This window comes from Pelobates fuscus, chromosome 2 (assembly GCF_036172605.1).
Source record: "Pelobates fuscus isolate aPelFus1 chromosome 2, aPelFus1.pri, whole genome shotgun sequence".
Lineage (NCBI taxonomy): Eukaryota > Metazoa > Chordata > Amphibia > Anura > Pelobatidae > Pelobates > Pelobates fuscus.
Window position 1 is genome coordinate 33,085,446 of NC_086318.1, and position 144,179 is coordinate 33,229,624.

Here is a 144,179-nt window from a genome sequence, read left to right on the forward strand (position 1 = left end):
ATGTTCTCCGGTTGGTGCCTGTTTTCCTACTCAACCCAAGAAGTTCATCATTCCCGTTGGATTCCATTTCTGATGTTCGTTACAGACTTTATCACTATTTTCTTCCCTGTTCCGATGTTCGCTTCCGAAAGAGGGGGAGGAGCCTGTTGACTGGGATAATATACTCCCTATTTGCATTTTGATTGGTTAAAACGTTTTTTCACTTTCTTTACTGCTGTGGAGTTTTAGTAAAGAGAGTAAAGCAAAATACTCGCCTCCTGTCATTATTAAAATTAAGATTATAAGTACACTAGCGCTAGCATCTAGCATAATCTTCAATTGTATATATATATTAAAAGATAAGATTATGTGCCTAAATAAACATTCCAAACACCATAACCACTACATGGCACTGTACTGGTTACGCTTACAGGGGTGCCCTGGTGTCCTCTGTCCCCTATGTAAGTAGTCAAACAGTTTATGGACAGTCTAACTTCTTACCTGTGGTCCACCAGGCACCAATCCCCACCCCCACTACCTCGGCCAAGGAGCCAGATGCTGGTGCAGTGCAATAATTAGCTTATTGGCTGAGAGTGATCAGCTAACAATCTCAGCCAATCAGCTAACTCTGCACTGCATGAGTTAGCTCAGAAGAGCTAATAGAAGCTCCAATTCTCTGCTGGAGGTAGTGGAGACAAGAAGCAGTCAAATTAAACTGTGGCATCAGAGTATGTAAGCTTTAGTGGTTATAGTTCTTTAATAATCTCATGAGATAGTTGTCCTCTCCTCCAATAATATGTCTAACTACAGAAATTATAAGTAAAAAAAAAAGTAACGGGGGTATAAAAATCAATCAGGAAATATAAATGTGTGCCAACAATATTCTCATCCTGATGTATCCAGATACATTAGATGTAAAAAATAGATGGCATTTTAAACCCTAGCAATGGGTTCATACATGAAAAAGTCTTTAAACATTAATTGCAACCTGGGCAATAATATATGAGCAATGATATATGTAGGTGTACAATACGTCCTGGTTAGCAGGACCATAGGGAAGATATTAGATTGAGCTAATTAGTGTGTGGCAATATAAAAGGTTACAAATAATTGAGTTTGTTACACAAAAAAAAAAGCTTGAAATTTGTGATACTGCATGGGGGGTGACACAGTATGAAAAATAAGACTAATTATAGGGAGAATTAATTGCATCATTTTTTTTTCTATATATGTAGAGTGCTTTCGTGTTGAATACATTTGTAAATTGAAAACAATAAATAAAATACAAACTATGCTATAACGTTACATTTCATTACATCTTAAAGTGAGACCTGTTTCAATTTCATTTTGTCTTAAATTCCTCTTAGGGAGCAACGTGTTTCTGTGGTTTTATCAGATTCTAAGAACACTGTTTGCATTCTCAGAATCTGATTCAGATCAAAAAATAAGAAAGTGTAGATGAGAAGGATGGTGGAAATTAATATCTGAAAGGCTAGAAATCGCAGCTCGCGCTGACAGTGTTGTATAACCACATGTATAAAAAGGCGACATGGACAGAGAAATTAATTTCACTAAACTTTAGGTGTGTATTATTTTTTCTGCAGTTTTTCTTTATGGAAGGAACAACAAAAATAAATGCCTTACTAAAGCAGAATTTACATATATTTAAAATATAATATGGACATTGTGACAAAATGCTATTGCTATTTTTTTCCTAGTTGAATTTCCCTGTTCGGTAGATGGGTCTACCGAACACTGACAACCCCCTGGCTCATTGAACTTCACAGAAACCACAAACTCAAGTTCTCTGTCTGTGTGGACGCCATGTGCGCTGGAAAATGGTGGCCATCTTGTCTCTCAAAAGCAGGCAGCGGTACCTGGTCGTTGAGTGCCTGAAACTCTAAGGCAGACACTTGACCCTGCGAACACCGGTGATTTGGTATGAACGCCTGCTTCTTTCCACGACAAGCCAGGAAAGCGCTGTTCGGAAGGACAGTTCGCACAAACAAGGCAAACAATCTCTACCTATGAGCCAGGTGAACCGTTTGACCTTTTGTTCGCTTTGGAAGTCCAGAAAGTGACCGACAGCTACCACTAATTCTCTGGAACTGATTTGGGCAGACGCCACGTGTGCGGTCGGTCAAAACTTTACCCCACTGGCGATGTGGCTGTTTTTTTGGGGGGATCTGAGCGCTATTTGTATATGTTGGGCGCTCAGATCCAGGCAATCCGGGGATATAATATTTGTTGGAGTTCCTATATGTTTTATATTTATTTTGGGGTATTTTATGCTTTATATTTTGTATTTCTAGTGCCTGGTAGATAATTCGCTTCAGCAAAGTACACTAAATTATCTCCCAGACACCGAGACTCTTGGGTGTGTTTGGGGCGTGTTTTGGGCATGTTTTACTATGTCTTCGCTTGAGACCACGTTCTGGGGGTCTGTGCATAAAATGGGCCATCTGCCCATAATAAAAAATTACAGTTGTACCCTTCATCAAGTCTTGACTGATGTTTGGGTATGTAAACGGCGAACCAATTGATTTTTCCTACGACCTTAGGATTTCGGGAGAGTACGAACCTGCGTACTATGAGAATGGGCTCTAATCACGTAAGCCTCTAGCATTTCGGAAGTGTGCAAACAAACGGAGTATACGAAATACACCAAGCACCAAAACAACTTTAGCTTATTGAAGCAGTTTTAGTGTATAGATCATGCCCTCATTTATCTCAGTTATCTGCCACTTAGGAGTAAAAACACTATTGATTACTGTGTAAGTCATGTGCAGGAAGGTGTGACTAGGGCTGTATAAACAAAGTAATTTTACTCCTAAATGGCAGAGAATAGAGTAGTAAAACCTAAATACCAAAGCTGCTTCATTAAAGGACCACTCTAGGCACCCAGACCACTTCAGCTTAATGAAGTGGTCTGGGTGCCAGGTCCATCTAGGTTTAACCTATTTTGCTGTAAACATAGCAGTTTACCTATGGGCTAATCCGGCCTCTAGTGGCTGTCTCATTGACAGCCACTAGAGGCGCTTCCGCGCTTCTCACTGTGATTTTCACAGTGAGAAGACGCCAATGTCCATAGGAAAGCATTGATAATGCTTTCCTATGAGACTGGCTTTCCTATGAGACACGGCTCTTGCCGTGCATGCGCATTCAGCCGAAGAGGGAGGAGAGTCCCAGCGCAGAGGGAGCCCAGCGCTGGAAAAAAGGTAAGGGATTAACCCCCTTCCTCACCTTTTTTTTTTTTTTGTAAATCTGTTTATTGGGTCATGAAAGTCAGCGAAGAGTTGGCTCGCAGGCCATAAAGAAATACAATATTTCCGGTATAAGTCAAAGTAAACATGAAAGTTCCTGGATCCAACATAATACAATTGAACATAACGTTTCAAGATCTGAAGCTCTGAATACTGATTTATTTACAAGTTCCGTGTTTCCCTTCCCCTAAATGGAAGTGCAGTAGATGAGCTTCATCCTAGGATGGTATATCAATGTATGCGTACATGTATGTGTGTTTACTCGCAACGTACCACTACTCTTGGTTTTAACGCAGCAGATGTTCGAGACCCACCTGTTTTAAGCAAGTGTATCTGATGAGCAATCGCCACCTTAGGGAGTATAGATTAGGCCGTATAATAGCATAGCAAAGGAGAAGAGACCAGTGAGTCTCGATGCTAGCTTCATATAAATTAGAGCGAGTGAAGATAGCATGGTGAATTATGGCCGGGAACCCCGCCGAGCCGTCTGTACATGTCATAGTGTCGGAGATGTGACCTTTTCTGTGTTCTGGGGTGTGCGTGTAAGGAGCTTCCGTCTGTCCTATGGCGCTTAGGTACCCTTTTCTGTTTAAGTTATAAGCCCATCACTCACCACTCCCAGGTCATGGAACCTCTACCCATTGTTTACATGTGCATGTACCTACAGTAGTGAGCCCATTTCTATTGCGGATGCCGACTCTTCCCCCAGCAACAATCACCTGTAGCAGAGCTCGAGAGTTGCTCACTAGTCTCCTCCACCCCCACACCGTTGGATTACCCGCATGTAGCAAGGTCGTATTGTTATCTGTGTCCTGTCGGGGGCGATTGTCTCTGTTGTCCGTACGTGTAGTGGACACTTGTCAATCTTGGTGTCAGGCCCGGACTGGCCATCGGGCACACCGGGCAAATGCCCGGTGGGCCGCGGTGGCCATGGGCCGAGGCCGGCAGGGGAGGTCCCAGGATCTCCCCTGCCGGTCTATGCAGGGCCGGCACTATGCGAGCGCCGGCCCCGCTGTTTGGCACGACGGGCCGGTGGGGAGATCAAAGATCTCCCTCACCGGCCCATTTAAATAGACCTGCGGCACATGCGGCTGGGGAGGGAGAGGACCCGGCGGAGCTCTATCTTGCAGCTCCGCCGGGTTCCTCTCGCAAGATCCGGTCGTTGCCACGACCGGATCTCGCGAGAGTGAACTCTAGCCTACAGGCTAGAGTTCACTCACCCACTGGACCACCAGGGAAGGTGTCACCATGCCGGTCCCCCCCTCCCACTCACCACCGTGCCAGACCCCCCCTCCCCTCCCAGGCTAAAGGTAAGAAGGGAGAGGGGGGGATATAATGCATGCTTCTTAGATTTTTTTTTTTTTTCCCCAACACAAAATCCCTTTTAACATTCACCCTCAGCACCCTCACACACATGACACTCAGCACCCTCACACACATCACTCTCAGCACCCTCACACACATCACACTCAGCACCCTCACACACATCACACTCAGCACCCTCACACACATCACACTCAGCACCCTCACACACATCACACTCAGCACCCTCACACACATCACACTCAGCACCCTCACCCACATCACTCTCAGCACCCTCACCCACATAACACTCAGCACCCTCACACACATCACTCGCAGCACTATCACACTCAGTACTCTCACACACAGCACTCTCACACACATCACACTCAGCACCCTCACACACATCACACTCAGCACCCTCAAACACAGCATCCTTCACAAACACATACTGCACCCTTCACGTACACACCACACCCCTCACAGACACTCACTGCACCTCACACACATACACACAGAACCCCAACACACTGCACCAAACACACACACAATACTTTCAAACATATTTATATAATATATATATATATATATATATGTATATATATATATATATATATATATATATACCAAAATTGAAGACAGGAGCACTCTCTGGGAATTTCAAATTTGTAATAATACAAATTTGAAATTCCCAGAGAGTGCTCCTGTCTTCAATTTTGGTTTATATGTCTGCTGGGATGCACCCGGGTATAAGTCTTTGGATTATTAATTTATTTGAGGTTGAGTGCCAGAGGTTGGACCTTATATATATATATATATATATATATATATATATATATATAAAATATACAAACCAGTGCACTCGCTTATTAACTAAACAGAGATTTCAAATCCTAAATATCCTTCTTACCTTCTTACCTTGTATATATATATATATATACACACACACTACAGCACCCCTCTCACACACTGAACCCCTCACACACATATTGCACCCCTAAACACATTACATTCCAGACACACACTAGATCCCTTACCCAACTCTGGATCATATACACACACTAGATCCCTATATACACTCTGATTCCGTTATATACACACACTCACTAGATCTCCTACACATTCTGGGTCCTACAAACACACACTAGACTCCTGTATACACACACACACACACACACCTACACACACACTACATTCCTAACATACATACTCTGGATCCCTTATACACACACTAGATTCCTTGTAAACAAACACATGCTACACCCCTAAACACACACTCTACAACCACTGCATCACCTATATATATACACACACACACACACACACACACACACTATAGCCTGTATGCACACACTTACTACATCCCCTATACACACATTCTCTACAGCCCCTAGCCACATATGCATTACATTACACCACAAACACAACACGACTAAAACCGACCTTATTACACAATACCACACCACAATCAACTCACTCTACACACACACAATACCACAAGCAGGCTCCAAACACATGCACAATACTCTTTCCTGGCCCTTTTATCTCCTGGTATCCATTTATAGAGACACCAGAGACAAGTTGCAAGGAAACACAGTGCAAGCATGTTATTACATTTGCTTGCACTGTGCAGAACAAATACAGGTTTTATTTTTCTCGTGCTAGAGCTCTTTAGCAGAGCTCTGCCCTGGAAGATGATTGACCCAACGCTCACTTTGAGAGGGGGCGTGTTTGTCATTGGTGATGACGAAACACACCCTCTCTGCCCCGCCCCCTTCTTAGTGGGCCACTGTGCTAAAAAAATGCCCGGGCCTAATTTTTCTCCCAGTCCGGCCCTGCTTGGTGTCATGGTGTCGGTACGATGAAGTAGGTCTTGTCCAGTTTGTTAAACATCCCGGGCAGCAGGTGTCCCTGGTGGTAGCACTAGTAGTCAGGGTCCACTGTCCGTTGTCAAGCCCTAGCCCGTGATTCTCCATCTGTTGAAGTCATTGTCATTCGTAAGCCGTATAGCGTCGTCTATCTGTCCTGTGTTCGGTCCGTCCAGCCCCGTTCCCAGACACACCGGGCCCCGGTGACCTGTAAGATGAGGGTGAGAGAGGGAATTAGGGGTGGGGAGCATTGGTACCCGAGCAGCACTCCCCCGATCGTCCGCCTCTTGTCGGTACCTGGTAATATATAAGAACCACGGCGTCCACATTTCTGCGTGTTTGGTTCCCTGTTATGGTGGCATGGGCTTCCTCTGCCGCCTGGATATCTTCCACCCTGCGGATCCACTCTTGTCTAGTTGGCACAGCATTTGTCTTCCCATGGGCCGGGATGTTGGCTTTTGCGGCATTAAGCATGTGTCGTAAGATCGATTTCTTGTACATCGAGATGGGCTGAGTGGAGATGTGTAGCCTTCCTCCCCTTTCCTCCCCCTTCAGCCCGGCTGGAGTGGGACCCTGAGGGTGGGGGCACCCTCAGGGCACTATAGTGCCCGGAAAACGAGTATGTTTTCCTGGCACTATAGTGGTCCTTTAACCCCTTAACGACGAGTGACGGACGAGGTCCGTCACTCAGGGGAATTCGTTAATGACGAGAGACGGACCTCGTCCGTCACCCGTTAAAATTAACCCCAGATCGCCGCAATCGCGGCGATCGTGGGGTTAATGGTGCTCCGGTCTGCCTCTGCATTAGAGGCAGACCGGGAGCACCGGATCGGGCTGTCAGAGTACATGTGCCCGCTCTGACAGCATGTCTGAGCGGGCACATGTGCTCTCTATACTCACCTCCGCCTCCCTGCACTTCCTGGTTCTGTGTGAAGTGCAGGGGGACGGATCTTCAGTGATCCTGCCCCCTGGTGGAAAAAAAAATTAGTAAAATTAAAATCCCACCCCCCTTTACCCCCCCTTTACCCATTTTAATAAAAAATTAACCCCTTCCCTGCCAATTGATCACTGACTACAGTGATCAATTGGCAGGGATTACATTTTACTAAGATCTGATTTTTTTTTTAACCCCTGAGGGTTAATTCTTTTTTTTTTAACCCTCAGGGGTTCAATTTATTTTATTAATTAATTTAAATATTTTAAAATTATAAATTTAGCTAGCTGGGGAGGGTGGAAGTTAGTGGGGAATTGGGGGATTTAGTATTACGCTAACTAGGGGTTAACGTTAAAAAAAGTTTAAAAATAAGCTTTAAAAAGTTAAAAAATTAAGTTTAAAAAAAAGTTTTAATAACATTTAAGTAAAAAATTTAAAAAAATAAACCCTTTACCCAGTCCAAATAAAAATTAACCCCTTCCCTGCCAGTCGATCACTGCCTACAGTGATCAAAATACAGATCACAGTATTATACTGTTCTAATTTTTTTTTTTTAACCCCTGACGATTAACTTTTATTTATTTTTTAACCCTCAGGGGTTAAATGTATTTAATTAACTAATTTAAATATTGTATAATGAAATATTTTGCTAGCTGGGGTGGGTGGGAGTTATGGGAAAATGGGGAATTTACTGTTAGTGCTGCTTACTGCTAGTTAGGGGTTAACGTAAAAAAAAAAGCTTAGAAAAATGTTAAATCTGTAAAATAAAGTTTTACGAAAGTTTAGGAAACTTTAAAAAAATGAATAATCAAAACAAAAGTTTAAAAAATAGTTTTAAAAAGTAAAAAAAGTTTTAAAAAGTAAAAAAATACATTTAATAACGCTCATTACCACTACACCTGGTACAAGCTAGCGGAAAAATGATCCCACGCTAAGGTTCAAAATATGCCTTTTGAAATACCCTGGGATGTCTTCTTTAAGAAATGGTATGGCTTTATGGGGTATTTGGATTATATAGCCTGGTAAAATACTCTAAAATGGGACATGGGCACAGCGTAAAAATGCAAAATTTGAAAAAAAATGGAATGGCTGTGTCCCAAATGTGCCCCTCCGATGTCCACATATACCTGGCAAAGGTACATACGGGGGTATTTTTGTACTCAGCAGACATAGCTGAGCAAAATATGAAGTATTATACAGTGGTAGTACACATATGGTTTGCAAAATATACTGTGCAAACTCACTTTGTGTGTCAAAAAGGCAGAAAAAAACGCTTATAACCGCTACACCTGGTACACGCTAGCGGAAAAATGATCCCACGCTAAGGTTCAAAATATGCCTTTTGAAATACCCTGGGGTGTCTACTTTAAGAAATGGTAGGCCTTTGTGGGGTAGTTTGAATTTAAAACCTGCAAAGATGCTTGGAAATTGCACATAGGCCCGGCGTCAAAATTCAAAGTTCGGTCAAAACTGATATGGCTTGGTCTCCTATATGGCACTGTAGCTTCACAAAATAGTGCCATAGACATACAATGGGGGTGTCCTTTTACTCAGAAGACTTAGCTGAGCATAATTTGGGGGGTTTGAACTTAGTGGCACACATGAAATATACAAAATGCCCAGCAAAAATGCAATCCGTATGTAAAAAATGCACAAAATTATTTTTTACCACATACTTTGGCATGTAATGGTAAAAAAATGGGGGCATGTTAAGGCACAATATGCACCTTATGAGATACCCTGGAGTGTCTTCTTTTACAAATGGTAGGCCTTTGTGGGGTGTTTTGAACAGTCAAACTGTTATAATACCCCAAATGGAAGCATAGGCTCATTAAATCCGTCTCTCAAAATTCTACTGTGAATACTGAAAAGGACAGGTCTCCTGTATGGCACTGTAGCTTCACGAAATAGTGCCATAGACATACAATGGGGGTGTCCTTTTACTCAGAAGACTTAGCTGAGCATAATTTGGGGGGTTTGAACTTAGTGGCACACATGAAATATACAAAATGCCCAGCAAAAATGCAATCCGTATGTAAAATATGCACAAAATTATTTTTTACCACATACTTTGGCATGTAATGGTAAAAAAATGGGGGCATGTTAAGGCACAATATGCACCTTATGAGATACCCTGGAGTGTCTACTTTTACAAATGGTAGGCCTTTGTGGGGTTTTTTTGAACAGTCAAACTACTATAATACCCCAAATGGAAGCATAGGCTCATTAAATCCGTCTCTCAAAATTCTACTGTGAATACTGAAAAGGACAGGTCTCCTATATGGCACTGTAGCTTCACAAAATAGGGCCAAAGACATACAATGGGGGTACCGTTGTACTCAGCAGAAGTAACTGAACACATAATAAAACTTTGTACAGGAATAGCACACACCAACTTTACAAAATACACATGAGAAGTTCTTTGTTATAAGTTTGTGTGCGAAAACCACCAAAAAACACAATTTTACTCCAATATTTAGCAGAGGTTGGCGGTAAAATGGCTACGTAGAAAGTGTCAAAACAACCTTAGGTAAATAGCCTGTGGTGTCTACTTTATATAAATATATACTTTTGTGTGGCAATTTTGTTTTCTTTTATGGCTATTAGGCTTACAAGACAAACATACCAAATTCTAAAATCGCTCCACATAAAAAGTTTATTTTACTCCTTGTGCTTTGTGACCTGTAACTACCAAAAAAAACTTAAAATCCCAGACACATTATATATTCTGTAATTCAGAACAACTAAATGAATTTATTTTTAATTACTTTCCTTAACCTGCACTAATTATGTACACATTATTATTGCAAAAACTGTAAAAAAAACACACAAAAATTATTTTTTTTGCATATTTCTGTTTTTTTTTTATAATAAATAAGCATTTATATATATATGTGTTACATCAAATTAAAGCCCTTTCTGTCCTTTAAAAAACGGTATATAATATGTGTCGGTGCAATAAATTAGTAAAATGCAAATTGCAGTTGAACGCAAATAGCAAAAAATGCAAAAAATGCCGTTGTCATTAAGTGAAAGACAAGCTTCTGAAGCTCTGTCCTTAAGGGGTTAAGCTACAGTTGTTTTGGTTATTATAGCTTCACTGTCACTTTTGAGTTTAACGTTTCAGTTTTTTTTTTGTTTTTTTTGTGAATATAATTTTTATTCATTCGTTTTGCTTGTATCAAGGTTCAAGGAGACACGCAGGTCTCCACAGCATGGTATTACAAATAATATCGGGTCGGGCTTGCAGGCCCACATCATGGGAGGACTCACAGGTCCCCATTTTCTGATGGTATGCATTTCCCGTAATATTAGTTAGTGTACAGTTTATAAACAGGGTGAACTATATGAACAGCAAAAGTTTTTAGTCTAGGTTAGGTAGCCTTTTACCAGGTGTCGGTGTTTGTGGAGTGTGCTCCGTTCTCTGTATCGTTTTTATGTGTAGGAACTTTGGTATATTCGTTGTGTTCCATCTATTGTGTTCGAGTTCCGTCTATGTGTCGGTGTTCCCCTGCTATCTTGTCAGGTCGCACAATGTATTAGGGGTTCGTTCTATGTGTGAGCCTGGGTACGTAGGCCTCTCTTTTGGTCGCTGTCGTCGGGCCTCTCATAGAGCCCTGTGTCTCGAGTCGCGCGGTATTGTCCGTGTTGGGTTTGTGTTTTCTCCACTGTTACCATCAGTGGTTCCTGTGTTTAAGAAGGGATATGGTGATATTGTGGGCTAGAGGTACCCTTTCGCTGGATGTGTGGTTGCGACTTCAGTCGTGTCATTGCCGGGCCTGTCCAGGGTCATCACGGCCGTTCGTGTGATATGTCTTTGGGGTGTCATCCCTGACCGGTCTGAGAGTTTGTGCCATTTTGTGTATGTTTTCGTTCAGGGTGGTGTTATCCCTTGTCGCGGTGGGTGCGGTAAGGTTGATCCAGGTAGTGGTAATACTCGGGTTATTTAGGGGAAGGGGGGGTAAATCAGGGCGGGGAGAAAGGGGAATGGTTCTGTTCAGATCGTCTGTCAGTCGTCTCGTGTCGTCTGGGGTGTGTGTTCTGCGTTCTATACGTTTCAGTTTTAATGAAGCTCTAGAACAATCAAAGAGGTAAGAAAAGATTGTGACTGGGTGACCATATGTACAAACAGTTTTTCGGCAAAATATGGCAAAAGGTGAAGTTTCAAATTGCTTCTGCCTTGTATGGCTTACCATCGCCCCTCAGCTGAAGGTAATGGGTATCTTCTAATTTGATGTTAAAGGAAGCCCATGAGACCTCACTAAAATCTTTGCGACAGATCTGTGGAGGGTCTGGTGGTCTTGTGTAATTTTTCATAAGTCACCTTTATCTACCAGAAGGTGGAGCTGAACCAGAAGTTGGGGCTTCAGGTAAGCATAACTCTAATATCCCTTCCCCACCTGGTGCCACCATGCAAGTTAACAGGTCACCTTCAGTGCTACATTAGTGCCTCTCTACATTCTATGTATTAAATGGATTGCATTATATGAAGATAGCAAAGCATCTATCAGCACTTTCACGTTCAGGATGAAGAGGGTTCACAAGTAGCTCCAAGCGCAAATGCCACCAAACATGAGAAGAAAATATACTAAGTTGTAAGTTTATGAATGTATCAGTGGGGGTTTCTCCCCATGTCTAATCACATCATAATCAGGTCATTTCATATATACTCTGAGACAAACATTACACCATGAGAAAAAGCCGATTCAATTTGCTTATGGTAGGTTTCCCCTTTTTTTTGATGGGGACTTTTTAACAAGTATTTAGTTGAATTTGTCCCCCTCACTATTATTAATTTTAGCCGATTTTAGCTTACACCAGGTGATTATCTCCGTTCTTCCTATCAGATTATGTAATCATATATCGTAATGACCCAGTGTGCAGATCTGTGGAAAATGATGGCACTTTATAAATAAAAGTTATGATAATTTCTGATATTCACAAACATGAACATGTTCAAACTCAGAAACAAGGTAGCTTACAAGGATTTAACTTTCAGGCACCTGGGTTGCCCTTTAAGTAATAGTCACAAACTTTGATATTAAAAAACATCAATCGAGAACTACCGCTGATTGCCTGCGTGATGCCCCTCTCTGACACACCACTGAAGGCAATGGGGAAAAAGTTGACCTTTTTTGAGACATCTGCAACATACAATAACAAACAACTGCCATCTAAAAAGTTCATCTAATAATAACATTTAATATATTTTTGTGGTGCTTTTGTAAGTGTAATCTCCCTATAAATCTTCATCTTCAGGTAACCACAATGTTGAGAAATACAGTTTTAAAAAAAAGTTCTCAGAGAGAGCAAGTCAAAAAAGTCATACAGAAAAAGCAACCAAGACTTAACAATACTGAGAAATGAAAATGTATGATACATTTTTGGAAATTAAGGTGACCTAGTTTTCAGATTTTCTCACCCGAGCAAATAACCCAGATATTATGCGATACGGACTCCACAGTTATCAGAAGAGTTCACACAATATAAATGAAATGTTTATGGAATTAAGCTAAGAATAGTGTTACTACACATTCATTAAGCTGGGTATAAATAATATGCAACATTTCTATTTATCGTATTTCAATCCGGGGGGATTTTTAGGGATAGTTGATACTAATTGCATTGAAATATGTTTATTAAAGTGACTCTGTTACTGCCTGGGGACTTTGTGGGTATTGACACTATAGCTCCACCAAGAGTCTAAGAATGTCAGGTAAAGTAAATATAAAGAGACAAAGTAGCCCCTACTATTTCTCTGTATATCTCTTGACTGTGTTGGAATTTCCGTGAAATTCCAATACAGTCAAAATGAGGGGATGGTACTGCCGCTTTAATTGTATTTATTCCCTAAAGGCTTAGATGAGACATACTATGCAAGGAAAATTATTACCCGTGATACTTGGTTAGGAAGAGGTTAAGAAACATTAGTTGGTGTTAGGGTAAGTCTCAAACTGCGTTGAGTTCTGTTGTATCTTTTCAATCTTTCGTGTCATATGGTTCCAACAATCAACAAAGCCTTTGATGCCTCCTAGCAAAGTTAGATTGATCAGGATGAGTTTAGTATTAAAGGACCAAACTTGTTTTCCTGGCACTATATAGTCCTTAGGTTAGTAGTTGTATTATCTGAATCCCTGTTTTATTTCATAAAATTGTAGTTGTTGTAGGATTGAGGCTTGCTCAGGGATACATTGTGATTGGCTGTTGAGAGTCTGATATATATTAGCATTGTATTGTTGTTATTTTGCATTCTTAAAGGACCACTATAGTGCCAGGAAAACATACTCGGTTTCCTGGCACTATAGTGCCCTGAGGGTGCCCTCACCCTCAGGGTCCCCCTCCCGCCGGGCTCTAGGGTGAGGTAGGGGTTAAACTTACCTCTTTCTCCAGTGCCGGGCGGGGACTCTCCTCCTTCTCTCTTCCTCCTCGGCTGAATGCGCATGCGCGGCAAGAGTGGCGCGCGCATACAGCCAGTCTCATAGGAAAGCATTCACAATGCTTTCCTATGGACGCTGGTGTCTTCTCACTGTGAAACTCACAGTGAGAAGCGCCTCTAGCGGCTGTCAATGAGACAGCCACTAGAGGCTGGATTAACCCTATTATAAACATAGCAGTTTTTCTGAAACTGCTATGTTTATAGAAAAAATGGTTAAACCTAACTGGACCAGGCACCCAGACCACTTCATTAAGCCTTACCATGATTCACACCACCTCCATTTCATTATCTCTGATCCCATTTTATACGGAGACATTGTTTCTCCATCACATATTAAATCCCCCAAAATGTGATAGACTCATTGAGATTATTTATCTGAAGATTTTATATTTGGAGACTAAACTGCACATTTCAGAAACAACTATATCAGTTATATCCTATTTTTCATTGCATATTACATAGTCACATAGTTACATAGTTACATAGCTGAAAAGAGACTTGCGTCCATCAAGTTCAGCCTTCCTCACATGTGTTTTTGCAGTTGATCCAAAAGAAGGCAAAAAAAACCCAGTCTGAAGCGCTTCCAATTTTTCAACAAACTAGGAAAAAATTCCTTCTTGACCCCAAAATAGCAGTCAGATGTCTCCTTGGGTCATGCAGCTATTACCCCACTAATTAGAAATGATATCCCTGTATGTTATGTTTTTGCAAGTATTTATCCAATTGCTGTTTAAACATCTGTATGGACTCTGACAAAACCACCTCTTCAGGCAGAGAATTCCATATACTTATAGTTCTCACTGTAAAAAAAACCCTTTCTTTGCCTTAGATGAAATCTCCTTTCTTCCAGCCTATTCTTATTAGTCAAGGAAAAGGAGACAGATTTACATCAACACCTTTTGAAGCTGTCGCTCATTACATTCATTGTGTTATGGCCGTTACCAAAGACTAGTAGAATAGGAAATTGACCTGAAATACGTGACCATTAGGGGTTAGACTGGTGTACCCACCCATTTAATTCCCTACTTGTACATCTGAATGACTTTTAGTTGTGTGCCATAAAATGAGAACTGATTATCTTATTATATAGAACTAGTTATCACTGAGCATTGGCTCTGTATCTCATTCTTTAATTGTGTAAAGTGAAAATTAGCTGGTAATTAAATAATTTAATTTGAATCGGTTAAAATAATAGTTTTTTTCTGATTTATGATTTAACAACCAATAAATGTTTACCTTTTATAAAAACAAAAGGATACAACACTTAATCCCACGGGATTATATGCCAACATTAACCCATATATTTGGGTCCTCTCTTCTAGATTACTGTAAGTCATTCTACTTGAGCCCAAAAAATCTCCATGGCCTACAGACAGTACAAAATGCAGCAGCCAGACTACTGGGCAGCAGGAATCATTTTGATATTGCTATTTTATTATTGATTTTATTTTTTTATCGTATGCTTCTTATCCTGATTGTGTACCAGCTCCCTCCTGGATATTGAAGACACCGTACGATTTTAATGGGCTTTTTAACCACTGATTTCTTGTGAGTGCAATCTAATAAAGTTATCCTTTTTATATATACAGTTGAACACTATGTCTTGCTTTTCTCTTTTTCCTTAAAGTATAAGAGTGGGAAAAGAGAAGAAAAGAAGCCTTCAATGAGATTTACATACCCCCCGACCCCCTATTTTACTCATATGTTTGTGAATGTATCTTAGTTTTCACTTTTTATGGTGATTTATTTTATCTACACTATTGTGGTCCCTCTCTGTTTTTATATATTTTACGTTGTGTATTATATATTTTTAGACTACTGGCCAACCAATCCCAATCATGTCACATAACACCTGTTCTCCACTCCCTGTATTGGCTTCCAAATAAATGGCGAACGTATTTTAAAATTGACCTGCTGACCTTCAAAGCCTTAAAGGATCACTATAGTGTCAGGAAAACAAACTCGTTTTCCTGACATTATATAATCATTAGGGTCCCCCCACCCTCAGGGCCCCCTCTCCCGCTGGGCTGAAGGGGTTAAAATCCCTTTAGCCACTTACCTTTATCCACTGGTGACCTCTCCTCCCACTCAGACGTCAGCCGAGTGGAGCCGAATGGGCATGCGTGGCCAGAGCCGCGCGCGCATTAAAAACGCCCCTAGGAAAGCATTTCTCAATGCTTTCCTATAGATGTTCTGCATGTCCAATGCAATTTTTGCATTGAGCGACGCAGAAGCGCCTCTAGCAGCTGTCAGGAAGACAGCCACTAGAGGCTGGATTAACCCTGCAATGGTTTCTCTGAAACTGCTATGTTTACAGTTGCAGGGTTAAAACTTGGGGGACCTGGCACCCAGACCACTTCATTGAGCTTCAAGCAATCAAGGTCCACAATACCTGAAAGAACTCCCGACATCGTATATTACATCTCGCTCACTTCGATCAGACAACGAATCCCTCCTGTCTGTGCCCAGAATAAAGACAAACTCCGGTTCCCGGGTATTCAGCCACGCTGCTCCCACATTCTGGAACTCTTTACCTTGCTCAGTAAGAGAGGCACCATCCTTACAGACTTTATAAAAACCTTAAGACGCACATCTTAAATTAGACATTTAGTCAGGCCGTCTGACTATCAGGAACACTTAACTTTCATGTCTATTTTATATATTTGTATATTTCTTTGAGTCTCACAGGGGAAAAAAAAGCTAATTATTATTATATTATAATACTTACAGTGGTGACATGGAGTAAGTTTAGTGCACATCTACTAGACTAGCCTACTACTAAATAGATTACGTCAAACGTTTACCTCAAACTGACCTGTAGTAAAAGACATTTGCACTTGCGGGTGTAGGAATCCCAAAAAGTCTGGGGGGCAGTAATTTACTTAGAAAAGCCCTGGAGTCTGACTGCTCAATTCTCTGCCATTTAGGAGTTAAAACACTTTTGCTCCTTTCCTTGCAGCCCTAGCCACACCTCCCCTAGTGGTTACTGACAAAGCCTGCATGAAAAAACATGTTTTCATTTTTAATCAGAAGTTAACTTGCTTTATATGTTTTTATCTCCTGCTCTGTAAATTAAACTTTAATCACACACAGCAGGCTCCTGCCTGGTTTAACAGTTTATTAACAGAGCAAAGTTAAGAAATTCTAAATTTAACAGACTGTGCAATGTAGGATATTTAAACCTTAGATCTTACTTTACGGGAAGTGTTTAGGAAGGCTGAATCTGACTAAGCAGAAAGACAGCAGGGTATGATTCAGGCACCAAAACAGTTTTATAGCTAAAGCTGTGTTAAAGGACCAATCTAGGCACCCAGACCACTTCAGCTTAATGAAGTAGTCTGGGTGCCAGGTCCCTCTAGGATTAACCCTTTTTTTTTTATAAACATAGCAGTTTCAGAGAAACTGCTATGTTTATACTGAGGGTTAATCCAGTCTCCAAAACCTCTAGTGGCTGTCTCATTGACAGCCGCTAGAGGCGCTTGCGTTCTTCCCACTGTGAAAATCTGTAACGAGTATATACCCCTACACGCAGGATCCAGCCTAACAGAAGACAGTACAGAGGAGAGATACGTCTACCGGACCTTAGAGTGGCCGGACTCGACGTAATAGGATAAGACAGAGTCAGGAACGATCCGAGGTCAAGGGCACAAAGAGACAGCGTAAACGAAAACTAGCCGGGGACTGGTACACAGGAATCAGCAAGCCGGCAAACAGTACAGAATAGGATAAAGCGAAAACGAAGTCAGAATACAAAGCCAAGGTCAAATACGGAGAAACACAACTGAACACAACAAGCACTAAAGGGAACTGTAGCAGAAACCACGATAGGGCAAGGAACTAAGGGAAAAGGGTAAGTATAAGTAGCCTTCAAACTAATGTGATTGGCTCCTGTCACTTCCACTCCCCCAACAGGTAAGTGTATGGGGTGATTGGCATGACAGGAGCCAATGGGAGCCTTTTTGCAATTTAGGCTCCCACTGTCTCTTTAAGAGCGCGCCCGAGATTCGCGGCGCGCTCTTAGCTGCAGGCGGGACATGTGACCGCTTCTCGCGGTCACTGCCCGCCTTCCTGTCTGAACAGTCGGACGAGCCGCGCGCGGCTCGTGCAGCCGCAGGACCGCGCGCGGCTTGAAGAGAGGACCGCGTCCGGCCCCCGGATAAGGTAAGTACCGCTACAGTACCCCCCCCTGAGGACACGCCCTCCGGGCGGGCAGGACCAGGCCTGGCAGGAAAACGCGAATGGAAAGAACGTACAAGGCGGGGAGCATGAACAGCATCCGCAGAAATCCAACTGCGCTCCTCAGGCCCATAACCCTTCCAATGTACCAAGTACTGAAGCCGACCCCTAAGAAAACGAGAGTCAATAACAGCAGATACTTCGAACTCCTCATGACCCTCCACAGAGACAGGAGGGGGAGGGGGAGTATGCCGGGTATAGCGGTTGCGTACGTAAGGCTTCAACAAAGAGGTGTGAAATACATTGGGTATACGCAGATTCTTAGGCAGACCCAAGGCATAAGAAACGGGATTAACCTTATGTATAATGCGATAAGGACCAATGAAGCGGGGAGCCAATTTCATAGAAGGCACCCGGAGGCGAATATTCCGTGTGGAAAGCAAAACCCTGTCCCCCACAACATAGGAAGGAGCCGCTCTGCGATGCTTGTCAGCCTGAGCCTTCTGGCGGGCAGCAGAGTCCACCAAAGAACGCTGAACCTGCTCCCAAGTACTACGCAAACCAGCCAAATGCTCATCCAGAACTGGCATGCCCTGAGAGGAGAATGCAGCCGGAAGAACAACGGGATGCTGGCCATAGACAACGTAAAAAGGGCTTTTGCCGGAAGAATCATGAGTGGCATTATTCCGAGCAAATTCAGCCCAAGGAAGCAGGTCAGACCAATTGTCCTGATGGTGAGACACAAAACAACGGAGGTACTGCTCAAGAGACTGGTTGGCACGTTCAGCAGCTCCATTAGACTGGGGATGGTAAGCGGAAGAAAATGAGAGGGAAATACCCATCTCCGAACAAAAGGCTTTCCAGAACCTGGAAATAAATTGGCTACCCCTATCGGATACAATAGATAAGGGAATACCATGTAATCGAAACACTTCTCTAGCGAAGATAAGAGCCAATTCCTTGGAAGTGGGCAACTTGCGAAGAGACACAAAGTGAGCCATTTTGGAAAACCGATCTACTATCATTAGGATGACTGTGTTACCATTCGAAGGGGGTAATTCAACAATAAAATCCATTGATAGATTAGACCAAGGTCTCTCGGGAACGGGCAACGGATGCAACAGCCCACAAGGAACTCTACGAGAGGTTTTCATACATGCACAAGTAGTACAAGCACTTATATAGTCAGTAACATCCTTACGTAAGGTATCCCACCAGAAATACCGAGAAACGGCTGACACTGTTTTGGAAATACCAGGATGTCCAGCAGTCTTAGTATCGTGATAAAGTGACAGAATATCCCGTCTCTCGGGAATGTCAACGAACAATTTATCATTAGGCCTCTCGCTGGGTGCCATGCCTTGTTTCGCTTGTATGGCCTGCAAGAGGGACGAGGAAATAGACAATATAGTAGTTGCTATTATCCTGTCTGGGGGAATGACAGGAGTGACATCAATCTCCTGTTTGTCAATAGTCTCGAATTGTCTGGACAGAGCGTCCGCTTTGGTGTTCCGGTCACCTGGCCTATAGGTGATTATATAATTAAAATGAGACAAGAACAGTGACCACCTAGCCTGCCTTGAAGACAATCTTTTAGCTTCGCTAAGGTAGGATAGGTTCTTGTGATCTGTAAATATGAGAATAGGATCCTTAGTTCCTTCTAGCAAATGTCTCCATTCTTTGAGTGCTAAAATGATAGCAAGGAGTTCGCGATTACCCACATCATAATTCCTCTCTGCCTTGGACATTTGTTTAGAAAAGAAGCCACAAGGATGCAATGGCTTGTCAGGAGACTCTCTTTGGGATAAGACAGCACCTACCCCTATATCGGAAGCATCAACCTCAAGTATATATGGCAATGAGGGGACAGGATGCTGTAAAATAGGGGCAGAGGCGAACGTAGTTTTAAGAAAGTCAAAAGCCTGAAGTGCCTCAGTAGACCAGACACGTGTATTGCCATCCTTTTTAGTCATACGAGTAATAGGCGCTACTATAGTCGAAAAACCTTTGATAAAACGTCTATAATAATTAGAGAAACCCAGAAAATGCTGGATGGCTTTCAGACCTTGCGGCAGAGGCCATTCTATGACTGCAGCGAGCTTCTGGGGATCCATCCGAAAACCCTCGGCGGAAATCAAATACCCTAAAAACTGGACCTCGGACTGGTCGAATAGACATTTTTCTAATTTGCAATAAAGACCATTAGCAAGAAGGGTCTTCAGAACTGTTGTAACATGTCTGTGATGAGCGTGAATGTCAGTAGAATATATTAAAATGTCATCCAAGTACACAATAACAAATGAGTGAATAAAGTCCCTTAAGACATCATTAATAAATTCTTGGAACACTGCTGGGGCATTGCAAAGCCCAAATGGCATGACGGTATACTCATAATGACCTGACCGAGTGTTAAAGGCTGTCTTCCATTCGTGGTCCTTTTTAATACGTATCAAATTGTATGCTCCTCTAAGATCTAATTTGGTGAATACCGTAGCATGTTTGAGCCTGTCAAACAATTCTGTTATTAGAGGTATAGGGTAAGCATTTTTGATGGTGATCTTGTTAAGACCTCTATAATCAATGCAAGGTCTTAAATCACCTTCTTTCTTTGATACAAAGAAGAACCCCGCTCCAGCCGGAGAGGAGGATCTTCTAATAAATCCCTTGTCTAATGACTCTTTAATGTACTCCTCCATGACACGGTTTTCTTGAACCGATAGGGGGTACACCCTGCCCTTAGGAGGTATAGTACCAGGCAACAAATCAATAGCACAATCGTAGGGTCTGTGAGGCGGTAATTTGTCAGCCTCTCTTTTATCAAAGACAGTCTTTAAAGTTAAATACTGAGAGGGTATTGTCGTAGATAAAGGAGGAACAGTAGGAACGTTAATAGAATTCACAGGCGTGACTTCAATAGTACATGACTCATGGCAGGCTTCACTCCATGATTTTATCTGCCCTGTCTCCCAGTCAAAAATGGGATTGTGGGCACGTAACCATGGATACCCTAACACCAACTGTGAAGAGGGAGAGGTGATGACCTGGAACCGAATGGTTTCATAGTGTAGAACCCCTGTGTACATGTGTAGCGGTGCAGTCTCGTGAGTAACAACAGGAGATATCAATGGTCTACCATCTATGGCCTCAACGGCCAAGGGTATCTCCTTCTCTCTGATGGGAATATTGTTTCTCTTTACAAAACCAGAGTCTATAAAGTTCTCGGCTGCCCCAGAATCAACCAGGGCGTCTATGTTTTCAACTATACAACTCTCTCCCATATGTAAAGAAACAGGGAGAAGCAGTCGGTTAGGAGGCAATGTAGGAGACTTAGAAATCACACCCAAGGCCAGTCCCCTATAAGGTCTTAGGTGCGAGAGTTTTCCGGGAGCAGAGGACACTCCTTTACCATATGGTCTCTCTTACCACAATATAGGCAGAGTCCCTCCCTTCTCCTATGTAATTTCTCAGTATCTGAGAGTTTGGCAACCCCTAATTGCATAGGTTCCTCTTCAGATACTTTAACACTCTCCGGTATATTAACTCTGGGTTGAATAGGTGTAACAAAACGTCTATTCCTGTTCTTAGTATAGAGCCTGTCACGAATCCTATTATCTATATCGATGAGGTAGTCAATAAGGTCCTCTAAGGCAATAGGAAGCTCCTTAGCTGCTACCTCATCCAATATAGAGTCTGATAAACCTTCCATGAAGGCCGTAGTTAACCCATTATTGGTCCAATCGACCTGTGAGGCAAGGGTACGAAACTGTATAGCGTAATCAGCCACAGACCTAGAACCCTGTTTAACCCTCATTAATGCTCTAGCGGCATTCTTAGACCTTTTCATAGTATCAAAAGTTCTGCGAAAAGCTGTTAGGAAACTGTGAAAGTTATGCACCATAGGTCCATTAGCCTCCCAAATAGGGTTTGCCCATTCAAGTGCTTTGTCGGTAAGTTGGTGCATAAAGAACCCAACTTTAGACCTCTCTGTGGGAAATGAACGTGGATACATTTCAAAATGAAACTCTATTTGGTTAATGAACCCTCTGCATGTCTTAGAATCCCCTCCATACCTAGGAGGAGGCGTTAAATGTGCTGTAGCGTTAGGCATAGTCGATACTTCAGGAAGCAGGGGTGCAGGAGGGTTAGGTGCGGTTGCTGGAATGGTTCTAGCTAAGAGCGTCTGGAGAGCCTGAGCTATTTGATCCATACGGTGATCCTGCTCTACAAATCTAGCCTCATGGGTCGCCATCTGTTGAGCTAAATCTGCGGGGTCCATGGCCCTATCGTAATGTAACGAGTATATACCCCTACACGCAGGATCCAGCCTAACAGAAGACAGTACAGAGGAGAGATACGTCTACCGGACCTTAGAGTGGCCGGACTCGACGTAATAGGATAAGACAGAGTCAGGAACGATCCGAGGTCAAGGGCACAAAGAGACAGCGTAAACGAAAACTAGCCGGGGACTGGTACACAGGAATCAGCAAGCCGGCAAACAGTACAGAATAGGATAAAGCGAAAACGAAGTCAGAATACAAAGCCAAGGTCAAATACGGAGAAACACAACTGAACACAACAAGCACTAAAGGGAACTGTAGCAGAAACCACGATAGGGCAAGGAACTAAGGGAAAAGGGTAAGTATAAGTAGCCTTCAAACTAATGTGATTGGCTCCTGTCACTTCCACTCCCCCAACAGGTAAGTGTATGGGGTGATTGGCATGACAGGAGCCAATGGGAGCCTTTTTGCAATTTAGGCTCCCACTGTCTCTTTAAGAGCGCGCCCGAGATTCGCGGCGCGATCTTAGCTGCAGGCGGGACACGTGACCGCTTCTCGCGGTCACTGCCCGCCTTCCTGTCTGAACAGTCGGACGAGCAGCGCGCGGCTCGTGCAGCCGCAGGACCGCGCGCGGCTTGAAGAGAGGACCGCGTCCGGCCCCCGGATAAGGTAAGTACCGCTACAAAATCACAGTGAGAGCACGCAAGCGTCCATAGGAAAGCATTGATGCTTTCCTATGCGACCGGCAGAATGCGAGCGCGGCTCCTGCCGCGCATGCGCATTCAGCCGATGACGTCGCAAGGAAGAAGGAGAGGAGGAGGAAAGCTCCCCACCCGGCGCTGGAGAAAGAGGTAAGTTTAACCCCTTCCTCTCTCCAGAGCCCGGCGGGAGGGGGTCCCTGAGGGTGGGGGCACCCTCAGGGAACTATAGTGCCAGGAAAACGGGTATGTTTTACTGGCACTATAGTGGTCCTTTAAAGAGGTGGCTTACATCCAATCACCCAGATTTGCACAGGTAATTAAATACACTATATGCCATTTGTATTCCAAATGCACAATACACTACTCTTTTTGACTTTCATCAGTAAACAGTGACTTGTTATACATCTATAACCAAATTTTAAAATTTAAGATAAAACAGATACATTTGAACACGCCTTTTGCTATGTTGCCCTAAAGGGTTCAATTCACTTGTCATTGTTCAAAAATTAAAATTTTAACCCCTTAAGGACACGTGACATGTGTGACATGTCATGATTCCCTTTTATTCCAGAAGTTTGAACAAACTCCTGTATGTGTGTGTATGCGTATAGTGTAAAGGATTATGTCAGAATATTCCTTTGTATTTAAGTGTCTAGCTAAATGCATTTGTGTATGTTCATGAGTCAGTGTGAATGCTGTCACTGTATCTGAATGCAAGGAGACATGCGATAGTATAGCAAGTGTGTGTGGACACATGGTAAGGGTGTAGGTGTCTGACAGTGTTTTTAAACGCAACTGCCAGTTTGTGTGTAGTGTCTGTGCGTGTTAATGCAAACATATGTGTCTAGAGCCAGAATGTGTAAATGTAGAGCTATATTTGAATTAAGTGAGTGTGTGTAAGTAGTGTTTTACTAGCAAGTAGTACAAGCTTGCCTCTCCAATAGAATATTGGTATTAATGTTGGAGTGTGCTTTTAAGTTTTATGGACACTCACATATTGCTGCACAAGTGTGAATCATTGCGTGTGGTGTGTTGTAACTGTTGTGGAATTGTTATGCAAAAGATATGTATACAGGACTGGGGGAATATTCCCACCGTGGTCCTCCTATCAAACTAGTCTGGGAGAATCTGACTTCCTGATGCTGGAACAAGGCTTCAAGCAACTGTAGTACTATACAAAAAAATACGTAATTCTAAAGTGCATGAGATGTATAAGGGAGGAAGGGTACATACGTATTTTTCTTCAGTATATATAAATGAGGATCCTATGGCAAGAGATATGCATATGATTGCTGCAACAAACTTGCAGATAACTTGCGATTGGATAACTCGAGACAAGGTACTACAGCTATTAAAGAAAATTAATGTAAATAAAGCTCCGTGGCCTGACGGTATCCACCCACGAGTACTTAAGGAGCCAAATGGGGAAATAAGTGAACCTCTGTATTTAATTTTTCAAGATTCTTTTGTTTCAGGTATTGTATCGGAGGATTGGAGGAAGGCAGATGTTGGTCCTATATTTAAAAAGGGTTCAAAATCCTTGCCTGGAAATTATAGACCTGTGAGCTTAACTTCTGTGACTGGGAAATTATTTGAACGGCTATTAAGGGATAATATTCAGGAATTCATTGGTAAGAACTGTGTTATTAGCAATAATCAGCATGGTTTTATGAAACATAGGTCATGTCAAACTAACCTAATTGCATTCTACGAAGAAGTAAGTAGAAATATAGATCAGGGTGTTGCAGTGGATGTGATCTACTTGGATTTTGACAAGGCATTTGATACGGTTCCTCACAATAGGTTAGTCTTCAAACTAAAATAAATTGGTCTAGATAAATATTCTTGTTCTTGGGTAGAACATTGGCTTAAGGATAGAGTACAGCGAGTTGTCATAAATGGTAAATTTTCAAGCTGGACAAAAGTGGTAAGTGGTGTCCCTCAGGGTTCTGTTTTGGGACCGCTTCTATTTAACATATTTATAAATGATCTTGAAATGGGCATTGAAAGCCATGTATCAGTGTTTGCAGATGACACAACACTTTGTAAAGTAATACAATGTGAGCAGGATATTGCCTTGCTGCAGAGGGATTTGGATAGATTGGGGGACTGGGCACTAAAATGGCAGATGAAATTTAACGTAGAAAAATGCAAAGTTATGCACTTCGGGGTTAAGAATGCACAAGCAATTTACACCCTAAATGGTAGTGAACTAGGGATAACCACACACGAGAAGGATTTGGGAATTGTTATAGACAACAAACTAGGTAGCAATATGCAATGTCAATCTGCCGTTGCTAAGGCCAGTAAGGTTTTGTCATGTATAAACAGGGGCATAAATTCTTGAGATGAAAATATAATTTTGTCTCTTTATAAAGCGCTGGTAAGACCACACCTTGAATATGCTGTGCAATTTTGGGCTCCTGTCCTAAAGAAAGATATCATGGCACTAGAAAAAGTGCAGAGACGAGCTACAAAATTGATAAAAGGAATGGAGCATTTTAGTTATGAAGAAAGGTTAAAAAATTTAAATCTCTTCAGTTTGGAAAAACGGCGCCTGAGAGGGGATATGATAACATTATACAAATATATTCGGGGCCAGTACAAACCATTATCTGGAAATCTATTCATAAACAGGGCTATACATAGGACACGAGGTCACACATTTAGGCTTGAAGAAAGGAAATTTCATCTAAGGCAAAGAAAAGGTTTTTTTACAGTAAGAGCAATAAGGATATGGAATTCATTGCCTGAAGAGGTGGTTTTGTCAGAGTCTATACAGATGTTTAAACTGCAATTGGATAAATACTTGCAAAAACATAACATACAGGGATATAATTTCTAATTAGTGGGGTAATAGCTGCTTGATCCAAGGAGACATCTGACTGCTATTTTGGGGTCAAGAAGGATTTTTTTCCTAGTTTGTTGCAAAATTGGAAGCGCTTCAGACTGGGTTTTTTGCCTTCTTTTGGATCAACAGATTCTCTCAATATTTAGCCCCCCGATGTCATTTGCATTTTGTTTTCTGAACTTGAATTCAGTTTCCGACAAATCCATCACTTATTTTACATTAATAAAAACAACTCAAGACGTATCAAAAAGCCATTTTATTGGAAATAAAATTCAAACATCCAATTATAATAATAATCAGGTGCAGAGCATCACAATTAAATTTACAAACGCCAAAATAAAATAGAAATAAAATAGGAAAAAAAAAAGTCCCTTTCAAATAGGAGTAAACGTTCCCACAGACATTCTGCGGATGACAAGCAAAACTTCTTAAAAAGATGTGTGCATAACAAGCAAATATTGGAAATCGCAATTTGTAACAGAAGCATATATTTACAAAAAAAATGGTTGAAGCAATTGTTGGAATATAAAATCTATATTTTGTTTTTAATGGAATGTCGCTCGAGTACCTAAAAAATACAAATATGGTAAAAACATGTTTTATGACTGATATGTTTCAAAATACAATATTCAGAAAAATTCAAATAGCCCTTGTAAACATGAAATATATACTATATTTCAAACTTCTACCGAGACAAAATGAGAGTTCGTACTGTCCAGTAAAGTAAAACAATGGTTAAAAAAGACCTTGGTCTTGTAAGTTACCGGCGAATAAATATTGGTACATAAACATCACTGCTGGAGGGTGACGTTGGCATAGTGCTGAAGATTTGGTATATAACTGTTTCCTGAGAACTGGTTAAAAAAAACAAAATAAGTACTTTATAGCTCGGCAGGAAAGATTTACGGTTAGTAGATTTTTTTTTCAAGGGTGTGGAGATGATGAGAAGGTATGGAGAGAACATTAATTAACATTATTCATTTATGCAAAAGTACGAGTTTTTTAGGCCGGATGAAATGGCTGACAGGCTGCATATTCCATATTTGTAATGTTGATAGCACTTTTAGTCGTTTCTCTGTATTAATATTTGGTATATGGAGTTCAGTTTTGTGAAACTGATGTTCCCACTATTAAGAAAAGATGGGGTGAGGTTTCACGGGTCTCTCTAATTAGATGACCATATGGAATTTGTAGCATAGCTCTCAAAAAAAGAATAAGATAACAACATTAATGCATCTTTTATAAATTAACGTTTTTCTCATAGTACAACGAGACACCCACAATGGCTAAGAGCAGCTGGCATTTCTGATAATGGCCAAGCCATTCAGGAATTGTATTTTTATTGACTCTTATGGGCTGATTAGTAAAGAATGGATTATTTAACCCTCTGGGTGTAGTGGATTGCGCAGCTGACATATCTGGCATTGTAACATATCTTGAAAGCAGTAATAACATTTCAGGATATATACCATGATATATAAAGAGCTAGCACTGGCGAATTCATTAATTAATTTAGAAATGGATATTTATTCATTTCATGTGCTGATTAACTTAACGCCCGCTAACACGCGGCATGCATTTTATTGACATATCAAGGGTTAACTTAATTTGCACAATGTTTCCCCAATAATAAAGGGATAAGGGAATTGGTATTGACCATAAAATACTCCCGAATTGCTGCCTGCAGCCATTATAATAACTTATATAGTAATATTTAAAAAAAAAATATCTTCATCCATACAATTACCAAAAAGTACTTTTAAAAAAAAATTAAATAAGTAACATGTCCCCCCATTTTAATTTTTGATTGTTATAGGCAAAAACCTGCAGTATGTACAGTATGTACCTAGACACTGGCTAACGTAGGTGTCGTGGACACTGACAAGCACAGACAAATATTACAGGACAATGGTTTGCTTCCAGCTACCACCAAAAATAAATAGAAACAATTACAGAGATAATGGCATTACACTCTCAGCAAAATATAGCAAAGAAAAAGGTTTGATTTAAGGCACATTTAAGGCAGCGTGTCCACTGGGTGTGAGCTAAATAGAAAGTTAATCTTACAACTAAAATCCTTAGATCAAGGTGTTTTTATTCCTTTTTTGTTCTGAAAAGTATATATTTTTTTTCTTTTTTAAATTTAAAGAATGCCTACACCTTTTAATTTTATCATTTTAAAACCAAAAATGGTTCAACAAAAATGAAAGGAACAGCTTCCAGAGAGTAAGGCCTTGCACATTGAACTACAATAAGCTGTATTGGTTACGGTTTTTGGAGCATCCCTTTAATTAAGGCAGGCGTCTCAAATTCTAACCCCACAGGTGTTACTTAAATGGACACTAGACAGACCACTTCATCTCAAGGGCTCCTGGTGCTTTAGCCCTGTAATGTAAAACATTGCTGTTTAGTAGACAGCCACTAGAGGCACATCCCCACTGATAACCGTGTTTAACTCTGTTATGGGACATTCAACCTTGAATATTATCCAATACTGATCACAGGGACGCACTGGAATCAATGTTCCCCTATGAGAAGCATTTGGTTGAATAAGTGTGGCACTCGGCACGTATATGCTTCTCATCCCCAATGCTTCTCTTTGAGAAGCATTCAGTTGGACAAGAACATGGAGGAAGCAAAGCCTATAAGATCGATTAGTGGACAGCAGCACCAAGTGAATCTCAGCACTGGAGAACCTATTTTCCTTTAGTTATTTAATAAGGGGGGCTTTAATGTAAACAGGGAGGAGAGCACTAAAGCATTAGGAATACATGTTTTTAATCCTAATGCTATAGTATCTCTTTTAATACAACCGGCCATATATTACATTAAAGAGTTCTGGGGGTAGGCCACCAACATCTGAGTTGCTGAGTTTGAGATCCCTGCTTTAAGGCCCAGGTTAGCAATGGCTTGCTTTTAGAGACACAACTATATGTGGACTATAGTTAGTTCCCATAATGCTTGGCCATCCTAAAGATACACATACATTTACAGAGTCCAGATTGGTAAATAAACAACCTCAGCCACACAAATGGCTAATGTTATTGGACCTACAAGGGCATGTTATCCAGTTAGCATTATTAAAGAAATGATTAAATACACAAACAGACTGGGTCCTAATCTGAGACAATAGAAATGTATATATTTCGAACCTAACAATTGTAGATTGAGTGCAAAAAAAACAAAAAACAGCAAAATATTATGGTGGAAGTCCATTCACCGAACAAGTTGAGGTGACTCATCTCCAATGCAGCAAAGATGGACAAATTATTCCAACTATTTGGGCCTAAATCTAGTTCATAGGTTCTCCAGTCACTGCAGCTCTTAATTTAGCGAAGAGATCCTGGAAAATTATAGCATTTGGACAAATTATGAACATGATTAATGAACACAGACTGGAATCAGTGCTAACATATAGTCAATAAGTGCATACATGGGCTGCTCACTCTTTGTAAAACTGCAATTTATTTCCACCGGTAGGGTAAAGGCAATCAAATGCTTGCCTAGGAAAGTGCAAGGCAAATATGAATGGTAAACTACATGTAAAATAAAATATTGATGGAATGTTTCATTGCATTACCCTGTCTTGCCGAATTATACAAATTGCAAAGGTTTTGGTCCATTCTGCATGTAACCGTGGTCCCCAAATGTTGTCACTCATGTTCAAGAGCAATTCTTTGCTCTAAACGTGGAGCAATTCTTTGCTCTAAACGTGGAGCAATTCTTTGCTCTAAACGTGGAGCAATTCTTTGCTCTAAACGTGGAGCAATTCTTTGCTCTAAACGTGGAGCAATTCTTTGCTCTAAACGTGGAGCAATTCTTTGCTCTAAATGTGGAGCAATTCTTTGCTCTAAACCTGGAGCAATTCTTTGCTCTAAACGTGGAGCAATTCTTTGCTCTAAACGTGGAGCAATTCTTTGCTCTAAACGTGGAGCAATTCTTTGCTCTAAACGTGGAGCAATTCTTTGCTCTAAACGTGGAGCAATTCTTTGCTCTCAACGTGGAGCAATTTCCATGGAGACCAAAGAACCATACCGACTGCTTTACTTTTAGAACTTGCACAGAATTACACTTTATACAGAACCACAATTAAGTCTGAAATCTTGCAAAATTTCCTCCATGACCATGCTCCAGCGATATACTACAAACAATGCACATAATCAGGATTCAGAAAACAAAATGGACTCTCCCAGTGCCTAACCTTGGGCTTTTAAAGACATGGTGGCTATCCTGCCTGCCACTATAACTGCATCAGAGAAACACAACAGAATTTTAAAATATACTTTGACTTAAAAAATAAAATTAGCAGTGCATTTTTTAGGGAACATGCTATCATTACAACAGTCCACAAACATCAACACTCCTTCCATACTCTTTCGGTTGTGAGTGATTTACTGTGGAAATTTTTTTTTACCGCAGAACTAAAATATTTTAAATGACTGTACCCTGTATTTATATAAAATCACATTTCAGGAGTGTCTCTTAAGATTTAAGGTTCCGTGAAACAAACTTGGTACAATGTGAGGTCCTTTGCTTAGCAAACTATGTAACTTGAATCATATTGGGGACAGCTGGTCTCTCTATCACATTGCAAGTATTTGTGCTTTTTGTAACATTTATCGAACATATAGTGCATTGAGAATGCTAATCGTGAAATTGTTTAGTTTACTGACTAAATTGGGTATGGCAGTAGATTAAGAAGGTTATTATAAAACAGATGAATTGGAAAATGCTTTAGCTCCATAATATTTTTAGCTTAACTCTTTTAACTTAAAATATGCAATCATCTTCCGTTCTAAACTTAATGAATATCCCCTAGGTGTCTTGAATTTATTATAGATGCAAATAACTCTGAAAATGTTACATTTCAGAATCCGCTTCCCGCAAGCTGTGTTCCCCCTTTCATAGATCTGTATGCTCCAAGCACAAAGAGAAGCCAAACTTTGCCATTTACAATAAAATGACAAATATTTATTACAAGCTGCTAGGTCATGCCGATATAAAGATTAATGTACTATCTGTTTCAATGCTGGATCTTTCGCTATAACTACTTAGAGGGAACACGGCTACTAATACTAGAGAGTGCGTATGCCTAGTTTTTTTGTGGTCAACTGGCCTGGAAGCTATACTCAGGTCTAATCTAGGGTAGTGATGGCCGCACATTTGGCTCCCTCTCATCTCTAATCAAGTTACAAAGTATTAATAGTAGGGTGCCTAGTTGTCCTTTCTCTTGAACTTTGATCAGCTGCTCTAATTAAACCTAGACCACTTGAAGAATGATTCTTCATCACTTAGCCTTTTTTATGCATCTTTCGCTATCTCTTTTTCTCCCTCTTTTTTTCAATGGCCATTTCCACCAATCTTCCCACCATGTCCCGTTCTTGCAGCATTCTACCCCAGTATTTTGATGCATTTCTCTTCACCGCCCATCCTATTTTTCCATTTTAGCTCCTTTAGATTGCTACTAATGCTGACATTACTCAATCGCTGAAGCAGTCCTAAGTAACCTTAGACGAAAGAACAAGGATATCTACCAGAAACCACTCACTAAATGAACAAATGTTCTCAATGGTATAATATCAAGAATAGAACATATCTGAAAATATCAGCAATATGATTAGCAAAAATAGTTGCTTTTTTAATTAAATTTTCATGAATGTACTTATCAGCATTCTCCGTTCATAAAAGCAAAAAAGGTTGATAGCCCCGGTCCAACGGTCCGAGGCTTCCTGATTGAAGGAAGTTTAATTTCAGAGCTGACGGGCGCCAGACATAAGACTTTAAAGTTAAACCTTTCATTAACGGTTTAACCCGTAACGAAAAGCCATTGCCTGGGACATCGTCGCACCATAATAACTTCATTTGAATGAACTGTGGCTAATTTATACGATTAGAAATATATTTATCCTTGCTAATTAAATAGTAGTTTTTCCATTGACTTTAACGGGAGTATTGCTATTAACTCCTTAAGGACCAAACTTCTGGAATAAAAGGGAATCATGACATGTCACACATGTCATGTGCCCTTAAGGGGTTAAACTACCAAAGTTAAAAATGGTCTCTGTGCCCCTAATTTGGCTGTAAAGTTAGTATTTGAAGAACAGCCAAAAAAAGGTAATTAGGGACATCTTCAACTCCCAGATCGCAATAAAAAAAGTGAAGATCACATAAATATAACTTAAAGACATTTAATATCTCTATCAGTGGCCTATGGAAAAGCTGGAGATTTCTAAGAAATTTTATTTTTGGAAAAAATACCGTCCCTTTTAAGCCATGGATGCATCTTTTTCCCTACAATGCATTGCACATAAATAAACTAAAGGCTTGTTTCGGCAGAAATTAAGCAAAACAATAGTAAACACAGATTCCTTCGTAACTTACTCACTATCCTCAGAGTTATATAGAACACATTTTGTTAACCAATATAAAATTGAATATAAAAGATATTTATCATCTCAATGGAGAAATTTAAGTTGGTTTGACAAAAACAAAACAAAAAAAAAACAACAAAAATATACATGTTTAGGGACCTGTCAGTACATTATAGAACAAACACTTGATGGTCCAAATATCATTAAATAATTATAAATTAAAATGTAAAAACCTTGATCAAAATTAGCAAAAGAAAAAAAAAAAGTTCCTCCAATTTTATACACATTGATAATTTAAAAATAAGACTAGCCATACATCACAACATAAAATTCATACCACTAGAGCGAATATTGCTACTTTTTATGCTTAGGCAAAATATTTTTTTTTTTTATTATTATTATTATTGTGTACTTGTTGCTTTGACAAAAAAAAGCAAAAAAATAAAATAAAATAAAAAAAAGTTTTTTTTATAAGTGCACCTTGCTTAGTCCATAAAAGGTGTGATGTTGACGCTACAATGTACCGCAAGGGTTTGGTCATTGAAAAAAAAGTATTTTGTGCAGTTTCTCGAGTGGAAATCATTCAAAATCCAGGATTTCCCTTTTGTTGTAGATAAGGCAGGAAGTGGCAGCGAAAATTTTATTATTTTTTTTCCCTTATTTTCCCTGGTTGACACAAGTCACTTCAATGAGAAAAAAAAAACTACCGTATAACTTTCTTTGGAATGGTTAAGGTCAATATAAATATTATTATAATAAAATACAAAAATGAATATTTAAGGCAAAGTGTGCTTTTATCGAACTCGTTTGTAACTTAAAGGCGTAATTATTGCCAGTTAAGTTCTATTGCATCATGATATAAAAGTCTCAATGAGTTGCATTTAAACTTGACATTGCATAGAATATGTTTTGAAAAGGCACTTTCGTATTGTTATCGTATAGGCAATTTGGCCACAGGTAAAAATAAGTACTCAATAAGGCCTCCAAACAGACTCATCCATTCGACCACTGGAATTCAGGACGGTAGGAGAACTGCTATGGCTTCCGTCAGCATCTACACCATCATTCTGGTTACCTAAATTGGGGTTTAGCAATGTGCCACCATTTGAAGTAGTACAAGGTGGAAGCATCCTAGAAGGCGACCGGTCACCCCCTGGAACCATAGGGAATTGGTATGATCCAGATGATGTACCATAGTAAAGGTAAGGAGTGCTGCTGGTCTGGAAGGGTCCACTTTGGTTCTGGGATGAGCCTGGATAAGGTGGTGGTAGATAGGTATGGTAATGAGTGGTTGCAGACATACCCAACGACATCCCTGAGGTGACTGGAGGAGTGTATGTAAATGTTGCAGGATAGTGCATGCGCGGGTTGGAAAAGCGACTCTCCGTTAGGGATGAAATACTTGTAAACTGCCTTGGATCGGAAAATGGGCCCAGTTCTGAGGCACCTAAAACAGAAAAAAGTAAGCAGAGGGTTAATTACATGATTCCGAGGACAGTGACCTTATTGCCGTATAATACTCAAATAAAATCCATCTGTGCAATAACTAGGCTTGTGCATGGCAGAAAATTGTGGTACCGTGAAACCATATTTTTATGGAAATAAATTATTTCAGGAGCTCAGACACTCATTCAGTTGAAGGTTCAGATGGTCCGAATATTGTCCGTGAAAAATATTCAGAAAAATGTTTTGGACGAATCAAAAAGGGCGTCAAAATGAGCCAATCAACAAATGCGCAAAATCCAATACCGCTGGTACATGGTACCGGACCGATTGGGGAGAATCTACCCAAACACCTCTAGGACATGCTGGAGATGCCAGGGAGATAGGGGAACAATGTATCATATATGGTGGACATGTCCGCAATTGACAAATTACTGGAGGGCGGTGGAGGAGATAGCGGGCCTGGCCCTGGGTAGGGAACTCACAATTACTCCGGAGTGCGGACTCCTATTTATGGGACTAGAGGAGTTCAATAACACGGATTCCCGTTTATTATTTCATATCCTTATATCAGCAAACACACTAATAGCTAGGGCATGGAAACAGGATCTAGCACCCACCAAGGAGGCCCTACTTCGGCAAATTAACATGAATCTGACATACGAAAAGGGATTGAACCGACATAGTCTCTCGAACAAATTCGCCACCTTGGCCCATAATCAATGGGTGATAAGAGTGGGCGAGGAAGGATAATGTCACATATCATAAGACAAGGGTGCCGCCCACGTGGGCGTAGTGGACCATTGAATGAAGTAACCCACATATACATAGTTGTAAAGTTTATAGTTTTACTAATCTGAATAGAGGGGAGCCAATGTACAGGATTATGATGCATGTTGGAGCCCAATGGAGCACACCTATAGATTATAACAAAGATGTTAGGCCGGGAGCGGCCATAGGGGTATAGAGGCTCTAAGCATAATCGGGGAATCCTTACAGGACACTTATGCATCGCAGAATGGTGCTTCAGGGCAGACAGGCAGCTGTGTGCTCCCCTTGAATATTTCCCCCTTTTTCCCTCTCCCTCCCCCAGTAACAGTACGGTGGTACATTGAGTATCACACTTAAGTGTCCAATTGGGACTAGAGTCCATTGAAAGACAGGTCATATACAAATATTAGCACAGCCTAAATACCCTAATAGAGATAGCCAACTGGGCTAACCTATTGCATTCTGGACAAGTTCTGTAGGTCTCCCCCAAGGTTCTCACAAGGCTATAACAGCCAGGTAGTGGAGTTGCGTGGATCAATGCTTACAGAGTGGCCGTTTGGACACGGGCGCGCATAAAGGTTTATGCTTCTGTGACCACGATACAGCTGCTCCCCATCGACAGAGCAATTAACCTGTGGGGGGCACTCTCTCGTACACATAGTACCACTGTGTCAGATAACGCACATACCTGAACAACATTAGCACAAGATCCTTGTGTTAGCCAGTGATGATATGCAAGGGAAAACCGAGAACAGATTAATGTGTGTTAGCTAGTCTGAACTGTTGGATTTGAAGAGAATAATTGGCTTATTAACCATGTAATGACGAACTTAATGTACTGAACACGTATTGTGAATGTCAACCACCTCCCTTTTTTATTTCTTCCTTTCTGTACCCCTTTCCTGTGATAAATCAATAAAAAACTACAAATTGAAAAAAAAAAAATGAGCCAATCAGTGTACTGCAAAATATATACATGATATAAATATATACATAGAAAATGTAAGAGGGGAAGCCGTAAAATAAAATCTATACATTCTGTATATAATCATTAAATACATAAATATAGATTTTTATTTCTGTTTTACTGCGCCTCCTTTTCCCCCTATTTTGGTCAATTCTTAGTCAATCTGTGAATTTATTGGTTGTACATTAGCCATTAATCATTCTTTTTTCCATTAATCATGTCTTTTTTTTTTTTAGATTAAATGAACATGTTCAGCTATTGGGCCAATCACTTGTTTGGTTTTACATCCAGATACAGCATTTGGCCAAATAGCAGATTGGCCTAAATTCAGATGAATTGCAATTCAGCCAAAACCGAATGCACAAGTGTAACCGTAACCAAATCTTATGCGTGTCGATTTTTTGATGGTACATGTATGTTTTTTGCAATGCAACCTCTCTTTATGATGCAATGGGATTGTTAGTGCAGGTGCGAATGCCCAAACTCTCCATTAATGTATTAACTTGTTTATATTATACAGTGTGATTGTGAGTACAATAATGTGTGTTTTATATTGTTTGGGAGTGTTTTAATTCATATCTGTGAGCATTCCTTATGGAAATTTATATACTGCATTTGCATTCATTGAATCTATTACAAAATAATAATAATAATAATTTAAATTCTAAAAGAAGAAAAAAAAAGGAAACCTACAAACTTAAAACTAAAAGTCACACTGCCCTTTAATTCCCCCCCTCCTTTTTCCCCTGTATATTTTGGTCAGAAACAAAACGATCAAAAAACATGTGTTTCCATTTATTTTGTTGCAAGCGTCTCATTAAGAACCCAAGATTGGCTCCATTCCAGGCTATAAGTCTCCTCAATGGACTTTTCTTCCCTTCTGCAGCCTCCTCTACTCCCGACACGCACACACACACACATACACACACACCCCCTCTCTCCGCTATCTGCATTAGCCTTTACAATCCCATAAGGTAGCACACGGCCCCCTGCCTTCATATTTACAGATGCCAGGTAATTTCTGTTGCCTCTCGTTTAACAATTACTAGCCCAAAGTTGTGGTTTGATGGGACTAATCAAGAGTAAATTTCTCCCAGCCTCTCAGCAGTTTGCCCCTTCAGACTCAATTACAATAGTGCGGTTGTAACTGAGTCCTCATTGCAATGTCAGGCTAATTATATAATAATGGCAATATTAATTTGATAACCTACACTAAACACCCTGCCAACTTTTCTGCAGTCACTTTGCATTATTTTATATATGAACTGAGCTCAACGTTTGGTAAAATTCTACAATTACTGCTCGGGATTCTTAGAAAGGGGTTATCGAAGGGTCTTGAATGCCACATATAACATTGGAATTTAGTTAATAAATAAAAAATGAGTTGGGGTGGTCAGAGGGGATATCTCCGGCTAGTTTGCCCTCAATTTGCAATTGCCTAGGTAATTGTCCATAGCTCCCAGTTTAATGAATACAACTTTCTCAGGTCTATCCACTGAAATGTGAAGTGTCAGAGAATCAAAGCTAATTTCAAAATTCACCTTTAATAAGTTTTTAACTCCTGACAACTTTAGCGAATAACAATGCCTTCATTAAACTATAGATAGGGGTCACATCATACTCAGAGCTTGAATACACTAGACTAAACCTGCACAATTAGCACTATATAATACACCAATGTGTGGTACATTAGCGTATCTTCTAGAACTCCACGTGCAAGGTGCAGTCTGTTGTCTGGGTTAATGAGTATCGTAATTGGAACAGATTAAATAACAGCGCATGTGGAGTAACTGAGCATTGCAATACAAGCCCAAACTGGGATTAATCATAGGATTCTGGTTTTATATTCTATGTACCTACAATGCCTTGAAGTCTTGAAGATGAACGTCAGGGTTGAGAGTACGAACAGGGGATAGAAGCACGTTTTTTGACAGAGAGTGGGGACGTGGACGAGACATACTTGTGTATTAGGGAGGATAGGTAAGTGGCAGCAGCAATGTGTAGAGATTTGTAAGCAAGTGTCAGGATCTTACATTGAGCCAGATATCTTATCAGAAGCCAGAGGGCAGAGGCTAGAGAGGTGCAGGTGAAAAGGAAGATAAGCCTCGCTTATATACAAAACACTAAGCCCTTAATGAACACTATCCTAGCAAACTACTTTTCTACCCTACCCTTACCTTTTGTGTCACTTTACCCCACTCCCTCTAGCATGTAAGCTCATTTAGCAGGGCCCTCAATCCCTCTGTTCCTGTGCGTCCAACTCGTCTGGTTACAAATACTTGTCTGTTAGTCCACTCATTGTACAGCGCTATGGAACTTGTTGGCGCTTTATAAATAATAATAATAATAATAATATAGACTGTAACTGGGCAAGTTGGGAACACATAAGACCACTGAGAAGCAGATTGCAGTAGTCAAGGCGAGAGAGGATAGTGGTATATGGATAAGCACCTTAGCCGTGTCCAGCGTTAAATAGGGGGGGTGCGCGCTACGTTTTTGAGATGGAAGGGGCAGGATTTGACGATCGACTGGACATGAAGCGTGAAGGAGAGGTTGGAGTTAAAGAGAACACCTAGGCAATGACAGTTCCATTGGAAAAACTCTAGGGAGGGTTGAGTATAAAAAAAAAAAAAAAGGAATTTAACAACAGCAAACTTGTTATAGATAAAAACACGGCATGGCTCTATGATTGTACATTAAAACAGGTGGAGTAAGGAAAATGTTTGCAGTAAGACTGACGCCCATAACAGGAACTTTATAAACATTCCATTTCCCTTCATTAAGTTGCGGAAACCTTCACAGGGAAGTCCCCATGTTTTTGTTTGTAAACATTTATTTTAATAAGCTGCTTTGTTTATTTTAATAAGACGCAAAACTATAAAGCCACAGCTATTTCATCTACTCACAAGTAAAATAATAATAATTGTGGTTCAGCCCTGGAGTAATAGAGCTATATTCAGAGTAAAGCACCCTACGCATTGATAAATTCATCCCACGGAGAGATAAGACAGAGTGTGATCGCAGACATTTACAAATCAAATATTTGCTTCACGCGAATGACTTGAGATTCACGTAGGCACACGATAAAGAAAAAGAATTTGAAAAAAAAAAATGCATCTGAGATTGAGGTTGACGGACATACATGATTAGTGCTAGGAAGGGAATGGTGCACAGGACCTTCTTATGGTTTGTCCGGAATTATAGAATGGTGACTCTGCTTAGGAGCGCCAGGTGTCATGTGACCACCCGGCGCTCAGTATGAATCAATGCCCCCCGGGTGTGTACATCCAGAGGTCTCCCTTCCCTGCTATGTGTGGTAAAACGGCAGGGAGGGGAGCCAACAGTGTGTAGCATAGAGCAGGCTGTTAGTGTAAAAGCTGCCTGCCTTAGGGAAGGAGGGAAATATGGATGAAGAGGAAAGGGGGGGTGGGGGGGTATGGAGACATGGGGGAAGACATGAATGTAAAGGGTAGTGAGACATGGGGGGGAGATAGATGTAAGGGGTATTGAGACATGGGGGGAAGACATGAATGTAAAGGGTAGTGAGACATGGGGGGAGACATAGATGTAAGGGGTAGTGAAATTTGGAGGGAGACATAGATGTAAGGGTGGGGGACATAGATGTAAGGGGTAGTGAAATATGGAGGGAGACATAGATGTAAGGGTGGGGGACATAGATGTAAGGGGTATTGAGACATGGGGGAGACAAATGTAAAGGGCAATGAGCATGGGGGGAGACATAGATGTAAAGGGTAATGAGACATGGGGGAGACATAGATGTGCCTGTACTATGCTTGCAATATGGTGACAAGCATTCCTCTGGCACATCACCATCATCACACAAGCCTAAATATGTGTGTGTAAATATATATTTATGATTTGAAGCTGCTAACACATATTATTATTATTATTATTGGCATTATTGGGAAAGCATTGTGTATGGAGCTTTGCTATTCCCTGTGTACTAGCAGATGGGATGGTTTGTATGAGTTCTCCTTGCACTGATTTCATATAGAGGGGAGGAATTTGGGTGATTGGCAGGACTCTGTTCCTAAGAATTATCAGGAACAGGTTTTATTTTTCTTTTGAATGTGATACAGCATGTTTAGCCTACATCTAATTTGGGTACTATGCTCAAATACCAAGAGCCATGCTCACTGTGGAAATGCAGACAATAAAAAATGATTGACCTTGATCCAAATCGTGTGGGGGGGGGGGGGCCGAGACAGCTTCTCGCCAAGGGCGCTAGAGACCCTAGGTATGCCTCTGCCTACCTGCAACTCCCAAATCTCTAACCCAGCTCCTCTCCCGAACACCTATAACTCCCAAACTCAGTAGCCCCTAGCCTTAAACTCCTGCTCCTAACTGACTTAACCCCTACAATCCCTAAATGTAACTCTCATAAATAATCCCGAACTCTAACTCATATAATCTATGTTCCCTACTGGCGCTCTCAATCGTTCAATCTCATATATATAGAGCCTTAGCGCTCTCTCTCATCATTATGGGGTTAAATATAACTTGATGAGTAGCAAAAAAGGATGACTGTTGATAAATAAATAAAATGAAGCTTACTTTCCGGTCTAGCATTTTTCAAGTCTATTTTCTTTTTTCTGGAATGTTTACAGAATGGATTCCACTCCTGCGAGAGTCACCAGTGTTTATTCCAATACATGTATTAACCCCTTAGAGACCGGTGTCAAATTGACCATCCATGTCATCGTAACAATTCTGTCCATGCAGATGGAGTTACCTGCTTTATACGGTCAGGTGCCTTACACAACACATGACCAGGACAAGCTATCACTGAGCAGGGTGTCATAAGAAAAAAGCATCATCGGACATTGGTCCTTCACAAGATGTGGGGATAATCTAATAAACAAAGATAGGAGTATTATAGAAAATAACTACTTTTCTGCGTTTAGAAGCTCGATAGTTCCAGGATAGGCAACCTTTGGCACTCCACGTGTTGTGGACTGCATCTCCCATAATGCTCTTAACAGCCGTAATGTTGGCAAAGCATCAAGGGAGATGTAGTCCACAACATCTGGAGGTCCGAGGGTGTCCTACCTCCTGCTCTAGGTGATGAGATGTGCAAGCATATTATTTCGAATTGAAAAAACAGAAAGATCCTGCTGGCAGTAGGATTTTATAATAATGTAATAAATCTCTAACAAGCGAGATCTTTCAAGTGCCCATATTTCAAGAGAAAGTAACGCTGGCAGATGAGACATTACTTTTCATTTTCCATAAAGCCTTCTCCTTCAAAAAAAAAAGACACTTTTCAATGAGCGGAAACCAGCAGGGCTCCCTGACAGATTGATTAGGAACTCCAAAAACGGGGAAAAGGCTTTGCTTTGAAACCAGATATACTGCAAAACAAATGCCAACCCTCTGGCAGCTGGTTTATCTAACAGGGGGCCACACACAGAGCCACGGCGGTCATGTGACTTCACTGTCACATCCTCAAGTCATTTACAGCCTTGCGTGCGTTTGTATTCCGCTCGGAAAGGACGAGATATACTGGGAATCAACATATGGAAACACTTTGATAGAATCCGTTTCCATGAAATTCATAACTAGCCGAGTGGCTTCAGATGTGGTTACGAGACCATGATAAGACTTTAAACACGCGCAGACGACAAACCCACCCGGTCTGCCTTTGTTTTAGCTTTTATCAAGGGTGGGGAGCCGAAGAAAATAGGGGGGGCGGGGGGTAATCCCAAAAGAAAGAATCTGATGATTTATGGCTTCGGCAAATTGTAGGAGTCTGCCTTCTTCCAACAGTAACTAGCACCTGCCATTTCTACAATTGATCAAATTCCTGTCTAGTATCAGAGAAAAAACATGAGTACAAAGCCTGCGCTTTATTTGATAACATGTGTGGTTAATTAGCGTTTTTGTTTCTAAGTATCATTTATAATCCCAGTGAATTTCTGAAAAGTTAATCTCCCCAAAAGAAGCTTCGGGGAGAGGTTACGTGAGGGTTTAACCTTTGATGAAGCATGTTTTAAAAGCCTTATGCAGAGGTCAGTGTGACTCATGGCCCCGGGGAGTGCGTAGAGCTGAAAATGTGTTACCAAGGATCAAGAAGGAATAAAGATCTTGATTTCTCTACAAGATATCAGCAATGAGGATTTTAATCGCCTGACCCAGGGTAGATCTAGCACACGCTCTGACTGTAGAAGCTCATCCTGTCCACCAACGAAAGAGCGAGAATGTAGCTTTAACTACGGCTGGCTGAGAGTAAAGGGAGTTGTAGTCCAGAAAAAGCTGAAAGCCTAAGCTCATGCAATCCACTTGTTTGATTAGGAGCCCAGTCGCATGTCACGTTATCTTTCTGTCTACTAAGTTGTAGTTATTCTTTCTTAGCTATATTTCTTGGGCAGCGTTGTTTTTTTTGGGGGGGGGCGGGGGGGGGGGTTCAGCGAAAAGTCATTTAACAAGTTTATTTATTAACACCAAATTTTTGTGACTCAAAAGGCAAAACTGGGACTAAATTAACTGATTTGGAAAATTTCTCCAACACACTGATAGTCACAGCTTGGCAACGGTAGCCTCAATTTTGCCCTTCAGATTTAATTCACTAACATTCGGTGTTTATAAGTCTGAAGGAGTTCTACAAAGTTGTACGTTTGTACTGACAAACGATCACCTGTACTACATAAATACGTTTCTGGTGGGTGGGTGGGTGGCTTGGAGTTTCCCGAACTGTGTGGCAACAGTGGACACAATATAAAGAAAAGGAGCATGTTCCAGGTTTTAATTATGCAAGCCATTCACTACTATGTCATATCCAGAACCAAAAAATTCACAGCAGAACCCAGGTTTCATGGCGTCGTGAAAAGTAGCACGTGAAGACAGATACTGCAAAGCGAATCATTTCTGAATAAAGCCAAGGATGTGATTAAAGGAGCACAACGGGCATAATAAAAACGTAACCCGAATGAAGTTGTTATGGTGCGAGGAGGTCCAAATGCTGACACACTTTTGTTTTGCTAATGGAGCAAAACAAATTGTAAAAAAAAAAAAAAAAACATAAAGAAGATTAATATTAAAAAAACAACAACAAACATTCAGTATTGGACACCTAATGTGTGGGTACCTAATAGTGCCCCTTCAATTATATATGATTACTGTCCATGGAATTCCAGTCCCCTTATTCCAGTTTATTTACTAGAGACAAGGGGCTGATAATTATTTCAATGATTTAATTGTATTAATAAAGGGGTTGTGTTTTTATTTACACCATTATAAAAGACTCAATGGTAGCATTTGTTTTAAACGTCAACGCTGGGCAGGGTAAGAGGTCCCTAAGTGATGTGATGCAATATTGCGTATCTGTTTATTAATACACGAAGCTTGTTGTCTTTGTGATGTTTGGTTCTAAGAGTAAAGACGGTTTAATGCCCATATTTCCTTGGCTAAAGTAAATATAACATACCAACTTGGGCAGAGCTGGGTGTGACTACAGCAATTATAACACCCACACACCAGCATAATTAGTGCAAATGAACAGACTGGAAAACAAACGACATAGCTGCACAGTAGCCGCACAATGTGTCTGTTTAGTCTGCTTTGTGATTTTTAATTGTCTGCCTTTCCGGCTCGGATAAAAAGCGGCATAGCTCGAGGGTAACACCACTCAGAGATTGGATAATAGATTAAAGACTTACAGGTTAAATTATCTGCAATGATTTTTTATTTTTTTTAATGTAATTAAAGTTTTTATCAAAACAAAAACTTTATTTACAAATAATAATTAAACATTTTTTGTATAAATTAATTATCCATGTTGTCTTGTAGTATTCGTATGTAAAATACCAACTTCCCAAGGAGTGTTTTTAACACTCACACAACCAAGTAAGTCTAAACACGTATTAAATCAGTGTTATTGTGTTTGTGTTTTAAATGTACTGTGATGTTAATATTGCCTTCTGATAAGGCATAGCCAAGGCATTTAATGCAAATCAACTTTGGTTTATGATGATGCTTGGCTCATCTCAACTTAAAGGGACACTATATTCACCCAGACTACTTCATCTCAGTGTCCCTGTCCCACTTAGTCCTGCAATGTAAAACATTGCAGTTTCTGAGAAACTGCATAAGTACAATAAATACATTGCAGGACTAATGCTGCCTCTAGTGGCTATCAATCAGACAGCCACTAGAGGCACTTCATAGTGGTTAACCGGCTTTGCTTGCCTTACAGACACTGGACGTCCGCACGCTCTGCACGAGGACATCCAGTATCAGTAACATCCCCATAGAAAGCATTTGATCAAGGCTTTCCTATGTTGAGGGTCTAATGCACTTGGCACACGCACATTAGCCACCCCCCCCCCATCAGATGATGTTGGGGGAGGCAGAGCACCGACCCAGCACCGAGGGACTTCAGCGCTGGAATCGGGTAAGTTTTAAAAGTTTTTTTTAACCCCTTGGAAGCCAGGGGGCGTGTAAAGGGGAAGGGGGAGGAGGACCAGAGGTAACTATAATGATTTGGATCCCTAACACTACAGATTCCCTTCAACTCCTGGAGAAAATTCAAACAAGTCTTTAGATAGGTTTCCATTACTATTTTTAAGTCAATGTGTATTATTAATACAAAGGATAGTTTTTCCCATTACAAATGGCAACTGCTTTATATATATATATATATATATATGATTTATTGGGATATGTAGACTGTGTAGACTATAAACATTAAAAGGGAAAATGTGACTGTATTTTTATTAACATAACAGAAATACATTAAGGAACCCGTGTCAAGATAGATGGGAGGGTGGGAACGTAACCCCTAGATTATTGGAGATATCAGAAGTGAATCATGTTTAATTCTGCTTCGATTTGTTGACCACTCCTGACCTCTTTACACGCTTTATTACATAGAAGCAGAATTAAGTTTATTTTGTGACTGGCATAGCCTCAAATTCTTTATACTTCATACACAGTGGCATATGCAAGTCTGGAACTTGTTTTTAAATTATGTTTAAAAAAAATAATATAAATATATTTTTTATAATTGAACATGTTTCGGAATATTATTGTAGTTTTTTTCTATTCTCTTCTATTTTTATTAAGAACTATTTCCATATGCTCTCATGTGTTCAATCTAATGCTACTGGCTATTGAATCGTGGCATATTATCATCCTTTTGAAGAACACTCCGGATCAGAGCCTTGATGATGACACTTCAATGAGTACTTTCGGAGACAGTTGCCTACACAGTCTATCCATACTGTTTTAGGTTACTTTAGAATGCCAAGAGAAAATATCTCGTGAAGCAAAATCACTGCAGATCAAGGAAATGGTCAAGAGATACATGTTGGTTTGCAATGTTAACCGTAATGGTATGAGAGTGTGAGAAGTTCTGGTACTGGGACATGGTCCGCACATTACCTGAGAGGCGTCTGGGCACATCGGTGATAGCTGGAAGCCCTGTACCTCGGGTGGACGACAATGGAGTTGTGGAATGAATGGATGGAGATGTCATCTGACTCAAGTAGGACGGATATGACTGGTCATATGACCATGGAGGGGATGACTGTGTCTGCCTGGGGTCTAAAAGTAAAAAAAAAGAGAATATTTTAAGTTGTTGATATCTTTTACCTGAAGTGGGATGAAATACCTCCCTGACTACTTCAAGCTTTAAAAATGCATTCTTTCATAAAGGGATGTTTTCAATAAACAGCGATGTGCAGTACATTGACAGCCAACAATAGCTAAAATTAAATAAAATGTCCTAAGCATCCACGTCAATATGTTCTATGCATCAAGGTACTTTGATTTAAGGTTTGCCAGCTGATGGTCAATACATTGTGTATTGAATGACCACATAAACTATTTTTCCCCGTTGTTATTTAAGGGTTAATTAACCATGTATTGTGCATGTGTCTGTCAACAAAAATAAATGTATTACATATTTCTGTTATTTTCTATCCTTGTATTAATACAAAAGTAAAAAATATATTTTTTTTTCATTGTTCTGACCCAAATATATAAATGCATCCCCACCCAGTGTGTTATATCCCATTAAGCTACATATTGCCTGCTAATCCTGCCCTTATAACAAAAAAATAAAACAAGGACAGTGCAAAACAAAGTAAAGAAATCTGCTTCATGTTCTGTACAAGTTGCCAAAATACTCAAATGCCTAATTTCTGCATTAACCAGAAGCACTTTCAGCAAAGTCAAGTAATTCCAAGAGGAAAAAAAATCCTTAATCCCATTAATGACCGTCCAGGAGTTGGACCAAGTCTTGGTTGGACGACGTCCTACTTGTATCTCTGTCCTCCTCGATTTAAACGGACATGCAGTAAGTATGGTGGATCACTGCTTAAGGACTGAATGGTTTCTGAATTATTAAACCAGACCTCATTAGTCTGACCTACAAAAATCCAGATAGGTTTTCACCCTCTTGCATAAATTGGCTTCTCAACGAAACCCTGCAGTTTAGATTTCCTTCGGTTGAAAATATTAGGAAATAAAATTGAAATAAAACAAACAATATGACTTATGGAAACGGCACGACACTCCATGCTGCCAAAACGGCTGTACAGCACCACCCTAATAGCACTAGAATAACAGGACAAACGGAAATTAGTGCTCCCGACGAGAAGTCCATATGGCCATGAGTGATGGATACAAATGTGGGGAATAAAAAGTGCATATTCGGGGATACCGGGGTTTAGTTATGTACTGTGACTCCAAGATGTCTGACTGAGTTCAAGTTTAGGTCTCTGTACTTTACATCTATTAACTATCTTCCACAAACCTTTATATTAAACATATGTGACAGAAAACGTGGTCCCATGTTAGCTAGGAGAACAGATTGGAGGAATGTATGTTTGCTATAAAGAAAAAGAAAAAAGTGATGGAGAACATTGATAAGGTGTCTTTGAAGATACTAAAAAACTAAAAAGATTCCTTGTCAGATCATGGGAGGCTCCCCTTTTTATATTCTAACTTATCTACTATGTATTATCTTATTAGACATTTGTGATGTCAATAATTCAAATGGATTTTAACTCCTATACAATCATATATGCAAACCTAAGGGTATCTTCTCTGTTGCCATTGCCATTTGTAAGATAATAATTTTCTCTACAGCAAGGTAATTACCGTAGTTAAAGTGGCTCTGACACCAAAAACAATCCTTAACAGCGTTAAAAAAGATTTTTAAAAAGTCTTTATGTTGAGTTGATTTTTTTATTAAAAAAAAAGAAAAGTTAACAGCTAATCTTTGGCATGTTGAGTACACAGCATCATAGGGCCATTGCCATTTATGCACAGCATATAGCTAGAGGCTAATCTCTAATTGCCTGCTGACATCACATGTAATTCAAAGATGTTCAAAGATGGCTACCCCCATGGGAAAACACTAGCAGACTTTCAAGGAGTAATTGCATATAAAGTTGCAACCCCCATAATGACAATTAATATTCCACTGAAATGTTCAGGTGACAGAGCTACTTTGATCAGACCTTGTTTTCTATTTTCAGAGCCATTTACAGCCAGCAAGAGAAGGATCTTACTTCCTACATTCACGCACACATTGAACATTACCTTACGTTCCACTATAGTAAAGATCCACGATACACTCACACACCCCACACATTACGGTAAGGTTTGTTACTGTGACCTCTATGACGACATACTTGTAACACAGCAAATGTTGTGCTCCAAGAAAAGAGGGACAAGTGGGTCTAATCGTGGCTCAGAGACATGATCTGATTCCCATAAATAGAAATGCTCGACAGTTATATATTGCTGTGCTTAGACCGTAAAAGGTTAGATAAATTAAACTGATAACAAAGATGATGATTTTATAGCAGGGTATTCTACTGACCAGAATAGTAAATAGAATATAAGGATCTACATTGTGAATGTATAGTGTAGTTTATGTGTGTGTCTCTTAATGCCTTACATTAGTTAATCTCAAATGAAAAAATAATAATGATAAACAGTTTCTAAGAGAAATGTGATAAGGATCAAACAATAACCCATTTTAATTCTGTAAGGTAGGTATGAGTGATAAAGAATAGGTTGCAGCACGCATAGTCTGCATGAGAAGCTAAACTTCCTGAACACGAGAAGAGCGAGGAAGCAAGCCTGAGATACAGGCTCGCATGCAAACAGCTCCTTCCTGTGAGTGCTACAGGCAAACATTTCACCAAGCTTCAAACACTGAGCCCTGCTAGTTATCTGCTTCCAAACAAGTCGCGCTCTCGCTTTGAAGATCAACCCCAGCACTCGTACGCTGCACATGCTGAAGATCTGAGGTTTCTTTTTATCCGCTCAGTGATATTTTCAGCGTGGCTCACAAACAAAAAAAAAAAACAAAAACAAGACAGACCTTAACTTATCAGTTGCCAAACACAACCGCCTGTTTCTTACAATATCCTCCAGCAACTAAAGGGTCAGTCCCACAGACAAGAGCAAACTGGGTCCCACTTAAATTATCTGGTGACAGTCTCCTAATAGACCAAATTATCTTCACACAGTATGTACGAACGCTGGGTGATTTTAACAGTAGATTTAACAAAGTCTCTAAGACATTTAAGACTAGGAAACTCTCTTCCACTCCTATAATAAGAGGGAATCTCAAAGATTCTGGATTCAATATTTGCTGGTGAAGTTTAATTTAGTTTAACATCATACATTGCACCGATAGACAAACACTCATATTTACCAATCGCTTGCAAGAAAGTCATAGGATCTACAAAATGAAGCCCATGGAATAAGCAAAGCTAGGTGGAGTGGGCCTTGACAGAGCTAGGAGGCAGGCCTATGGAGGAGTGTTACTTGATTGGTCAATTGGTAAAAGGGGAGTGGCTTAGTCATATAAATATTCGCCATTTTAAAACTGGGTTCCATTTTAATTTGAAATCTTTACCTGTTGTTAGCTGTCCCGCCCACCCTCCCTAATTTAGTGGGTTAATGGTTAAGATTTATGACTCTCCCGCTTGGTCACGGCAGCGGGGGATGGTTTAGTTTAATTGGGGGTAGGTCGGTTTTTGGTAAGTGGGATAGGTCAGGAGGAATACTTACCTTTAGATTTGGTGGTAGGTTCGAGCTCGGCGGTAGCTACGAACCTGGGGGTGTAGGGGTGTCTCGGTATGCCCCTACACTGGAAATGGATGCCCTTGGTGGCTGGGATAATGGTGTAGGGGTGTCTTGGTATGCCCCTACAGTGGAAAAGGATGCCCTTGGTGGCTATGTTAATGGTGTAGGGGTGTCTTGGTATGCCCCTACAGTGAAAAGGTGGCTACGATAATGGTGTAGGGGTGTCTTGGTATGCCCCTACAATTGGAAATGGTTGCCCTGGGTGGCTGTGTTAATGTTTATGTTATTTATGATATGTTACACTGTTATATGTTTATATTATGTAAATATGTTTTGAGGTAATTGTCTGGGTATTTAGTTATGTTAATTGGGGGGATGTCTTTTCAAATGTTGGTGACAATGACCTCTTAAATTTTATATCTTATTTTATATATATATATATATATATATATATATATATAATTAATAAAGCCGTGGAATATTTTTGCCAAATAATCCTTGCGTCTGTGCTTATTGGAGGTTAATTGGTTATAACTGGAATAGGCCAAAAAGACGACAATGCGCATGTCATGACTTATATCACCTAAAAGTAATAGCAAATGCCAGTCCCAAGTGTAGAGCGTGAAGATTTCACGTGTCACTGAAAAATTTGTAGACTGCACTAGTCCATGATTTAACCCCTTAAGGACCAAACTTCTGGAATAAAAGGGAATCATGACATGTCACACATGTCATGTGTCCTTAAGGGGTTAAGCTGGTCTATACAATAAACGTTGAGAATATAAACCATAGAGATGTGTATTCTACGGGAGGTGAATAAAAAGGGGAGTCCAGCGTTCTGTTTCAATTCTGTGACTTTATACATTACCATTTTAACCTGTACAGGTTTTGGCAAACGCAAGACCTTCTTCTAGACTCTACTTTTGTGAAACTCTTACGCTGATATGAAATGCCACTGTTTAACATGTCAGAGAAAGAAAGCATCCATATTTATCACAGCAGAAGAGGTTTGCTATTATTACTGGTAGTATTATTTATATGGCGCCAACAAATTCCGCGGTGCTTCACAATTGTTATTTACTGATAATTAGTTGGCATGAATAGCTAGATCCCTTGTGTTGAGCACCAGGATCTGTAGTCAACCTTTTTAATCTTGGTTGTGATCCACATTCCCGATGATTAAGGGGATTCTATATCTGCCAATATCGGATTAAAAAAACGTAATGAAGGCAAAAATTGTTGATCTGGAAAAATTCTCCAGATCATCCACATTTTAGCCTGAGTTTGGGCACTGGTATATTATTTGTGAGCATTTGGAGTTTAGTCAATAGCCAATAGCCCTGCCTGATTTGTAGGTGTTCCGTGCCACCTCTTGTTGAGTTAACACTCTTGATTTTTATTGTATGCATTGGGGCTGATGTGTACTGTAGTCTTTGCTGCTAAGTTTGAGTGCTTAATTTTTTATGTTCCTATTTGCGTTTGTATTACACAGCCATGTTACAATGCTGCCGTCTACCAATGTGTTTCCTATTAAGGGTTAATAAGGGTTAATGTAGTGCAAGGTGAATTGTTAGTGTAGGACTTACCCAAGTGGTTTTGCCTTGATGTGGTAGGTGAGCTTAAACTTTAATGGCCATTGGGGTGATACCATAAAAACCCTCCAGATATTTAAATGTGCATAGGAATTTGGGATAGTCCTTCTTTTGTTTTTTAAAATGACACTAATGTTTGATTTCGTACTAAACAGGCGTAAAAATCCCATGTCAAATCTGCCATCCGTTAAACTGTATTTATACATAAGGGAGAAAATGTGAAAAATATGACCAACTCATTGAAAATATTATCGCTAGAACTGTATATGACAAAAGACATCGTTTTTTACATAGGGATATGACCCTACGTCTAACGATGGCTTTCGTGGAAGCTCTGTAATAATATTCCCCCTCCGTGAAAGAAAGAGACACTATTTACTTCTTGCACTACACTTGCTTTGAAAGAGACAAGTAACTGAACATCCAACTCACATTAAAGTACAGACATCTGCCAGGTCGGTGTATATTACATGCCAATGTCTGGGAAGATTATACTTGTGTACTTATCGACAAACTAGGACTTGTCAAGTCGAAAGGCTAATTTTACAACTAATAACTGTGGCTGCAAAGGACAAATCACTCAGCGAAATCACTAGCCGGAGGCCATCAGCAGCAGATCTAAGGTTAGGTGATGACAGTATACGTGTTTGGAAATTCTGCATGCAGTATGTGCACAACGAGATCACACTCGATGACTAAACCCTCCTGACAGCTTTTTTTTCAAGTCCGTCACAGGAGAATTCTTTAAAACGTAAGCATTGTGTTTTGTGGCTTTTTTTTTATCTAATACAATTCAACATATTAGATAAAAAAAATATCTACTCAGGAATGATTTGTAAAAATGGAAGAATATTGCAGAGGAATGTATCAGAATCTCCAGAAATGTAAATGGAATGCATATGAATAGTATGGAACTAGTTTTTCCTTAATGGAAGACATTGACACAAACAAGCGATCTATATATATATATGTAGTTCACGTATTAATGCTCCATGAATCATGTGCTCAGTATTAATCACAAGGCAACCATAACTTCGTAAGAAAGCCATGTATACAGACAGTCATATTGGAAAGCTAAACTCACACACCAATACCCAGTGGGTAACAGTAAAAGATCTCTGAGAGGGTGGTATTTCTAATGATCTACATGTGAGGTATAACTCAAGAAGCTGTCAATGTACAGCCTTTTCCAAAAGAACCATTTAAGTTAAAGGGACACTACACCGCACAAAAGTAGATATACCCCAATGAAGACGTGCATTTAAAGCATGGGTCCTCAAACTCCGGCCCTCCAGATGTTGCTGAACTACAACTCCCATGATTCTTTGAATTACATAGATAGCCAGAGAATTATGGGAGTTGTAGTTCAGATCTTAGGGCCGGATGTTTGAGGACCCCTGATTTAAAGGAACACTATAGGATCAGAAATACAAACATGCATTCCTGACCCTATAGTGTTAATCACGTTAGGTAGCCCAGCCCCCACTAAAAATGGTTAAAACGTACTTTTATTCCAGCGCCGCCTGTGTCAGACAGTGCTGGTCCTACCCCGCTCCGCCCCCTTGGCTGAGATCGACAATTCTTATGATCTCATAGGAAAGCATTGGGAGCCTAATACACAAACTTCTCCTCATACGGGTCAATGTATCTCTGTGGGGAATGTTCAGCGCCTCCATGCAGAACATGTAAGCACCTCTAGTGGCCGGCTGAGTGAGCTGTAAACTGTAGTTGTTGTGGTGACTATAGTGTTCCTTTAATAAAGCCTTTTTGAAATTGGGGGTATATCTAAAAACTGCAGATCTGCTATCTGCAGCCTTTGCAAGCCCTGACTTACTTCCCCAGAACAGACTTCCTCTGGCTGTCCAATCACAGGCTTCCACTGCAGCTTAATGACACGTATTTGCAAGGTAGGAGTTTTGAGCAATTGCCACCTCTTGAGTTTAGCTGCACTAAACTACAAGAAAGTAGGTTAACTGGTTGACTGACTGACTGACAGTCAGGGTGTGTAACAAGGTTAATATTAAAAAAGTGCCTACTTCTATTGAAATCTGCACTTTTTGTAAAATATTAAAAAGAACACACACTATTCATACACAAAGCGCTTCAGCAAGCTAGGCTGCAGGTGTATTTAATGGTAGCACCCCATAGCAAGAAAGTGCTGGTTAACGTCAATCCGAGAGTCCATTTACAAGGCCATTTAGAGGTTAGTAGGGTCAGGCATTTATCAGAACACCACAATAGTGTGTCTTTGCCCACAATGATGCCTAAGGGCCAGAAAGTCTGACAACAAGGTAACTCCACCGGCATTACGTAGGCAGCTCAATGGTTTTTCAGACGTTATCCCAGATGCACAGCGTTCCCCTGGAATGCAACTTCACTGCCTGACTGATTGTCCACTACTCCTTGCTTTTTTGACACATTGGATAAGCCCATTCCAAAGCCTTAATCCTTTATCTTATCTCATTCCCATCCCAGGTTCCCTCTAGTAGTCAAGTCCGTGCATCTCTTCCTGACCTGACATTTGAGTAAGATTGTCTTCTACTCTTAGCACAGTCATTTACACATAGATTTCAATAGGCTCTTCTTACTTAATCCCAATAGTATGTTTTTAGTATTTTCTTTAACAGAAAAAAAAAAAGTGTAAAATTACAATTATACTTTTTGCCAATATCCATCCGAGCTTAGGTAAAAATATTCAGCAAATTTGTAGCGTTGATGCTCCCTAATGATTAAGTAATGTTACAATGTCTAGGGACACCCAGTACTTTGCTCTGATGCTCCGAATAAGACACATTTTACAGTGATGTGTAGAATGTTTAAAAAAAACAATTGTGAATATGTCAACAGACTTAGACACTAGTTAACACACCAGTGGTATCTCTATCTCTATTTTACATTATATGTAAGGCGTCTTATAACCTAAATTGACTTTTCTTGTTTAATATTATATTAATGTACAGTACACAGAACATGCACTTTTTTAATTCATTATAAAATATTAAATAAAATAAATATAAAATAAAATAATTGCTCTAACTCCTCTGCAAAATATTAAGAGAAAACTCTAGCAGGTTAACCAATGACAAACCATTCACAGAGAACACTAACAGGCTAACTAAAGAAAATGAAGAGGTTGTTGATTGACTATCTTTCCACAATATGTTTAAACACATATAACTACATAGAAACCTTTTTTTCTCCTTCTTTGACAACAAAGCCTTCCAAACTACTAGTGATGGCCATTAAAATGCCCGCTGCAAGCAAAAGGCTACGATAAATATGGGGGGACCACTGTGGTACTTATTTAAAACATTACCTCTTTTGAGATTAATTATTCCCCAATCCTAATTTAATATAATCTATGAATCCCCCACGGCTGCCCCTTACCTGCAATCTGACTCTGTCCTTGTGGATTAAAAGGACTTGGTGCAGAGTTCATGGAGGGGCGTGGACTCTGAGTTGGGACCCCCACTCTCATACTGGGATGAGGGATGCGCCCTAAATCACTGAGCCGTTCAGAGAACAGACTAGGTTTAGAGTCATCAAGCTTCTGTCTGTGTCCTAGAAACAGCAAATTATAAAATAACAGTTAATTATTATTGTCAGTGGAAAGCCTTCTACACAAAAAAATTTTTAACGCAATATCCAGCAGGAAAATGACCTGCATTAATATATATCTATGTTCCCGTCATTGTCTTTCAATCCATCAAATGTACACCACAAGGCCAAAGCCAAAACAAGCATGGGAACAGGCAGCTTGCAAGTGACATAATAAGGGCGTTAATTCATTCATGGGGTCACCTATACAATCTTGTAGCTAGTGTATCTAAATATTTTAGATTTGTTACTTGAATGGAGTGCCCCACATTTTTTTTATTTTCCAGTAAAAAAAAAAATTATATTCTCACCTCAATCAACGACATATTTAGTAGCGAGGCACAAATTGCAAACCTGCCAAATTTTTTTACTTCAGAAACTGGGTTGGGAAGGGCAGCGGCTGAGGTAAAGAGCAAATCAATGGTGCACCTCCCGTGTCACTGTCACAAATGCTGTGTTTACATTAAACAACGCAATCTGCCAGTTCGTTGACCAGGTCCCCACAAAGTGCTACAAAAAGTCCTTGTGCATGTTAAGTGTGTTCTAGAGCGAAGGTAGTCGCACTAGGGTCGCACCGGCTCTTCACCTGAGATGTTGGGGCAGGGGTCACAAATAGATACAGTCCTTCTAGATCCAGGACAGTGAGGAGGTATTAAATAAAAACAAAAATAAATGGTGTCTCTGACAGAATGTCCTCGATTTTCCTTCATATCATGGTGCAATAGTATGAGTGTTTATTTTATTTATTTTTTTATAATACATTTTTATTAGAGATTTTTCCATTGTATCAAAAGAATTCATAGACATGTAACAATACAAGTAGTATGAGTGTTTATATAGTATTTAGAATGCATGTGGATACATCAGGACAGAATGGGAGCCAGGCCGAAGCCCCCTCTGATTAATAGGAACGATGTGGGTGACTCAACTATTCCTTTCAATATAACCCGTAAGGTGCTGTGAACACTGGGCAAATTTAGCATTTCTTCTTTAAATTTGCATGCAATAAAAAATCCTAAATCTCCCTCTAAATGGGCATCATTGTTGGACACTGAGTATTCAATAAACCTCCTATACACCGTGCATAATTCTAATTATTATTATTATTATTATTTTTTATATATTTTTTTTTTTGCAGACAACTATTTATTACTAAACAGTTAGTTGGGCTGAGCTGCCAATTGGTTTGTAAAATACAGGCCACAAAAGCCAATCTGTCTGAAAAGTCATCAGTTCATCCTAGCTATCCCAGCCTAAATTTTGTTGGTTTTCAACTCACAACAGCTCACTGTTTAGAGAGTAAACGTTAACCACCTGCAAGCAAAGTAATGAGTATTGGCAAAAAGTAACCCAATTAGGAGTTTGAATATCCTGCAAAGTGTCTGCTCTTCATATAGATACTGACCCATTAACAAGCTTAACTAAAACAAGTCAGGAGTTGTGAGAAGCAGCTTTGGCTATCTACAGAATCTTGTAATATATTATATAAGGAGGAAACATTGCTTGGACGAGCTCACAAAGACACCAATAAAAAAACAAATAAATAGAATATTAAAGTAGGAATGTTTGTCTACCAACAAAAGACCCAAAGATGTTTGGCGTTCGTGGGGAAAAAATTCAAAGGGAACTTAGTGATAAATAAAGACACAATGTCTCGTGTTTTCCTCATTCCAGTCATCAATGACAATATGGAGTTATTTATCTAGTCATCAAATGAGCTCTGCGGTCAGGTGTGAACACAATGATGTCATCTTTCTCATAAACATTCAAGTCAATTTCATAAGTATCTGGTTTCAAGTTCATTGAAAGGTGTAGAATAGTGTGTGTCTGGACCAGACAACAACCAACTCCTGCAGCGATGGGTAAACTCTGCAAACTACTATATTAATGTATCACAGCGTCCAATCTTCAAATGTATTACGATCATCCACCAATAAAATAAATTCACCGTTTATCTAAATACATTTGAAAACCCCATTTTGGACTCTGGAATTTAAGCACATGTGAACGATTACCCTGTGACTATATGAGTCTGTTTTTAGTTCTCGGGTAGCGTAGTGAATATGAGAATTGTTATGGGTGGGGTGGGGGTTGGCCGGGGCTGTTTTGAGACATTTTAGGTGACATACTAATAACAATTTCTACAAATTAAATGCAAATTAAAACAAGACCAATGTATCTTTTTCATACAGACTGATTTCTAAACACATTTATTGTAATTTAACCCCTTAAGGACCGTCATCAGAACAGCTGTTTTGAGACATTTTAGGTGACATACTAATAACAATTTCTACAAATGAAATGCAAATTAAAACAAGACCAATGTATCTTTTTCATACAGACTGATTTCTAAACACATTTATTGTAATTTAACCCCTTAAGGACCGTCATCAGAACAGAACAGTTCAGGACCGTCATCTGAAACATCCCCTTGAGGACTGATGACGGTCCTGAACAGTGATGTCCCGAACAGTTAGCCGGGAACCGTTCGCCGGCGAACATAGCGTGTCCGCCCCCTATTCGTCATCATTGAGTAAACTTTGACCCTGTACCTCACAGTCAGCAGACACATTCCAGCCAATCAGCAGCAGACCCTCCCTCCCAGACCCTCCCACCTCCATGACGAATAGGGGGCGGACCGAACATCGCGCGTGTTCGCGACCGCGAACACGCTATGTTCGCCGGCGAACGGTTCCCGGCGAACTGTTCGGGACATCACTAGTCCTGAACCATCATAATTACTTACCCGATCGCTGCCGTTCCCCCACCGGCAATCGGCGTTGCTCCGGTTCTGGGGGGACTGCCTGACTTCCCAGACAGTTGGTTTTGTAAAGTACAATATTGTATGTATTCAAAACAAACCTTAATTAAAGGGACAGTAATCATACTAAGCTCTAAAAAAGTCAGTATGATCATAGTAAGACAGAATATCACGGCCAAATTGATAATAGGCAGTGTAGTCACCATTTATAAAGGACATTGAGTCACTGGGACTCAATGATGGCTGAGGCTATTCATAAAACTTGGAATTACAGAGACTTAACAAGAGTAGTGCAAATGTTAGACCATGAAATCCAATCACAACAACTAGCTGAATGTATCCGGCTCAACAATTTTGGCTTATAATTAGCAACTGCCTTGCCAATTTTCTACTCTTTACAGGTTGGTGAATAAGGGTGACAGATCACCCACATCCTCACAGTTTACATGAAATGTGAACAGAACATCAGATCAGTGGTTACCATTCTGATTATGCTGGGTTTTCCAAGTCCCCTTTCTTCATATTAGCACACATTACACAAAACGACCACAGAATTGTTTAGGCAACAGAGTCCCTAATACACCAGGATTAAATCTATAACATCCCGTCCCACTAATATTCCTTACACCAGGGATTGCCTAACTGTCCAGCTTTTCTTAAACTACAAATCCCATGATCCTCTACTTGCCAGAGTTCTGCCAGAGGGTTTAGGCAGTTTCTGTTTATCTGCAGATTAGCCAGCTACCTGTTTTCTGGTGTTAGCTAAACACGGTGAGGTCTGACAATAGGACGGCGGCACCAAACGTTGCTTCCAATGTCAGGGTTGGCATATCATTTTTACTAAAGCCATCTGAATAAATAATTCTCATTATGAGTTTCACACAAGCTATATGAGCTTACAGTTTCTACCCGGCTGCCTTCTTGTATTGGTGACGCGCAGATGTCGCTACTGCGCCAAAGAACGTCTGCCATATGCAAAGTCTGCTGCTTCCTGTACTTCTACACGGTCAACGGAGAAAAGCAGTTAAGATTTGACGACATCTGCCTTTCTCACATTGCTTGGGCAGGAAATGAGAGAAAGGGCTTTCAGCAATAAAACAGCAGAAAGCAAATATCAGAGCATCCTCACGCAGGCTTTGTGCATGATAACAGGGTCTGAAAACCACTTTAAATAGAGACACAGGGTCTCCTGTGGTTTAGGAAACAGGAAATACATGAAATGCAAAAGTACAAGCTGAGTCTAAATACAAGCTCTGTATAGCGGTCCATTATCTGGAGTCTGTAGACTGGTTATCTCTGACAACGCATGGGTCGGGGACTGCAACTCCCATCAGGGTCAGCAAGTCCCATCTCTGTCTTACTGGCTAAATTGTTGAGTGTTTCAGTCCATAGCCATTAAATTGCTGGATGAAAAGTGATTTTGAAACATAAACAAACACTGACTGAGACACAGAATGTGATGAGTAAAAGTGTGAAACGTGTGGAATTTGCAACACAGAAAAGGTCTGCGGCTATATATAAAACATTTACTGCCACTAACATGCACCGGCTTGTCAGCCTCACCAAAATAGAAAAGCAATATAGTTATTGTTCAGTATTTTTGTTGCAAACAATGCCTAGATGGAGCAGAAGTGTGACTGGCCCTTTAAATTCAAACTGTTGGGAATACTAAGTTACTAAGTATATTTAGAATTTCTGCCCTAATAGCCGAATTTGAAAAATTCGCCAATTCAGCTATAATTTCAGCTCACTTTATTTGGTCTAAAATTTTAAATTCAATATCAAGATTGAACGCAATATTATTTACATTTAGAAAAATAACTGTTCCCAGATTTTATTATTTTTATTATTATAAGAATCTTTGCAGCATATAATGATATGGTGTTATTTTAAAAATGAAATATGTGTAAAAATAACTAAAAATCTGGCCCCTACTTTCACGGAACACTAGATTCCTCTGCCACATTCAGACACCTTTGGTCGGACTGAGGTAGAATCCGACCATTACGCTCCTGCTTCACTCCCTGCACGGAGCGATGATTTCATCAGTCATTGCCCTGTGTGCTCTGCCTGCTCCGAATTCCGACTGAATTCCGACCGCATTGGCAATTCTCCTCTTTACTACAGCCAAATGCGGTCAGAATTTACAGATTAGCGGCCCAACCAATTCTGTAACAGTCGGATTCTACCTCAGTCTGACCGAAGGTGTATGAAGATAGCAGAGGGATCACGTGTTCTGTGAAAGTAGGGACCAGATTTTCATGTATTTTTTTTCCATATACTTAATTTTAAATAAATTTAATCTTTTCATTACATGCTGCAAGGATTCTTATAATTAAAAAAAATACCACAATCTGATGACAGTTATCCTTTATCTCTGCACTGTTTAGTTACATTCTGATTTCATACGGTTTAATATTAAATAGCCTACAAGATTTCACGAGGACACGTACCGAAAAAGATTACTTGATGTTATTATAGTACTCAAACACACAATCAAAGTGATTTATTACCAATTTATTTACTTATAGGTCAAATGGCAAGTTATTTACCTGTATACGTATTACGCATACTAAAAAGTCAAACAAATTAAAACAATCCCATTTAATCAGGAATAAATAAATTGACTAGATAACTTGGCGAAGTGGCTGTTACTCACACATCAGAAACAATGTTCTAGACTGCAAACCCTTTAAAAACACGCGTTACATCAGTGTCAATATCACTAATATATCAACTACAGTTTTCCCTCTTTGTTTTACTGAACAGAACCCTGAAATATCATTTTAGGGGGAGGGGAGGGTGGATAAGCAATCTGCAATCTACAAGTCGTGGTTGCTTTTGCCAAAACTCAAAGGAGAACATTTACTTGCAGATCACTATTTGTTTGACCCCCTGGGACCCAACTGCGGCGACAGCCATTCCTCGCCTTAAAAATATTAATCTAATTCTCAATTCCATACTTTCACCACAGAAAAGTGATTTCCCAAATTCAAAGGACTGCAAGATTTCAATCCAACGTAAATAAAGATGCAGACAATCTGACTTGATTGCTTTCAGCAAAGCTTAACCTGTGTGGTCCATATGTGCTTGCTGACACCTCAGGGAAATATAAAAATATATTTTAAAAAAGACTATTCTTACTTGAGTCTATTAATGTGTGGGGTGGGATGAAGAGGAATGCTCAGAAAGATTATCACCTGTCACTTTAAATATGTCATCGCCTCAAATACAAGCATAGCTAGCCAGGCTGAGCTATACATATAAGGTACACAGAATTAGGGGAGAGCAATGGGTAATGTCTGCATTACTTTGTTAAGGGCTTATAAAAAGAAATAGAAGTTAATCGAGGAGTTATAAAATAAGCTGGACCCACCAAGACTCACATTTATAAAATTTACAGCTGATGAGGACATGGCTTTCACCGTATAGGATAATGGGAATCCTTAGGGCTGACATACAAATAATTTATTTTTATAGCACTAAGTTTAAGCCACTTGGACTTCCATTTGCCTAGTTTCCCTATACATAAAGACACACCATTATCTTAGGATGGTTTATTAGAGTAGCACCAACTTGTCTTGCTTAATACAATCTTTACCCATATGAAATAGAGCTGCTAAACATGCTGGCATTTTATAATAAATTCTAATTACTTCATAAAAGTGATACAGCAAAAAGATGGAAAATATTGCTGTAAAAGAGATACAAAATTACAGTATAAAATATAAGAGAACGAGAGAGCGTGTGTGTTTTTTGTTTTAAAAAAAAAACAAAAAACACCACGTTGTAAACTATGTTGTCGTTTCTCATCTTCTCCCAGTGGAAGCAGAACCAAAATAAAAGTTTTTTTTTAAAAAACCTTAAAGAGTGTCTAACTGGGAGGAGCAGGGGGGGGGGGGGGAGGGGGGAGGGGGGTTGCAAGCCAAAAAATAAAAAAATTGAAGTAAAAATTTAAAATATTAATTTTGACCTTTCATCAAAATTAGATTGAGAGTTTGAAATATGGACGGAGCTTTATTACACCATGTCTTTTCCAGTCGTCTCTTTGTCCTGCACTGTGACTGGCTGGACACTCCACTGCCCAATTACAAAAAAAAAACAAGAACTAATTAGTATACATATCCACGATGAAAATGTAAAAACATGCATGCATGTTTGTATATCTAAAAACAGCTTGTAAGTGCTGCAGGTCTCTTGTCTTGAGCCTTTGCAAGCCCTCCCCATCTAACCCCACCCAGACTTTCTGTTGCTGTCCAATTGCGTTTGAGTTTAGCTCCGCCGAGAAATTGCAATGTTTACACTGCTTAGTAAAATCCTTCTCTACTGGCTGTCATACTGACAATCACTAGAGGCACTTCCACTGCACCAGGAGATTGGAAAGGCCATGACTCCTCCATAAGTAAACATCTATTTTATTGCCTTTCAACACAAACTGGGGGACGCCATAATTAACTATGGACAAGGTGACTAAAGTCCTAGGATTACAGATTTATTTACGTAATGCTTTTAATTTATAAAAGTGCCAATTTCTATTGAAATTTGCACTTTTGTAAAATGGAAAAAGAGGACACACTCTTCAACCATAAACACTTTAGCAAGCTTATTAGCTTTAGATGTTTGGAGTGTTCCTTTAAGAAACAATGTCTCCATAGACCTTTTCTACGGGTTCTCGGCTACACTAAAAGGAGCCAATGAGGAATATCGCTGTCCAATGAGGAATATCGCTGTGGACGTCCATTCTGATGTCTCTTGGCGACCCTCATCAGACCAAGACTTTCTCAGTATGCATTGTGGTTGCTTGGCTGTTGGAAATCTATTAGGAGGATTTCATTGATTTCCCTTTGACATCTGATCTGTGGCTACAAATTGAGTAGGAAGCCAATGCAAGAAAGGAGATAAGTGCCTTACAAAATTTACCAAACGTAGAAGCACTGCATGACTGATAAAAAAAAAAAGAAAACCTAAAGGACAGCTGAAGGCACCCAGAACACTTCATCTCAATCGGTTTTAACCCATTGCCGTTTAGTACATAGAGGAATGTTTACATTGCAGGGTTAGATACACCTCGAGTGGCTGTCTACCTGACAGCCAAGAGGTGCTTCCATTGTGAGAACCGTGTCAACTCAGTTCTGACAGCTAGCCTCCAATATAGCATGGCGTTGCGTGCATTTTTTTTTACCCCAATGCTCCTTATATAGGGAGTATTGGATTGGACATTTAGATGCATCAGAATGATGTCGAGGGAGGTCGATCAAGTGGCACTTGAATTTTTTTTTAACCAAAACATTTTTTTTTTCAATTTTTATTTATACTTAAGGGTGGCCTGAATCTAAATAAAGAGGAGAACACTATGGCGTTCGGAATACAGGGATCTGTTACTGAATAATGTCTCAAAATATAGTGCTTGTATTAGAACTAAAAGTTAATATCCACTACGGGTTTGCAAAGTTTTAGCAATGTGTTTATCTGTCAAAATGGACTGGTTGTAAAATAATTTATAAACCAATGTATTATTATAAAATATCATTCTTTGGGAGTAACAACAGAAGTCAACTCAATAGAATATAAGCCCCATTGTATTGGTCTGATATTGTTCAATTGCAATGGTTTATTATACTCGTGGTCACTGAAAGGTTAACACAATCCTCTGCCTGTAGGCATACGAAGTATAATGGCAGAAAAGAAAATAGACTGCGAGCACAGCAGGGATCCCAGATGACTTAATTGTGCCATGTGTATAGGGATAGCCAGGTCTGCCATGCTGCTTGCAACTAATGGAATGTGTAAACAGCCTGTGTATCCGTGCATCAATTCCTCGGAAGGTTGCACAATACGAATGCCTCTGAATGTGTCATTTCCTGCTTGGCGACCTGCCCAACTCCTGACATACACGGAGTGATCTGAGAATGAAACGACTGCTTCTCAGAGTTCGTTCCACCAACTCCTCATACACATCCAGGCCATTCCCCATCCTGAGGTAAGTCAGTGATTCTAGAAAACTGCATTAGGATGGTACAAAGCTCCCAGAAAAAAAGTTATTCTCAATAAACAAAGAAACATCTACAAATTGTAAAGCCTTTACCAGATCCTAGGAATTCACTCCAAAGTGATATTATTTGGGTGACAACCTGAGAATTGTCACCCAGTGTAGGTCAACTGAGGTCCAACTGGAAGGGATGCACTAACTTTAAACACAACTTTGTGACATTTAAAGAAAACCATTTGGTCAACTGATGCACGCAGCTGGACTTAACAGGAAACCCTTTGTTCTTCTGCACTGCTGAGTCCAGGGTCCGTGTCAGTGGTGGTCACCTTACCTGACCTCTGAATGCTGTGTGAACCACGCATCAGGTTGTGGATTTCCTGAACGTTTACATAGAAACTCAGGTCAAGCACACCCCATATTTGAAATTTAAGTCTTTTTACCCCCGCCATGCTTATACATTTTCTACGTAACTTATAATGACTGAAAACAGATGAACATCAACGATACAGAACTGTGTGTATCTTTCCAATGAGGAAGGTTCAAGGACAAAAGATCATCTCTGGTGTTCCTACGCAAAAATATTCCTCGGACACATCCCCTATATATTCAATGCACAGATTAAGGAGATATTGTTGTAAAACAAAAGAACATTTGGTTCCATTATATTTAATTCTGAAAACCACATAAATAAAGATAGAAAAATATGAGTGTGGTTTAATCCTAACCTAATCTAAGTATACATTGCTAGATATATACCTTTAAAGTGTATATCTAGGTAATTTTTCATTTCCTAATGCTTGCTCTGCAGGTGTGTCTCCCCCCCAAACTACCCTGTGTATCCAGCCCTTGAGTTATTTGGGGATGGTGGAAGTGCATGTGCTTTTTTGCATCACGTTATCCCGTGATATTGGATACATAAATGTGTATTCCTGGCACTATACTTCCCTTTGGCTTCTACCTACCTCACGCCCCTCTACCCAGCGTCACCTCAGACGTCACCTCATGGGGGCACTGAGGTGCACGCACGGCGAATGCCGCAAGCGTGCTAGGTCCTCCCCATAGGGAAGCATGCAGAGCGTGAGGGCGTCCAGTGTCAGTTAGGCAACCAAAATCACCTAGCAACCAGGAAGCGCCTCTAGTGGCTTCGTTAACAGTAGTGAATGGTGGAGTGTACTGGAGCACCATGTGCCTCTTTAACACATTTCAAAGCAACACTCTAAGCACCATAACCACTACAGTACCCTGGAACCCTCCTGGGATAAGTAGCCAAACCATGTGTTTAACAACTTACCTGGGGTCTGTCGGGTGCCGTCACGGGTAATTTTTAGAGAGCTATTGTGTTGTATTAAGGTCTCAGTTGTGACAGCTCTGCTTTAATCATTCCATCTAGTTTACATATGAAATCAGTAAGCTGAGAATATAGTCTTCAATTACACATTTAAAACACTAGAAAAAACGCAGACTCCGTTGACCCATTTCAGCCGCGGTAATTATTGCTAATCCACTTAATCAATTATTTCCGCTATTTTCCAATTATATAATTATTATCCGTGTGTCACTTTTAAACTGAATTTATGCATGACGCTAATATAAACTGCTCAACCCAAGCCTCCTGGGACAAGAGGAAGTACAAGCCCAGTCCTAAAATTATCAAAATGACATCACCAATGCAACTGGATCTAAGGGGGTTAGTAACTAAAAATACTTAGTGTTAGTTGGAAACACACAAATTAAAACTAAAATACCCCCAGATTTGGAAGTGATTTCTTAACTCACTGCTTAGCTAACAAAGCCCTCTAACATGATATTCAGGGTAGTTTCATAAGAATTTACATCATTTTTTAGTTCTTTAACATATAATTCTTACTTTTAAATGATGGTTCACTCATGACTCTCGTGTTGTCTTAAAGGGACACTCCAGGCACCCAGACCACTCCAATGGGCAGAAGTGGTCTGGAGTGCCAACTCCCACTACCCTTAACCCTTTTTATAAACTGCAATAATTACCTTACAGGGTTAGGTCCTCCTCTTGTGGCTGTCTATCAGACAGCCACCAAAGGGGCTTCCGTGTTCTTAGAACACGAAAAGTGTTTTAAACAACACTGGATGTTCTCACGCTATGCATGAGGACCTCCAGCGTCGCCGGAATCCCCATAGGAAAGCATTGCCGCACATGCGCATTAGGTCTCCCCCACCGGCTCACGTCGGCGGGGGAGGAGCGTGGGTGGAGATTGATCCAGCACCGAGAGACATCGGAGCTGGATTGAGGCAAGTCACTGAAGGATTTTTAACCCCTTCAGCAACATGGGATGGGGGCTGGGAGGGAGAGGGGCACTGCGGGGTCCTGCAGTGCCTGGAAAACGTATATGTTTTCCTGGCAGTGTAGAATCCCTTTGACCCATAGAGATCTTTCTATTGGTTACAACCACTGCTTGATATATCTGCTTCCCTGGCAGATAGCTTCAGACGTGCTTTGTGTTGGGATGGCGGGTGGCCACTGACGCATCTGGGCCAAGATACATGGCTACATCTGCAGTGTAGCCAATCAGGGCTGCGCATGCACTTGGACTTAGATGTACTTGCTCCAGTTATTCATCACCGTATGACAGAGCTGCTCTGTTGAGTGATCGTAAGGACTGTTAACATTTTCACATGAAGAGTCTGTGGCTTTCCAAATTTTATTCAGACTTTCTGCATTTTGAATCTGGTTTCCAGGTGGATCTATGTTGATGTCTACTCTTGTGAACAGGTCCACCCATGTTGCGTCCTTGTTTATTCAGGAAGTACAAGGTCTTCAAGGAAATAGAAATGAAAAGTTCTCCTACAAGGATGTTCTGATGTATCATACCCTCAGATTCCTGCTTTGTGTCTTAAGCATGACATCTATGTTGTGGTTTATCCCCAGTTTTATCTTACACTTTATCTGCTGTACTGTCTTTTTTTTTTTTTAGGCAGGATGTTGCAGTTTTTTTAATCTACACACAGTTCCATAAACGGCACTATTTTATTCTTTTCACTTTTGACTTTTATGACTTGATATAATAGTTATTGGAAATTGTTTACAACGAAAGAAAAATACTTTGCATAATATAATAGATTTCCAATATATGATAAATCACATATTTGTGATAATAATATATGTTGATGGCCCTGGGACCATACAGAGAGTGCTTCAGTGAGGTTGTCAATCAGCTTGGCGTCCATTAACTCCAAACACAACCTCCATTTTGGGCATTGCCAATGATACAAGGGGTATTAGTGACACACACCTAAAGGCTTGCCCTCACCCCCTGTTCTGGTTTCATACCTCCCAATGCTGGGAGTATTTACAAAACCCATGATTGATGAGAATTACCCAGAGAATTTGAAATTTAGCCCAAAATAGTTGAGCATGATAAATAACTGAGTTGAAAATGTTTAACGTTTCACAGATTTAATGAATAACCCAGTCTGTCTCTGATCCAGTAAGTTGAAAGAAATTAATTTAGTAACTTACATTACATTTTCCAGACTAGACCTAAAGCATAGAGTTCCAAAAATATAATTCAATACCTCTCACTTTTTGTTTAAATTCTATGTTTACACAGTATGGAGTGTCTATATTACTAGAATTTATTATGGAGTATTCACGATTCACCCAAATGGTGAACAGATTTTTAAAAACTTCAGATAAAAAGTGTCGGCAGTTGAAAGAAAAATCTAAATTAAACCAGTGTTTTTTTTCCTCGTTCAGTGAATATGCTTAAAATATATTAAATTTTTACTTTATTTTTGACGGACCCAAAACTGTGAACATGAATTTGTCTGTGTGTGTATATAAACTGACTTTGCCAAGTGTGGACAAATACATTTCTATTTCTCCATCAATAAGATTCTTTGCTTTTGGCTGGGGGAAAAACGAAATTCAGAGGAGCATGCAAAATTTCGCAAGCATGAGTTTGGAAAATAAATAATAGCGTGAGAACAAGCCTAAATTCATTTTTCTTAGCACTCTGTAACTCACCTGCAATAAACTAAAGAGGAACATAATCTATGCCAGGCTTGTGGAAAGTCGGTATCATCCCAATTAATAATTCTGTTATGAAATGTTACCACTGTCAGAGAGTTTTAAAAATGAAACCGTGCTCCTTAAGATTATGTAAAACATTCCGTGACTTAAATAATAAATTATGGTCCAATGGATTGGGCCGTGTCTCCCTCCTGGTTATACGGAGGTCCAGCTCTGGAATAGTTTGAGATGGTTTTACTTGACTTATTTAAAGATGCCATATGTTTAACCAATGCCTAACTACAGTATACGTAAATAGTTTAAAGGCAGACATTTTGAACTAATCTAGAATCACCTAATTGCACAGGAAAATGTTGAAAAGCTATGATTTAGGACAGGCTTATAGATAAAGGCTTTAATTAGTCAATCAACCAACCTCAACATACTTGTGACATCTTTAAAATCTTAAGGACCAAACTTCTGGAATAAAAGGGAATCATGACATGTCACACATGTCATGTGTCCTTAAGGGGTTAAACCCTAACCTGATATCTGCTCTTTAAAAAAAAAGGTGATTTTATGAGAATAAAACTGGGATTTTTTTAATAAAAAATTAGCTGGTGTTCAAATAATGTTCTTAAAATTTTAAAATGTCGCACAAACGGTTTTAATATTTTATCGATGAAACCAAACATCGAATTTTAAAAAACTAACCACACAAAATGATACTTTTTCTTTGTTGTTTACTTGAGGTCATAGCAAAATGAACAGATGTTTTATATATATTTCTACAGTGTCCAGCGACGGGGAAATACCCACTTGAGATTTTCATCTGAGTTTTTTAGTGCATACTCAGTCTAGATTTATAGTTAAACATGTTAAATATAAATTCGGAATGAAAAGTTTCAGTCAGGGACTGCCCTACACATTTACTGGGTGGCCTATACATGCCAACCTCTTAGATTAATATCACAAAAAAACAATAAAGTCCATGACAGTTTCAAGCATGTACAGCTGTGTTGAAAAACTCAAGAGAGTCATTCCTCGCATATTTAAAGGGACACTACAGGCACTAAAACAACTCCAGCTCAATTTGGCAGTTTTGGTGTACAGATCATGCCCCTGCAATCGCGCTGCTCAATTATCTGCCTTTTAGGAGTTAAATGGGTTTATAGAAAATATTTTAAAACACTGCCGATCTTAAAAAAAAAAAAAAAAAACACAGGTAACGAAAGGTTTGCACGTTGTCAAATATTAAAAACTAGAATAATATTAAATTGAGGTGACAGGACAAATTTAACCCTTGGAAGTCCACACAGATAACAATATCCCACCAGTGTCTCGCTAGCCCCCTCCCCAGATAATACTGATGGATAGAGAGGAAGTTTTTACTTACGTCTTGGTTCTCTGGGTCCGTCCACCGTCACCTTTATGGCTCTGTGGTAAGTGGCAACTTGAGGTGGGTTTGTGAAAACCGTTATTGTCAACGTAAAGCTCTTTCCTGCAAATGGAATGACAAAAAGTCCTGTGTGAGCCAGGTAGCCTGCTGAGTGATAATGTAATTGTTAATAACCTGTATAAAGTATAGAAAACAAAATGTGTAAAGTCAGTTCTGTGTTAATTGTTTACCCTGCTGCCACTTACCTCGTATCTATATTTATATATATAATAAACTAAAAAAGGGTGCACTCCAAGGTCTTCATATCCAAACATTCTGTGTTTGATAAAGTTCTAAATCAAAACATTGCGATCTGTGAAAAAAAAATTGACGTTTCTACCTGTTTGGGTCTTTATCATGATCTTGATAAAGTCCCGAATGGGTAGAAACGTTGATTTTTTTTCACAGATGACAATGTTTTTATTTAGAACTTTATTAAACATGGAATTTGTGGGATTTGAAAACCTTGGAGTGCACCCCTTTTTTTGGTTAATTATATGGTCAAAGCAGGTTTGCACCCAGGCAAGGCTATGATTTATGTATATTAGTCTGAGGAGTGCCAAGCTTAGCTGCATCTATATAGAGAGAGAGAAAAAGAGAGAGAGTGAAAGAGAGACAGAGCTTCTTTTTGTATTTTAAGGTTCTCTGATCATCACAAGATGTAGTTCACAAACATCTAGGATTCAAAATTAGCAACTTGGCACATAGTTATCCCATTATCAATTCTGTGTGTGTGTATTCACCCCTTCCCCCTCCCTTTTTTTTACATTACACTATGTAAGACATCTCTTGTAAGTTTGTTATAAATAGATCCAAAAATTATTTTATTATGGGTGGCATATTAATAAAACTTGTTACATCAGTCATCAAAAATAGTTCTCCAGCTGACTGACCTGTGTTACTACTGCTAAACTCGTAACATGCGTGCTGAATGGTTTAAGTGCAAACGCCTTATTTTCTGGACAATGTTCGACTATTTACCAGACTATTAGTAGATGAATTAAATTAGCTTTCATTTAACCCCTTAAGGACACATGCCATGTGTCACATGTCATGATTCCCTTTTATTCCAGAAGTTTGGTCCTTAAGGGGTTAAAACAGTACCATGCAGTACAACCAGGCGTCCTTACAGTGTTGTGTTCCCAAACCTTTGTCAACACTGGAGATGCTGTCGATTGCAACCCCCATCACTCTCATCCTTCATTACGGGATTTACCGTTCACAGCATCTCGCATGCGTATAAAATCTAAACGTAAAATTCCTCTAAACATAAGCACACCAACCTTGAGTACACCCTAGCCACACATTTTAGGTTCCCTTATCCAAAACTTTGTATTACAACAGTGCGCCATTTCACTGCTACTCAGACAGACAATGGAAAGCTGTGACATCAAACTGAGACATATTGAACACACACTGTTAGAAGACAGACAGACAGATAGACATACAGAGAAATAGGCAGACAGTTAGATAGACAAACAGATAAACAAAAAAATTAGCTTGCTAGATAGGCCCTGTGTTTTTATTTATTTTCAGAACGTATGTTTATTTGCTGAGCGAGAATTCGGGCGCGGCACGCATGCGCAGCCATAGCTAGGACGCAGCGAGGCGTTTTCACATCTCCTCCCCCAGCGCTGAGTCCATATAATACAGCATTACTACTGCTGTGAATGGACCGTCATTAACCGTGAATGTCCCCGCTGTCTGTTCAGAGACGGCCAGCGAGAGAGACCCAGACTTCCAGCGCTGCAGGGTTTACACATGTGAGGGAATGGAGGGAGAGACGCAGAGCGCTGACCAGGCTTCTGCAGACTCACTGACAGTTGTAATCAGTTAGATATGTGATGCTTATTCTTGTCAGTCAGTTCTGCAAACTGTTTAAAGACAGGAAGATGTGGGCGGGAGGCAGTGACTCAATAAACAGCCAGGAGTCTCAAAGCCCCACTGATCTGTGAAGATGCTTCTGTTCTTGGTTAAAGGATCAGATGGCCTGCCAGGGTCTCCATTGCTGCTAGGCCTCTAAAATACAAAGATTTCTTCTAGTCTGTCAGCGGTTTAACGCAGCTTTTTCCTCAATGGAGACAGAGAGAGGGGGAGAGAAATAGGGAGATGGAGGGAGAGAGAGAGAGAGATCAATGTACAGAGACAGACGGAAAAGATATACAGAGATAGACAGAGAGAGGGGGATTGGTGGATTTGGTTCAGAGAGAGATTAACGAGATAGAGAGACACTAGTGTTCAGAGACAGAGAGAGAGATTAACGAGACGGAGAGACACTGGGGCTCAGAGACAGAGAGAGATTAATGAGACGGAGAGACACTGGGGCTCAGAGACAGAGAGAGATTAATGAGACGGAGAGACACTGGGGCTCAGAGACAGATAGAGATTAACAAAATGGAGAGACACTGGGGCTCAGAGACAGAGAGAGAGATTAACGAGACGGAGAGACACTGGGGCTCAGAGACAGAGAGAGATTAACGAGACGGAGAGACACTGGGGCTCAGAGACAGATAGAGATTAACAAAATGGAGAGACACTGGGGCTCAGAGACAGAGAGAGAGATTAACGAGACGGAGAGACACTGGGGCTCAGAGACAGAGAGAGATTAATGAGACAGAGACACTGGGGTTCAGAGACAGATAGAGATTAACAAAATGGAGAGACACTGGGGTTCAGAGACAGATAGAGATTAACAAAATGGAGAGACACTGGGGCTCAGAGACAGAGAGAGAGATTAACGAGACAGAGAGACACTGGGGCTCAGAGACAGAGAGAGATTAACGAGACGGAGAGACACTGGGGTTCAGCGACAGATAGAGATTAACAAAATGGAGAGACACTGGGGCTCAGAGACAGAGAGAGAGATTAACGAGACAGAGAGACACTGGGGCTCAGAGACAGAGAGAGATTAACGAGACGGAGAGACACTGGGGTTCAGAGACAGAGAGAGATTAACGAGACAGAGAGACACTGGGGTTGAGAGACAGATAGAGATTAACAAAATGGAGAGACACTGGGGCTCAGAGACAGAGAGAGAGATTAACGAGACGGAGAGACACTGGGGCTCAGAGACAGAGAGAGAGATTAACGAGACAGAGAGACACTGGGGTTCAGAGACAGATAGAGATTAACAAAATGTAGAGACACTGGGGTTCAGAGACAGATAGAGATTAACAAAATGGAGAGACACTGGGGCTCAGAGACAGAGAGAGAGATTAACGAGACAGAGAGACACTGGGGCTCAGAGACAGAGAGAGATTAACGAGACGGAGAGACACTGGGGTTCAGAGACAGAGAGAGATTAACGAGACAGAGAGACACTGGGGCTCAGAGACAGAGAGAGAGATTAACGAGACGGAGAGACACTGGGGCTCAGAGACAGAGAGAGATTAACGAGACGGAGAGACACTGGGGTTCAGAGACAGATAGAGATTAACAAAATGGAGAGACACTGGGGCTCAGAGACAGAGAGAGAGATTAACGAGACGCAGAGACACTGGGGCTCAGAGACAGAGAGAGATTAACGAGACGGAGAGACACTGGAGTTCAGAGACAGAGAGAGAGATTAACAAAATGGAGAGACACTTGGGTTCACAGACAGAGAGAGATATTAATGAGATGGAGAGACACTAGGGTTCAGAGACAGAGAGAGATTAACGAGGCGGAGAGACACTGGGGTTCAGAGACAGAGAGAGATTAACAAGATGGAGAGACACTGGGGTTCAGAGACAGAGAAAGATTAACGAGATGGAGAGACACTGGGGTTCAGAAACAGACAGAGATTATCGAGACGGAGAGGCACTGGGGTTCAAAGACAGAGAGAGAGTAACGGGACGGAGAGACACTGGGGTTCAGAGACAGATAGAGATTAACAAAATGGAGAGACACTGGGGTTCTGAGACAGAGAGAGATTAACGAGATGGAGAGAAACTGAGGTTGTGAGACAGAGAAGATGGGAGGCAGATAAAGAGATGAATACGACAGATTGAGGTAGACAGAAAGAGGTATAGAGTGATACAGGGATGGAGGAAGACGACAGACAGAGAGAGGAAGAGAGACAGATGGAAGATACAAACGTCTCTTTATATATAAACCACCACGTTTCCTTGATCACTAAAGCAGTTAAACGTAGGGTTGAGTTATAGTATCAGTTAATCAATGCAACCATGAAAAAATATTAATCACATATTTGTGCGCTGAACATATATTAATAACTATTAGACTTATTTTGATTGATTGTAAATATTGCTATTTTATTTGGCAAACAAGTGTTTTTGAGAACAAGATTTATACTGCAAGTACCAATTTTTATTATTTTTATGATGGCTCCCAGGTTAACAGAATGATGAGGAGTGAGGGTAAGGAGATTCAGCATCCATTTAATGTACACAGGCACGTGTCCTTAATGGCAAAGTCAACGCATCCCCGTATTACAGAGATTAAGGTGATCTACATCTCTGTGCCATCATGTGGCCTTTCTGGCTGGCATCTGATTTAATCTATTTAGCTTGTTGATGTGCTTTATGTATGATGAGTGAGCTCTCTGGTTTGCCTGCTTTTTTTTTTTCATTTTACAAAATGTTCAGATTTCAATAGAAATTTACACTTTTATAAATTAACGTGGTTACACGTCCCTGGCTGTCAGTCAGACAACGGGTCCTGTTACTTCCTGGTTTAATTAGCTCAGTGGAGCTAAACTCAAAAGGTAGTAATTACCCAAAGCACCTGCCTTGCAAAGACTTCTCATTGAGCTGCATTGGGAAGTCTGTGATTGGACAGCCACAGAAAGTCTGGGCGGGGTTAGAAAGGGAGGTCTTGCAAAGGCTGCAGACAAGAGAGCTGCAGATTTTGCAAGCTGTGTTTAGATATACTCCCAATTAAAAAAATGAATAATTAAATGCATCCATGCTTTCACTTGGGATATATCTACTAAAGGTCTGATTTTTATTTTTCTGTATTTGGGTAGTGGAGTGTCCCTTTAAAAGAAAAAAAATAGAACAACCCACCGCTAAATCTTAGCACTACAACTTCTGCTTGGATTCCACTATAATGGTTACTTAGCAGCAACATGCGCTGCAGGACACATCTATGATAATTCTTCACACATACTCTGACCAATACAAAGCATGCACCTTACTGTATTACCTTCAATCCCTATTTATCCTTTATCTATTATTTATAACGTGTCACATTTATTAGGAATTAGATGTTGCTTGGCTATGTGCTGGTTTTAATAATTCTGATAAAGTGCATATGACACAATGGGGGGGTGGAGGGGATTACAGATTATGAGACACAAGTACTAACAGGAAAATGAATGTGTGTGTTTCTTTAGCACTACACTTATCTCTGACCTTCAACATTCAGGAGAAACTGCACTGTAAGAGATGTTATCAGCCTTTCTCCTACTAAACAATTGACAGTCTTTAAATTTATTTACTAAACTGGAAATTGCAGAGATTAGGGAATTGCAAATTTTAAAAAATTGCCAAACTAGAAACATCACACAACTCTGCTATTAGGGAATTAACTATTTTGCCAATTAAAATTTTTTGATTCTGGCTATCATTATCAGCATTTAGAAAGCGCTAACATATTACACAGCGCCTTACAATTTTTTTTAATATGGAACTTTCAGGGGTCTTTGTATATTTCACAAATTACCCCCAAAAGTGACATAACCGGTGTGGATCCAGTGGCAGGAGGGTGTAGGGAAAGTAAGTTTTACTTACCTCAAGCTGTCCCTCGCAGCCGCCACCATCTTCACCCTGTATGTCTTCGTCAGCTCCTGGCGTTTCAGTTACCAGGAGCCGCGTGTTGGAATTGGAGAAATGGTGACGACGGAGCACCGTCTTTAGTCAATCTCAGGCTTGTCTATAAGACAATGTTGTCGCTACTAAGTAGACAAATATGTCTTTATGAATTACTGAAAAGTGGGAGACCTGGTTTAGTGTGTTTGTGGGAAGTAGTTACACTGCAACAAAAGTCAAACTCATCTTCAGATGCATGGCTAGAGAGGTGTAATACTGCTCCCTGTATAAGTGAGTGCATTTGTTGCCATATCTCGTTATGGTATCATGGTCTATAACATTACACTATGATTTTTTTTCCAGTTTTACATCATTTTTTATACCACCGCAAGACGTACTTAAAACCATGTAGACATTAGTTTATTCCACATTTTACATTGTCCATGCTTTGCACATAATGACTAGTCTTTTTTTTTTTTTTTTTTTTAGTTTATCGTTAATCCCTGTGGCACCAATGACATATCAACAGGAAAGGCTTTACCTAACATTGATGGTGATAAAATGTTTTAACTGTCAGCAATGATTCTTATTCCCTTACCGAATCTTTAGAATGCTACTATGACCGGTTACGTCTTAACGTCTTAACGTAAGGTTACGTCTTAACAAGAAAAAATGCAATGTAAATGTTTCACATTCCTTGGGGTTAAGTCACTAAATCGAGAATTAGAGAATTGGTAAAACTGCAGATTTTTTACCAAAATAACCGCATTGGAAAAATTGGCAAATTTACCAAGTTTTGTTTAGCTATTTTGATTTAAGTCTATTTTGAAATAAGCCTTTACCGATTTTGCACAATCTCCATTTTGGTGAACTGAGTCATGTTCTTCTGATGGCTGAGAGTGTTGGGAGAAGACATTATCAGACAAGCACGCCGGCAGACCATGCCTCTCCTGGTAGCTCCTAGATACATTGATCTGCGTGTATCTAGGAGGCTTTCCTCCTCTGCAACGTGAGATGGGAAATTAACTAACAGAAGGCAAGTGTAGGCCAATATCTCAAGGCTGCCTCTGGCATCAGACAGAGGACAATCTCAAACTCCAGTCTGCTTCAAAGAGAAACAAAACTGTGTTTCCTCCGTTAAGATCATAAGAAACCGGAGGGGAGGGGTCAGTTCTCTTTGGACATAATTACCCACCATCAAAAGAGACTGTCTTCATCTCCCATGCGTGTAAAGCCTGCTAGCAGTTACGTCTGTCCCTTTCCCCTCCTTTTTAAATATTGAAATTGCTATTTGGGAAGCTGGCCAAAGCCGAGAGTCGATACAGTTAGATGGAGAACATCTTTTGTTTTTCTTTTCGGTTCTAGAATAAATATGTTTAGGAGTTTCTTCCTTAGAGTAAGAGTCCTCCATCCATGTTTTATGTCAATGGATGGGAGATGAACACACAGCCCAGTTACATTAAGATCAGTCAGAAGAAGAAAAAATGACAGTAAGACATTTAGTTAAATTATTAACCAAACTGGAAATTGTGAAGATTTCGACAACAAAAGTGAAAATTGCATATCAAAACAAGCCAATTCTGAAATATAACAATCACCGGACAGTTCTCTACAATACATAGTTTAGTCAGTAAACCACACACTTTATTTCTTGATAAGATAGCTATTTTCTTCACCGTAATTACCCTCAGACTCGGAAGGAACTCAGGATCAAACGGATGTAAATATACATTTATACATAATATGCAAAAAAAACATGGTCGTCTACTTTGAAAAAGCATTCTTGAGAAATTGCCTCTATCCTTTTCTAGTACTAGATTAATCTGTTTGTTTCAGGGTATTTTACTTACCATACGTGTTTACAAGCATAGCAACGTTTCGGCTCTGCAAGTAGAGCATTTGTAGTGCCCATTTATCATTACAACCCTTGCGCGCTAGATAGAAACGGCCTGAAGGCAAATTACCATATTTACAACCCAATTGTCCCTGGGCACCAAGGCCACAAATACAATATTCACTGTGATAACAGGAAAGGCTTTTAAAGTAGTGGTGTGGTGATGGTGAGAATTGGGTTGTACAGTGAGAATAATAGGCTGGGTATGGTAATAACTGAGCAGAGTCAATGAAAAGCAGCACTGTCAATGAAATGGTGGTATTCCCAAGAGCTCAGCTCAGAACTTCAGCACCTGACACTGGATTTTAACAACTATAGATTTTTTTTAGCTTTTGGCTGTCAGAGAATGATGGGAATTGACGCCTGGCTTTGCATTTTAGCCATGATCGGGGACTCTACATACAGGGGAGTGTCGATCTTTAAATTCTAGTCCCGTGCGGGTGAGTTTTCAGTAAATGAGGTACATTTGTGTGGGATTGGCATTCACACTTTGTGATTCATCAATTCGCTGTGATAAAAAAGCATTTGTTTCACTAACGTTGTCGTGTTTTGTTATTTTTGTGACATCCTGTGCAAGCTGTGTTTGTTAACAGTCAGAAATGAACCAGAAAGAACATGGAACATTTTCTGTTGCCACATTATTTCTAGGTAACATTTCCACAACAGACAGTGAATATCTTTAACGGCTTTGCTGAGTTTATTTGCCCCGTAACATCAGGACGGTCTGCACGTCAGCTGGCATCATCAAACCTGGATGCTGATAAAAAGATTGTTCACCAGTCCACAAAACCACAAAAAAAGAAAGCAAAATAACCTAAAAATAATGGGTCATATTAAAATACTGAAATAAATGTAAACTGTCCTTTTTAATCTTTGCTGAAATAAGCTAATATAATTGTAAAATTCATGGCTTAGTGTAAGTCAGTACACGAACAGATGACAGACGCCATAATACTTTGTTGGTTATATATTCTTCTCAGCAATTTTTATAATTTTTATTCTGCCTGCACGGTAGCGAACGCAGATCCTATTCTAAATTCTGACAATTTGTGTGCACAATTCACAACAAATACTCTACACACTAGCTTTACGCCAACTACTGTGAGAACCTTCAGTGTTAAACAAAATGATAAACAATTCGAACAATGAATGGGTGAGTTGCTCAAAAGATTCGTGGACAGTAGGCACTTGATGCGCAGCAAAACTGAAATAGGTCATTGATGTCACCTAAATTATTTACATTTTATTTTAGTTATAATTGAAGCAAAATAAAATAAAATAAAATAACATATGCGTTTGAGATAACATGGTGTCTTCAAGAGGATACAAAGTAGAGCCTACATAATAGAAACATAAAGATATTTAAAGCAGACTTACTTTTCTGAACTAGTGAGCTATGTGGAGACGTGCATGGGGTGTGTATAGAGTGCATTGTGAGATCTAAGAATCTCTAGCAATTGGTAACCTAGAACTCTCATGACTCCCCCATTCAAAACTGGATGTTGAGGCCATTATTTTGTTATAATCTTCAACTCACAGAGGTAATTTGCCCATCTAATTACACGTTTCTCTTAAAGGACTCAATCCTACCCTTCTGCATCTATGCAGAGGGACTGTCGTTTGAGGTTCTTCCATTTTCCCACACTCTGTAACAACCACAGCTAATTAAACATTGTGCCCATATTCTAGCAGGCAGTGAGACAGGGCTGGACTATAAACATTACTGCAATTATTTGCAGGTTGCAACATCAATTTGCAAAGCTCTGTATAGTATAAATGGTTTGCGAAAACAAATGTAGTGTCTGAATAGGTACAGTTTTCGAAAACATCATTCTCAGGAATGCCATCAGAAGATAATTACCCATATTAATACCCATAAACTGAATATTTGACGATTTCATCTATTTATGTCACACCTTCATTATAAGATCAATATATATTGTTAGTTTCCATCCTAATATTTCAGGTCCAATTTGTAATATTTCATTAAATGGAGACACCATCTAATCTCTAAAATGGGTTATTCCACTCTCTCTTCAATGTCCTATTAAAAAATTAAAACATAAATGAAAAAAAATGAAATTGTGTAAACTGACAATATTACTATCACTGTATGTTTGACAATAAATGTTTTGCTAATTTGTTAAAAACAAAAATAACTTGGCAGTAAAGGGAGTGTGAAGAGCTATTTTTCGACGTATTGAACCCAAACTTCCCTCTTTCTTCTCTGGTGCGTTGGTACTTAATTTCTAACATAATAAACTGCAGGAATAATAACAGCTGAAAAGAAGAGGGACACTATGAAAAAAGCAACAATGTAACAGTAACGGAAAGATGGTGTAGAGAGCAAAAACAAAAAAAATGAGGAGAAAAGGTGCTGCAAGGGATTTTTTTTTTTTTTTTAAGTTTACATTTTTGGGAGCGAAAAAGTAAGTGAGAGTAAAAAAGTAAAAAAAGAAGTAAATATCAGAGAAAGTCAGAAAGCCCCGTCTTTACATATCATCATGTTATGGTCATGTTTGTGTCATGTTTGTGTCCCTCCTTAGGATAATGGAGGATGGAGGCCTTCCCAGTGTTTCACAATACATGGTTTAGTCTCAGTGCGTGTCCTATACAAAACCTTTAAAGATTTAAAGAGCTAAAAACACTATTTAGAAGGACGTTTAGGGCTTGGGAGTAAGAGCATCTACTTTTTTTTTATTATTATTTCTAATAAGAGGTTTCTAGATTTATTTTTTAAAATCTTTATGAAGTTGATATTTATTTATTTTTTAGATGCGAGATATCAGTGCAAATCGCAGAAGACTCCAACATCTCGTCATGGGTCTCTGTTTGTAGAGGACAACAAACTGATGTCTTCGCAACAAGAATTTCCCCACATGACATCACTGAAGGGATTCCCCAGATTAAGTCATTGCAACAGAGATTTCTCAAGCATACGAAGTACAGACCACTCGACCTTGGATGACTGCATCATGGGTAAAACGTTCTCCATCACTGATGCTGAATTAGATGCTGACACAGGTCTAATTGGTGGCTGCTTGATCACACACAGTGATTAGTGCAAATTACTAATCTGAGACCTAGACTGATCACATTGTAAAACAAGGCCAGGTAAAGATAGATCTGTAGAAGGCCAAATCATGACAATATTTCAACGTTCTATAACTTATAATTTAACGTTTCTGAAAATGGTCATTTATAAATTTCAAATTTAATGAAAAAAAAAACTACTACAACTTTCAAAACTAGACAAGCAAACATAAGACAAGCTCTATCCTCAACCTAGTCTCCACCTAGTAAACCACTTGGACCTGCTTAAGTACCGACACCATAAACGTCTGTTGAGGTTTATGGTATAAGCACAGCATTCACAATGAAAACAGAGCCCCCCTCCCCCAGCCCCCCCCCCCCAAGAAGCTTTAAATCTGCTGCAATTATTTACATCTTTAAATGCATTATATATATATATATAATGCATAAAAAAATAAAAAAAAGAAGGGGGTCGGAGCTAAGCGCCATGCTGAACGGTCGCACTGGAGACGAGCTGAATGAAAACAGAGCCCCCCTCCCCCAGCCCCCCCCCCCCCCCAAGAAGCTTTAAATCTGCTGCAATTATTTACATCTTTAAATGCATTATATATATATATATATATAATGCATTAAAAAAAAAAAAAAGAAGGGGGTCGGAGCTAAGCGCCATGCTGAACGGTCGCACTGGAGACGAGCTCCGTGCAACAAACGCTCCTAAGTAGCCAAAAACGGGAGAAAAAGTTTGCCGAATCGACGGGGGGGCAACCCGAAGAAGGGTGACCCTACACTTAAGAACCAAGAGCTAAGCATTCCGACCGATATCGGAGGCTCCTACTCGGGGATAGACCTGAGGCCTACTAGAGGCCTATCCGGACAAAATAAGAGACCGCAGCAACTCACCTGGAGGTCTCCCCGACATACTTCCTCCCCCCCCCCCCTGCCGGAGAGGGATATCCCGGCACCTGTAGCCTGACGAAGCGAAGACTAAAACATAGAGGTGACTGTCCCACTGAGCCAGCACAGCACCAGCACTACCCGGGCCCCTGGGAGGTAGCCAAGATGGCCGCCCAGCGAAAGTCCCAACAGCGACGCACGCAAGTCCAAACTACCAGGAATCCCTTGGGGGACTTCGACCGACTCTGTGCGAACTTCTGGTCAATGCTGAGCGACCGTGGTATGGCTCGCCACCTGGCAGTGAAACTAGTGGCCACCTGGATCCTACCGGCAACCAGGAGGCGCCATTACCAGCATCCAATACAATCACCCAGAGAGACAACTAGACCCCGCAAACGCAGTCGAATCCAAGGGCGGGAAGCGGCGCCATACTGCATGAGAGAGCATAATGGCCCCCACACTCGAGAGAACAAGATTGCCAAACCGGCATCCCACACAAGCTACTCACCAGCTCCAGGAACTGACGTCCAGCGAGGTTCGCATACATCCCCGCACAGCATGACTGCAAACTGGAGAGCTGACTCGCCGACCAACACACTCCTAAGAGACCCAGGGATGCCAGGCGCCTGCACACCGGGGAGACCGCGCCAACTGCACCGACCGACGCAGGGGGCACACACTCAGCCCCAACACGGCATCGGCTGATCCAACAGGGACTTGGACTCAATAGCAGGCATAGTACTCGGTGTAAACCCAGCCTCATATGCCCCAATTGAACTTCCACGAATCTCTGCCAACAACGTTATTTATGTGTTTCCACTACTGTTTCCTGTTAAAATATAACTCCAGTGGTATTTCAAGTCATTTATGCTATCTAAGTTGTTGCCTAGCTAGTTACTTATATTATGAGCTTTAATTAAGCGCCCACTAATGAGGGCGGCAAAAAGAAGCGTCTGTACAAACTGCTTTAAAATTATTTTTATTTTTTTATTCAAATGTGCAACCACACTGTTAGGCAAACGTAGTACATTTATATAATGCAAGGCTAACCAGACTAACGATGTATGTATGTTTAATCTCCTGAAAAACACTGACTAACAACCATAACTTTAAATATTACTTCTGCTGTTGTAGCCTTTTTGTATACACATGACCTTGAAGCATCGATTGCTACACCAACGGTAACGAGCAATAGGGAGATGCATTTCATGTTACATGCCAGCTAGCTTATCCTCCCAAAATGTTGAAGCCTGTTATACTTATTTTATTATAAAATTGTGCAGTCAATTCTATGCCACAATGATGTTTAATACTGTTTACTGTCTGGCTTGTCACAGCTGTCGTGGCTTTCACAAGCGTATTGTTATGCTATGCACAGAAAAAATAAAGAATTTAAAAAAAAAAAAAAAAAGAAGAAGAAGAGGCAGGTGTCCCTTTAATTAATTTAAAGTATAACTGTACGATTTTAAAGGAGCATTCAGGTTCACTCACAACAGATTAAAACAGAAGTCAAATTACTCCATGTGACCTCAGCAAATGCCAGGACCCACTTGCTGAGCAAATGGTGAAGTCATGTCATAGATAAGGCTGTGTTTAGACTAACAGCTAAACTAACTAGTGTAAAGTGTGATATTCCGAACTGGACAGATAAGGGTAGATACTGACTGTAACTTCCATAAAACAGATAGAACTAAAATAAAATAGGTTAGTCATTTTCCCATTAGGCACGCAATAAACTGGACTGGGAATGACTAACCAGAACGTGCATTGTTCAAAGGAAATTACCTTAGTTCGCACAAAATACTCAAACATGGATCAGCTGTACTGTGTGTGTATCATTTTTATTTATTTAAAAAATATATATTTTACAGAAGAAAAAAAGGAATCAAAAATAAACAATAGTAGATAAGCCAATTTCACCTGTCATACTGAGAGGCTCACTATAGTCACCAGAAAAACTACCGCTTATTGTATTTGTTCTGGTGAGCATAGTATGTCCCTGCAGGCATTTTCATGCAAACTCTGCCTTTTCAGAGAAAAGGAAGTGTTTACATTAATTGCCTAGGTCAGTGTTTCCCAACCCAGTCCTCAAGGCACACCTACCAGTCCAGGATTTAAGGATTACCCAGTTTTGTCTAAGGTGTTTTTAGAAAAAAAAGAAAAAACACCTTAGACAAAACTGGGTAATCCTTAAATCCTGGACTGGTACCGTGTTTCCCCGAAAATAAGACCTAGCCCGAAAATAAGCCCTAGCTGAATTTTTGGGGTGGGCTGCACTATAAGCCCTACCCCGAAAATAAGACCTAGGCATTTTACCTTTGCGGCCCGGCGGGACTTCCTTCTTCTATGAGGAGGAGCGTTGCGGGCCGCGGCATCGCGCAGCGTGATGACGACGTGCGCAGCGTAATGACGACGTGCACAGCGCCGTCAGTCTGCCTTCACGGATCTTCAGCGGAAGGATCCATTCCGGGCGGTGAGGCACCCAGTGGTCGGACTCTTTGAACTGTGAGTAGATACCGGTATTTTATGTCTGGGACTTAATTAATTAAAGGGGAGGGGGGTGAATTAATTAAAGGGGGGGGGTGAATTAATTAAAAGGGGGGTGGATTAATTAAAGGGGGGTGGATTAATTAGAGGGGGTGGATTCATTAGAGGGGGTGGATTTATTAAAGGGGTGGTGGATTAATTAGAGGGGGGTGTATTAATTAGAGGGGGTGGATTTATTAAAGGGGGGTGGATTAATTAGAGGGGTGGATTAATTAGAGGGGGGTGGATTTATTAAAGGGGTGGTGGATTAATTAGAGGGGGTGGATTTATTAAAGGGGGTGGATTAATTAGAGGGGGTGGATTAATTAGAGGGGGTGGATTTATTAAAGGGGGTGGATTAATTAGAGGGGTGCATTAATGAGTGGGGGGTGGATTTATTGAAGGGGTGGTGGATTAATTAGAGGGGGTGGATTTATTAAAGGGGGTGGATTAATTAGAGGGGTGGATTAATTAGAGGGGGTGGATTTATTAAAGGAGGGGTGGATTAATTAGAGGGGGTGGATTTATTAAAGGAGGGGTGGATTAATTAGAGGGGGGTGGATTTATTAAAGAAGGGGTGGATTTATTAAAGGGGGGTGGATTAATTAAAGGGGGGGTGGATTAATTAGAGGGGGTGGATTTATTAAAGGAGGGGTGGATTAATTCGAAGGGGTGGATTTATTAAAGGGGTGGATTAATTAGAGGGGGTGGATTTATTAAATGAGGGGAGGATTAATTAGAGGGGTGGATTAATTAGAGGGGGTGGATTTATTAAAGGGGGTGGATTAATTAGAGGGGTGGATTAATGAGAGGGGGTGGATTTATTGAAGGGGTGGTGGATTAATTAGAGGGGGTGGATTTATTAAAGGAGGGGTGGATTAATTAGAGGGGGTGGATTTATTAAAGGGGGGTGGATTTATTAAAGGGGGGTGGATTAATTAAAGGGGGGTGGATTAATTAAAGTGGGGGTTCAATGTACATACCGGTACCGTAAATAAATAAGCCCTACCCTGAAAATAAGCCCTAGTGTGTTTTTTGTGACTAAAATTAATATAAGACCCGGTCTTATTTTCGGAGAAACACGGTAGGTGTGCCTTGAGGACTGGGTTGGGAAACTTCTGGTCAATGCTGAGCGACCGTGGTACACCTACAGTGGCAGTCACTCAGACAGCCACTGGAGGGGCTTCCTGGGTCAGTGCTGCACAACATGGAGATTATTCAATGCATCTCTATGAGGAGATGCTGATTGATTAGGGCAACAATTGGCTCTGCCCCTTCATTGGCTGAGCTCATCAGAATTGACGATCCTATGAGAAAGCACTGGATTGGCTGAGATTGTCAATTCTGAGAATCCCAGGTGAGGCGTATCGGGGTGGGGACCAGGTTAATAAATAAAGTTTTTAACACGATAGGGTCAAGAATACACGTTTGGAACATTTTTGGACCTACATTCTACATAGACCCAATTAAAGGAACACTATAGGATCAGGAACACAGACTGCATTTTTGGGTTGCCATGCACTTGTGCATGATGTTAGGAGTAGTGCATGCACACTAGACCTTGTTCATTCTCTGATCAGGAAGAGACCTCAAGCTCCCTGTGCTGTGCCAGAGGTTTAAGGGAACAGAATGACCGACGTCACTCTAGCTATGCACACATTCTATGACAATGATGCCAGGGTTTTGGGGTGTTTAAATAGAGTTTAAATAAAATTAATTAATAAATGGCTACGATATTTAATCTGCATCTCCCTCTCTGATATGGTTTTGCTATTAACCCCTTAAGGACCAAACTTCTGGAATAAAAGGGAATCATGACATGTCACACATGTCATGTGTCCTTAAGGGGTTAAAGCATGGGAACAGACAAATCCTTTCTGGCAGTGAAATATAGCATAGTGGAATCATAGGAGTCAATTATCAGTTCAAATAAGGAATCGTGTGACTCTATATGTTTCTATGGTGTATTGCTGTCAGTTATATAAGGAACAATAAGTACTCCATTAACATCTCTTATTGCCCATTGTTTAGCAATCCAGAAAGAAATAAAATAATCTGGAAATTCAGCTGAAAAATATATAAAGTGTTCTAAAAAGGCTTTTCTTTTTCACGTTCTGTTTGCAGCAAACAATAGTACAACTAGTAGTACTTGAAGATTATTTAAAGAAAGTCATTGGAATAAATTGAAAATGACAACATACAGCTTCTGAGCTTGATGCACTTATATGTTATATATTCCATATGTATGCAATGCCTCTGATATTTAATAGCTTAAGAAAAAAGGAAAATTAACACAAAATAAATCTTTTTTGATAATAAGTGTCTCCTCGCTACTTGCCGTGAAATAGAAATGAGGTAAATGTTTATATCACTTATCACTTGGAGATGGTCTCAAGGTTCGTGGATAAGAGCCCTGACCTTCAGTCAACAGGAAAAATGTCAGACTGGACACTGTTCCCAGCTATTTACAACTGAAGCTTAAAGTGAACCTGTCCTGTAGATTTTAAATTTGCCGGAATTAGCCCCAAATAAAATGTTGACCTCCGATCCAGCGCCGCCATGTCCTCAGCTTTGTGGGTGTAACTCTTCTGTAACATCCATCTCCTGTTCGCCTTTCGGTCCTCCCGCGCTTAGCCTGGTCTCTTCTTTCATTTGCCCGATATAGGGAAAAACTTCTCTGTGATGCCAACACAATAGCACATTGGGATTTGAACAGAGTGATGTTAGTCACTCCGTCCCTCGACATCCTAGTCAGCACTAGCAGCATTGGATAAGGAGTTAGCATGGCAACCAGAGTACAAGCGCAGTGGTTGCTATGTGTGGAAAACAGAAAGTCTGAGTGTCGGAGGTTTTTTCTGCTCTCCTTTCTAAATCAATTCCTTGAGGTGCGAGAAAGACCTATTTTTAAATACATTTTTCTCTCAATCTATACATTTGCTAGTAAATCTGCTAGCACGATGTATAGGTAGAATTTTATGCTCTTTAAAATTAGCTTTCGTTTTTACAGGCATGAAAGGTCCCGTTTCCATTATGAGCACTATAACAGTAAAACGTATTGTAATATTTAAGATGCAAGAAGTTTTGAATGCCAGTGTCCCGTGGAAACATACCGACAGATAATGAAGAAGACGCATCCACATTATTATGTTGGTGACTAACAGGCTAGCCTTTGGGTGCCATGAAGGCCTGTTTTTTTCCGTGAAATGTTTTATAAAAACAGGCAGATGGCTCCCAAAGACTACTTAACTACAAAAAGCTGCAAAGGTTATGGTATCTAGAATGTTACGTCATAGGGTTCCATTGGTTAGATGTACACATTGCAAGTGTGGCAGCTCAGATTAGTATCATATACATATACATATCTGATGATGGAAGACCAGCCTAATGCCTGCAATCATCGATACGCAATTTTCATTCATCAAAAGAAAAGAGGTGATTTTTGGATACACCGCAAACGGACTCTACGCTAGTGCTATAAATATCACAAACCTTTACAGCGCACACTGTGGTCAAAATAGGTCATTGGTTAGATAAATAGATTATAAGACAACGATAAGTCGTGAAAGCAGTAATATAAAACAGTCACTGCTTTCTTTTAGTTAGTGCTCACTAGTAGAGCAGCCACAATGTCCCACGATACCTTTAGAAGTCTCTGATGGCCCTACAGTCAAATGCAAAGCCATTGGCCTCAATTTAATAAGATTTCTATATTTCTCAACACTGTTAGAAAAACTTAAGAAATTATTTATCTGCATTAGTCACAATTAATGTCTATGGAATATTTTATGTATTTATTTGTTTATTTATCAAATATTTTACCATTTTCAATATTTGCAGATAAATCACTTGGAAAAATGTTTCAAACAGAACTGAATCATTTGGAAAAGTTACTTAACTTTGAGGCCATTGTATGATGATGTTTTTTTTCACAATGCATAGTGACATCATGGTGATGATGTCACCTGCGAATGCATCATGTATGTGTAGAAGGAACCTCAGCAGAACAAAATAATAAATTAAGAGGACACCATCACCATGGCTGTCTGGTGAATCTTTTCCGGGTGGAAAAGTAAGCTGCTGCTATGCTGAAAATTCTGAATTAAAATGGCCCTTTCATAACTTTTTTCTCTCTTGGCTTTTGTTTTTTAATGTCACTTGGATCTCAAGGATTGTACTCTCCTTGCCTTTATCTACATTTATCGTTCTTCCTTGTGCAGGATATCAATATCTGAGGGCAGCCATTTTGTTTTCCCCCGGCCCGTAATATCTGCAGTTTTACATTCTGTGGGATTGATTTTACTGATGGATTGTGGGTAAATTTGATTAAAGAAAACTTAAAAAAAACTTTGTTCGATCTCTGACTATTGTCAAGGTTTGTCAACTTGACTGCTATACAGGAGGAAAAGTAGTATCCATGACCTAACAAACACCAGAACACTCAGGGAAAAAAATGAAAATAGATTCAAACACAGGAAGCTATATAGCAACAGATTAGATAAAAACGCATTATTGGTGACAGTGTCACTTTAAGAGAGAAAATAGTCGCCTATTCTATCATGTAAGCAGTTTATCTAACCAATTTGACCCGCCTATCCCTTTAAAGCAGGTGTTGCAAGACTAGGCCTTACCTCTTCCACTTCTTCCTACAAATCTCAGATCGTTAAACCTCGCCACTTGATTTTTCATGACTGCAGAAGCGTTTCTGAGTTCCGCCGAATAGTTTTCATCGTTCCCAGCCATGACTGTGACCACAGAGCCATCCGGCACTTCTCCCAGGGCAACCACCTGTGTAAATATGATGCCTGGAATTAATGTGACGTTGGGTTTTTGACGTCTTCATCAGCTCTTTTGCACAATGAGCTACTTTGAGAATGGTTTTGAGAGGTATCTTTTTTTATGACCTATGACCTAAAAACAGCTTTACATTTACAGAGCCAACAATAACATTTTGTTACCAATGTTTTTATTATATTCACCGTCAGACACACTATTGCATGCGGTGTACGTTTCAACCTGCGTAACTGGTGCAGGACTCCACTGGCAGAAGTGACAGAGAAGATGGTGTGAAAAGGAGTTATGTGTTGAATGCATGCCACAAACATAATGAATTTTGAGGAGAGGAAAACGGATTAATGTAAAGTTAAAAATTCATAATGCCCTGTAATTTAATATATTATTTTTTTTAAAGCATGCTTAGTTAAACCAGGCTTAAAATGGTGGTCTGGGCCTAGAACCCTCCCAAAAACTTGGGAGCTAAACTCTGTTGGGGAGAATTTTTGATTCTGTTAATATTTCACAAGCCAGGTGGCACCCATATGTACCCATGCCACACAGACATCCTTTACATGACACCATGATCCCCACATTGCACACTACAAAGCTACCAATTACTTGAATACCATGCCATCTCGTCTATCAAACATACTATAATTTACATATATATCCCAGATGATTTTTCTGGCATTAAGGTTCTCCTGCTACGAGCACAAATCACAGGCACGTGGAAATGGGCACTCAGTGTGAGTACCTATGGCTGAGTGGCACAATAAATGTAAGTACACACAGTACTAGTGATCATGTTTGTCTATGTTAACATGCAGCATCCCAGACTGTCTTTGCCCAATTTTAGGAGAGATGCACTACAAACATGATCGCATGAGCTAATTTCATAAATAAATCTTCCTCGGCGCATGCACGGTTTGGCCAACATATTATACTATAGTTCTGGGTAGATTATATAAAACAGATTCTGTATCTCCACCTTCCCTCACAACACACTTTGTAACACTGGAAAATAATTTAACATCTATGCACACACCCTGGGTACAACCCACACTGTAGGATTTTGTTGACAATCCTCTCTGGATGATAAAGAGTTAACGGAGTCAAATAGATTAATGAGGACATAGACATACTGGACATTCAATCAAATTTACATTGCCCAAACACATTTACCAGCACTACTACATTATACACAGTGCAGTATACAGCACGTAGTGGCTGGGCATTTTTAGGGCAGTAAAAATGGCTAAATATGTGGGCGCATCTCTTTTTATCCAATTGTAGTCCCTGGTCCTGTTTAACATCAAGATAACTTCAATATTACCTGCTTATGGGTACAATGCACAATGTCAACAGCAAAATAATTGTTCATGAGAAAATGCCACTTTCCTTGGCTATGCGTGACGTGGTTATATGACATCATGTGATCCCATGCTACCACATAAATGCCACCTAATTTCACGTTCTACCATCCTAGATTTAAGAAGAAACAGATTGCCTGCGTGATGCTATGTCCAGAGATACCGTGACACCATGTCGACATTAAAAGGTTCACTCACTTACAGGATAAGTCAAAATAAACGGACTGCAAAAACTATCTAAGTCAGCTATTCTTTCAATACGACTAGTTTGGCCTTAAATCTTTGGCCATTTTGAATTCTAAGTTTATTAAATAACGCTGTAAAAAAAGGAATTGTTGCGATCTGATGAGGGAATTACAAATTCTAAAGGAAGAGTCTCATATAGGTAACATTTTCAGAACCTGTCTATTTTTTTAGCTCGGATAAATTAGAGTAAAATTTAAATTCCCTAGTCAATTCTGCTCAAAGCCAAGTTTAACAAATAATCCCCATTTAGTTTATATCAGTATTGCTCTTCTGACTTGTGCTTATGGTTATTAAATACTAGTAAAAAAAAAAAAATGATCGTAGCACTTGTTTTCCGGTATAAATTCAGCATGCAAAAATAACATATTTACAAGCTTAGCTTAAGGATCAGTCTAGAAATCTGTTAAAACTAATTGCCTGCTACATATTTAATTAGACTAAAACATAAAGGATTAACCCATTCCATCCAGTAGGGGACTTTAACGATCTCTTCCGTGACTTGTTTGCATCAATTCAGTTTAATTTGGAAAATGTCATATTTCATTGTAAAACATTGAATTTTTACAAACATTAAGGCACAAGGGTCTGTTTTGTTTATATTTTTTCCATGTATTTTACTATTGTTCATTAATGTGACCAGGCTTCATTTTAATACCTAGAACATCATAAACTGCTTTCCTGTATTTTAAACCGAGGCTCTGTTATTAATAATTGCTAAAGTTCTATATATATATAATATGTACAGGTCATATTTAAAACAATACCAGATTCTATGCATATAGCCTACGATGCCTGGTAGTACAACAACAATTTTATTTTAAAAGTCATTTTTCTTTTTTTTTTTTTAAAACAAAAAAAAACAGGACTATGTAAAAATTCTGCAAAATATTTTTACTGCAGTATTAAGAAATGGCAATTATATTACTTTACAATATTTAGTAGACCCAATTAAAAAAAGAAAAATATATAAAATGTGTCAATCGCACAATGAAGTGTCACGTATATTATTTACTTGGCATCTAAAAATGTTTTACTTTATATTATTAAAATCCTTTAATCTGCAGGAGTGTGGATTTCCATTTTTTTTTTTTTGTACTATAGAAATCTTTCTGTAATGTCTGTAAATAGACGTGGCTGATTACGAAACTCAATTTGTCAGACCAATCACACTGATAAAGTGGTTTGTTAGGGCCTCTCTAAGTTGCTTAGTGTGTTCCTTGTACTCTTAAATATGAATACATGTTACTTAAATGTCAAATGTATTAATATATCTGAGTTGCCTGTTTAAGAGACTCTTAGAGCGTGTTAACCCCACTTTACCATACGTCACCCATTTCATAAAAAAAGGTTAGATAAATATGGAAAAGAGAGGAATTAAAAAGTATGTCTTGTCAACTTGCCAATGTCTACACAAAACAATCTTTATTTTATTACGTTAAATAAAATGTAGGTAGATCTAAATAGTAAAAAAATAGTACAAATAGTAAAAAGTTAGAAAGGAGCAGAAATCAGATTTAGAAGAAAAAAAAAAAGAAATTAAATTATTGAAGCTGCAAAATTCAGAACGAAAAAAAAAAACACATTTTGCAAAGTTATGTTTGCAGAGGTGCAGCTTAGGAAATCTCAATGCGACATTTATTCACAGACTTGCGTAACAGGGATTGAAATAACTGTCTTACAAGAAAAGTTGCTATTCACTAAAAATTAACCCAAGAGGGAATTCTGATAAAGTTTTCCAAAATGTTATTTTAATGGGAATATGACAGTCTTTGTGAAATGAAGTATACGTGTAAGTGATTACAGACTTGGATAAAATTACACATAATATAGTCTGTTTTAGCCAGATTGGGGTGAGCTGGTTATAGTTCTCAGTCTTAGAAGGCAGAAGGTACCTTCAAGATTCTGTAGGTAATTAATAGTGCAAAGTCAAACCACTTCCTGCAGATTTAAATTCACAATTCTTAACTTTTCAGGAGCATCCATCCCACGCCCTCAAATAGTGCCCAACCACCTCCTCGGTGTCTCCCTTCCTATCTCATCTTCACTTTAAATTTCAAAAGGTTTACACCCATAATATCGCACTTTGTCTTGATTTTCCACGGTCTTCTTCATCCCCACATTCACCCTAACCCCTAGTCTCCACCCTCAAGTATCTCTATATTCCATCAGGAACGACCCACCACTACAACTGAAATCAAGAGCTTTAGATCTTCTTAACGGCCTTTGCCTGGACACCAACCCCCTACACCACCATGCTCCAGGTCTCAGACATACCTATGCAACCTTGTATGTGGCATTGTAGGGAAACAAGTTCCCCAGAACCTTAAAAGCCAATGTGATTGTAAATATAATCGATATGCACTCACATGGGTTTGAGCCAGAAAAGGACAGGCTCAGATCTCACAAGCAGATCTGTTCTAAGGGGACACAGGCCATCTTCAGTCTTTGTCCATAGTGGCTCAATGGGAAATATCGATTTATATGTTCTATGGCTCTAACCCATGTGAGTGCATATCGATTATATTTACAATCACATTGGCTTTTTCTAAAATACTACACTATATTGTGTTTTCCTATTTATCTAGCAAACTGCTGTATATTCATTCTAAAATTGCTGTATATTAATTATGTAAGTGACGTTTTTTAGCGCTCCACTACTATCGCTGGTGGTAACTGGTTTCCACTCAGTTTCTCTACATCCACTTACTCTATAGCGTGTGTTGTAAAGGAGATACTCACCCTTTGTGGTAGCTGCTAATCTTTAATATTTAAGTATATAAGCTCCTTTACACAGATCACTTTGTATTTTTTGTCTAACCTGTTAATGACCCCGGGGAGCACTGCACTATATGAACTTGAAATCAACTTGAATTTTTTTTACCATGCTGACATTAACAGAAAAAAAAAATAATTTAAAATATAAATACATTTGCATAAAACCAACATAAATTGTTCAAAATGGATAAGCGCACATAAAGCCGTCAAAAGCAACTAAATTAGCCGAGTTGATAGAAATGACTGTTATACTTAAAAACCAGGTACAGCAAAATGTGACGTCAAATAGGAGTTTCAGTTCTGCATCAACCAGAGATATCCCTTCTTGGCCACTGCTGTGGGCGTAATCTATCTTTGAATCTGCTCACAAACATAGCAGCTAGACGCTCATTTCTTGCCGGCTCAACGTGATCTAAACAGGGGCAGCATCCCTGCAAACCAATCCCAGATATTATTCACTCCAACATGGTTAGACACAATCTCTGTACAATTCAAAACCATTTCTCTTACATTGCAATGCAGAAACCCGATAAATCAGTGTTTCTCGGTGGGGTGAGAAGGCAAATGGATTTTGTTTTCTAATTCTGGTGGTCGCGCAGTGCGAGTGGTTTGTTAGATGAAAAGTAAATTATTGGGGGCGGGGCCGGGCCGCCAAGCTGGATGGCAGCATGCACGCAGAGCTCCTGCAAGCCATCAAACTCTAAGCTTTAAAACTATGATTTCCAGCACCAGAACCAACCACCAGCGGCGGTCCACAGAGCTAAGGGGACACTGGATCCAGGGTGAGGCTGGCTTACTGAGCTGCAGTCCCCTAGAGGAGAAGGCACCGATGCCCCAATCGAGGCCTAATCCGGCGGTGAGGGGGGCAGACGGCCGCTGCCCCACTATCCTGCCTAACAGAACCCAGCCTGGGGCCCAAATGAGTGTGGACAAGGCCCTGTTCCCCCCCCCCCCCCTCTGGACTGGTGGTCCTCACCCCAAGGCCCTGACGAAGACATGGCAGTGAAGCTGGGCGGCCTTACAGCTATGCCTAAGATGGCGGACGCCATGTGCACAGGAGACATGGCGAGAAACAGCTTACACCCCGTGCTCACAGCCGACACTGCAACCCCTGCCTCCAGACCCTGCCATACAGGGAAGCAGGATTATCTTTACCCACTAACGCAGCCACTCAAGTCAGCGATGTCAGCGGCTGCCCTGGGGGGATGGGGCTACATAACAAACCGGCCGTTGCCGTACGGTGGGACCGAGTCTACCACCAAGCGTGTCACCTCAGCGGTGAGACAGACCTCCTACTCACCTCCCACTGGGCTGGCAGCGGCACGACCCCTGCAGAGGCAGCCGTGTGTGGATAACGCCAGGCCCCCCATCGCGGCTGACACTAGCCCCCAGGGGACCAAGCGGGACGAGCACTCCGTACCACAGCTGCAACCCCAGGGAAGCCAGCGAACGGCCCAGAGAGTGGCAGGGCTGGACTGTGTTATGCTGCCTGCTCTGGTGGACACTCCCCACTGCTGCATAAAACGGACAGAGCAGGTACCGGATAGCAGCGGAATCCCCCCTGTATTTGAGGTCCCAGCGACACCACAACGACGGCTCCTCACTGAGGCAGCACTGGTAGCTTCTAACGGCCGGGGTGAAAACGGCATTAAAGCGACATCACAAGACCTAGCCTGAATACCACTTATAATCAAACTACACTAGCCTATTTGTAAAGCCACTGCTATACATATGCATCAAGCAACCTTTCATATCTAGCAAGTATTATGTGAATAAACTTAATCTTGGTAAAGCGAATAGATATGTATGCTTAGCTTAGTCAGTTATGTTAACCTTCACTGTATCATTTTCTTGTCTTCCTCATATCTCAAAAAAAGAAAAAAAAAAGTGCAGCATCTCTTGACTACCCATGCCAACTGTTTAAGATGATTTCAAGTGTTGAACAAGTCAGTGTTTATGCCTGTAATTTACTCTGCACTCAAAAAAAAAAAAAAAAAAAAAAGTAAATTATTGATATCGTTATAATAGTGAGGAAAATACCATTCAAGTAATACTCTCACCCACAGAACATGTAAATGAAACGGTCACCCTTGTGCCAATATATATTTAACCTATACATTATACTCACCAAACAGGCGTTTGTGGGGAATTGACTGGGGTAAAGCTTGGTTTACATTAGACTAGCCGAGCTGGAGAAATTCCTAAAACAGAGATTTTGTCTTCCCGATGTGACTGTTTTGACAAGTGTAGATATACTTACCCCTCAAAGAGATACTTACCTATAAGATCATATATCTGCAAACGGACTTGGCCTCCTTTCATATCCATTGGAAGCAACATTTGTAGCATTTGCTGCTACATATAAGGGATACTATAGGCATCAAAACAACTTTACCCTAATGAAGCAGTTTTCCTGTATAGATCGTGCCACTGTGGTTGCATTGCTCAATTCTCTGCCATGTAGGAGTTAAATCTCTTTTGTTTCTGTTTAAGCAGCCCTAGCCGCACCTCTCCTGGCTGTGACTGACACAGCCTGCATGAAAAAAAATGGTTTCATTATCACTCAGATGTTAACTTGCTTTATGAGTTTTTATCTCTTGCTCTGTAAATAGATCTTTATCACATACAGGAGGCTCCTGCAGGGTCCAGCAATCTATTAACAGAGCGGGAGATAAGAAATTCTAAATTAAACAGAACGTATAAACATGAAATCTCTCTTTACAGGAAGTGTTTATGAAGTCACATGCAGGGAGGGAATAACTTTGTATAGAATGTCATTATGTAGTTTTGTTAACATTTTGGATATCAGTAAACTTTCACAATGTACCTACAGTTTAGAGATGGACTAACCAATAAATCAAACTAGGAGACTGCCTAATGAACTTGTGGAGTGTAGTTGGCCGCGCATTGAGCCCAGCAAGTGGTAAAGTACCATAACTACTTACCTCTTTCTTCTCATCCATCCTTCTCTCTATAAAGCACCACTTTACAATGAGAATGTGTGTGTACGGAGAGAGGCGCTAATCTTGCATCCTGCACAGTGTCTGGGTCTTAAAACAAATCTGTTTTTAATTTGTTGTTATGCGAATGATGTGTTGCGACTTTAACAAGGCAATTTCTCCTTTTGTTACTCTCAAGGCTGTTCACTAAACTAATCTCAAAATCAAAGGCCAAACTAGCCAACCTGTGAAATATCAGCCAGATATGCCTTCATTTCTGCTCTTCTGGCCTCAAATATCAAATTCACTTTGAATTCTCCCTTTAGTAAATAACCCTATCTTTGTTCAATTTTCATTTTTTTCATAGCTAAGATAACGCACCACAGATATTTAGAGTTACAGAGAAAGTAAGAGTTAAACAAAATCTGTCATTTAACTATGTCTGTGCTATGGTGCTGTATGCATCTGATGTGGCGACTCTAATCATGGGACAGTATGTGAAACAATTACAATTATTTATGTAGCACCAACATATTCTGCAGCGCTGTACAATAATTAAACCAGGATAAATGTTTCATTTTAACAAAACATGTATGGGATACGGTAACAGTTAAGTGAAGAGGGTGCTGCGCACGTGAACTTACACTCTATAGGTACGCAGAAGGCAAGCTGGCGTCAAACGACCACAAATGCTAATTCATGGGGCAGTATGTGAGACAGAAGCCTTGTCAAGTATTCAACGAGCAGACAGTATGGCTGACATCACTGACCACCGGAAGGTGTGAGTCACTGACCTGGGTGAGAATTTTGGAGCTGGCTAACCATTCTTTATTTTCAGCATACCTTGTATGGGTATTAGTAGAACACAGATTCATCACAATGGGGGTTTTGTATAGAACGTGTGATGTTCACTTTTCATTCGTTTTTTTTTTCTGTTACTTTTCCTATTTGTGAGTATGTTTCTTTTTTTCTTTTTTTTTTTGCCTCTCCTGTCATTTTACTTCCTGCTCTATATCGGTGCTAGGTTTCATAGTTCCCTAATTTGTCACTGCCAATCCCTATAAAAAAAGAGACCGATTTTTATATATATAAAAAAAAATACAAACTGCGCTTCCCCCTCACCACCCCTCCCTCTCCCCCCATAGTAATAGTACGTGTTTATCTTAATTTGTGAAAGTAATTAAAGTGTAAATCATCACGATAAAAAAAACAAGAAAAATATGAAAAAGGAATTAAAAGTAGCAGATGGACAGAATAGAAGCATGAGTGTGTAAAGGTGGATTAATAGGTTTATGGAGCATGCGCAAAAACTGGCACAAACATGAAAGTGAATGGAATGGCTTTATGTATATCCCCCTATGTTTCAGAGGACACACACTGAGGATATGTAACAGTAGCAGGGCCAAGTTAAGCCGGGCCCTGCTTAATAGCATTTGTTCTACATCAGGGCTTCCCAAAAGGTATAATGTAGAACTACAACTCCCATGATGCTTTGCATGCCTGTAGAATTTATTTCGATTGACAGAGCCTCATGGAAGCTGTAGCTTTAAAACATCTGGGAATCTACCTTGTGGGTACCCCTGTTCTACATAATTTAGGTCAAAATCTTCTGTTTAACAATACAGGCACGTAAAATGCTATAATAAATTAATCTTAATCACTTATACTCAAAAAAAATCAATTAAAACAAGACCAAATGGTCCATAAGCATAATTTTCACTGAATTAAAACAAAGAAGCAAAAAAAAAAAAAACACTTGAATAAATAAATAATTTTCTACCCAGGACTGCGATTCACTGAAACGAATAGATCTGCAAAAATACATTGCTTATAAATAATATTATCAAACGTTTTACATCAAAATGTATTGCAGCTCTGAAGTTAAATATATTTAAATGAAAGCGTTATTTCACTGAAAAAAAAGCTGATTTTTCATATTTCCCTATTTAGGAGAAATTATATGGTGTTTCTTCTAATCCTGCCATGTTATCATTTTATTTTGCAAGCTGTTAAGAAACATAACACGAGTTGCTGTTTAGTTAATAGGCCCCTTTATAAAATAGTCCGCAAGCCCAAAAGAGGACAAAAAAAAATAATAATCAAGATTGAATGTTATAAACCAAATGCTTTGCCCTTAAAATGTAAGTATGTGGAAATATTTGTACAAGCTCCTGAAAACACATGCAACGTTTTATACTTCCTACTACAGTAAATGAAATGAACGTTTTAATATCGCCTGGTCCTCGTTCCAGCAGGTCTGTCATTGACTGTCGCTGATACAGCATGCAAGTGTGAAACAGGATGCAATGAACGCACAAAGTATCACATATATATGCCATTTCTTTCACAATTTCTCCATTAAATGTTTACTGGTGTCAAATTGAAGGGCTTTATTAAACTAGGCCCCTCACCACTGGTTTCATAGAAGGGCACAGAAACAAATCATTAAAGCGATACTTGCCACGTCCTGATATCTACCTTCTGCCTTGTGTATTGTACAGCAATCTATTTATTAACAGGAGATTGCCATGAGTTGATAACGAACTTGCAGAATTAATTTAATCTGGAAAAATAATTAATAAATATGTTGAGTTTTTAAAGGTAAAAGTAATGTGCATGCCTATCTATCTATCTATCTATCTATCTATCTATCTATCTATCTATCGGTCAATCTACCTATCGATCTGTCAGTCTATCTACCTGTCAGTCTATCTATCTATCTATCTGCCAATCTACCTATCTGTCTATCAATCTATCTATCCATCTATCTATCTGTCAGTCTATCTACCTGTCAGTCTATCTATCTATCTATCTGCCAATCTACCTATCTGTCTATCAATCTATCTATCCATCTATCTATCTGTCAGTCTATCTACCTGTCAGTCTATCTATCTATCTATCTATCTATCGGTCAATCTACCGATCTATCTGTCAGTCTATCTACCTGTCAGTCTATCTATCTATCTACATATCTATCTGCCAATCTACCTATCTGTCTATCAATCTATCTATCCATCTATCTATCTGTCAATCTATCTACCTACCTACATATATATATATATATATGTCAATCTATCTGTCAGTCTACCTACCTATCTATCTATCGATTTATCTATCTATTTATCCATCCATCCATCAATCTGTCAATCTATCTTTCAATCTACCTATCTATCTATCTACCTATTAATCTACCTGTCAGTCTATCTATCTAGATATCTAGCTGTCAATCTATCTACCTGTCAATCTATCTATCTAGATATCTAGCTATCTGTCAGTCTACCTATCTGTCAATCAATCTATTTATCCATTTATCTATCTATCCATCTATCTATCAATCAATCTATCAATCTATCTATCTATCAATCTATCCATCTATCCATCAATGTACCTACCTACCTATCTATCTATCTATCTATCTACCTACCTACCTAAGATGTTGATCACAAATGTATTCCGAATAGGGATTGTATCACTAAGTCCATATAACCTGAGCATTAATTTGGTTCTATCAAGACATCCTATATTGTACAAAATAATACCAGTAGGTTTTGATCTACTGGTATTATTTTGTACAATATTTTTTATTATTACTTCTTATTATTTATACAGTGTCAACATATTTATTCAGTGTTATAGCATGCCAATATACATAACACAAACAAATACATTATTACATGCAGAAGACAATGAGAGGATAATAAGGAATACAAATCCATCAATCAAATCAATATGGCCAGAAAGAATGGGTCATGAGTGTCCTGTTTAAAAAACTAGAAGAATTTAGGTATATTAGTATTAGAGTTAAAGAATATGTTTTTTTACGTTTAAAGTTTAATTTTTTTTAAATATGTTTCTCTTGCCTAACCTCTAAAAACGGGCAGATCCTTTTGCACATCTAATGGTAAGATGTCCAATATTACTCTGTACGATGCTGAATATGCATGCGGCCTTGATTAAACATTTTGAAACATGGTACATGCACGGAGCCCGCAGTGTGCCTGTAACGCACATCATTAAACAAGAAAAGTGGGGCTTAGATTTATAAACAGTGTGTGGAGTCTGGTATTAATACAGAGCACTGGGTGTCATTAAATTTTATGTACAAAACTACACTGGCACTTTCTATAAAAGAAAAAAATATATACAAAAACACAAAACGTTTCTTTTGTACATGTAAAACAAACATAGCACTCAGCTTGTTTGAGAATAGAGAATTGAAAGCATTGTGTAGTCTTTGCTGTGCCAGAGCCTCGATTTCTTGCAAGTTGTGGCATTTTTTAATTTTCTTTTTTTTTTATTCATTAGATATATTTATTTGATTGTGTTAGTCTGAAAACAAACACAAGAAACTGCAAGAAATTTGAAATGAAAGAAATGTTGAGACAATGTTTACAAATGCCCAAAAAAAAGGCACTTGGTTCCACTAAATACATGTTGTTTACTTGATTGTAAGCTCTTGGGATAGGAAGGTACTCGAGTCCTCTGCCCAGACGAATTAGCGAAGCAACAGCTACAATTGGCATAATGTAGTTTAAATTCATGAAATTACACTAAAGAAGATTTTTTGCAGTTGTATTTTTATTAAGATATGTAGAGATAAATTGCTTGTGTCTTGAAACTGTCTGATTGAGGGTGGTGAGACTTGATTATGACCCCTGCAACAGACTGTTGTGCTGATATGGTAACACATCTGGGGTTATATGCTAAGTGATGGATGTGCCTTCAAATCGCTAAATTATGCAATTAGATCAGATTTTACTTGAAGTTCAGCTATTCTACGTTGAGTAGTTATCCCTGAAATGATAATGAGCAATACATCCTCTGCTGAAGTTGTAAACCAAAAACAAATCTGAATTATATATATGAGAGAGATGACAAAACAATTACTTTACTATGGACATACCTTTGGTCTCCAAAATAGACACGAAGACTGTATCCATCAACTCCATACACTCTGAACATTTGCCCAGACATACAGGAGAAGATTGCTGGTAATCTCAAAAAGATTGGTAGATACTCGCCATAGCTTTCCAGTGGAAGCCAGTAGTTTATAATGTTCTGACAGTATTTTATTTCTTTTACTTGTCCCAAATGCACAAACTAATGATCATAACATCAGAATAAATTAAAGGGATACACCGAGCACCATGACTAATACAGCTTATTGTAGTGGTTATGGTGCTCAGAATTAGTTCCACAACGGGGCTACTTTAGTTATTAACTAAACAGATTTCCAGCAAACTGATAAGGAGCTTTTAAAATGAACCAGCCAACCAAGATGTTTCACAGTCCAGTTCAGTCAAACTGAATATTTTATGCAGTAGTGCTTTTTTATTGCTCTTAAAGGCCACTCCATCATTTAAGTGGTTATAGTACCTGGAGTGGCCACTGTTTAGTGTCAAACCATTTTTATGATTGAATGAATCATGTCTCAGCAAAGACTACAAGGATCACAAACTGATGTACTGTGGTATGCAATAACGAAATACATTTAGATGATCTTAATATATAAAAATACATTAAGCTTATTAAATAGTTAATATATACCGTTCTTATAGGCTCTGCTATGCTTTTATATATGCTACCAGAGATAACAATACTTACTCTCACTGACCAACAAACCAATACATGATGATAGAGCCTGACATACACTACATCTACCAACAGATGGCGACAGAGCCTGATATCCCCCCATATCAACCAATAGATACTGATAGAGCCTGACATACACTACATCTACCAATAGATACTGATAGAGCCTGACATACACTACATCTACCAATAGATACTGATATGGCCTGACATGCACTACATCTACCAATAGATACTGATAGAGCCTGACATGCACTACATCTACCAATAGATACTGATATGGCCTGACATACACTACATCTACCAATAGATACTGATAGAGCCTGACATACACTACATCTACCAATAGATACTGATAGAGCCTGACATACACTACATCTACCAATAGATACTGATAGAGCCTGACATACACTACATCTACCAATAGATACTGATAGAGCCTGACATACACTACATCTACCAATCGATACTGATAGAGCCTGACATACACTACATCTACCAATAGATACTGATAGAGCCTGACATACACTACATCTACAAATAGATACTGATAGAGCCTCACATACACTACATCTAGAAACATAGAAACATAGAATGTGACAGATAAGAACCATTCGGCCCATCTAGTCTGCCCAATTTTCTAAATACTTTCATTAGTCCCTGGCCTTATCTCAGGGCTTGACAAATTTGCTTGGAATCTAGGAGCCAGCTAGAAAAGTAAGGAGCCAGAGAAATTAACGCAAAAAATACAATTCTTAAAAGGGACACTATAGTCACCAGAACCACTTCAGCTTAATGCAGTTGTTCTGAAGTCCATATCCTGTCCCTGAACGCTTTTCAATGTAAACATTGACGTTTCAGACAAAAGGCAGTGTTTACATTGCTGCCTGGTAACACCTCTAGCGACAGTCACTCAGATGGTCTCTAGAGGTGCTTCCTGGGTCAGTGCTTCACAATGTGCAGCATCTACGTTAATGTTCCCTATAGAGATGCATTGATTCAATGCACCTCTATGAAAAGTTAAATTGGTGCAGTGACATTTTGCCGTGCATGCGCAATAGTCTTCCAATGCTTTCCTATCGTCAAGATTGATAATCTCAGCATGGAGCTGGGGCCAGCCGCAGCGTCATCAGCACGGCGTGGGGAAAAAAAGGTGAGTAAAAACACTCACAGACATACAGACACTCACACACTCACAGACACGCACACTCAAACATACAGACACACACACACACACACACTCACAGACATACAGACAGACACACATACCGACATACACACAAACACATGCACACAACACAGACAGACAGACTCACACACACTCACTCACACAGACACACTCACATACATACAGACACACACACTCCCAAACATACAGACACACACAAACATTCATAAACATACAAACACACAAACATTTACTGACATACAGACACACACACACAGACACACTTACTCACAAGTAGTTACTTATTTAAATCCACCCAGCATACTTACTTCTGGAGAGCTGGAGTGCATAGGCTTTCCCTGGGGTCCAGTGGGGCTGCTGTCATCTCCCTACTAAGCTCCCTCTCGCGCACTGTTTAGGAAGCCGGGGGCCGGAGTGATGTCATAACCCGGCTCCTGGCATCACTGCAAGCCGTGCGAGGGAGGTGAGTAGGGAGATTATAGCTCGCTCGCCACGGTATTAAGTCATCTGTATGCCCCCCCTCCCTCTGCTCTCCATTACCTGGCCGCCCCCTCCATCAGCCTGTCCTCTCCAGAGGCTTGCCGCCCCCCTCCCTCAGCAATAAATGAGCCGGCCACCCCACTCCCTTTGTCAGCCACCTGCCTCCCTCTCACAGCTCTCTGTGATCTGGTCTCCCTCCCTTACTTGTCAATGAGCCGGCCACCTGGCCGGCCGCCTCCATCCGTCAGCAGTCTGCCTCAGCCCTCCATGATCCGACTGCCCGCCTCTGCTCTCAGGCAGTCGGTCACCTCTACCTACTGAACAGGCTCACAAATCCCAGGTGCCAGGACAAATTTCTGGGTCGCCATGGCGACCTGGCGTCTGGGATTTTTCTAGCCCTGCCTTATCTTATAGTTAGGATAGCCTTATGCCTATCCCACGCATGCTTAAACTCCTTTACTGTGTTAACCTCTACCACTGTGTTACACTACATCTACCAATAGATACTGACAGAGCCTGACATACACTACATCTACCAATAGATGGCGACAGAGCCTGACATATGCTACATCTACCAATAGATGTTAATAAAGCCAGACATAGAGAACAACCCCTCTGCCAATAGTGATAGAGTCTGAGGTACAATACATACACCAAGTGGCGTGAGAGAGAGCCTGATGTTCCACAAAATTAACAATAGGTGGTGATAGTTCTAGACATTCCACTATATCCAGCAATATGTGGTGACAAAGCCTAGTTACCATGATAGTCCCACCAACAAAAGGTGATATTCACTGGCAAACTTATGGATCCACCAACAGACACTAACAGATCGTGACACTACTATACAACTATACATGCACCAATATATGGTGATTGACTACGACATACCTATACATAAACAAGCAGGCAGTGATAGACCCTGACATACTTATACACATAGTCTGACATATGTATACATACATTAATGGAATATTATATAACTTGCTATACCTATACACACACCAGTATATGGTGATAGAAATGATACAGCAGTATATGGTGACTGAAATGATACAGCAGTATATGGTGATAGAAATGATACAGCAGTATATGGTGATAGACAGTATACAGCAGTATAAAGTGATAGAAAGTATACAGCAGTATAAAGTGATAGAAAGTATAAAGCAGTATAAAGTGATAGAAAGTATACAGCAGTATAAAGTGATAGAAATGATACAGCAGTATATGGTGATAGAAATGATACATCAGTATATGGTGATAGAAATGATACAGCAGTATAAAGTGATAGAAATGATACAGCAGTATATGGTGATAGACAGTATACAGCAGTATAAAGTGATAGAAAGTATACAGCAGTATAAAGTGATAGAAAGTATAAAGCAGTATAAAGTGATAGAAAGTATACAGCAGTATAAAGTGATAGAAATGATACAGCAGTATATGGTGATAGAAATGATACAGCAGTATAAAGTGATAGAAATGATACAGCAGTATAAAGTGATAGAAATGATACAGCAGTATATGGTGATAGAAATGATACAGCAGTATAAAGTGATAGAAATGATACAGCAGTATATGGTGATAGAAATGATACGGCAGTATATGGTGATAGAAATGATACAGCAGTATAAAGTGATAGAAAGTATACAGCAGTATAAAGTGATAGAAATGATACGGCAGTATAAAGTGATAGAAATGATACGGCAGTATAAAGTGATAGAAATGATACAGCAGTATAAAGTGATAGAAATGATACAGCAGTATAAAGTGATAGAAATGATACAGCAGTATATGGTGATAGAAATGATACAGCAGTATAAAGTGATAGAAATGATACAGCAGTATATGGTGATATAAATTATACAGCAGTATAAAGTGATAGAAATGATACAGCAGTATATGGTGATAGAAATGATACAGCAGTATATGGTGATAGAAATGATACAGCAGTATAAAGTGATAGAAATGATACAGCAGTATAAAGTGATAGAAATGATACAGCAGTATATGGTGATAGAAATGATACAGCAGTATAAAGTGATAGAAATGATACAGCAGTATATGGTGATAGAAATGATACAGCAGTATATGGTGATAGAAATGATACAGCAGTATAAAGTGATAGAAAGTATACAGCAGTATAAAGTGATAGAAATGATACGGCAGTATAAAGTGATAGAAATGATACGGCAGTATAAAGTGATAGAAATGATACAGCAGTATAAAGTGATAGAAATGATACAGCAGTATAAAGTGATAGAAATGATACAGCAGTATATGGTGATAGAAATGATACATCAGTATAAAGTGATAGAAATGATACAGCAGTATATGGTGATAGAAATGATACAGCAGTATAAAGTGATAGAAATGATACAGCAGTATATGGTGATAGAAATGATACAGCAGTATATGGTGATAGAAATGATACATCAGTACAAAGTGATAGAAATGATACAGCAGTATATGGTGATAGAAATGATACAGCAGTATAAAGTGATAGAAATTATACAGCAGTATATGGTGATAGAAATGATACAGCAGTATAAAGTGATAGAAATGATACAGCAGTATATGGTGATAGAAATGATACAGCAGTATATGGTGATAGAAATTATACAGCAGTATAAAGTGATAGAAATGATACAGCAGTATATGGTGATAGAAATGATACAGCAGTATATGGTGATAGAAATGATACATCAGTATAAAGTGATAGAAATGATAAAGCAGTATATGGTGATAGAAATTATACAGCAGTATAAAGTGATAGAAATTATACAGCAGTATATGGTGATGGAATGATACAGCAGTATATGGTGATAGAAATGATACATCAGTATAAAGTGATAGAAATGATACAGCAGTATATGGTGATAGAAATGATACAGCAGTATATGGTGACTGAAATGATACAGCAGTATATGGTGATAGAAATGATACAGCAGTATAAAGTGATAGAAATGATACAGCAGTATAAAGTGATAGAAATTATACAGCAGTATATGGTGATAGAAATGATACAGCAGTATATGGAGTATAACACATATACTGATATACAGGGCCGTTAATCTCCCCCTAGATTCAAAACCTAGAGACTATTCCGGGGGTACAAAAGGAATTTCACCAATGTCCACACTCCTAACTTTTTAAGAAATGCAAGTATTTTGTTCAGTTTCTTTTTAGCAGATGTAGACTTGCTATAATATTAATTTGCACATTCAGGGCCAATCTCCAAATATGATCCTGAAATGCTAATTATTTTATTAATTATTTTTTATTTATCATTCAGATTGCACTTTTGGTGGGTTTTCTACGTATTTTGCAATTCTGGGGCACATTGAGACATTAATGAAAAGAAGACCCCCATGTGATAAAAAGACACATGAAATGATGTATAATATATTCTTCTTTGACAGATTTAGGGCAGATTTACTTCCTCTCTGGTACTGCACATTGATTGCACATTAGCTCTGGTCTGAAACTGCTAAACAGCCGAGTTCCTTCCTTTCCTCCTGGAACTCAAGATATCTGTAAGATTACACTGTTGCTAAACAGGTGCTGAAAGCAGTAGTGGGGGGTGTTTCCAGCATTCAAATTGGGACATACTGAGTGTCACTTATAGAGCAAAATGTACCATTTGTGAATGCACCATCTATCTTGTAGAGTGAAACTAACAGGGTTATTTACTACAGATAGAATTCAAAGTGACCTCAAAGTAAATGTCAAATTCAAGGCCAGGGTGGCCGAGCTGAAAGCATCGCTAACTTAGAGAATTTTTCCAATTCGACTATTTTAACCTAAAATGTTAAATTCACTTTAAATTCTCACATTAGTAAATAAGCCTTCAAAACTTACAAATTAATTGTCCCTTTTATACAGCTTGATATATAAAAATGCTAGTTTGCAAGTTTTAAATGTTTTCGATAAAATGAATAAATTTTAAAGGGGTGTATCCACTAAGCAGTGAATTGTAGCGCGTTGCAAAATTTTGGTGAGTTGTAGATGAAAAAAAAAATCACCATATCAGCTAATTTAGAGATTTTATTCAATTGTTTTGGCCTAAAACTTACAAGTTTATCATCAATCCACCACACTTCACTTTTAAATGAGTACACCCCTGAAGGATTTTAAATACAGCATCATTTTCAATTGACCCTTAAGAATGCTGAAGTGATGTCCTTCGTCTTATGAACTGTTCCATTCTAAAATGATTGATGTCACAAATTGCTGTGTTGGTAAATAATACAGTAAACATTGCGTGTAACGTATGGCTTTGTTTGTAAATAGCTAAGCACGCATTGTGTTCTTTAAGGCCGCTCAAGGGGTGTAAAGGATTTATAAATTTAGCAGTGCTCACAAACATAGAGTTCATATAAGAACGTTTGTACTGTTCTATCTAAAAAAGTATGTTTTTTTTAATGGCGTTTGCAAAAATGACATGAATTCAATACATGTAAGAAACCTTAAACTTTTCAAAGTTCCATTTTTTTTTGTGGTTTCGTTTAAATCCGCAACCGGAAAACCTAAACAATAACATGTCGTTAGGAGCTAAGAAATGAAAAATAAATAAAGATTAATTGGCATAACACCCAATAAACACTGTTCTAGCAATGTAAATCCTGCAGAAATATTTTAAAATAATGATAAAAAATTATCCGTTACTGCAGCAGGCAGTTTGTGCGAGACCTAGAATGCAAGCTCTTCAGGGAAGAAAGAGCACAATGAGTAAATTAACCAAATAAAGTATCATTTAATATCTGCAGGATTGTGTTTTAATCATTATGTGCAAGGAATGAAAGATACTAGCAGACCAGCACTATGAAATATAGTGATAAATTGAAAGAAAAAAACAATAATATACATACTTGGATTGTGATATGTGTGTTGCTTCTAACACAAAAATCCTGCATTAAATTTAACAAAATAAAAAAAAAAAATGACAGAAAGCTATAGAGATCTCCAGGTAATTCTAAAGCTCTTGACGCAGGTGAAGAAGGATCTATTCACAAAATATGTAAATAATAATTTGAAGATTAAGGCAAGCAAATATATGCAATTCATTTTCTGATATTCATTGTAATGTTCTTAAAAGTAGGATTTTATTACTGATTTTGTCACAAAAAAAAAAACCGAACAAAGAAACACTTACACTATGCAAAGGAATAGAAAAAAAAATTACTCCAAGCCTTTATGTGTAACGCACATTCAATGTGAAATCTTAATAATAATTTTCTAAAATCAGAATAAAACCAGATTTCTGTTTTAATCTAAAATGTCAATAATATATGCTAAAACGTAAAAGATATTTAGCGTTGCATTTAAAAAAAAAAGCAAAAAATAAAAAAGCACCATATATTACGAAAAGGTGCAAATCTGCAATGGACGGTGCATCTCCCACTGACAAACTGACAGATATATCTATCTGACTCGATATATGAAACATTCTGTCATTCTACTTTGCTTAGAGGCCTGGATTCAATTCCAGCATTAATAATATAAAAGAACTGATAAGAAGATCCTTCTAAACAGTGTTATCAGCATCTTTACTTAAGGGGGAGGCACAAAAATCATTTATGACTACATTAAACTGTGCCTAATTAAATCCAAAGTGTACCAATATATACAATGGTTACTGCAACCATATATCCAGATATATCCAGTGCTATAATATATGGCAATCTGACATACTGCATCTGGTTTTGCCTACTGTGTAATGTGCAAAAACAGGGGTAAATTCACAAGTACATCGTACAACTGCAGACAGAATGGATTGTCTATTATAATTGTTTATATACCAGTCACGTCTTATTATACTCTGTCTTGAGCCACTGCCCACACACACCCTTATTATGCGTTATTTATTTTATGAAGGGTGGTTAAAAAATTGCTGAAAAATTGGGGGAGGAGGGGAGGAATAATTGATTAAAAATATTTTTTTGAAAGTTAAAAATATTTGATTAAAGCACCTTTTATTTCAAGGTGCAGGTTTCTGACAAAGCAGATTAAAAAAAAAAAAAAAACAAGAATGTTTCTTATGGTTCAATTAATTTTTTAAAGAAGGAAAATGATGTTAACCCTTTGCAGGTCAGAGATCAGTGATAACCTGGACGTCTCAATAATCAGAAAGTTAAAGACAGGTAGGTCAACAAATGCAGAAAAAAAACCTGTGTGTTGCATTAAATTGCATGGCTTTATTTTATTAAATCTTCCAAATTTGATTTTTTTTTTTTTTTATTACTGCACATAAGGTGAAAAATCCCGAATGTGCGATTGTTTTTAAGTAGTGAAAGAAACCACAAAAAAATAATAAATAATAAAAATAAAGCCATTCGGGATTAGTCAGGGAAAGGCGTTTGTCATTTACAGCGGGCAGATTATAGAAATTTAATCTAATAAATCCTGTTACCGACACTGTGATAAACGTCTCCTAGAAAACATCTCCTGCATCGAAATCCCCAAGTGATAATAGAATAGCTGGGTCATGTTATCACCTTGCTGTATAACAAGGATAAAACGTACAAATCTGCTCACTATTGACTAGCGGTGCATAACTAATCTTTTATTTAATTTCTCCAGGAAAAGGTTATACTTTGTTACTGGCGATAAATTAGTGTAAAATTAAGTTGTTAAATATAGAATGCATTAAATGCAGAATATATATGTGTGTATGTATATATATATATATATTTATGTAATTATATACATATACCCACGCACACCCCTCTAAATTGCACCGCCCCCCCCCCCAAAAAAAAAAACAACCTAAATCACTATGCTGATTGATTTAAAATAACCACATAAGAGCAATTTTAAAGGGGGTTCTAAACTGCAAAAAAACAAGTCCTTAAAGACATTAAATACATGTTGTAATCAAAATAACGTCGACAAATTTGCATCACCGTTTCAATGTAAAAATGTTTACAGTGTGTGGATTAAATCTACATCTTGATTAATTAAAAAAAACATACACCCATTACATTACAGACGTCACCATTAATATTGTAACCCTGTTCCAGTCCAACTACACATGGAATTATTGGATTGCATGTTATAAACCCATTTTTTTTTAAAAAAATATTGCACACCTTAGTACTGATAAATGTCTCTACAAAGTATAACGCACAAATACCTTTGGAAATTGGGGGGTATTATACTGTAATACTGATCTACCTACAAACGCTTCAATCTCCTGTCCTGTTATCACAATTCAGAAGTTTTTGAATCATTTGACAATGGTCGCTACTGGTCAAACACTTCTGCGGTGCCAAAGATAAATATTAGCGTATACATCATAAGACGTATACTAGTTTTGTATGTGATTAACCAGGCTGTTGCCAGATTTCCTAGCATGTACTTTTTTCAAACTGGCATTGAGGGGGTTAACTTGTTAACGTTTGTGTTCTTTTAAATATAAAGGTCGATCAAAAAAAAAAAAAAAAAAGCTATACCAGGAGCCCAAATGAATAACATTTAAGATGTCTCCATAAAATCCCTGTGACTGAGAACAATATAATACTGTCTACAGGAATAATTTGCAGTTTTTTAGAATTATGCAGAACGCTGGGTGAAGGAAGTGACTGCACGGCTTGCACGGCTTTTGAACATGTCATTTAGAGAATACATACTTTCCAGTATTAGGGGGATTACCACTTATTAACACACATGTACTATAGCAGGTTTTAAGAGTTAACTTTTATCAAATATCCTACTCGCTTGCAGTACTAAATACCCTACGCACTCAAATCGCTAATTGGGGGTCACTCATTATTTTTAAAATTTTAGCTAGTTTTTGGGTTCATTTTTATTAAAGCTGCTACCCATTGCACCCCAAATGATGGCGTCAGTATGCCCTCTAAATGTGCATTATAGGGAAATTGGGGGACTAACATTAGAAGTAGTTTAATAAATTAACTTTTGTTACTATTGACAGTCCCCTGACCCCCACTAAGGGGATTTTGAGTTGGAATTAGGGTGGATTGTAAGGTCTGATCACTGTGTACTAATTAAAGGATACATGGTTTAAGCATACAGAGGCGATTATAGGGTAACAGTTGGTAAAGCTATGTCCCCTTTAGCCCAGCTTTATCAGCAACCAGTCACTCTAACCCCAACTTGTGATTTGATACCAATTATATGATATGTGTTTAGCTTTTAATTAAGGTAGATTTTGAATTCTATTGTTAACTTCCTGTACCCCTGAAACTTAACTTTCTGACACCCACTAGGGGGGTTTGTATTAAAGGATGCGTTTATTGCAGTTTGTTGGGTGTTTTATGTGAATAGTGTCTCTTGTAATCCCTATACCTGTACTAACTGGGATAGGGTTTCCTTCCAGCTGTCTGTTTTAAAATCTAATTTGTACATTGCCATGGTTTAAGTTGGAGCTATATAACTATATGATAATTCTGCCGGACCTATTCCCCTCTAACCCCACTCCAGACCCAGTATTTAAACAATGTCTGTTTAGCTTGGTTAACATTGCCTTTTGTACGACTCTGCAGAAGATGTTGGAGCTATATAAATCATAAGAATTCAAACTCTGCACCCAAGCCCTACTCCCCCTATTCCCGGTTTCTAAAAGCATTTAGATATTTTCACAAATTAAACAATATCCCTTTATCAGTCTACTGGGGTTTTATTTTAATGATATAATTGTACAACTATGTGGAATATGCAGGAACTGGTATAAATACATTTTAAAAACTTCTACCTTGTACTCTTCCCCCATCATTCTCATCAATGAAAAAATGCCTCTTTAGTTGTCATTTGAGGATTTTCTTGTAATATTAATAATAATAATGTAATTTTCACAACGCTATGGAATATGTTGGAGCTATATAAATAAACAAAATATTTCTTGCATTCCAATCCTACCCCTTCCAATACCCTTGCTCACTGTGACAATGAGTGCATGTTTATTAATTAAACATGTAGTGGTAACTTTCTGTTATTGGTTTTATGTTAATAATATAATGTGTACAACTCTGCAGAGTATGTTGGAGCTCTATATAAAAATTCTAACCCAGCATCCCAGCACTATTCCCCTTGTTCCTCTCTCTCTGGATTCATTGGGGTATTCTTAGTAATTACACCATGTCTTTTTAGCAGTCTATTAGAGACAGGTTGATGTAATTGGTATAAAGTTCTATAATTAATAATGAAAATTCTACAATGTACTCTCTCACCACCCAACCCCACTACAGGAAACCATTGTGGAACTCTCAATAATTAAACATGCATTTCTAGTTGTCCTTTGAGGTTTTTAGTAAAATAGTTTAACGTGTACAGCGCTGCAGATTACGTTGGAGCTCTATGACAAATAATAAAAATAATTCTTCTTTGTACGGCAGTTCTATTCCCCGGTAACCTTGCTCCTTCATACTACTGGGGTATTCTCACTAAAAAAGCAATGTCTTGTTAGCTGTCTATTTGAGGTTTTATGAAACTATCATAAAATAATACATGTGCAGCGCTGCAGAATATGTTGGAGCTCTATAAATTTACCAGGGTTATTGGCTAAAGTGAGAATTGTCTAGAATTAAAAGTGAATTTCAAATTTAAGGTCAAAGTAGCTGAGATGGAAGCATCGCTGACTGGGAGAATTGTTTGGTTTCTGTTTCTTTGGCCATAAATTTGAACTTCACTTTGAGTTCACTTCGAATTCAAAACAATTCTCACTTTGGTGAATAACCCTGTATAATAATAATTCTGCCTTCTAATAACCTAGCACTCTGTACGTATCGGGGAGTTCTCATTCATTGATGGTACATTGTGTTTGCAGGGGGTCATTTTTGTGACAGCTGTTACCCACCTCTCCCTCCCCATGCACCCCAGTTAGATCCTCCACCCACCCTCCCAGCAGTCACCCCTCTCACTCACCTTGAAAGCCACAGGCAAGGTCTTGTTGCACCGCCAGTGGGAGGGCAGCACTGAGCACAGGAAGTTGGGGCTGTCTGTGCGCACAAGCTCCGCGGGGTGATCCGCGATGATCTCCACCATGGTGCGGTTGTCCTGCGGGCGCAGCCTGGGTACAGCTGCCTCCTGCTGCTGGGGCTGGGGCTGCTGCGGGGCTGTCACCGGGGACACGTCGCTCATCTTGCCAGGCTGCAGGCTGCTGGAGGGCGGGCTGAACCTCCGGCTGGTGCTGGGATCTACGGGAATACGCATCACAACAGCCAAGGGTTATTGGCAAGGCGGGGGCAGCGAGATGGGTGCAAGCAGAGAGGGCAAATAGAGGGACTCAGGGCACCCAAGGGTGCCAGCTGCAATCACAAGGGGCTTCAATAACAATGAGAAAATAAAACAGTAACAGGGTGCCAGCCCAGGCTACTTCAGACCCTGGAGATGAGGGGCTGGTGGTGAGGTCAACTTAGGGGGTGCAAGACTGGGATCCCTTCTTTTATGGGGGTTCATAGGCTGGTGAAGATCAGTGTCCAAATGCTGCTGGAAGTCTTAGGAGCCACAAATGGGTTTTTGGGGATTCACAGCTGGAGGGCATGGAGTTATCCTCTGTGGTATCTTCTCAGTTGGCTTGTAGAGGTTGTCGCCAGCTGATCCTATTGTCCCTCCTTGGTGGCACTGCCTGCTGGGTGGCTGGGGTCTCTCTCCTTGCTATGAAACAATGTATCAAGTCCCAGTGTTCTCTTTGTCAGAGCAGGTTACAGACACTCTGTGTTGCTGGGTTACAGAGAGGGAGTCCAGGAGGACCAAGGCTGAGATTTTAAGAGCAGAGTAGTCACTGATTGTCTGGATGGAGAGAGCACCAGCTGAAGAAGGGTCACTGGGTAATTTAAAGTCCACGCACTATGTTGTATGATCACAGGGTTTTGGCAGTGTTACATGTATTTGGACTAACTGACCAGATTGTGCTAGTCAAAATGTTGCATTTACTTAGTAAACTGTAAGGCTTTACCGGTGGGCTTGCTATAAAGTGACAATACACATACTAGAGGTAGGGCACAGTCACTGTGATGGAAGGCATGGAGTGAGGGGTAAGTAGCCAACTTATTGTTTCTTTATAATAGAAATGATTCAGTTTGGTCTGTCAGGATGCTATGGGTTAAATCTATGGGTAGAATGCAACCTGTCTCAGGGGTTAATTTTTGGGTAGAATGCAGCCAGTCTACAGGGTTAATTTTTGGGTAGAATGCAGCCTGTCTCAGGGGTTATTTTTTGGGCAGAATGCAGCCTGTCTCAGGGGTTAATTTTTTTGGGCAGAATGCAGCCTGTCTCAGGGGTTAATTTTTTGGGCAGAATGCAGCCTGTCTCAGGGGTTACAATGTATAGGTCTGGATAAAGTATGTAGATCAGGATAAAATCTGTCTCATTAATGGTGAAGTCTCTAAAGCAGGATGAAGTCTCTGACTCAGGATGAAGTGTGTAAAGCAGTATGCAGTCTCTGGGTGAAGTCTCTGGGTCGGGCTGCAGTCTCAATGATAAGTTAAGTCTGTTGATCTGTAGGTACACTCTAGTTTTTGGATAAAGTGTTTCTAATTCTGGGTGTTGTCTCTGTCACTCTGTATCTAAGATGAAGAAGCCTCAGCCTGTCCCTGTGTTAACCAAGTGAGAATGTCTAACTGTCTCATTGTGTGGTGCTGTAAGTAAGGGAAGCAGTCAGTCAGTAACATTGAAGGTGCTCTCTCTAGGTCACTGTACTCATCTATGGCTGGAGATCTCCCTGGACCCAGGTTCAGGCTGGAGCTCAGGAATCCGCACTCTCGCTGGCTGCTTCCAGAACAGCAGCTGATCCAGAGCTGCTAACCTAGGGGAGATCGGCAGGAGCTGCGCCGACCAGAAGGTCCACTGTGTCCTGACGCGCTGGAGACCTCAGCTCACAAGCATTTCCAGCCAGTGCCATGTACAAAGTCCACAATAAGCCCCCAGACCTTCTCTCAGCTCCAGATCAGCTTGTGACATTAGAAACACAATACACCGTTTTTGTTTCTCTCCCTCTCTGTGTTTCCAGAAGAAATTGCAGGATCTCCTGGTTCAAGGCTCAGTAGAAGAAAAATAATTAAAAAAAGAAGAGTGCGGTTGGGAGATGAGAAAAAGCCACAGTTTGTCCTGAAAATGTGTGTGTGTGTCTCTTTTTTTTCAGGAGGCTGGGATCGTCATGATTATGGGTTTTGTGGTTTATATAGCGAGTCCTCTTCTAAAGCCAGGGTTTGAGAAACACCAGCACGTGGTTTGTCGTGAAACAGAAGCTCCTCTCATTTGCATGTCCCAGTCTTCAGCCAGGAGCCCTCCATCCAAACAGCAGGGTTTGTCCTCTAATTGGACAGACCTCACCACCATCTCCACATGTCCCAGGTCCTCAGTGCAGTCCTTCCCCTCTCCAAACCTCTGCCCCACACATAGAATGACAAGGAGCCCCAGTGATCAGGCTTTGCTGCTTTGTATCTGCTGCAGTGATACAATTCTATTATTATTATTTTTTTATATAGATATTAAATCCAGCCCCCCTGTGTGTAGAAAGGTAAGAGCCTGCTTGTTTTGTGTCTATCTTCATAGAAAAAGGGCAGTTCTTATTAAAATATTTCCCAGACCCAATGGTGAGAATGTAACGCACCTCCCTTGGAGATACTGACCTATGGGAGGACTTGCAGTGAAATTTGGGCTTGCTCTAATTTGGCATGTCCTGTCCCCACCTTCTTGGCTGGGGAGCAGTGTGTCTGGAGTGGCAGTGGTGGGGTTACTGCTGGAGGGGGGGGGGGGGGGGGTCGGGATTGCTGATCTATAGTTATAAAGCTGGTTTAGAAAATACATTTTTTAAAAAATATTTATATTTTTGGGGGACAGCACTATGAGAAAGTTTGGGGGCTTTAAATCGTAAACTGTGTCCTTCCTGGGGATTAGTCACCGGGAGCTGTGTGTGTAATCATTTAATGCCCCCATTAACTATTTATATGCTCGAATCATGTGTAGGCTGCATTTTATTCTCAGAATACCCCTGGCACTGAATGGGTTAACGTGTACCAGTTTCTTTAACCCCCTGGGTGCCAGAGGGGATCGCTCACTGTTAGCGCCTGTGGTGCTGATGGGGTTAAATTACAGCACTGTTTGCTGCATGGCTGTATTCCTTGGTACCGATGGGGTTATCTGATGACAGTATGAAATTTAACCTTTTGAGTGCCAGGTGTTCTTCCCTGCTACATTACTAACCCTTAGCGTTAAATCTTTCCGCTCTGATTGAGCTTTAACCCTTTGAATTCTGGGGTACTGCCATTTTTGTTGTTGAACTAATGGGGCTGATGAGTTTAACCCCTTGAGTGACACGTGTGTTTGTATGGTTCATTATTAAATAGGGTGATGCTGAAAGGGTTAAACTACAGATGTTAACTTTGCACTGCCAGACTGCTACATTACCTTTGTGGGATTAAAGGGGTTAACTGTTAGGGTGACTTTTCACAGTTGTGTTATGTGTCACCGATGGGGTTAACCGACAGCATTGCCGAGATTTAACCTCTTAAGTGCTGTATATAATCATGTAGTCTATTGCGAACTCTGGTGTAATTTTAACCTTTTAAATGCCAAATACATTACATTATTATGTTGCAGTCGTGGGGTTAGCGCAAATATGTTTAACCTTTTGCATGCCAGTTGTCGGAGTGTGACATTACTAGCTCTCACAGTGTATGTTAACCCTGCTAATACCACATACTGTTTGAGTGTTTGTGCTACATTACTATCTCTTACAGCGCTAATAGGGTTACATTCAGTGGCACTGATGGAGTTTAACCCTTGTGAATGCAGTGATGCTGATGTGAATTACTTCCAGTTTCTACAGTGATGGGGGTTTAATGACAGTTCTATGCATTTTAATTATTCTAATACACTGAGGTTTTATTAACCCTTTCAAATCCAGATGGGTTTGTATTGTGCATCACTAATCTCAATCACATTCCTTATTCTAAATTTTGTGAGAAGCACTTAGCAACAGGGAGTGCCGTGCAAAAAGAGCAATTCTGGTCCAAAGTTCTAAAAGTTGGGCATTTAGCAGGCGCATCCTATTGGTTCCCATGGTGATTACACCACTTTTAAAACTATGCCCCAGAATTATTATTTATACTATTCTATTTTTTTTTTACTATATTTTTTTTCTCTACCACCTCTGATGGAAGACCATTCCCTTGATCTACAACTCCCTTTTTAGAATATTGTACATTATATTCCTGTCTCTAAAATTGCTGTTTTAGGCATTTTGACATCTAGGAATCTTCTGAATCATTTATATAGGCAAAGGACATACAATGTTGCTGTATTTTTATTTTATTTTATTTTACAAAGTTTTAGATTATATTTAAAGCTGTGTTTCTTCATTTCAGCATGGGTAAACAATCCTACAGTAATCACAGATACACTGTGGGGTAAAAACTATTCATTTATATATTGCTTGTATTCAGGAATGATGCTAAATTTGTAGTTGTGTGTGAATGTATGTATAAACTCACTGCTCTCATTTCTTTAACCCTTTCTATTCCAGAGAATTCTGCAGTACAGTTATGGCATGAATGCAGTTAAACTTCCTGTTTAAGCATTAGAGTATTCAAACACTGCATGTTGTGTTAACGATTTAACAGTAGACTATATGAAAATGAAACAACACCTCGCATAACAATAATCAATAAGCAGCCATTACAGAGGGTTGATCAAAAATAATACAGTACAGAATTGCTTTAATTGTGGTTTAGTATGTTTAAAGGTTGTGCGTTACAGTAAAAAAGGTTTATTAACCAATTGTATTAAATTTAAAAAAAAAATAATTGCAAAATTTGGGAAAAAATCACAGATTTAGAAAAAAATTGCCAATGCTATCACTTTATTTTTGGATTATTACAGTATGCCTGATTATTTACTAAACACTGATTCTTAGAAAATCCATTTAGAATGGCAAAACGGAGACCAAAACAGGAGATTTGGAACTAAGCTATAGCCATTTGACGTTTGATGTTAATTCACTGAAATTCGCTGTTTGGTGGGTAACCTTTTGTTGTTTAGTGCAGGAGAGAATTGCAGAGAAATGAGAGATGTGAGGTTTTATTCGCGAAATAGCTTATTGAAAATAAAATTGCAAAGTTGTTTTTTTTTAAAAAACAGCTGATTTGGGAAAACTTTACAACACAGCTATAGTGACAGTTTGGCTAGTTCTGCCTGTGAAGTTTGGCTTTCAAATCACTACAATTTGCGGTTATCTTTGAACGTTTTATTAATATTTTGCAGATGTTACAATTATTATTTATTTATGTTTATTTACAGTTTTGTATTCCTAACACGATAGTGTTTCTTTAACTCTTTGTGTGACAGATGGGTGACATTTGCATTTCCCTATTCATGGACCTTGTATTGGCAACTCATAACAATTTAGATGCTTAAAAGTACAACTCCTAACATAAGCAGCCAGCAAAAGGCCCTGTTTTTCACGCAAAGTCAGTTATCTCATATTATGGCCTCTATCTGAGACTTCCATTGTTCAAAAATTCCTAATCAAATTGCAATAAACTGAAAGATAGGTTGCAAAATGTATGCTTTTCCAAATCAGCTATTCTTGCCAACATTTTGCATTTACCTTTTAATATATTAAAGTCACATTTTTTCATAAATAAAGTGATGTGCGTCTAATCCTAATAAAAAAAACAAAAAAAAAACCATAAAATATTAATTTAGCTTCACAAATGTAGAACTGTATCCTGAAGGAATGTGCTGCATCAATGTTTACAATGTACTGGTAACCATTCAGGCACTCAAAGGGTTAACATTCCATTGGCAAGTATATTAAAGGGACACTCCAGGGACCCAGACCACTTATGCCCATTGGAGTGGTCTGGATGCCAACTCCCACCACCCTTCACCCTGCAAGTGTAATTATTGCAGTTTTTTAAACTCCAATAATTACCTTGCAGGGTTAAGTCCTCCTCTAGTGGCTGTCTATCAGACAGCCACTAGAGGGACTTCCGTGTTCATAGAACACGAAAAGTGTTTTAAACGACGCTAGACGTCCTCACTCTATGCATGAGGACCTTCAGCGTTGCCAGAATCCCCATAGGAAAGCATGGAATAATGCTTTTCTATGGGGAGGTCTAATGTGCACGCAACCTTTGCCGCGCATGCGCATTAGGTTTCCCCCGCCAGCTGACGTAGGCGGTGCCTGTCCCTGCGACGAGGGACATCGGCGCTGGATTCAGGTAAGTCTTGGAAGGGGTTTTAACCTCTTCAGCAACATTGGATGAGGGGTGGGACGGAGAGGGGCACTGTAGGATTCTGCAGTGCCAGGAAAACGGATTTGTTTTCCTGGCACTGGAGAGTCCCTTTAAGATTTAGTACACCTCCTCCATACTCTTGAAGCATAAGGTTCTACCTCTGATGGGAAGGCTCACTAATCAGAGAACTTACAACAATGCTGTCCTTCCCGAAACAGAATTTTGGCAAAAAAAAGAGCTGATATGGAATAATTCTCCAATCCAACCGTTTGCTGTTTTAGTCTACATGTTGCCATATAAATTCAATTCACTAAAATTCAGTGTTTAGTAACTAGATCTGTTAGTTAAAGCATAGTAGGTGAGTTGGATAGAAAGTCAAATTTGTATTTATTTTTTGTCAGTCTGGAAATTGTTGGCCTAAATGTTTAAATTCGACTACTAATTCACTCATAGCTTAATGAATCTACCCAAAAGGATCACTTTTTCCCCCCAAACTTTTATTCTGTAATAAAATAGCAATCTGTTACTTCTCCCTCTTGTGAAATTGATTAAAAAGCAAGTGGTCGGCAAATAGTTTCATGCAAGCCTCTTTCCTGCTGGTCTGATCTCCATCTGCTGTTAGTATGAAGTGAAAGAAAATTAACTTTTCCGTCACAGGGGAGAGCTCTCGCCTAACTAAGGCCCAGCTAAGAAGCCTGAAGCTGGAATAATGAAAAGTATTGTACAAGCCTTCTGTCTGCACACAAAATGTAATAAAATCTGTTGATCAGGTGACTTAGTTAAAGGGGCACGGAGAATTCACTTAACGGTTTAACAACTGACTGGTAGAACTCAGACCAGAATAGTCAAATTAGAAAAATCTCTAGCTCGCTATTTTTTCTCGTTTGGTTATTTTTCCCTAAAAATTGCAATTCCCTTCTCATGTACCTACAGCTCCCAGTTTAGTGAATGATTGTGTGTGGCAGTCTTTAAAGGCTTCCTATAAGAATCCATTTCTTTTTTCTTTTATAAAATATTTTACCAGGAAATATACATTGAGATTTCTCTCTTTTTCAAGTATGTCCTGGGCGGAATTTAGTAACTCTGGGGTTTATTAGCTAAACAACAAATTGAAATGAATTGAAAACCAAATTGTAAAATTAAGGCAAAAATAGCTGATATGGAAAAATATTCCTACTCAGCTACAGACATAGCTTGACTACTTTAGCCTAAATGGGTAATTAAGTTTTAACTAATTACAGTTCAGGGTTTAGTGAATAAGGTGATACAAGCATCCTCTGTGCAGAGCAGCGTTCAAATGACAAACTAAAATTAATTAACTCTGTTGTCATGTGAAATGTAGTAGTTTATTGTCATAAATGCTTTAGTGGAGGAATTTAAGAGAATGATGGGTAATTAATCCATATAACATTCAATAGTGTTTTGTTTTTTTCAATAAGTCAATTATTGGTATAATTGGTATTTGGGTGATCGGGAGACTAGTTTAAAAAACGTTTGTGTAAAACAACAAAAACATGTTAATTAAAGAATCTGCAATAGAAAGTAAGGATAGTGGTAAGTACTCCTCAATGGTGACACAGCGGGGTCGTTAATTGTGTCTATGTATATGTGAGTCAAGGAAAATAATCTCAAGACTTGATAAGGACCTGGGTACAGGTCAAAACGTTGTGGTGTCCATCAAAGCCGCTTAGCTTATCACAGGGAGTGCCTGAGATTTTTTCCTTGATACATGTTCCATGGGGTATGCTGACCCATACTCAGTTGGCACGGTGCGATTTTTATGATTGAGTGCAACCCTCTTTTCTCTTATGTATATGTGAGTGACTGGTACGTGTGCGTTTGTGTCTGTGTTCTTTCCACTGTCACAGAACTAAGAGGCTTTTGTGGAACAAAATTCTAATATATGTAATATAAAAATAAAATAAAATGTAATATTAAAATATAATATAAAAATGAACAGTGGTGTGTGCCCTCGAAAAATAGTCTGTGCAGTGTGTCAATATGATATGCTGCACCTTTTGCTGCTGGACGCATAGCTCCGCCTCCGGTAGCATTATTTTGGGACCATTAGCCAGCCCAGAACAAGAGGTGAAGGTTGGCTAATGTTATATTATGTACAGATTTCTATGCTTGGCTGAGAGTGGTCAGCTGATGCATTCAGCCAAGATAGGCCGGCTAGATCGTCATTCAGCTCCTTCGGGGCTACGGAAGTCAGATGTTCAGCCAGAAGGAGAGGAGCCCAAGCGCCCAGGCAGGACCAACCATTGCCAAGGTAGTCCTACCATCATACCAGTGAGCGTACTAATGTCTACCTCCGTATATAGAATGTCACATTAGAAAATATTTTCGTTGCCTTTTTAGGAAATAAAATCCATGTTTTGAAATGTATTTTTGTGTGTGTTTTGTTATTACATGCGGTTGGAATTTTTTTTAAAAATATTTGCAGTAGTTGACAGATGTGAAAGTGGTGTATGGTAAAAATGGATATATGTGTGCTTTCTCTTGTATGTAAAATACACCACAAAATTCTTCCTTATTTTATATATTGTTTAAAACAAATGCTCCCATCCATAATGTTTTTGAATGCTTATTTTCTTGTGCAATAATCTTAAAGCAGATCAATGTCACATGTAGGAAGCATCAATTGAATGACACATTCCCTACGCATTTTACAATCTCTGTAAAGAGAATAGCAAGCCCTGTTTTATTTAACGGCTTACAATGATTATGAGCTTCACGGATAAATACGTCTGAACCCCGAACTAACCACATAAAAAAATAGAAGGTGAGAGTTGTACAGTGGACAGCAAACCACATGTGGCCCCTTACCTTATTCATTATTGATGGTGGTTAGGGCCATTTCTGGACCAACTTACTCCATCGCCATGCTCGTGATATAGAGATTAAATCCCTTACCCAAATGCCTAATATTAACGTCTAATCCATTTCCTAAACCAAATTCCCTAACAAAAAATATAAAATCCTAATAGCTAATCCCAATGCCTAACATTGCCCTCTAGCTCAAACCTTCCCATCTCATTCCATTCTTAATCCAAATGCCAGAACTGAACTAATAACTGTATCCTTAACAAAATGCCAAGTCCTAAACTTTAATCCCAGAGCCCGTAACCTCTAACCCAAATGCGGAACCTTAAATTCTAATGAAACCCCAACCCCAATGCTGACGAGCTGCTAAATGTGCCCAATACTAATATTTAATCCCAATTCCTAATTCTAACTTCAAAATGCCAAACCATAACCTCTTATTCAACCACCAAACCCTATGCCTAAAAAGACCTATAATATAATCCATGCCTCCCAAGTGTTCCTATTTTGGGCCCCAAACCATCTGTCCCTCTTATCTATCCTTTCTAGGAGCTCCATGTTGTTGGTATATCTTTGTATATAAACGAGCTTAACAGCAATAATATTCCCAGTAATGTGTCTTTACACTACAATGAATGTGTTTAGAAGTCTGTGTAATGTATTCACAGTCTGTGTAAATAGGATACATGGTTCTTGTTTTAATTTACATTCTGGTGCATAGATTGCAGTCTCCCAACTGTCCCGATTATGGCGTGACAGTCCCAGTAGAAGTGGACACTTGAATTAACCTAGTTACACCCTCTGGCTATCAGTTAGATAACCAGTCCTATTACTTCCTGGTTTGTTTAGCTCAGTGAAGCTAAACTAAAGACAGCAGTGGCCCAGAGCACTTCTCATTGAGCTGCACTGGGAAGTCTATGATTGGACAGTCACAGAAAGTCGGGGCGGGGGTAGAAGGGGATGGCTTGTAAGGGCCAAAGACAAGAGATTAGCAGCTTTTGCAAACTGTTTTAAGATATGCCCATAATGAAAAATGCTTAATTAAATGCATACATGCTTTTAACTGGAGCATAACAAACAGTGATTTATTTTTTTTAATTATTTTTTATTATTATTATTTTGGCAGTGGAGTGTCCCTTTAACTAAAAGATGTAAAGTGATTTGCAAATGTCCCATTATAGAATAGCTAAAAAAAAAAAAAAGGAGCAGCTAAATCTATAGTCTGGCTTATTTTATTGAAATTCTTTCCTTAATTTTCAGAACATGTTTTTCGATTTCGCACAATTCACTGTTTATCTAATGAATTCCTACTTACCTAACTACTCCCATTATTGGCAGCCATAATAAAATGACCACACTGGCCTTTTTACAGCTCCTTTAATCTTAAATAATAATTAAAAATTATGCTTCAACATATTTACATTACATTATTATGCTCTTCAATTTACTGTATTATCAACATTTAATCAAACCCTTGAGCTAATGCCGTATCATTATTACAGTAATTAAAACAATTAGCTCTTATTAAAATGGAATAAAGGCTACAACCATTGCAATATGTTTTGTTTCGTTTTCACCAGTAATTCAAACACTAGTAACAGTGCTTCTGTTGTAACAGGCAGTGACACATTATATATGTATCTTATATCCTGGATTTGTTTTGTCTCTGTGCTATTTGCATGTTGCACGGTGAGAATTTGCTTCACATTAATGACGCGGAAGTCATTCCATTTATCATGACAATTCGCATCCTCATCTGGACGTAGAGCATGCAGGTATTCAAAGCAGCATTTCCTATAGGAGGAAGGGGAAAAAAAGCTATTTTTTTAAGGAGCAGATCCCGTGAAGGAGTAGATGGGGTTATATTTGTTTGCAATGTGCATCGATTTGCAAAATACAAAAACCAAAACCTATCACGACAAAGAGACGCAACATAACCCCTTAGCTACCAGACAAAGCTAACTATGTAAAGAATAATATTTGATTCTACAAATCTTAGAAGATGTTACTATTTGATCATGCTAAATTGGCTATTAATGGAGACATGTTAAAGGGCAATTTTGTTCTACTATTTACTATAAACTGCTGGGACAAGGGACAATTCTACATTCCCTTCTATAAAGCACTGGGGTTCTATAAAACCCTAAAATGTCAGCCATAGCTGTATTACTATTACATTATAATATATTAGTGATATGACTACAGAAGGCCAGAGCTTGACTCATGGTAAGCCAGAGACTGAAGGGAAGCCAAAGACTAGTCCACGTAGAGATTGGTTAAAGGAAGGCCAGAGAATGGATAATGAAAGGCCTGAGACTACCTAACGAAAGGCCTGAGACTGGCTAATGAAAGGCCAGAGATTGGTTAATGGAAGGCCAGAGAATGGCTAATGAAAGGCCAGAGATTGGTTAAAGGAAGGCCAGAGAATGGCTAATGAAAGGCCAGAGATTGGTTAATGGAAGGCCAGAGAATGGCTAATGAAAGGCCAGAGAATGGCTAATGGAAGGCCAGAGATTGGTTAATGGAAGGCCAGAGAATGGCTAATGAAAGGCCAGAGATTGGCAAATGAAAGGCCAGAGATTGGTTAATGGAAGGCCAGAGAATGGCTAATGAAAGGCCAGAGATTGGTTAATCTAAGGCCAGAGAATGGCTAATGAAAGGCCAGAGAATGGCTAATGGAAGGCCAGAGATTGGTTAATGGAAGGCCAGAGAATGGCTAATGAAAGGCCAGAGATTGGCTAATGAAAGGCCAGAGATTGGTTAATGGAAGGCCAGAGAATGGCTAATGAAAGGCCAGAGAATGGCTAATGGAAGGCCAGAGATTGGCTAATGAAAGGCCAGAGAATGGCTAATGGAAGGCCAGAGATTGGTTAATGGAAGGCCAGAGAATGGCTAATGAAAGGCCAGAGATTGGCTAATGAAAGGCCAGAGATTGGTTAATGGAAGGCCAGAGATTGGTTAATGGAAGGCCAGAGATTGGTTAATGGAAGGCCAGAGATTGGTTAATGGAAGGCCAGAGAATGGCTAATGAAAGGCCAGAGATTGGTTAAAGGAAGGCCAGAGAATGGCTAATGAAAGGCCAGAGATTGGTTAATGGAAGGCCAGAGAATGGCTAATGAAAGGCCAGAGAATGGCTAATGAAAGGCCAGAGATTGGTTAATGGAAGGCCAGAGATTGGTTAATGGAAGGCCAGAGATTGGTTAATGGAAGGCCAGAGAATGGCTAATGAAAGGCCAGAGAATGGCTAATGAAAGGCCAGAGATTGGTTAATGGAAGGCCAGAGATTGGTTAATGGAAGGCCAGAGATTGGTTAATGGAAGGCCAGAGAATGGCTAATGAAAGGCCAGAGAATGGCTAATGAAAGGCCAGAGATTGGTTAATGGAAGGCCAGAGATTGGTTAATGGAAGGCCAGAGATTGGTTAATGGAAGGCCAGAGATTGGTTAAAGGAAGGCCAGAGAATGGCTAATGAAAGGCCAGAGATTGGTTAAAGGAAGGCCAGAGAATGGCTAATGAAAGGCCTGAGACTGCCTAATGAAAAGCCTGAGACTGGTTGATGGAAGGCCAGAGATTGGTTAATAAAAGGTCAGAGACTGGTTAATGGAAGGCTAGATGAACATTGAGATTGTGGGCCAACAGTGCAGGCATAAAACCACACATTGCCAGGCTAGGAAAGTCCCTGCCTGCTACCCCATTGCTTGGGATCTCCTTCCATTTTAATCCACATAAGAATGGTGTTAGACTGCATCCAACAACCATGTATGCAAGTGACCTGGGGCAATTCCCATTGCCAAACTTACACTGCTGTATATATTGGAAAGCACAGCTTATAACAAACATGTTACACCAATGTCTGAGTATAATAGGAGTTACTGCCATACCAGTAGATGTACCAGTACATGTCACTGGTAGGGTCAGATTATTCCATGGGTCTGACCATTGCTGGTCAATAAGAATGTCTGCATGCCCCTGAGCAATGCATTGTGGGAGCAGTCAGAGAACATCTGCTGCACACACGGTCTATTTCATGGCTCCTTCCAGCCTCGTTAATGTCATTTATTGCACTTTGCATTAGACCTTAATTCCCATATGGATGGCTCTAAGTACAAAAATTAAGCACCTGAAAATGATAAAAGGATATCGTAACTGCATCCAAATCATACATTCCTTTATCATGTCTGATCTCCTGGCCAGCACGTTAAATAAATTGGATGCAGGGAAGTCACATTATCTGTAAATTCCATATACATTATCTTTCGTGGATCCAGAGAGCTTAACATAAACAAATAAATACAGAAGTATAAGAGAGGGGATGTCAGGATAGTCATGCGTCACCCCATTTATCTCTGTTCCAAGTCTAGCCAAGAAATTGCCATATCTCCCTACAGTCCTGAATCTGGTGAGGCAGTCACGATTTAAGACTCACGACAGACAGTCCTGGGTCTCCCCAGATGTTAGAAGCTAGAGAAAGGGCCCAAAAAGTGTCATTCAACATGCTCGCAACTGCTAAAAGAAAAGCAATGGAATACACATCGACGATGCACTCCCCTGCCTTCCTGGATTCATACCTGTAGAGTCTAGAGATCTTTTCAAAGTCTACACTACTTCATACATTATTATTATTATTAGGCAATAAAACTGTGTATTTGGAGGTTTGCAATGTCTCTGTTAATTTGCTAGTTCCTACAGTCCTATAAAATGTCCCAGTACAGCCCAGCTGTGACCAGAGCTGAGTTGGAAAATGAGTGATCTTGACCCAATACTAGTTGAGCCAAGTCCACTACAGTTCCCTGGCTGTCACTGGTAAAATCCTGACTATTCACAGTTTTGAGAATACAGCAGGAGATACAGTACAGTTCTATTCCACACAACATTTTATTCCTGTGCTTTTATAGCAGTAATACTGGAAATGGTAATAGTTAGAATATTCACGCCACGGTAACAAATTAAAATGTTGAAAGAACCTGCAATAGCTGAGCTGAATATAAAAAAAATCTCAGGGTCATTGTTTTGTTCCAGATCTGTTATGTTAAGCTAAGTTTTGTATGTCGATTTTCAAGTCACAACAGCTCGGTGTTTAGTGAATAAGCCCCTTCGTCTCTGTAGACATATTCCATTCTGGTAAACCATTTTTTCCCCTTACAGTTTGTGTGAGGTTCTCGTATCTCTCGTCGGAAGAGATCTGTGATTCAGTTTGTATTAGTGACATAAAACAGAACATCTACTTTGGCTGATGAAAGACCACTTGTTTGACAGATCTTTCTAATTCCGAGTGAATTGTGTGTTATATTATAGTCACTGTTACATCTTTCTTTTAGTATATAAAGCACATTCTTTCTACGAACGTACAGCTGGTCATCTAACTATTTTTACTGAAATCTATGACATTGGACAGTTGCGCTATTGTCATTGTGGATAATATTTTAGGAGGTCCTGAAGTAATTACCTACACTTTAAAAGTCATCTTACGTAGAATATAAATAATATGGGAGCTCTTACGCAACGCAGATCCCTGCCAGACAATACACCAGGCCATTAAACCTAGTGTAACCTTCCAAGATTCTCTATTATGTCTGGGACAAATACATCTATAACCCTTAAGATGAGCGATGATACAGGCCGCCAGATCAGCTAACTACTTATTGCACTTGACAATATAAAAGGCTTCAAGCAGCCCCATCTGAAAAAGTAGCTTTTGTTCCCAGTGTTTTATGGTGTATTCATCTGGGTAGATAGTGTAAGGTTTTCTTATATCAAGCAAAAGTCTATTTAACTCTAAGTATTTTTGCTAATTGAGCCAGAAAATGTGAACTAGACATGTGTACAAATCCCTTTCAGCAGCCTTGAACGAATCAAATGCTTGTTAATCGATGGGCGAACGAATCGATTCATCCGGCACTGCTTGACATGTCAATTCGTTCATCCATCGGTTAGCCAGCATTTGATTCGTTCAACACAGCTGAAAGGGGACGTGCACAAGTGTAGTGTGAGCCTACCATTTTGACTGTGCAAACCATATTGCATCTCCCATGATGCCTCTGATACAATTAGATTGTACATAAGGGCACCCACTCAAAAGACTCTTAAAAACAGGAATGTGAGCAGTGCACTTTCATGTACTGACCGCAGCATAGGCAGGAGGAGTGGGGCACCATGTTTTTAGAGTTCCAAAAGTAAGTGCACGAAATGCACTACAGTGCCGCTATCATGGGGAATGTGTGCAACGTCTGTAGGTACAGCAGATGGTGCCTTGGGAATATATGTGGATTTAATGCCCCAGGGCACAGAAGGAGAGAGCGGTGTGCACTGGGTAATTCTCTCACCCGCCACAACCTCTGCTAGATCAAAACCAAAATTCCCATCCCAAGACAAAAAGTAGCAAAATGGAGGCAGATGTAATATGGCGAATACTTCATTATTATACGAAGGGTCTGAAGGGTAGGCATTTTATGCAAGCAGTTTTGAACATTTAAATTAAATTGCTAAGGAATTGTTGAAGAAGAGATTTATATGTTCACAGACTTCTGAAAGAGGGAACCATTAATGTAGGTGCTTGGGTAATTCCCAGATTAACCCCTTAATAACGGATGACGGACCCAGTCCGTCATGCTGGGAAAGAACTTAACAACGGATGATGGACCCGGTCCGTCATGCGCAAAAATGAACCCCAGATCGCCGCGATCGCTGAGTTAACACTCCTCGGGTATTCGAGGCAGACCGGGAGCACCCGAAAGTGCTGTCCCTGCAGGTGTGATCGCTCTGACAGGCTGCATAGCAGCACATGTGCTGCAGGGGCTCCTGATCTGCCTCCCTGCACTTTCGCGCTCAGTGTGAAGTGCAGGGAGACGGACTCTTCACCCTGTCAAAAAAATTTAAGTTAATCCCACCCCCCCTTCCCCTTGGTGGCAACTTACACGGCATATGTTTGGCTATATGTGGCTAATCTGAGACTGGTAGGACTCTTTGTGAAACATGCTTAGTGAATAGCAGCCGCTACTAAATACCGGCTGTTGTTAAAGGGATCCTATAGTGCCCGGAAAGCAAAGCCGTTTTCCTGTCACTATAGGTTTAGTGGGTCCCCCTCTCCCTCCCGTGGGTCTGAAGGGGTTAAAACTCCTTCAGCCACTTACCTAAATCTAGCGCTATATTCCAGGTGCTATGTATACATCCCCTGTTGCCTGTACATCAAACAACTAAGAGATGTATTCCCAAAAGAAGGAATTGTAAACAATAAATGACAAGGAATTGCTAATATCCATATTTTACATTTAGTCAATCTTGCAAAACATATATGGTTGAAGTCAAAGGCTGGATTTTCTGTCAGACACTATGAAGAAACCAGCTGCAGACATTATGTAATAATAATGTGTGTCTGAAAATATGTCTTCCCTTTATAATAATGTGTATTATTAGCTTTATCTTGTGCTGACACCTCGGTTCTCTCTGCATGAGGTAAATGAGATTAAATCTAAGACTTTGGTTCAGTGAAGATTTGCAAAGCAGACAGCCACCAGCTCTGATATGACCTAGACGCAAATGTATTCACTAAACACTGGCTTGAAGAGAATGGAAAACCGTGTTTTCAAACCAGATATCACTAGCAAAGTCAGGCTATAATTACTAAACTCAGAGCCTTTTTTTTTTCCTCGCACCACAGTGCAAATAGACATAAATATCCTTCTGTTTTCGTCTACTTAAGATGCTGTGAGTCTGCAGCCCCTAATCCTGCAAACAAATGGCCCAGGGGCAATTCAATTTACAGAATTTGCAGTTACTTTGTCAGTTCAACACAATTAAACAATTACATATCAGTGAATTCACCCCAATACAGAAAAAATGCAGAGCATCTAGAAAATCCGAACATTAGGGTAGAAAAGATGCAGATTTTTTATGGCTACAAAATAGGGACTATTCCTTCTAAGTAGGGACACTTGGCATGTATGCTCTACACATTTCATGCTTCTAATGTAGTAAATAGACCACACTGAATACACTTATTCTTTTTATATATATATATAATTTAATTTAGTGTAAATAGTGACTGCTTTTTTTAGAAACCTCACAGCATGAGCTTTTTATTTGTCTCTGAGTAAACATTGGTTTCCAAACAAAATGCTGGCGACGGACCTTAATATGACAGAAGGACAGCCACGTAACATGTAGTACATTTTTGCGGGTTTGGGTAGTGCATGTCAATGATCTTAACCTCTTGTTTGCCAGTTTTGTTAAAACGTCAAGTGGGGCTTTCCGAGTGTTAAAAAACACATTGATAGCGTGTTTTCAATCTGGTCGATACATATCAGATGCAAGCTGCTAGGCACCCAGACCACTTCAGCTCAATGAAGTAGTCTGGGTGCTGTGTCCCTTTTGCACAAAGTGCTGCAATGTTAAACATGGCCGTTCCAGAGAACTGCTATGTTTACATTGCAGCTCTAAGTCGTCCCACAGTGGCTGTCTACCAGACAGCCACTAGAGGGCTTCCGGAATCCAAACGGACTTTTGGTCAGTTATCTGACGCTGGACATCCTCACGCTCTGCATGAGGACCTCCAGCATCAGATTTTCCCTATAAAAAACATTGAATTATGCTTTCCTATGGGGAAGTCTAATGCGCGCATGGCCATTGTCGTCAGCCGGCGGGGGAGGAGCGTGGGCAGAGCCTGACCCAGCGCAGAGGGACATCAGCGCTGGATTCAGGTAAGTGGCTGAAGGAGTTTAAACCCCTTCAGCCCCACGGGAGGGAGGGGGCGCAGGAGGGGGGGTAGGCACTAAACCTATAGTGACAGGAAAACAGCTTTGCTTTCCAGGCACTATAGGACCCCTTTAACAACAGCCGGTATTTAGTCGCGGCTGCTATTTACTAAGCATGTTTCACAAAGAGTCCAACCAGTCTCAGATTAGCCACATATAGCCAAACATATGCTGTGTAAATTGCCACCATGGTAACCACACCTTACCAGTAAAAAAGGCTTACTCTGAGCCTGCGCACTTTACCCTGTGATAGACCTTAGAAAGCAATAAACACTGTGTATACAATTGTGCTATGTCAGACATATATAAATGTAACATTCAAGTTTTATTTCTGCTATGGGAATTGTATATTACTTATATAAAGAATCCTTTTATTTTTTTAAGTCATGTTTATGGCATTTTAATTTATTTTAGTTATATCTGAAAATGATTAATATGCTCAGACCTGTGCTTTAAGGGTTTAGTGTAATGCCATTTTTAAAGAAACAATCACCGTTTTTGAGCAGACACCGCTTTCAGCTTCCACTACTAACACTAGAGAGCTTGAAGTTTGCAAGATGGAATTTCCGTTCGCTTTCCTGAGCTGATCTATCTCAGCCAATGAGGTTAGCCCTGTTTAGGAACTTCCAGTCCGACAGTGTTAGTAGTGGGAAGGAGACCCCAGGTACGAACTCGAACAGCTCACACACGTAGTTTGACTACTGTACTTACAATAGGGGGCACTCCTGACACCATAATTATTACAGCAAGCTGTAGTGGTTATGGTACCTGGAGTTTTCGATTAGCATATATTTTTCCTGTAGGATGTAAAGAGACTGTTCTATTAACCTGTTTCCACTAGTTCAGAGATTAGTATTACGTTTTAAGGGTTAGCACCAGGTAAATAATATCGACAGGGTATTGGTGGTGGTATTAGCACCAGTTAAATAACAGCGACAGGGTATTGGCGGTGGTATTAGCACCAGTTAAATAATAGCGACAGGGTATTGGCGGTGGTATTAGCACCAGTTAAATAATAACGACAGGGTATTGGTGGTGGTATTAGCACCAGTTAAATAATATCGACAGGGTATTGGCGGTGATATTAGCACCAGTTAAATAATAGCGACAGGGTATTGGTGGTGGTATTAGCACCAGTTAAATAATAGCGACAGGGTATTGGCAGTGGTATTAGCACCAGTTAAATAATAGTAACAGGGTTTTGGCAGTGGTGTTAGCACCAGTTAAATAATAGCGACAGGGTATTGGCAGTGGTATTAGCACCAGTTAAATAATAGTGACAGGGTATTGGTGGTGGTATTAGCACCAGTTAAATAATAGCGACAGGGTATTGGTGGTGGTATTAGCACCAGTTAAATAATAGCGACAGGGTTTTGGCAGTGGTGTTAGCACCAGTTAAATAATAGCGACAGGGTATTGGCAGTGGTATTAGCACCACTTAAATAATAGCGACAGGGTATTGGCGGTGGTATTAGCACCAGTTAAATAATAGTGACAGGGTATTGGCAGTGGTATTAGCACCAGTTAAATAATAGTGACAGGGTATTGGCAGTGGTATTAGCACCAGTTAAATAATAGTGACAGGGTATTGGCGGTGGTATTAGCACCAGTTAAATAATAGCGACAGGGTATTGGCGGTGGTATTAGCACCAGTTAAATAATAGTGACAGGGTATTGGCAGTGGTATTAGCACCAGTTAAATAATAGCGACAGGGTATTGGCAGTGGTATTAGCACCAGTTAAATAATAGTGACAGGGTATTGGCAGTGGTATTAGCACCAGTTAAATAATAGCGACAGGGTATTGGCGGTGGTATTAGCACCAGTTAAATAATAGTGACAGGGTATTGGCAGTGGTATTAGCACCAGTTAAATAATAGTGACAGGGTATTGGCAGTGGTATTAGCACCAGTTAAATAATAGCGACAGGGTATTGGTGGTGGTATTAGCAGCAGTTAAATAATAGTGACAGGGTATTGGCGGTGGTATTAGCAGCAGTTAAATAATAGTGACAGGGTATTGGCGGTGGTATTAGCACCAGTTAAATAATAGTGACAGGGTATTGGCGGTGGTATTAGCACCAGTTAAATAATAGTGACAGGGTATTGGCGGTGGTATTAGCACCAGTTAAATAATAGTGACAGGGTATTGGCGGTGGTATTAGCACCAGTTAAATAATAGTGACAGGGTATTGGCGGTGGTATTAGCACCAGTTAAATAATAGTGACAGGGTATTGGCGGTGGTATTAGCAGCAGTTAAATAATAGTGACAGGGTATTGGCGGTGGTATTAGCACCAGTTAAATAATAGTGACAGGGTATTGGCGGTGGTATTAGCACCAGTTAAATAATAGTGACAGGGTATTGGCGGTGGTATTAGCACCAGTTAAATAATAGTGACAGGGTATTGGCGGTGGTATTAGCACCAGTTAAATAATAGTGACAGGGTATTGGCGGTGGTATTAGCACCAGTTAAATAATAGTGACAGGGTATTGGCGGTGGTATTAGCAGCAGTTAAATAATAGTGACAGGGTATTGGCGGTGGTATTAGCACCAGTTAAATAATAGTGACAGGGTATTGGCGGTGGTATTAGCACCAGTTAAATAATAGTGACAGGGTATTGGCGGTGGTATTAGCACCAGTTAAATAATAGTGACAGGGTATTGGCAGTGCACATGCAATACTTGCATTTCTTATTAGTGGTATTGCTACTAGAGACAAAAATATTTACAAAAATGCAGGTTAGGAATCCAAACCCACCCCCGTCTCCCCAACTCTTTCTCCAAAAAAAAAATAACCAAATAAAAGTTTTAACTCATTTATTTTCCAGCACCAAGACTCCATTGGTGATGCTCACCTCTCCGCCTCTGTAATGGCATCAAGGAGACATGACTTTCTCTCAGGGCCTCTAGTGAGTGTCAGTGTGACAGCCACTGAAGGCATGTTTAAACCTTCAAGGTCAACGTGTCCCTTTCTGCAAAATGGGAATGTTTTACCTTGAAGGGTTAAATATACAGGACCACAGCACCCAGACTACCTCCTCGTGAATCTCTGAATCTGTGTGATTTTAGTGGTCCATTAAGATTCGTTACTGTATATATTTGGAATACAGACTAGAAGCAGTTAAGGCAGTATGTATTGCCGTTAGCATATTTTTCTCCCATGCTAAGATTGGTAAGGGATCCACTTTGATAAATTCACCGACGTGGCTAGTTTTCCACTTCGGTTATTCTAGGCTAATATATCTAAATTTCCTTGTCAGTTTGCGACATTTCCTGATTTTATGAATAAACCCTGAGTGTTTGCCTTATCTTTATTTCCTCCTCAATTAGGTTATTACCAAAAGAGGTTGTGAACATTGTGCGTCTCTCTTGGTTGTTCGTTCCCATCGTAGTGTGCACTGCGGCATAATTTGTCAACAGACTGGTTCCTCTTTACCTTGTAGAGCAGAGTATTCTGGCTTTCCACATTCAGTTCCACTTGAGAATCTAGACAGGGCCTTTCGTATTGCTGTCTGAACCTCACATGAGTCATAATTTAATTTAAAATATTTCACACACAAAAAAAGAATTCTAGTGAAAGTGTGCTAAGCTCCTGTAAAGCTGTGACATCTATAGAGAATACATTTTGCTTTAACCCCTTGTGTGCTGCCAAGAGTTAAAATGCTGTATTCATGTCCTGTTTTAAGAAAACTTTGACATGTAACAATTAATAAAAAATAAATATATTTTATTGCGACGTATTGTTTATTGGCATCCATGGATTATCTCAGTGCTCCTGCGACTTGACTAACATTTGGTTACAGCTTTATTTTTCTCAAAAATATAAAAGCAGTCACGCATGCCCATTCGAATTTATGGAAGCTTAGAGTGAGAGGTAAGTATTATGGTATTGAGTAACTGAAATAACCTCATATCTCCCAGAACAAAGAGAGAGCTAATTGCACATTCAGCCTTTTATGTTTCATCGAGTTCCAAAAAAATAAACGTCCATTTGGGGTTTTCACTAATGTCAGAATGTGCCTCTAAAATGTTGGGGAAAATCCCTGAATTATAATTTAAGGAATTGAGAAGCTCGTCAGCCCTTTCTCATGATTATTCTGGGGGCATTTGCGCACAATTTAGACCATTTTAGAAACTGTCCAATTCAGAGATATTTACAGGGCTATTCACTGAATAGGTTTTATTCAAAGTGAATTGCAAATTGAAGGCCAAAGTGGGCTAACTGGAAGCATTCAATTGCCAACAATGTTCACTTTAGCGAAAAACCTTGTTAGAGACAGTTTAACTCTTCCTTTTGTAGTCCTGACAATGTAAATGTGATTATTTGATCAGTTTTTCCCTCTGCATTTCCACTCCCTGATTCCGTTTGCCTGAAAAAGGAGTATTTCATGAAGATAGAATCTTTATAAAATACTCATTTAGAATGTGCTTGAATTTCCCTGAATTAAAAAAAAAAAAATCTGTTTTTATCCTAAATGCTAAATTCTCAGCTAGTCAGTTCTCAATTCTCAGTTCAGTGTTTGGTGACTACTTTGTCAAATATCACCCCATCTTCACACGCAAGAAAAGGACATTTTTCGATTAATTTCATATAAATATCGGACAGAAGATCTAACAGATAGGGTTGCCGTATCATCAATGGACACTTATCACATAGACACTCATGAGAATTAAATGAAAAGAGCTGCTCTGTATTTAATAGCATTCATTTGCCAGAAGGAAAGTATTAAGCGATAGGGACCCTCCAAACACCATACCAACCACAGCTTTTTAAATCATTTCAGTGGTATGCACTCGTAGGGCACTTTATGAGAACATTTTCAGTACAACTGATTTGTGTGCTAGATGCCCCCACATCAAGGGAGGGCAGGAGCGGTAAGTACACGTGGTGATTGTCAGAGATTGAAGCACGCAGATTCTGAGCAGAGAAACGTGGCGTGTACCTTAAAGGAACACTCGGTACTGTACATGCTACGCTTTCAATATAACATAATACATCATTAAAAAAAAGTAATTAAAAAAAAATATACAATAAAAATTGGCTTCAGCTCACTCTGTTTAGCTAACTCGGCTACAGTAACAGCTTGGCTATAACCATTGGTACACAGTCTCTATTTGGGACAGTTTTTACAAAAACTTCCCCCAGCACTCAGACACCACAGCATCGACAATGGGGATTTTACACTTCCACTTGGAAATTCTGAAGTTCTGATCAACCTGGACGTCAGAGATGGTCTGAGAGCCCTCTCCTGTCCCAGTGCCCTCAGCCTATCACCGCCATCCATGTTGAGGAAGTTCGACACTGATATTGCATCAGAGTAAATTCCCTTTTAGCAATACGGCTGAGGATATGGTGTTCTCGAGGTTCCGGGCTGGCAGAGCTGTGGATTTTTCATACAGCCCCCGAATGGTTTCACAAAAAAAAACAGTGTGAATTGAGACTCCTGTAGCGGTTATCTCTAAATTTACAGACAAACTATAACAGTGAGCCCAGCTCAGACCAGAAAGGTCTCAATCTGAGCTATAGGGTCTGATCATATATTATCCTGCAGCAATTTATGGGATGTGTAGTTCAATGTAAACACACGTGTTTTAAAGATTGAACTCGATGGACGTAACCTAGATCGCAATGTAACTAGTAGTATCTCCATTCATCACATACAGAATTATTTACTTGAATTGAGAGAATTGCAATGTTAAGGCCAGACTAACTGCAATCACAGCTGGCTTAGAGAATTAATCCATTTCAAGTATTTTGACCTTAAATTTGAATAATTCACTTTGACCTCAACTTCATTTCTCACTTTAGTGAATAATACTAGTAAAACGATTGCAGATATAGTGAGTTTGCTATTAGTTACTGACAGTCCCAAATATGGCTTCTAATGTAACTGAGAAAAGGGGCAGGTTTATAACTGCGATTTTTTAAATTGGCTACATTATTATTAATATTTTGATTACTTATATAGCGCCAGCAAAATCTGTAGCGCTGTACAATGTGTACATTAAAGCAACTTCAGGAACAGAGTTTCAAGGAAGCTATGCAATATGTATGTGTATTTATGGTGATTCGAGTGTCCCTTTTAGAAGCCTGTTCTAATAGCTATTAGTGCTTTTAATATATCGTATTACCCCTCTCAAGATTTTACTGATGTTAATTAAGGTAAAATGGAAAGGTTTCAGGCTAAATCTCACCGTTTCTCGTTTAAGAAGTACATACTTTTTTTTTGTATTTTGTTTTTGTTTTTTTTTACTCCAAGGGTATTAACAAGTTCCTTTTTCCTTCTATTAGAAAAAAAATATAGGAAAAATGGCCAGTGTCGTGATGTTAACTTTGTAGTGAATATAAGTGATGATATCCTTCTCTTTACTAATTCTCCGCTCCCCAGGGAGCCTGACGTGGAACATAGTTTCTTTTTTTTTTTTTTGCTCGAAATTCTTGCAGAGTCGTTGGCCGGAGATCGAGCACAGTTAGAATTAAATAAAACTACATGAATGTTAGTGAGGGCTGACACAGGGATTTGTCATGTTGGAATAAACTGTGACTCAATTTTTACATCTGAATTCACTTTGCCGTCTCTGGCGAACAGCTGATTTTAAACCCTGAGAAATATTGACATGGATACAGCTCTGTCAAATTATTCATATTTATTGTGACAGAAAATAGCTCCAATCATGCCATTTATATCAGGGGGTGGCAAGGAGTGGCTCACATATTATTATTACATATTAATTTCCTGAAAATAAAGGCGTTATTGATGTCAGGAAATTTTCTAACCAGAAATTAAGTGTTTGACAGGTTTTGCAATGTCTTGCACATCCGTATCATTTGAAGGGTTAATATCAAAAGGGAGGTAAAAAAAAGTCAAAAAGGAGGGAAAAGTACATAATTAACTTTTCATTCAGTTTCCTGTAAAATCGAAACTAGAAATTCATTCAATAACCAAGGCCAACACTTTCTACTGAAGGCCTGCAAACATTGGCTTTTACTGTTTAACTCTTTCACTAAGGAGTTTTGAAAAATATAGTGATGTTTATTTAGTGTGAAGGACGTGCATCGAGCACATTTATTTGGGCCAAAGCAGCAATTTTGCTTATAAAAAGATATTCGAGAATGCCTAACACTTGACAGAATGTAACCTGGTAATTTTTTTATTTTTGAAAGAACTTTTTGTAAATTCTAGCAAAGAAGTAGATATATGAAACGACGCTATAAGTCACTGTTTTATTTATTTTATTATTATTTTACAAAGATAAATGAAATACAGTTCTCAAAGGGTGTGTATGGAAAGCCATATTGAGCATTAAATAATGTACAGGAGAAACAAAGCTTTCATAACATACGGTCATCAATAAGTTGCTGTGCACCATGCCCATGAGTTCTACACTGCTGTTCTTTGAGCCATAGAGGCTTTTGTACAATAAGGTAAAGAGGGCACCTCTGAAGTGGAAGCAAAGATAGGTAACACCTGGCTAGGCTAAATTTATCAATGTAAAATTGAAATCAGCCCATGTATTTGTGGGTTTGGTAATGGCACCCTCTCTATAAATCGATCCCAATGTTCTAGTAAGGGCAAGGCCGAAAAGTGACATCACATTCCTTGCTCTTTGGGCACACAGAGGACTGCCAAGTATGCTGAATGGGGGCTAGTGGAGTGACAGAAAGGGAGAAGGGACAAGAGCAGAGGGTATTTCGTAGCTCTAAATGAGAGTGTATGTGTCTAATTGTATTACTGAGTGTGTATTTTTATGTACATGACAGTGTTTCTGTGTGTGCACACTAATGAGTGATGTATGACTGTGAGTGCATGTTTGTGATGTGAGTCTGTATGCGTGTATCTGTGAATGTGTGTTTGTGTCACTGCAAGAGTGTGCCTGTATGTGTTTATTTTTGAGTGTTTTTGTATTTTTCCTTGAGTGTGTATCTGTGTGTGTGTGCCTGTATGTGTCATTTCCTTTGAAGGGACACTATATCCCCCAATACAGCTCTTATCCCTCAACACTACAGCTTCTATCCCCCTCACAACATATAGCCTATGACCCCACCATAGCCTTTATCTTCTACAATACAGGCTCCTATCTCAACACGTACAAAAGCCAATTTCCCCACCAACCTACACAACACACACTACAGCCCTTAATCCCAACCGCACACATACACTACCCTTACAATTTCCCATACGCACAAACTACATCCCCAATTCACTCCAATGCACATTATAGAACCAGTTTACCTCCAAACACACACACACTATAATAAATCAAATCAGTGCGGTTGGTGGAATTCCTGGGATGGACTGCCTAAATTGTGCAATCCGCCTATCAATTCACTAATCACAGGTTGTTTATACAAGTTAAATTTTTCAGAAATTCTAAATAAATTTCATATTTCAGGCCACATAACGCTGAGCTGTATAAATTCTCCCAAGTCCGGTACGGTTTCAGTTCCCCAATGTCGGCATACGTTCTGAAACTCCATATGAATTAGCGATCGGTCGAGTGGATTGTGAAAAACCTAACAAACAACATTTCGACTATCGATAACTAACGAATAAATAGAACATTTATATTATTGTACCTTGGTTCTAGCACCGCCACTGTGTAATATCATGTGGAGAGTTAAAACACCTTCCATAGAAATATACATTTTTTTTTAACTGACATTTATTATTAGCAAACCTCAAAATTTTAGTGAGTTGAAAACTAATTGCAACATTTTGCCTAAAATGGGTAATTGGTGACTATAGCTGAGCTTGAGACATTTTTCCAAATCAGCTAGTTTTTGGCCTTAATTTTTTATTTCGTTTTCTATCCACTACAATTCACTCTCATGTGAATAAAACCTTGTGTTACTTTGAGGTCTCTTTACTAAACTTGTCGTGAACTGAGTAAAATTAGGGGAAAAATAGCTGACTGGGAAAAATTTCTACAATTCAGCAAACTATGACTTATTTTGGCCTAACTACTGCAAGTTAGTTCTCAAGTCACCACAATCTGTCATTTAGTGAAGAGACCCCATTGTCTTCAAACTAATTGAAGTCTATGGCTTCTCAAAATAACACCTCTTGTCAAATAAACAGAATGACTACATATTTTCATCTGGCAAAAACATATAAATATAGAATTCCAAGAATATAGTATTCAGTTTATTTTAGAAGAGAAAAACATACCGCTCAGCCCATTTCCAAATTTATAATGAGTACTTAAATATTGATACTTGTTGGGTGGTAACGCATTTTTCAATATAGTTTATTACTCTAAAATGTAAAGATTTTCCTACACGCTATACCTTTTTTTTTATTTTTAGAATATTAATTCAGGCTAGAATTTGAATCGTCTGATATATTGTTCGCAGAGATCAAAATTTTAAGTCCGACGCTATTTGCCAGGCCTAAAAGATACTTGATATTACAAGCTTGGAGGGTCCATAGCATGCTCACCAGGGCTAAATTTCACTTGCCATTGGCTAGTTGCGGAGTGGAAATTTTGAGACCCGTAAAAGGAGTATACTCTACCTATCAGATATATCTTTCTATCCCTCCCTACATTGTCGCTGTGAGAGTTGGGACGGGCTGTGGGTCTTCCTAAGCAGCGTCTAATGATGTGCTCGTCCGTCCTGCCCCAGGGACAGTTTCCTGGTGTCCCAATATGCAAGCCAGCACCCTGAAAGGGAGATCGTCACCCCAAAAGTCGAATAGTAAGAAAACATGTAAATCTGTCTGTCTAAGAGTTAGTTAGATAGATATACAGATACCATTAATCATTCAACATGTTTTAGGAAAATATGCGCCTTTATTTGACATATGTATAGTTATACATGTATCCACAGAATCTAATATTAGTATTTATTTAGTTATTAGTACATATAAGACCAATAAATAGTGAGTTTCACTACTGTCGCTATTTAGGAAGGACTGTACCCCTCTGGATGTCAAACCATTCTGTTCCTAATGCTCTTGTCCCCCTGTCTGGGACATCATCATTTTGGAAGTTTAGGAGCCGGTTAGTTAACTCTTTAAATCAATAAAACTCCCCATAATACCTCTTTAAATGAAATATATTATTTTAATAAAATAATGTGGTCTTATTCTCAATGCATTTTACATAAACAATTCTAAACTAGGCACAAGGTCACGCAAAATGTTTTTTTTTTTTTATAACTAAACCCCTTAACATACCTCAAACAAGGCATCGCAATGTGTTGGGGGCACTGATGACCCGAAAAGGGTTAAGATTTGTCTTTTTATAACATTATGCATGTGGGTATACATTTATAAAACAGTATATGTAGGTATCTTCATATAATGATATACATGATAATATCTTTATTTGACTGTATATTCATATATATTTGTATAAATGGATGAATATAATGCATGTAGATACACATTTTTGGTATTTCACACTCTCTTAGGCAGTGTTAATTTTGTCGGCGAATTTCAATTTAGTTTTAGTCATAGTCTTTTGACTAAAAGATGCCATTTTAGTTTCAGTCATCTGAATTGTTTTAGTTTGAATCGACTAAATCTCCAGCAGACTTTAGTTGACACCACTAAAATCTAATGGGTTTAGTTAAAGCCTTTATCTGTCTATTTTGCCCCTTCCCCAGCCTCTCTGTGTCTCTTTGTGTCCTCCCAGCCCATCTAGGTGTGTCTCTCTCCCAAGCCCTGGTCTGTCTCTTTTGGCCCTTCCACAGCCCCTCGGCGCAGTGTTAATTTCGGCAGCAAATTTCAATTTAGTTTTAGTCATAGTCTTTTGACTAAAAGTAAAAAGCCATATTAGTTTTAGTCTTATTTTAGTCATCTGAATTCTTTTAGTTGTAGTCTACTTTTAGGTGACTAAATCTCAAAAAATTGTAGTCGACTAAAATCTGACAAAGGTCTTAGGGTTATTTACGAAAGTGAGTAAAGTCAATTCTAAGTGAATTTCACATTTAAGACCAAATTAGCTGAAATGGAAGCATAGCTGATTTGGAGATTTTTTTCTGGCTCAGCTATTTTGACTGTAAATGTGAAATTCACTTTAAATTCCTGACAATTTTCATTTTAGTAAATAACCCGGCCAGTCTGTCGGTGGCCTTGTAATTCAGTGGAGATTGCTTCATCGTGCGTACCCTGTTAGAGTTAGAGCTAGTTAATGCTCCTCCGAGTTCCCTACCATAACCGTGGCCTTTATCGGAAACTATTGCTGTGTTTGTTCCAGTAATTTTCACCTAACAAAAAGACGAGGAATTACAATTTTGAGGTAATGGAAAACTGACTCGGGCTCACATTGTGAAATAGCTGCTAAATCTTCTATGTACTTTGGGACAATATGAACAAACAATGGGCTCATTCATGGAAGAAACTCATATATTTTTAGCTTTGAGAACAAAAGTGACCAAACAAAAAAAAAAGCAAAAAAATAAAAAAATAAAAAAGCTATAAGATTGAATTAAAACTCTACCAGGTTTGGGAATGCAGGAAAACAAAGGAAAAGTAAATCGATTGAGAAAAACATTTGGGGATAAATGAATGATGTCTTGGAGGTGTCAGGGGGTATAAGTACAAAACTTGTAAGAAAAGGTGTGTATAATGGTACAAAAGGAATATAATGATTAAAGTTCTGTAAAAGTCTGCCCTAATCTCACCTCCCTTACTGTACAGTACTAGACAATGAGCTAATGGTTCATAAGGTAAGGGAAACAATAGGATCCTCCATTACCCTGTATAGCACAGATGCCTGGTCGTGGCCAGTCCACCGCACTTACTGTACATTATGCAATATACTGACATTATTTGAATATGTGAAGAGATCTGTCTGATGAATCCAGACACACACCCTAATGCATGGTCAAATTGTTCTCTATGCCCCACATTTAAAACCCTGCCGACAGACTGCTTACAATTTGAAGCACATTGATACAACGTGCAAATAAGCCTACGAAAGGAAAACTATGCATTGTAACAGAAGGTAGTAAAGGAGGGGTATCAAAGGAAAAGCTAAACGCAACGAAACTTTGTGTACATGCCTTAATTATCTGGGCTGTACATGTTTATGTTACAATGATGCTTATGTTACAATAATGCATGTGCTGCAACAACATTGCCCCCAGAGTAGACTGCTTGTTTTGAAGTTAAGGAGTTATTCTAACCAAATACCAGCGTTTTAAAGGAATACTAAAACGTTAGGAATACCGACCTTTATTCCTAATGCTTTAGAATCCCTTTTACTATTTAAAAACAGGTCCGCTGCCCTGTGTTTTCCATATAAAATAATAAAATGTAAATGTTTTACTTGCCTTTTTCCAGTGCCGAGACTCCCTCTGCCTTGCGCACACCTCCACCTCCTATGACATCACGGTGGGGGCATTGCCTCCTCTGCCGATGTCCAATCCAATGCTCCTCATAGGACTGAATTAATGCTTTCCTATGGGGTCTTCCATGTCATGTGACTGAATTTTTCATTGTCCTTTATGAAATCTTGGTTCCCCTCCCCACTCAAACTTTAAAAATAAATAAAGCTTAAACATACCTTTGTTCTAGCACCGAGGTCAAGTTCTCCTCTCAACCCAATCCTCCTCTGCTGATGTCACTCCCCTTCGCTCCCGGGGAATTATATTAATAATTATAGCATTATATTAGCCAGCCTGAAATTAATGACAACAAAGCTGCTGGAGGCGAAGTTACAACTTCGGCCACAAAGGAGTTAAACTCTGTATGTGCAGTGTTTCGTAATTAAATCCTACACATAGAGATTCCAGGCACCATGACCACTTCAGATCACAGAAATGGTCATGGTCCTGGGAGTAACCCGTTAAATGGAAATTCTGACATTAAAAACAGACATATTTATTTTTAACGTTTGCATGTTCCATACTCTCTTTAGATTCAGGGTCCCCCATTTCTAAATAAAAAAAAACCCCAAAAACAACTAATGGACAATATATTTGCAGCAACTGTTCCGCCTTCTGGGAGATAAGGATTGATGATCTGTGTCCAATCCAATACATTTCATATAGAGGCGCTGAGGATATAAGGCACATACACGCAAAAGGCTCAGCCTTTGTACAAAAAAAAATGGACATCATCTGGGCACCAAAACCACTTCAAAAAGAGGCAATGCTTTTTGGTGCTTAGAATGTCTCTTTAACTAACACTTATCTGTACAGTTAAAATCTGCATTAATTGTTCCTTAATCAGTTCACTCAATATCTCCTAGCTCTAGAACACATCATTTGTAAAAAAAATAAAATAATTTTTTTTTTGGGTGGGTGAAACATTTTTCTAACGCAGCCTCAATTTTTTTTTTTTTAAAATGAAAAGGAATACATATGGCCCTGCCAGATCGAAGTATCAGAGACTATTTCGGAAGCAGGACAGTGCGTTTTTTTTCTTCCATGGCCAGCGATTATCCACCAGGAAATAAATGTACTGTAGATGCCTTTCATTCATTCACCTTTCCCCAAGCCTACTCATTTAGAGGACAGATGGACCTTGTATAAAGCTGCAACTCCTCTGTGGTCCAAAGAGCTGTGTGAGGTCTTCCCTACTTTGTGTTATGAGAGACACTTTAAAATCCCCTCGCTGCCTGTATTACTCCCCTAAAAAGCCTCCCGGGTCAGCCCTGAACATATTATTTGATTGGATGTGAACGCTAACTGCATTATGATCAAAGCTTTTGCTTCCAAAGGCATCTTGTCATATTTTCATTCTCCTAATTTCATTTAAATGGCACTGAATGATTTCATTTATAAGATAGTTCTGCATCCCACCCCCCCTCCTCTTTTTTTTTCAGAAAGCTCTCTGTTATGCAACGCAGTGTTTGAGATTTCTGTGTGCCGGTCCAGACTGCCGGTCTACTTTCAGCGAGTTTAATTTGTCTGGGCTGAAATAACTTAAAGATGTTTTGACTTGGCCTTGATTAGAGAGAAAAATATATTGCTTAATTAAAGTCTTCTATAGTTAGGAGTAATGATTTTCAGGTTAGAATTCACTGAGCTTTGCCAGGTGTGTCAAACATTCTAGAAATGCCATGGGATCTGGAATTTTTGTAACCATGTTATTTGAAATAGCTTCATTGATGAAAGCCAACGATACATTACATGATGACTTTTCTGAATGCGTGTGTGCATGCGTGTATGTGTGTCTGTGCATGTATTGCTCAATGTAAAAGAACATACACACGGCAGAGGTGTAAAATATAGGGGGAAACTATGAATTACTATAGTTTAATCCCAAGGTAAGGCTGTATTCTGATATTATTTGCTAGATTAAATAAATGATGTCAGAAATTCACCTACTTTGGTTTAAAATGGCATCTAATGCCTACAGGATTATTCACTAAATTAAGAACTGCAGGGAATTCAATACAAACATGTATTCCTGACCCTACAGTGTTAAAATCACAATCTAGCCCCCTTCTCCCCAAAATATAGTAAAATCTTAACCTCAATTCCAGTCTGCTGCTGCTGTCTCTGCCACTGATCTGCCTGCTTGGCTAACATCATCAGAAGTGGTATTCTGGGTCAATCACAATGCTTTCACATAGGAAAACATTGGATTGGCTGAGGCAGAGCCAGCACAAGCGGAACACAAACTCTGGCCAATTAGCATCTCCTCATAGAGATGATTTGAATCAATGTATCTCTATCAGGAAAGTTTGGTGTCTCCATGAAGAGGGTGGAGACACTGAATGGCAGTGCTGCATATTGTGCAGCACTGCCCCAGGAAGCACTTCTAGCAGCCATCTGAGGAGTGGCCAGTGGAGGTATCCCTAGGCTGTAATGTAAACACTGCATTTTCTCTGATAAGACAGTGTTTACCGCAAAAGGCCTGAAGGGAATGATTCTACTCACCAGAAGAAATACAATAAGCAGTAGTTGTTCTGGAGACTATCTTGTCCCTTTAAGGTCAAAATAGTTAAATGAGTCAGCTATGCTTGTAGTTTGTTAATTTTGGCCACTAATTCTCTTTGAATGAACAACCATGTAAGAGTGTGATTTTCACCTTCCCATGTTTAATTCAATATTTTGACCAGATAAAAGCAGTATTTTTTTCCATGATGGCATTTTTTTCCCCATTCCCTATGATGCTCCCAGGAAGGTTTCTGCATTGGTACGTGATGTAATGCTGGGAAATGTAAAACAATTGCCATTATGGAAAAATAGTGTTTTTTTCAGGATCAATACT

At 39.5% G+C, this 144,179-nt stretch overlaps 1 protein-coding gene across 2 annotated transcripts; it reads right to left on the bottom strand.

The window, feature by feature from the left end:
* Positions 1–32,608: 32,608 nt before the first annotated feature.
* RUNX2 (RUNX family transcription factor 2) lies at positions 32,609–112,486 on the bottom strand. Of its 2 annotated transcripts, XM_063442063.1 has the most exons (6): positions 111,116–112,486; positions 86,495–86,651; positions 67,728–67,832; positions 53,384–53,557; positions 44,739–44,900; positions 32,609–33,605 (listed from the first exon to the last, which is right to left on the bottom strand). In XM_063442063.1, the coding sequence occupies exons 1-6, from the start codon at positions 111,401–111,403 to the stop codon at positions 33,130–33,132; spliced, it is 1,362 nt and encodes a 453-aa protein (XP_063298133.1). In that variant the 5' UTR covers positions 111,404–112,486; the 3' UTR covers positions 32,609–33,129. The 2 variants fall into 2 exon arrangements, with proteins under 2 accessions (XP_063298133.1, XP_063298134.1); XM_063442064.1 differs by lacking the exon at positions 53,384–53,557.
* Positions 112,487–144,179: the final 31,693 nt, after the last annotated feature.

Excerpts from the sequence above, each read along its gene's own strand:
- RUNX2 (XM_063442063.1), bottom strand. The coding sequence starts at position 111,403 with ATGCGTATTCCCGTAGATCCCAGCACCAGCCGGAGGTTCAGCCCGCCC. Across the intron at positions 53,558-67,727 it reads CGGACCCAGAGAACCAAGAC|GACACAGACAGAAGCTTGAT; the intron begins GTAAGTAAAAAC and ends TGCTGTTTCTAG. Across the intron at positions 33,606-44,738 it reads TGTGCCCAGACGCCTCTCAG|GTGCCTCAGAACTGGGCCCA; the intron begins GTAATGTGCGGA and ends TTTCTGTTTTAG.